Source organism: Peromyscus maniculatus, chromosome X (assembly GCF_049852395.1).
Source record: "Peromyscus maniculatus bairdii isolate BWxNUB_F1_BW_parent chromosome X, HU_Pman_BW_mat_3.1, whole genome shotgun sequence".
NCBI classification, from domain to species: Eukaryota; Metazoa; Chordata; class Mammalia; order Rodentia; family Cricetidae; genus Peromyscus; species Peromyscus maniculatus.
The window spans coordinates 138640659-138784837 of record NC_134875.1 but is presented as its reverse complement, the minus strand read 5'-3'; the positions used below and the strand labels follow the sequence as shown (position 1 = coordinate 138784837).

The 144179-nt window shown below is 44.7% G+C and overlaps 2 protein-coding genes and 2 long non-coding RNA genes across 5 annotated transcripts; all 4 read right to left on the bottom strand.

Annotated features, from left to right (window-relative positions):
* Window positions 1–24156: 24156 nt before the first annotated feature.
* LOC143270742 (uncharacterized) lies at window positions 24157–30351 on the bottom strand. Its single transcript, XR_013047983.1, has 2 exons — window positions 30090–30351; window positions 24157–24949 (listed from the first exon to the last, which is right to left on the bottom strand). It is a non-coding gene; the product is annotated as an uncharacterized LOC143270742 (long non-coding RNA).
* Window positions 30352–59881: 29530 nt separating this feature from the next.
* Window positions 59882–70684, bottom strand: LOC143270728 (uncharacterized). Its single transcript, XR_013047964.1, has 3 exons — window positions 70526–70684; window positions 70189–70417; window positions 59882–60676 (listed from the first exon to the last, which is right to left on the bottom strand). It is a non-coding gene; the product is annotated as an uncharacterized LOC143270728 (long non-coding RNA).
* A 446-nt stretch (window positions 70685–71130) lies between these two features.
* LOC102919968 (protein VCF1-like) lies at window positions 71131–116348 on the bottom strand. Of its 2 annotated transcripts, XM_076561704.1 has the most exons (4): window positions 116200–116348; window positions 115796–115892; window positions 72966–73095; window positions 71131–71330 (listed from the first exon to the last, which is right to left on the bottom strand). In XM_076561704.1, exons 1-4 carry the CDS (start codon window positions 116211–116213, stop codon window positions 71197–71199), a joined length of 375 nt encoding a protein of 124 aa, XP_076417819.1. In that variant the 5' UTR covers window positions 116214–116348; the 3' UTR covers window positions 71131–71196. The 2 variants fall into 2 exon arrangements, with proteins under 2 accessions (XP_076417819.1, XP_006994960.1); XM_006994898.4 differs by lacking the exons at window positions 71131–71330; window positions 72966–73095 and adding an exon at window positions 107629–107915.
* LOC102919656 (protein FAM156A/FAM156B-like) lies at window positions 94929–97424 on the bottom strand. Its single transcript, XM_076561703.1, has one exon. It carries the CDS (start codon window positions 97310–97312, stop codon window positions 96698–96700), a length of 615 nt encoding a protein of 204 aa, XP_076417818.1. The 5' UTR covers window positions 97313–97424; the 3' UTR covers window positions 94929–96697.
* Window positions 116349–144179: the final 27831 nt, after the last annotated feature.

Genomic DNA, 144179 nt, shown 5'->3' with positions numbered 1-144179 from the left:
AAACCGGGAGCCTTGAAGACCTCGGGTGGCTGTCATCTTATCAGCCAGGGCCTTGGGGGTCGTGGTCAGCTGGCCCATGTCTGAGCAGTTAACCATCAGGCAGGGGAGGCTGTCTTCTTGCCACCAAGAGCCTTGAGGTTCACAGGTTGTCCACTTCCTGACAGCCATAGCTTCAGGGGCCCCACAGGCTAGCCAGGGACTGAGTAGATAAGCATCATGCATGGATGGCTGGAATTTCACCAGCCTGAGACTTAGGGGTTCAAACAAGCTAGCCTCTGTCTGAGCGGCTGGGTTGGGGGAGACGTGGCTGTCTTCCCACCACCCAGAGCCTCAAGGACCCCAGTTGGCTGTCTTCACACCACCCTGAGATATGGGTTCCCAGTCTCTGTCTGACAGTGAAGCATCAGGCATGGTATTTGTGTTCCCACCAGCAGTAGCCTTGAGCACCCAGGGAGATTCTCATCCTAACAGCTAGGGCCTTGAAGACCCTGAGTAGCTGACATCGCCCGCCCCAGATATGGCCTTGAGGACCCTGGGTGGCTTTTTTCCCAACAGTCGGAGATGATGCTTAACTACCGCACAGTTAAGCTTCAGGTACAGTAGCTGTCTTCCGGTTAGCCAGTGCCTAGGGGGCAGTCATCTAGCTCTTCTTGGAGCAGTCAAGCATCAGGCAGAGGTGGCTCTCTCCCCACAAGCTGGTAGCCATGAGGACCTCCGGAGCCTGTCTTCCTGACAGCTGGAACCCTGGTGGTCTCAGCTGGCTGGCCTGTCTGAGCAGTTAAGGATCAGGCTGGGGTGGCTGTCTTCCTGCCTGCCTGGGCTTTCTGTGTCCCAGCTAGCTAGCACCCAGCTCGCTCATCAGTTAAGAAACAGGCAGGGCTTGCTGTCTTCCCATCAGTTGGAGCCTTGAGCACCCTGGTTGGGTGATATCCTACCAGTTAGGTCCTTGAAGACTCCAATTGACTGTCTTCCTGTCAGTGGGAGATATGGAGATCCCAGCCCCTATCTGAACAGTGAAGCATCAGGCAGGATAGCTATCTTCATGCCTTCCAGAGCCTTTGGGACCTCAGGTGGCTGTCTTCCCACCAAGCAGGAACCTTGGGAACTCTGGGGGGGCTCTCTTCCCACCAAGCAGGGCCTTGAGGACACTGGGGGACTCTGTTCCCACCAGCTGGGACCTTGGTGGTCCCAGCAGGCTTGGCCCCTTCTGAGTAGTTAAGGATCAGGTTGGGCTGGCTGTGGTCTGCCATTGGGAGCCTTATGGATTCTAGGTGACTCTCATGCCACCAGCTAGGACCTTGAGAACCCTGGGTAGATGTCATGCCGCTAGCAGGGTCATGGAGATCCCGGTCATCTGGCCCAATTCTGAGCATTTAAACATCATGAATGGCTGTCTGTCTTCCAACCAGCCAGAGCCTTGAGGACCCTGGGAGGCTGTCTTCCTGCCTGGTATGGACCTGTGGGTGCAAGCCGGCTAGCACCTTCTGAGCACTTAGGCATCAGGTGGGTGTGGCTTTCTTCAGGCAAGCTTGACCCTCGAGGATCCCAGGTGGCTGTCATCCCACCAGCCAGGGGATTCAGGACCCTAAGTGGCTTTCAGCCCCATCTGCAGGAATATTGGTTTTCCTGGCCAGCTTGCCCTCATCTGAATAGTTAAGGTTAAGGCTGGGTTGGCTATCTTCCTGCCAGCTGGAGACTTAAGGACACCTAGTGGCTTTTAACCCACCAGCTGGGGCCTTGAATACACTGGGTGGCTGTCATCCCACCAGCCAGAGCTTTGAGGACCCTAAGTGTCTGTCATCCTGTCAGTGAGGGCCTTGGGGATGCCAGCCAGCCTGCCCTTGTCTGAGCAGTTAAGCATCAGGTGGAGGTGGCAGTCATCCTACCGGCCAGGTCCTCGAGGACCCTAGGTGGATGTCACCTCACCACCCAGGGCCCTAAGGAACCAGGCTGGCTCTCTTCCCACCAGCCAGGTCCTTGTGGTTCCTTGTGGGCTAGCACAATTCAGTTAAGCATCAGGCAGGGTTGGCTGTCTTCCCATCAGGTGGAGCCTTGAGAACCCTGGGTAGCTGTCACGCGGCCAGCAAAGGCATAGGGATCCTGGTCGGCTGGCCCCCATCTGAGCATTTGAACATCATGCCGTGCTGCCTGTCTTCCCACCAGCCAAAGCCTCGAGGACCCTGGGTGGCTGTCTACCCATCAGGACGGTCCTAGGGATCAAAGTCACCTGGCCTCCGTCTCAGCATTTAAACATCACCCACGGTTGCCTTTCTTCCCAACAGTCAGAGTCTTGAGGACCCTGGGTGGCTGTCTTCCTGCCAGGCAGGGACCTGGGGGTCCAGGCCTCCTAGCACCCTTCTAAGTATGTAAGCATGAGGTGGGCGTGGCTGTCTTCATGTAAGCGGGACCCTTGAGGATACCGGGTGGCTGACATCCCAACAGCCAGGGCCTTGAGGACCCTAAGTTGCTCTCATCCCATAAGCGGGGGCCTTGGGGTTCGTAGCCAGTCTGCCCTTGTCTGACCAGTTAAGCATCAGGGGGAGGTGGCTGTCATCCTCCCGGCCAGGTCCTTGAGGACCCTGGGTGGCTCTCTTCCCACCAGTCAGGGCTTTGGGGTTCCCAACAGTAAGAACCCTTCTGAGCAGTTAAGCATCAGGCAGAGGTGGCTGTCTTCCCGCTAGCCGGAGTCTTGAGGACCTTGGGTGTCTCTCTTTATGCCTGATGGGGTCTTGTAGGTCCCGTAGGGTGGCCAAACTTGAGAGTTTAAGCCACAGGTGCAGGCGGCTGTCTTCCAGCCAGCCTGGGCTTTGCAAGACCTGGCCCGGTAGCACCCCTCTGAACAGTTAAGCATCAGGCAAGGGTGGCTGTCTTCCCACGAGCCGGAGTCTTGAGGACCTTGGGTGTCTCTCTTTATGCCTGATGGGGCCTTGTAGGTCCCGTAGGGTGGCCAAACTTGAGAGTTTAAGCCACAGGTGCAGGCGGCTGTCTTCCAGCCAGCATGGGCTTTGCAAGACCTGGCTCGGTCTCTACCCTCTGAACACTTAAGCATCAGGCAAGGGTGGCTGTTTCAAGGCTACCCGGAGCCTTGTGAACCCCTGGATGTTCTCATCTTCCAACCAGGGCCTTGAAGACCCCAAGTTGCTGACATGCTGCCAGAGAGGGCCTTGAGGACCCCGGGTGGCTGCCTTCCAGCCTGATGGGGCCTTGGGAGTCCCAGAGGGTGGCCGAGTCTGAGAGGTTAAACCTCAGGTTGTGGTGGCCATATTTCAGCAAGACTGGGCCTTGCAAGTTCCTGCCACCTAGCAACTGTCTGAGCTTTTATTCATCAGGCAGGTGTGGCTGTCTTCCCACTGGCAATAGCCATGAGTACCCCACTTGTCTCTTTCCCTGCCACCCGGAGATATGGGCGTCTGTGACCCTCTCTGAAGAGTTAAGCATAGTGCAGGGTAGCTGTTTTCCCACCAGCCAGAGACTTTAGGGCCCCGGGCTACTTTCATTCTCCAGCCAGGGCCTTGAAGACCCCGGTGGCTGACATCTCCCCAGCCAGGGCCTTGAGGAACCCGAATAGGCTGTCTTCCCACCACCCGGAGACATGGGGTTTCTGGCACCTGTCTGAGCAGTTAAGCATCAGGCAGGGTAGCTGTTTTCCTGCCAGGTGGAGCCTTGAGGATCCCTGAATATTCTCATACTCCAGCCAGGGCCTTGAAGACTCTGCATGGCTGACATGTTGCCAGACAGGTCCTTGAGGAACCTGGGTGGCTGTCTTCTGGCCACCCAGAAATATGGGGTTCTGGCACCTGTCTGAGCAGGTAAGCATCAGGCAGGGTAGCCCTATCCTTGAGGATCCCAGGTGGCATTCATTCCACCAGCCAGGGCCTTGTGGGTCACGGTCTGCTTGCCCATGTCTGAGCAATTAACCATCAGGCAGGGGAGGCTGTCTTCTTGCCACCCAATGACATGAGGACTGCAGGTGTCCTCTTCCTGCCTGCCAGAGCCTCTGGTGTTCCAAAGGCTAGCCTGCAATGCAGCTGTTACTCATCATGCATGGATGGCTGGAATCCCACCAGCCGAGTTCTTTGGAGTTCAGGCTGGCTAGCATCTGCCTAAGCAGTGGCTAGGGGTTAAGCATCAGGTGGGGAGTGTCTGTCTTCCCTCCAGTCAGAGCCCTGAGGACACCGAGTGGCAGTCTGTAGAAGTAACCTTCTTATTAAATAAGAAACACAGAGCCTCCGGGCGGTGGTGGCACACGCCTTTAATCCCAGCACTCGGGAGGCAGAGCCAGGCGAATCTCTGTGAGTTCGAGGCCAGCCTGGACTACCAAGTGAGTCCCAGGAAAGGCGCAAAGCTACACAGAGAAGCCCTGTCTCAAAAAACCAAAAAAAAAAAAAAAAGGAAAAGAAAAAGAAACACAGAGCCAATGCAAAGATGAAAGCCCGAGAGGTCAGAGCTAAGAGCCTTACCCTTCACTCTGCAGCTAGCCTCTTCAGCCAAGAGACCTACTTCCTGTGTGTTTGTCTTTATATAGACTTTCTGTTCTGCCTTCTCATTGGTTGTAAACCCAACCACACGACTGCCTCATCTGTACTGCCTGTCTGTACAGACCTCTAGGTTTTCTATGGTTGGTATTGAGATTAAAGGCATATGTCTACATGTTGGCTGTATCCTTGAACACACAGAGATCTGCCTACCTCTGCCTCCCAAGAGCTGGGATTAAAGGAATGCACAACCACCACCCAGCTTCTGCAATGGCTTGCTATTAGCTCTGACCCCCCAGGCAACTTTATTTATTAACATACAAATAAAATCACATTTCAGTACAAATAAAATATCACCATATTTCCCCTTTTATATTTTAATAAAAAGAAAAAAGGAAAAAGCTTATAACTAACATAAGAAAAACTATATACAAAAGTACAATAACTATATACAATATATACAAGTAATAAATACCTAAACAATGTCTAGTCCATTTGTATTTGACAAATCCAGAGAAAATAATTCCATTATCTATCCTATTTTGGTAAGTCCAAAATGTATCTAATTCACTTTCTATCCTAATTAATCTTCAACTATAACTAACTAATCTTCAACTATAACTAACTAATCTTCAACTCCCTCAGAGACCCAAGAAGGAAATAACATTACCTAATAAAAAATATAAACAGGAAGTACATGCAAGCGACTTCCAAAAAAAAATGTGAGTTGATAGAAACAGCCTGGACAGTCATCTGACGTTTCTCCACAGTGTTGGGGCATCATCTTCAGCCTATCTTTAGCATATCTGACAGAATCATTTGTGAAGTAGGATGTACACAAGGTCAATAGTTCGACCTCACATTGGGTGAGAGCAGTCCATGTACCAGAAACACCTGAATTCCACTAGTGTCCTGTTATGAGTCAGGATTTTAAATTCTGGAAATTGTTAAATTTTTTTAAATTCAACTGTCCATTCTTCTTGGCTATGTGTGTGTGTGTGTGTGTGTGTGTGTGTGTGTGTGTATGTGTGTGTGTGTGTGTGTGTGTGTGTGTGTGTGTGTGTGGCTTCATCTCAGCATCCTGTTCTTCTCCATATCCTTCTATTAAATGCCAGTCTACTATTAAGAGGTGTGAGTTTAGTTACTCTTCAAGAATAACTGTTTCAGCTGTCGTTCCACTGCACATCAGAAGCCATCAGCCCACTGCATCTTCAGCTGTCTTCGAAGAAAAGGGCCATGGCACAAATGTTCTGGTACAACCACACACCCACAAAAAATTAATGTAATAAAAATGACATATTTGGACCATAAATTGTCAAGAAGAGGATTAGGAATGGTTAATATTGAATGTTGAGTGAACAGGATCTGAAATCAAGAAATACAGAAGCCTAAGGAAATGTCTCAAATAGGTTAAGATGAGGTTAATTGGGCTGGGAAAAACCATCTGAAATAGAGTAGCATCATTCCTTGGACTGAGGTTCCTGGCTGCATAACCAGGAGAGAGCTAGGTGAGCATCTGCAGTACTCTAACTACTCTCCCTGCTCCCTAAATACCAATGCAATGTAGCAAGCAACTTGGGACTCTTGCCCCCATGATCTCTCAGTCATGATGTATATTTCCTCAAATTAAGAGCCAGTATAAACTTTCCTTCCTTTACTTGCTCATGTTATGTATTTTGTCAGAGAAATGAATCAGGTATGTGATATGGTGGGTGGTGGTGAAGGAGACGGAAGATCTAGATCAGTTGTTCTCAAACAACCTAATGCTGTGGCCCTCTAAAAGCCTTTCCCGTGTTTTAGTGATCCCCCAACCATGAAATTGTTTTCATTACTACTTCATAACTGCAATTTTCTATTTTTATTAATCATAATGTAAATATCTGTGTTTTCCAATGATCTTAGGCAATCCCTGTGAAAGGGTCATTCAAACCAGAAAAGGGACCACAAACCACAGGTTGAGAACCATTGATATAGATCCATTGAGAGAAAGTATTCACACAGTCTAACACACACTCAGAAAGCTGACCTGATTAAAGAATAGGGACTAATGTTCTCAGAAAGAAACTCAAGATTTTTTAAGGTCCTGAAGGATGGCTGATAGATTAGCATGGTCCTATGCTACCCACCACATGGACCATCAGAGCACACTGGAAATGCCTGGGTATTTGGAGCATTTATTCACAACTGGGGAAATAGGAGATGGCTACTGCCTTCTAATAGAGACAGATGACAGATGGCACTAGCATACTCAGTGAACAGCATTGCCTTCTTTCTCCAAGAGAGCAGAATCCCACACTCCCAGCAGTGCCAAGGCTAAAACTTCCTGCTCTACCTTTCAGAGATTTGAATACTTAAGTGTCTCCACACAAGAATGTGGTTTCTTTTTTTGTGTTGCTGTGTCTGTTTACTTGCAAACCGTATTTCTCATTGGATTTACTAGGTTTACTTAGGAAACATGCCTTTATACTGTATTCTTTCTTGCGATTGCTTGTTGGCACTGTGGAATGGGATCATGACCTGCAGTTTAGAATGTGAAAACATTTAAAGAATGGAAAGCGTTTGACAGCAAGGAAGGAATAAAACATAGACACACTCCCAGAAATCAAGTTGATATTTTATATAGAATGAATTGGTGATTACACAGTACTGTGTACAAATGGGCAATTTCTTCAAGGATTCTCCTGGCAGATGTTAAAATGCCAGAGCCCTCACTTCAGACCTTTTGCTCAGCCAGGTTGGAAGCACACTGGCCCTTCACCTGACTCTGTACTTTCAAAGCGATCATCTCACAGAGAAACAAAATCACGCCAAAGAGTGACATCGTGGCAGTCAGGACACCCATTGGGAACACGTTTGTGCAGTGTTTCTTTATAATGTCCTCCATTTTAACGGGAAAGTCGGCTGAAAAGTCAAGAGTGGTTTGCCCATAGATGTCTACTAGGTGGTTCAAGGTCACAGTGATAAGTGTGAAAAGGCTGCTCGCAGCCAAAATTATGGCAGACATCTTGTAGCAAAACAGCTGGATATCAATGAATTGGTCTTCCATGCAGCTGATCTTAATGGCCACTGAAGTAAAAATCAGGACTAGGATTTTCATCAAAATGGCCCACGCTATCAGGACTTGTAAATACTGAAATTCAGATGACTTGTTCCAGGTTTCATTGATAGGGGTGTGAACCAACATCCTGGTCATAGACCCAGAGATGTTAAAGTCCTGAGTGTAATAAGCTTCCCAGAGTCCAAATGACACAAATTGCACAACCTTGTTGTTAAACTCCCACAGGCGCCAGCATTGGCTCTTTGCAAGGATGATTTCCAATACCAAAGCTGATGTACTGCAAATCAGGCCACTGAACTTGAAGATGTACTCCTTCATGTTGGCAAATCTGAAGAAGGCATCAAAGAAGAATAGAGTCAGTGAGAATACAAGGGCAGTCAGGAAAACAGAAGGAGTCATGGCTTAGAGAGCACTGAGCTCTCATACCTTGTCCCTGTTGTCACATAAAGATGTTTCAGTGGTCTTTGTACAGATTATTATTCTTCACAGAGTAGATAATAATATTTGTTGACTAGGAATTTCAATGCTTAGAACTGACAAGGAGAAGAGAGTTTGCAATATCATATGTAATGTCATGCTTATTTTACCCGTAATTGCAATTTGTAAATATTTTAATACCATGAAGAGAGGAAAAAGCAGAGGAATGCTCAAATTAACAGTCATTTCGAAAATATAGTACTATAACATTTCATGATTGTTACAAACTGAAATCATCTGTGAAAGAAAATGAAAATAATTCACATAGTAAAATCATTTATGCAAAAATAACACACTTGACATAAATTTGTGTATACATATATGTGTATAAAAAGAGATCTATACATGATAGATCTCATAAATGATAGTGTACAATGCCATTCCTCTTTGTGAATTTTACAGAAATGTACACTTCTCTAAAGAAAGCTATACAATTTGTATCCCTTTGATCTCCTTTTGTTGTCTTATTGCTCTAGCTAGAACTTCTAGTACTATATTGAATAAATATGGGGAGAGTGGACAGCCTTGTCTTGTTCCTGAATTTAGTGGTATCGCTTTGAGTTTCTCTCCATTTAATTTGATGTTTGCTGTTGGCTTGCTATAAATTGCTTTTATTATGTTTAGAAATGTTCCTTGTATTCCTGATCTTTCTAAGACCTTTATCATGAAGGGGTGTTGGATTTTGTCAAAGGCTTTTTCAGCATCTAAGGAGATGATCATGTGGTTTTTTTCTTTCAGTTTGTTTATATGGTGTATTACATTGACTGAATTTGTATGTTGAACCATCCTTGCATCCCTGGGGTGAATCCTACTTGGTCGTGATGGATAATTGTTTTGACGTATTCTTGGATTCAGTTTGCCAATATTTTGTTGAGTATTTTTGCATCAATGTTCATGAGGGAGATTGGTCTGTAGTTCTCTTTCTTGGCTGCATCTTTGTGTGGTTTGGGTATCAGGGTAATTGTAGCCTCATAAAAAGAGTTTGGTAGTGTTCCTTCTGTTTCTATTGGGCTATGGATTTGTTCTAGATTAAGATATGTCAGGTTTGACCAGCCAAGACCCCCTGAAAGTTCTCCGATGACACCATGGTGCAGATGATCCAACATCCAGAATCATTTCAAGGCAACTGGCTCAGACGATACAGCCTCACAGACTACTCCATGATCCTTAAATTTTCTTTGTGTCCCCATAAGATACAGCACCCCCCTCCAGCAGGAAGTAGTAAGAGAAGCTACGCCCAAATTCCCAAATACACCAAGCTGGCTTTGGAGATGTGTAAAAGTTAAAACCTTCCTTTTTAAAAAAAGAAAAGGGGAAGTGCTGTGGGATGGTCTGTATGTCAAATTGCTGTGATTGGTCAATAAATAAAACACTGATTGGCCAGTGGCCAGGCATGAAGTAGGTGGGACAAGGAGAGAGGAGGATTCTGGGAAGCGGAAGGCTAAGGCAGAGAGACACTGCCAGCTGCCGCCATGACCAGCAGCATGTGAAGACACTGGTAAGCCACCAGCCACATGGCAAGGTATAGATTTATGGAAATGGATTAATTTAAGCTATAAGAACAGTTAGCAAGAAGCCTGCCATGGCCATACAGTTTGTATGCAATATAAGTCTCTGTGTTTACTTGGTTGGGTCTGAGTGGCTGTGGTACTGGCTGGTGACAAAGATTTGTCCTGACTGTGGGCAAGGCAGGAAAACTCTAGCTACACTATTGTGTGGAACACTTTGAAGAGTATTGGTATTAGTTCTTCTTTGAAAGTCTGGTAGAATTCTGCACTGAAACTATCTGGTCCTGGGCTTTTTTTTTTGTTGGGAGACTTTTGATGACTGTTTCTATTTCTTTAGGGGTTATTGGTCTATTTAAATGGTTTATCTGGTCTTGATTTAATTTTGGTATGTGGTATTTATCCAGAAAAATTGTCCATTTCTTCCTGGTTTTCCATTTTTGTGGAGTACAGGTTTTTGAAATATGATCTGATGATTCTATGGACTTCCTCATTGTCTGTTGTTATGTCTCCCTTTTCATTTCTGATTTTGTTAATTTGGGTGCTCTCTCTTTGCCTTTTGGTTAATTTGGCTAGGGGTTTGTCTATCTTGTTGAGTTTTTCAAAGAACCAACTCTTTGTTTCATTGATTTTTTTGTATTGTTCTCTTGTTTTCTATTTCGTTGATTTCAGCCCTCAATTTGATTATTTCCTGGCCTCTATTTCTCCTGGGTGAGTTTGTTTCTTTTTGTTCTAGAGCTTTCAGTTGTGCTGTTAATTCAATGATATGGGATTGCTCCATCTTCTTTATGTGTGCATTTAGAGCTATGAATTTTCCTCTTAGCACTGCTTTCATAGTGTCCCATAAGTTTGGGTATGTTGTACTTTCATTTTCATTGAATTCTAGGAACTCTTTAATTTCATTCTTTATTTCTTCCTTGACCCATTGACGTTTCAGGTGGGCATTATTCAGTTTCCATGAGTTTGTGGGTTTTCTATAATTTTTGTTGTTGTTGAGGTCTAACGTTAAGGCATGGTGATCTGATGAAATACAGGAGGTTATTCCAAATTTTTTTGTATCTGTTGAGATTTGTTTTGTGTCCAAGCATGTGGTCAATTTTTGAGAAGGTTCCACGGGGTGCTGAGAAGAAGGTATATTCTTTTGTGTTAGGATGGAATGTTCTGTAGATATCTATTAAGTCCTTTTGAGTCATAACATCTGTTAGGTCCTTTATTTCTTTGTTAAGTTTCAGTCTGGTAGATCTGTCATTTGGTGAGAGTGGTGTGTTAAAATTTCCCACTCCTAATGTGTGGGGTTTGATGTGCGTTTTAAACTTTAGTAGTGTTTCTTTGATGAATGTGGGTGCTTTTGTATTTGGAGCATAAATGTTTAGAATCGAGACTACATCTTGGTGGTTTTTCCCCATGATAAATATGTAATGTCCATCCTGATCTCTTTTGATTAATTTCAGTTTGAAGTCTATTTTATTAGATATTAGGATAGCTACACCAGCTTGTTTCTTAGGTCCATTTGCTTGGAAAGCCTTTTCCTAGCCCTTTACTCGGAGGTAGTGTCTGTCTTTGAAGTTAAGGTGTGTTTCTTGTATGCAGCAGATGGATGGGTCCTGTTTTCTTATCCATTCTGTTAGCCTGTGTCTTTTTATAGGTGAGTTGAGTCCATTTATATTGATGGATATTAATGACCAGTGATTGTTAATTCCTGTTATTTTTGTGGGTGTGTTGTGTTGTCCTTCTTTGGTGTATGTTGGTGTAGGATTATCTATTGCTTGATTTTTCATGGATGTGTTTAGCTTCTTTGGGTTGAATTTTCCCTTCTAGTGCTTTCTGTAGGGCTGGGTTTGCAGACAGGTATTGATTAAATCTGGTTTTATCCTGGAATATTTTGTTTACTCCGCCTATGGTGATTGAGAGTTTTGCTGGGTATAATAGTCTGGGTTGGCATCTGTGGTCTCTTAGTGTCTGCATAAGATTTATAAAAAGATCAGAGAAGAGCTTTTTTAATACCCATAAAGCCCAAAGAAAGATTTTTCCCCCAGTTTGCATTCATAGCCCCAAAGTTAGAAAGTTGAAGAGTTTTTCTGTCTAGTTGCCTTACTTATTTTTTTCTACACGATCTTACACTTCTAAGGTTTCCTACATTATATTACTACCATATACCTTATACTTATTTTTCACAGATCAAAATTGAGAAAGGGATAGAAGATAGAAAAATTTGACAGAAGAGAATTTTGTGCTGCAGCGTTGGACACCCTTCCAGTCAGCTTTCCTTTTCTCTCAAGGATAAAACCCCTGCCCCTCAATAATATATATATTTTCCATAACACTGGCAGTGCTGACCCACAGTTTCGCAAAAAACTCTGTAATAAACTACTATTTTCTTTTATCTTTAGTCCCTATTACTTTGTCTTTAGTCCCTGTTCATTTGTCTTTAGCCCCCCCATTTTTTTGTCCCCCCTTTAGTCTTTTTCTTTAGTCCCATGGCACCATTCTGTGGGGTGTTTACCCACCAACCCCACAGCTCCCCAGAGTTTTCTTGAGTGTGAGCAGCAGGAAATATTAGATACAAGGATTTATATGGTGGAGATAAACAGATAGAAAATAAAGGATAGCCTCGAGAGGGCCTGGAACCTATTCCAACGTCCCCGACTGTCTCTGGCCCAGGGTTTTTATAGAGATGCCAAGGGGTGGAGCAAAAGACCTCCTCCCCCAGCACGGCCAAGTACAGACCATCTCAGACACCTGCACTCAGGCCCGTGGTCCTAATCATCCTCTATGAGGACCTGCTGGGTAAAGCCACGAGGAACCCGAGAACGGGCTCCCACAGTAGTCCCAGCCGGCTTGCCCCCTTCTGAGTAGTTAAGCACCAGTCAGGGGTGGCTTTCTTCCTTCCATCCAAGTCTTCGGGGTTCCTGCATGCTGTCTCCGGTGTGAGCAGTTAAGCATCAGTCATGGATAGCTGTCTTCCCACCAGTCAGGACCTTGGTGGACCCAGCTGGCTTGTCCCCATATGAGTATTTAAGGATCAGGTTGGGGTGGCTATGTCTTGCCACCGGGAGCCTGGAGGACTCCAGGTGACTCTCATGCCACCAGCCAGGACCTTGAGGACAATGGGTGTCTGTCATCCCTCCAGCAGCGCCATGGTGATCCCAGTCGGCGGGCCCCATTCTGACCATTTAAACATCATGCAAGGCTGGCTGTCTTCCCACCAGGCCGAGCCTTGAGGACCCTGGGTACCTGTCTTCCCGCCAGGCAGGGACCTGTGGGTCCAGGCTGGTTAGCACCCTTCTGAGCACAAAGGCATCAGGTGGGCGTGACTCTCTTCAAGCAAGCTGGGCCTTCGAGGATCCCAGGTAGCTGTCATCCCACCAGCCAGGGCCTTGAGGAACCTAGGTGGTTATCTTCCCACCAGCAGGGGCCTTGGGGTTCCTGGCCGACTTTCTCCTATCTCTATAGTTAAATTTCTGGCAGGGTTGGCTGTCTTCAAGCCAACTGGAACATTGGGGACCCCTGGTGGCTGTCATCCCACCAGCTGGGGCCTTGAAAACCCTGGGTGGCTGTCATCCCACCAGCCAGGGCCTTGAGGACCCTAAGTGTCTGTCATCCCATCAGTGAGGGCCTAGGGGATGCCAGCCAGCTGGGCCTTGTCTGAGCAGTTTAGCGTCTGGTAGAGGTGGCTGTTATCCTACCGGCCAGGTCTTTGAGGACCCTGGGTGTCTGCCATCCCACCACCCAGGGTCCTAATGTCTCTGGGTGGCTCTCTTCCCACCAGCCAGGGCCTTGGCTAGCACCCTTCTGAGCAGTTAACCATCAGGCAGGGTTGGCTATCTTCCCATCAGGTGGAGCCTTGAGGACCCTGGGTAGCTGTCATCTGACCTACAAAGGCATAGGGATCCTGGTCGGCTGGCCCCCCATCTGAGCATTTAAACATTATGCAGGGCTGGTTTTTTACCCACCAGCCAGAGCCTTGAGGACCATGAATGGCTGTCATCCCACCAGCAGGGGCATGGGGATCCCAGTCAGCTGGCCCCCATTTGAGCATTCAAACATCATGCAGGACTGCCTGTCTTCCTGCCAGGCAGGGACCTGGGGGTCCAGGAATTCTAGCACCCTTCTGAGCAAGTAAGCATTAAGTGGGCGTGATCCACAGCCAAACATTAAGTAGAGCTCCAGGAATCCTGGTGATGACAGAGAGGAAGGATTGTAGGAGCCTGAGGGTCAAGGATATCCCAAGAACATCCACAGAATCAACTAACCTGGGTTCACAAGGATTCACAGAGACTGAATCAACAACCAGGGAGCCTGCATGGGACTGACATAGGTACTGTGCATTTTTGTTACAGCTGTATAGCTTGGTCTTCTTGTGGGACTCCTATCAGCAGGAGCGAGTGCTGTCTCTGACTCTCATGTCTGATTTTGGGACCGTTTCCTCCTACTGGGTTGCTCTGTTCAGCCTTAATAGGAGGGGAGGTACCTAGTTGACATGCAACTTGATATGTCATTGCTGGCTGATATCCATAGGAGGCCCGCCCTTTTCTTAAGAGAAATGGAGGAGGAGTATATGGGGAGAGGAGGGGGGAAGAGACAAGACAAACAAACAGAAGGAAAAGAGCCCAAGAGAAGGCACAAGAATCAGAGACCCACGAGTTCACACACTCAGGAGTCCCATAAAAACACTAAAGTGTAAGCAATAATATATATGCAGAGGACCTGGTGCAGACCTGTATAGACTCGTGTAGGCTTTTTAGTCTCTGTGTGTTCATATGAGCTTTAAACAGGAAAATAGTTTCTGAACAAAACACAGCACAGGCACTATGATCAAAGACTAATAAATGGGAACTCATGAAACTAAGAAGCTTCTGCACAGCAAAGGACACTGTCATTCAGACAAAGTGGCATCCTAAGGAATGGGAAAATATTTTGCCCAGCTACACATCCAATAGATGGCCGCTATCCAAAATACATTTTAAAAAGTAGATGTCAAGAAAACAAATGACCTAATTTAAAAATGGGGTACAGATCTAAACAGAAAAGTCTCAAAAGAGAAAACTCAAATGGCTGACAAACTCTTAAAGAAATGTTCAATATCGTTAGCCATTAAGGAAACCCAAATCAAAACTACATTGAGATTCCATCTTAGACCTGTCAGAATTGTTAAGATCAATAAAACAAGTGAGAGATCATGTTGGCAAGATGTGGAGAAAGAAGAACCCTCTGCCATCACTAGTTGGAATGTGAAATTGTTTCTTTTTTTATTAAATAATACATTTGTAGTAATTCTTTGAGAATTTCATACACTTTATTTTGATAATATTCACTCCCATTCTTGTTCCTCACTTCTCTAAGCTCCATCCCTCCTCCTTCCTCTTCCCTGCCCATTTTATTAAAGATAGATTCTTTTCATAATATATTCTAATTGTAGTTTCCCTGCTTTACTCCTCCCAATTCCTCCCCACCTCCCCTCTCCTCCAAATACACTCCCTTTCTGTCTCATTAGAAAATAATAGGCTTCTAAGATAATAACAACCAAACAACAAAACAAAATATAACAAGATAAAACAAAAACAATCCCATTGAAGTTGGACAAGGCAACCCAACCAATGGAAAAGAGCCACAAGAGAAGGCACAAGAATCAGAGACCAACTCGTTCACACACTCAAGAGTCCCATAAAAACACTGAAAACCAGAGGCTATAATGCAGACAGAGGACTTGATGCAGAGCGGTGTAGGCCCCATGCATGCTGCTTCAGTCTCTGTGAGTTCATATGAGATTTGATCATGTTGATTTAGAGGGCCTGTTTGCCTGATGTCCTCATTCTCCTCTGGCTCTTCCATCTTTCCACCTCTTCTTCTGCAGGGTTCCCTGAGCTCTGCGGGGAGGGATTTAATGCAGATGTCCCATTTAGATCTGTGTATTCCAAGGTTTCTCTTGGTCTGTCTCTGCTTCTGTCTCTGTCTCTCTGTCTCTGTCTCTGTCTCTGTCTCTGTGTGTGTGTGTGTGTGTGTGTGTGTGTGTGTGTGTGTGTGTGTGTGTGTGTGTGTTGTGTCTGGCTGTAGGTCTCTGTATTCGCTCCCATCTGCAGCAGAAGGAAGCTTCTCTGATGATGACTGAATAAGGCACTGATCTATGAGCATAGCAGAATATTAAGAGTCGTTTTATTGTTACTAGTTTTTTGTTTTTGTTTTTCTTTTTACAACAGTAGTATTTGGTTTTACCCTAGGTTTTTGGGTTATCTAGCCTCGGGTTCTGGTCACCCAAGAAGTGTTGGTTATGGGTCCCATCTCATGGAGTGTGCCTTAAGTCAAATCAGTCTTGTGGTTAATCCCACAAGCTTCTTACCACCATTGCCCTAGCATGTTTTGCTGGCATGACAGATTGTAGATCAAAGGTTAGGTGGCTGGGTTTATATTTATTTTTGGTAGCCTGCAGGGTCCCTTCCTGCACCAAAGACACCAGAACTTTGTGGTGAAGGTTCTATGTAGGCACCAACTTGACCTTTCCATGTTCAATGAGTTGTGTGAGTGTTGTCTTCAGCAATGGGGCCTTGCTGCAAGTTCCTGGAGAGCAACCCATTGTCTTGGCAGCAGCCTGGGTTCTTTGGCAATTCTCATGGAACCCCTTTGGCCAACTACAGTCCTGGTACTTGAAGTTTCGTTTGGTGACAAGTCATAGCCCCCTAGGACACTGTCTCCCTCATTATTTGGAGTCTTCATTAGGATCACCTTCATATATTTTAGGAAGTTTCCACTAGACTAGGTTTCCATACCACCCCTCAAATGTCCCTCAATTCTAGCTAACTGCAAACTTGTACAGCCATTGTGCAAATCAGTGTGGTGGTCCCTCAGGAAGATGGGAATAGATCAATCTCAAAATCCAGCTATACTACTCTTGGGCATATATCCAAAGGATGTTTCATTCTACCACAGAAACACTTGCTCAACATATTCACTGCTTGCTCTATTCATAATAGCCAGCAATGGGAAACAACCTAGATGTTCCTCAACAGAGGAATGGATAAAGAAAATATGGTTCTATTGTACAATGGAACATTTATCTGCCATAAAAAATGACGTCATAAAATCTGTAGGCAAAGGATGGAACTATGAATGAATCATCCTAAGGGAGGTAGACTCAGAAAGACAAATATGGTATGTATTTGCTTATATGTAGATACTTCCCTTTAAATAAATGATAACCAAGTTACAATCCATAGAACCACAGAGGTTAGGTATAGATTAAGGGACTGGGGATACAGATATATTTCATTAGAAAAGGGAAATGGAATAGATATTTATGAATGGATGGTGGGGGACTGGATCAGGAGGATCAAATTAGGAGGGGGAGGAAATCGAGATGAGGGAGAAATAAAGTGAGAGACAGCTAAAATTAAGGGCCAGTTGAGGGGAAGTATGGAAACCTAATACAGTAGAAGTTTCCTAAAATATGTACATATATGAAGGAAATCTAAATGAAATCTCAAAATAATGGGGGAAACAGAGTCTCTACTGGCCATCTCTTGTCACCAAATGAAGCTCCCACTACTGGGATTTGCTTACATCTACTTGAGTTGTTTGCCAAGAGTCCCTTGGGAATCTCCAAACAATCTGGGCTGTTGCCATGACTATAGTTTGCTCTCCATAAACTGACAGCAAGGCCCCTGAAGCACAATCCTAATTAGTCTTAATAAAAACCTGGAGTCAGATATCAGCATAAAAGCTGAAAGATCGGAGAAGCAAAAGAGTAGCCATAGTCACCACTTACCTCTCCAACTCCTCAGAACAAAAAGGTCTGAACTCCTGTCTCTTATTACTTCCTCTCTCTGCCCAGCCATATCACTTCCTGTTTCCTGTCTATACAGACCTCCAGACTATTGGTGGAAGTATTAAGGCAACTCCACATAGTTAGAAGGGAGGTTTATTTTGTGGGGTAACTTACAAGTAAAGGTATAGGTTACAGGGTCTGGGAAAGGTATAGCGCAGTCTGGCGGTGTTCTCTGGAGAACTTCAGCTTCCAAGATCCAGGAACCAAGAGAGCCAGCACATCTGGATCTTGGGTCTTAAGGGCTACTTTCTCTGCCCTGCCTCATAGGCATGACAGTTACCGGAAACCTCAATGGGGGTAGAACATCCAGGTCAAAGCTGGAATGGCTACCCACTACACGAGACCTCTATGGTTAACTAATGACTAGCTCCACCCTCTGATCTTCAGGCAAGCTTTATTTGTCAGAACACAAACAAAATATCACAACATTTATTAGGGTGCACAATATTTTGGGGGATACAATATATCACCAAATTTCCCCTTTATTATCTAAAATAAAAATTTTTTAATTTATAATTAATATAAAAAAAATTATATACAATAAGTACAATTACTATACACAAATATACAAGAAATAAATATATCAACAATGTCTAGTCCATTTGCACTTGAGAAATTCAGAGAAAATATTCCATTATCTATCCTATTTTTGTGAATCCAAAGGATTGTATCTAATTTACCTTCTGTCCTAATTTGCATAACCAAAACTATCCTTTGATGTCTTTGAAACTTCTACACTTCATACCTCTTTAGTGAGATTCTTTTCTGAATTTCTTAAGAAAGGAAACTATAACTATCTAATCTTCAGCTCCCTCAGAGACCCAAGAAGGAAATTATATTAACTGAATAAGGAGGAAGTGCAAACAAGTGACTTCCAAAAATTTTGAGAAATGACAGAAACAGCGGGCTGCCTGGACACTTATGTGAGGTTTCTCTGAAACGCTGGGGCAACATCTTCAGCCTACAGGCTTAGCATAACTGACAGACTCATTTGTGAAGCAGTATTTTTAAGAGCCTTCCTACCATGTCCTGGCAGGAATCAGCAGTCCTTTGTTTTGTGACCTGCTTGTCGATTTTGGACAGCATACTGTCAACAGTCGATGCAAGGGCACTTATTTGCCCAGTGGCTAAATTTGCCACTTGAAAGTAAACTCTATGTGGATTTTCTTCAATGCCCATTATTTTCGCGGAAGTAGATTGGTGCTGCAAGGAGCAGACATGTCTCATTGTCACAAAAAAAGAAAAAAATCTGTTATTAAAACATCTTAAATGCCATATTCTGCAGATTTCTAAAGTTTTTGAAGATGGCCTTCCTATCTAAAATATATCTCTGCTTTACTTTGAAAACATACCTAATATGATACAAGTTCAATTGTAATGATTAACTACTAACTTACATTGCTTATATGCTAAATAGTTGGTAATAATAACTTTCAAGGACTAGCAATTTGCATTACATTTTTAAATGAACTGTATAGGAACAATATCTTGAACAAGATTAGAAATATATGTACAATATATTCTAACAAAATTAATATCAAATTTGTATCAATGTACAAAATTTTTATACAATATACAAAAATCTAATCCAATGTAAAATATTTAAAAGTAGTAGTTACCTTTTAAAATTAGATTCAATAATCTACCTTTTTATCTTTCATATCTATATAAATCAATCTCAAATCTGTAGCAATATACATAATTTCTGTACAATATACAAAAATCCAATCCAATGTAAAACATTTAAAATTAGTAGTTGTCTTCTGAAAGTAGATTCAATAGTCTTTTTATTTTATCATATCCATATCCTCTCTTTTTTCCTTTCAGAGTAGATTCAATAATCTTTATTCTATCCTTTAATCTTTAATCAATACCCTTTATTCTATCATTTCTATATCTTTTTTAAAGTAGATTCAATAATCTACCTAGTATATATAGCCTCTTTTTTTTTCAAAAAAGAACCATAAATCTAATCTCCTTTGTTTAGTCTTTTTCCTGACCATTAACAATAATAACTTGTAACCAACCATCCTAAACAATGACAATTATCCAAAACCCATAGAATGACCAAAAACCACCACCCCAACTCTTGGGAATATGGGTGTCGTGCTTTGAAAATTACTTCTTGCTGTCTGGGGGTGAAGGCATCTTTAGGGGATCCTGAAAAGAAAAATTTTGAGTTAATTGTCAAGTTCTGGGAGAGATAGTTTTATCATTTGTTCTCCAGTCTCTGTATAATGCAAAAGTGCAAGGCTTATCTCAAGTATTTGTTCGAGTAGTTTGAGAGGCTGAATCATCTCAGCTAGCCATCTCAAAATTGTCCTGAGCAGTTTGTAGTACAAAGACGATCTCCAGGTGGTGTTAATCAGCTTAGTGGTATTATCATTGGCCCATGTGGAATTGTCATTGTGGGGCCCCATGATCTATTTGGAGACTTCAAATTTGCTATTAGGCATGGTCATGATTCCCTGCATAAAACTGATAGAGACTCAAACAAGAAAACATGTACATGCAGCTAGATGAAGCCTTTGTTTCTAAAATTAGTTAGTAATCTCTATGACCATTAATATCCTAACAAAAGTTTTAATTGGATATTGGATATTGGTTTGGTGTATATTGCCTTTATTATGTTTAAATATGCCCTTGTATCCTGGATCTCTCCAAGCCTTTTTATCATGAAAGTGTGTTGGATTATGTCAAAGGCTTTTTCAGCATCTAATGAGATGATCATGTGGGCTTTTTTCTTTTAGTTTGTTTATATGGTGGATTATATTGACAGATTTTTGTATGTTGAAACATCTCTGTTTCTATGGGATGAGGAAAGGTTAAAAGGGCTGACAGGAGATACTAGAGGGAACCTGAGTCCTGTTTTTATTTTTGGTTTTTGTTTGTTCTTTCTGGAGATTGAAATCAGGGTCATTGCTTAACAGATACGATCTCTGAAATTGAAATCGAACTGGTACCCAACTAGAATATTCACCTCTACTGACCATACTTCTTCATGCTAGAAAGTTCTTTAAAGCCTACCAAAGGAGAGAGGTAATTATCAACATCACCCAGCAGGCAAAATTGACTTACAACAGCAACCAGTCTGTAAGATATACTGGTATGATAGTGGCATAAATGTTATGAGTGATGAACCAATTTTGATTCATTTAAGACCTACTCCATGAAGTGGAACCCAAACCTGGCACTGTTAAAGTGTCCAGGATTCTGAGACTACTTAGATCATGGGTCTACAGGAAAAGCTACTACTATTGATCTTGTAAAGGACCATAGCTATAGGTATAAACTGATTCCTAATGAGATACTGCTAACCCATAGATCAGTACCTACTCAACACACATTGGAGAAGCTTTTTGTTGCAGCATATGAGAATTAACATTAAGAACCATGAATGGACAATGTGCAGAGAGTGAGAGACTTTGGAGCACTTAGTGCAAAATGTGATCTCTTTATCAAAAGCTTCTTCTCAAGGCTCAGGGATGTATGGAGAAGAGGAGGAGAAAAGATTGTAAGGGCCAGGAGCAAAGGTGACTCAAAGGAAAAAGTGTCTTTTGGACAGAACAGGACCAATACACATGTGAATTCACCGAGACTGTGGCAACAGGCACAGGACCTGTACAAGTTCAAGCCAGCCTGGGTCTCAGCACTAAGAAAGGGAAGTGGACACAGGGTCTCACCATAACCATGTGGCTATTTGCAATTGACATCTGCTGGCAAAGGGAAAACCAGTTTTCTACAATGATTTGTCACTGGGTGTATCAACCACACTCCAGGACAGACCCCATGCTATGGAACAGTTGGCCAGGACAAATGAATCTGGGAGGAGTTGGAGTAGTGTAAAAACATGATAAAAATATATCGTAATGGAGAAGTTTTAAATCAGCACAAAGAGGAAAACAAACAAACGAATCCTAAAACCTAATGCAGCAATACACAATGACAAACAAAACAAAACAAGTCATGACAAAAAACAAACAAACAAACAAACAGAATACAGCGAGTTCCTGGGCACTAGAGGGAGCCCACTACTGCCACTTCCCAGAGCAGGACACTTTCCAACTGCACTCTGAATACTTATCCTTATATGCACAGATGAGCTTGGTTTGCAGCCCAGGGAGACTAGTACAGAAATGCAGAACCGGGGAAAATTGTTGAGAATAACTGACTGTGGGGGGCTCATCTCCAACGAATATATCTACAGCACAACGCCAATACCAAACGCTTAGGGAATATTTTGAAAGATGGGGCAGAAAGATTGTAAGAGCCAGAGGACCAGGACGTCTGAGATGAAAAGGTGTCTTCTATATTGATGGGGAAGCTATGGTCACCTAAACAAGGCCTACACAGTGACAGTATCAGTTTGCATAACAACGTGGATGGTGAAAATCTCACCAGGCCCTACACCTAAAATAAAGAAATCACATGCACACGTACACATGCCAACAAATGCATGTGTGTGTACCACAAACAAAAACAAATACAATGAGATAGTGCATCAGTCAATAATGTCTCTTCCTTGTTAGGATGCATTTTACATTGTCTCCCTCTCTGTGATTTTCACTCAGCAGAGACCACTAAAAAGGGAGGTCCAATTTGCAATAGCAGTGTAAGTGTGTGGAACCAGATGAGGGGTGTGCATTACCCCAGTGAAATGTGTGTTTTCTAATGTATTAAATACATATATAACTTCTAATCGTTTTACTTTTGATTGTATATTACTTCATGAAGTTTTAGGATTGTTTCATTTGTTTCTTTGTCTTGATAGAGAGTGAACTCACGGTCCTCTGCATGCCAGGTAAATTCTCCAAAATTGATCTATATCTCTAGCTTGAACGTTTTTCTTTTTTTTTGCACTCCTAATCTTCTGACTAAAATTCTAGTATACACAATATACTGCCCTTGTTTATCCTCCAACAGTTATTGAAGGGAAAGGGCCAGTGTTTTTAACTGGCCAGTAAAATATTTGCATATTGGATGTATGTAGCAGGTGTTGTTGTTTCCACAGTCCATATCCTATGTCCCAGAGTTAATATAGAAGCCAGGCCCCCGAATGTTTTTCTTCCCTGTGTTTCTCTTTTCTTTTTCTCTCTTTCTCTTTCTTTCTTCTTTTTCTTTCTTTCTTTCTTTCTTTCTTTCTTTCTTTCTTTCTTTCTTTCTTTCTTTCTTTCATTCTCTCTCTCTCTCCCTCCCTCTCTCCCTCCCTCCCTCCCTTCTTTCCTTTCTTTCTCTCCTTCTTTCTTTTTCTTTTTCTGGAGAGAGGGTATCTCTTTTTAATAGCCCTGACTGTCTTGGAACTCACTCTGTAGACCAGGCTGGCCTCACACTCAGAGATCTAATGCGATAAATCCACGGGATTCTGGTTAAGGAGTGTGCAGTAATTTTATTGGGGTAAACTGAGGAAATACACTCATGAATAGAGATCAGAGTAGACAGCTGAAGTTGTCCTCTGATCTGACCAGGAGCGAATCCACCTGGCAGTTCGATCAGACCAGGCAGCAGGCAACAGGGACAAGGGGCTTGTGACCCTTCTCCCTTTCCTGTTAAAAGGTTACCTACAACAAGAAGCACCACCTCCTTTGGGCCCTATGGCCCAAGGTCATGGGCAGAGCAAATACCAACACAGAGATCCACCTGTCTCTGCCTCCCAAGAGGTAGGGTTAAAGGCATATGCCACTACTGCCCGACTCAGGCCCCCTGAGGGTATTTTTTCAATTGAATTAATTTTTTAATTCATTTTACATACCAAAGAACCCCCTCTTCCCTCCTCCCTCCCTCCCAGCCTCCCCGTCCCAACCCATCCCCCATTCCCTCCAAGAAAGTAAGGCCTACCACTGTGAAGTACAGTTAGTAGAGGCAGGCCAAGCCCCTCCCCCAGCCCCAAGGCTGTGTGAAGTGTCCCATCATAGAAGTGGCCCCCTGAGTTATTTTACAAGTGGTTTTGATGGTAGTTTAAATCAAACAAAAGAAAATCTTGCCATGTCGCCCAGAGATTGTTCTTTTGGGTCTTCGTCCTATTGAAAACTTCTGTACACACACAACTTTTCATTGCATTGTTTATGGCAGCTTCCTTTGTAGCAGCTAGCCAAAATCTGGAAACCAAAGTGCCCAACAAATGAGTGAAAACAAGAACTGACAGCACACCCAGACCATGGTATGGCACACAGCAATGAAAAGGAGTAACAGGAGAGAGTCCATCTTTGTTTTTTCTTGTTGTTGTTGTTGTTGTGTGGAGCTGGGGATTCAAAGCTAGAGCCCCACACATGCTGGCCAAGCAGCTTGCCCAAAGCTACATTCCCAAAGAATAGAGTTTTGATATAAGCAATCAAGTGTGTAGAATGAAGGGCATGGCGGTGAGTGGAAAAGGCCAGCCCCAACATTTTTATATGATGTTCTTGAAGTGATTGTGGAAATAGTGAGCAATGCAGTGTCTGTCCTAGTTGAACCATGCTGCTGGGCATCAGCATAAGAACTAGCATGAGTAAGATGTTTCTGAAGGAGCAGAGAAGAAACTGGATTGCAGTGGTAATTGCATGAATTTTCACATGCGATACGGTGACAGAGAGGTCTGTATACCCAGTGCACCAGTGTGAGTGCCCTGCTTTTGATATGTTATAGTTGTGTCATATATTAGGGGGGCCAATTAGATGAAGAATGCTCTATATGTTCTGATTCTTCTCTATCTATAATGGTTTTGAAACACAAATTTCACATAAACACAAACACACACACACACACCACACCTAGTGCTCCTTCTTTGATCCAGTCAATAAAATGGAATGGAAGCAGTTTTGAAAAGAGCAAGCCAGAAACTCTACATCGATGTTTTAACTTTATTGGCAACAAAGTAAAGGAGGAGAAGCCGAGACCCGAGGAGGGGAAAATGGTAGATCGCCCCCATGGGAACAACAGCATGGGGAGTACAGAACCATCGCTATCTGGTTGCCCTAGCCATGGAGCATCTGTTCCCAGAATGCCCCAGAGGGGATGCCAAAACCACTAAGAAAACGACTGTTACATTTCTGGAGGAGGTTTGAAACTCGCCATCTGAAGGTATTATTGTCATCAGGCTGGATATTTTTACTCCTTTTGACCATGCTCCCAAAAAGATTTCACCCCAGGGTTTGGTGATGTTGACATTCATGATCCTGTGGCTTCTGATCTTCTTCACATGAGGATAACAATGCCAGAGTTATTCTGTCCATTCGTGGAGAAGCATTTGAAACATCCTTTGCTTTTCTGCTGCCAATGCGTTTTGTTCTTTTCTCTCTTTTGTATTTCTTGCACAAGAGGGGGCTGGGTGGCATCAGGGTTGAGTGACAAGTTACTGAGGTCTACTATCAGGTTTTCACAGGAGGGTGAATGAGAGGCTGCTTCTGTCGTGGTCCCCATTCCCATGGAGACCCCAGACATGTTCCCCATATCCTTCTGACAGTAGCAGCATTCACATTTGAAGATCTCCTGATCTACCTCTTCAGGGGAGGAGGGTCTTCCTTTTCTCTCAGTTTGGTGAGGTAAGAGAAACCTAACACGTTTCTTTTTCTTGATTTCAGCTAGTTTTGTTTTCTTTTGGGGTGATTTTGAACTCTCCGAATGCTGATCTTCTTCCATCCTTTCCAAGAAAGAAAGCACATATTAGAAACACAAGGGTCTATAGAAAACAGCTCATGCTGTCCACATGCCTGGAGCACCTACCAACATGCGCAGATACACACACATCTCAGGAGGAGACCCTGATGGTTTCAGCAAAGGAAATATTAGCTTCTACCTGGTTTGTGCAGCCCTTTTAGGTTTGTTTTGTTTATGGGTACCCGCATGTCAATGAGCAATTGTTGTGTTCTTTGCATTTGAAATACTGGTTTAGCCCAGTTTTCCTTGTACTTGATTATGTGTGCCACCAGGAACCCCAGGACAGAATTCCTTCAAGGGGAGCCCACAGATCACTACTTCTTAGTGGAAGATGCTGATGTCTTTAGAAGCGATGCTTCACAAATAGCCTCTTCTTTGACTTCTCCTTAAAGCTCTTATTCCCTCCACATAAATGTGATTTGAGGCAGTCCCCTCTCCGAGGACGTCTTTGAGGTTTGAGGCTCTACAAATACAGTAGGTCCTAACACTAGTACTTAGGCCTTAAGAACAGTGATACAGTTGCAGTCCCATTTGCTTGGGCAAGAGAACAGGACCAATCAAAGAGACCTCCCCTAATCCAACTTCAAAGGACCATTCTGTCCATCAGCCACAGCCACATTAACCAGAGAGGGATAAATGTGCGGTGGGACTCCTGGGCACAGTATGTGCTCTATGTAACCTGCAGCTCAGGCCATACTTGGTGAGACAAATACAATACCAGAGAATAGCAAAAGGAACCCAAGGAGAAAGCCACTGAACACAGATTGAGGTTGGTCTGTGATGGGCCATGTCTTCCAATCTTTTAGTAGCACGGGTCAGATCCTGGAGAGCACAGAATGTCGTGCTAACAGCAGCAACAAAGACACAGGCCATCTTTCACATGCCGCAACCCTGTCCTTGCAGCTAGTAGCTACAATGATTCTTGGGACAGAACCTGGGGCTGGAGGTCGGGTGTGGGGGGTCTGAGTATGGGCAGAGTGGGGTGATTTCAATGCATAAGACTTTAGATAATTGTAATTCCTAGCCATGGGTGCATTTGTGGGGGGCAGGTTTGGGATCCAGGCATGAAAGGGTTGATGCATGGGAGAAAAGCTGACTGTTTTAGCAGGGGAAAATTTGGTTCCTGGCAAGATCTTGACCTCTCTGAACTCATTTACCTCCCGCATTAAAGGGTACTACAACCTACCACTCCCGGGTATAGATCCTAAGAGTGATAGCACAGAGGTTATGCACTAAAGGAGTTTATTGGGAATGACAGCAGTTTTCCTTTGAAACCTAAGAAATAACTGGACTAGCATATGAAGATTTGAGGTCAAACATGCTTATGCAACCCCCCCCCCCGACACACATATGCATAGAGGGAAAAAATGAAAGCAAAGGCCACATGCAGGACTTGGTTGAATGAGTTAGGAAGGCTTTGAACTAGGATATGTAAATCAGTCTGACCATTTTGAGATAGTTATGGAGGTGTCTCAAAACATTTCAAGTAGAACATCCACATAGTCTACCCATCTCGCTCATGGCTATAATGCAAAGGTATCAACAGTGCCTTAAGACAGTGATAGCTGAGTATCCATACTACTAACGGAAGCCACATAATGGATTCAGCCTAGGTGCCAGTCAGTGGATGAATTGATACGGGAAATATGGTACCCATACAAAGGCAGTTTCACTTGGCTGCAAAAAGGACGGAAATACAGTGTTTGAGGAAAGACAATGGATCATGTGTGAAATAAACCAGATTTGGAAAGACAAATATTACGTTTCCTCTCATGTGAAAGCCATAAAAATCAAAAGTAAGCTAAAAGCCAATAAAAAGGAACATAAAATTAAATGAAGGAACACTGGGGCAGTAGGAGAGGATTGGGGAAAGGGGAGGAGAAGGGATAACAGAGTAGTAACAGGGGTGAAGACAGCCAGATTCTACTACGGCGTATACAGAACTATCATAACTAAAGCCTCCCTTTGTATGGTTAATATACACTAATATAAACTGAAAAAGACAAAGCTGCTTTAGATGGGTGGCTGGGCACTGTGCCCTCCAAGTGTGCTTTCAAGTTACCAAATGTAGCAAGTGATGTTTGACTCCTGAATAAAACAGATCAGAACAACAAGCTCTATCTCCTTTGAGTCCCTGTACCTAGCACATGCTGTTGTGTGGGTCCTTGGGAGACTTTTCCCACACATCCGGTGCCCCCGCCCCCGTCCACCCAAGCATTAGGTGTCCACTCACAGAGTGACCAGCTTTCCAGATTCCACCCCAAGTCTTTCCCTACATCCAACAGTATTTACCATCTCTGCTTCTATAGGTAGCTGCCTTCCCACCAAGTTGATGTCTTCCCCTGCCTAGCACAGTGTTTGCGTGCCTTGCCACAGACTCTGAAACTCTCCTGGCTCTCCTGTACTCATTCCTCCTGTTCTTACTATTCCTCCAGACACCTTTACACCCCGATCCTTCCCTGTCTTGATCTATCTGCTCAGGTAGGACCTTGTCGGTAAGGCTGGCCCTGAACACTTCATTTAAAAGTGCAAGTTGGGCCAGAGCTGGGCGTGGTGGTGCACAACTTAAATCTCAGCACTCTGGAGGCTGAGAACCAGGACAGTCAGGGCAATGTCGACAGCATACCCTACCTCAAAAACAAAAGAAAGCAAAACCACAGCTATGAAAGGATTTGCCCTGGCATGCTAACCCAAAGGGGGTAATACTGACACACGTACCTTGTCTGTAAGCAACAGCTTTCAAATTAGACTTAGGACTCACTCAAAAAAGAGAAATCATGCCTGCTCCTGGAACGCCAGCCAAGTATCCCCAGTCTGGTGCGGTCATGAATCTTGAAGGAGATTCCACAACCGCCATTTTACTAAAGCAGCATAACCTCCAACTACATTCTAAGTATTTTCCCTCATACCCACAGACAAGTGTGGTCCTCAGCCCTCACTAAGGAAACCTCACTTTGGGAGAGACAGAGGCCAATACAGAAAACCACAACTAATCAAAATGCACAGTTGTGAAGCCAGGTCCCCACAGGTTCATCTACAACAAAACTCCTGCAGTTACAGCTCAGGGATCATTGTGAAAGAGGGCCCAGAAAGATTGTAAGAGCCAGAAGACCAGGGAGATTGCTGTGAGACTAGGCTGTGCCTCCTGGGAATGTCAGAAGCTACACACACACAAAACTCCACCGGCATGACCACATAAACATGAGCTGAACACAGACAACCCCAAAAGACATGCTGACATGGACGGGGTCGGGGCTGGGGGCGGCAGGTGGGGATCCTGAAGTCTTAAAGAACTACAGGCAACTAAGGAATGCTGAGACCAGGGAGTCGTGGCCTTCCCAGAGAAGGTCCTCAAAAATGGGTTGTCTAATACCATATGGTCAGCCTTGAAAATATATACCTAAACGTAACATATTACAGACTGAGCAGGTTGTCTTTATGCATTTAGGAATATGTATACATATATGAATACAACAATGATTCAGGAAAAAGAGACAATGAATTTGAAAGAGAACAAAGGAGGAGTATATGAGAGGTTTAGAAGGGAAACAAGGAGACAGGAAATGATGCAATTTTAATCTAAAAAAATATTTTTAAGTGCATGCCCAACAATCACCACTGGCAACACTCACCCCAACCACCCTCCCATCCCCCATTCCTGCTCTGCTTTTCTAACAGCAAAAGTCTGCTTCCTACTGCACTACACAGCATGGCATGTTGATTCAGTAAGTTCAATGTTGATTTCTGTAGACAACAGTACCACATAAACTCCACAAGGGCTGACATTTTCAACAGTGCCCTGGATCATGTCCAGCTCCAAGGCCATTTCCTGCCACATGTCCAGCTCTTGGGCTACTTCCTGCCACGAAGAAGGCCCTCAGTAAATGTACCTGGAGAAAGAGAAGTGCCTGGCATGGAGAAAGCCTCCGTAAATTACAGCCTTTGTTATTATTGCCCTCCCTCCCTGTTGGGTGAAGCTGGAGAGCAAGCAGAGGATCAGTAAAGGAACAGTACAGTCTCATGGACCCCAGAGGGAGAGTGGGCATTAATGGGTCACCACAGGCCACACAGTTTGTGCATACGAGGGTCCTGGAAGTTATTCTCCATTGACCAAACGTCTCTCACTCTCCAGAGAGGTACACTGTAAGTAGTCACCATCCATATCACACTCTTGGAAAGGACTTGGAGAGAAGCCTTGCCATAGAAAGTGGGAGCTGAGTTCCCTTGTCTCTTCATCCAGAGCACCTGGACAAGGCTCAGGCTCACCTTCTAGGTGCTTCAAATTCCCAGTTGCCCAGTGTTCAGTTGTACACATCAGTACCAGAGCCAATACCTGTGAAACTGCAACTGCGTCTTTCCTGACTACTGAGAACAATGGAGAGCAATGACCAAGACTGCTACGTCCAGACACATATCCACACTATAATATTATAGCCTCTGCACATAAAGGAAATGATAGTTTAGCCGGAAACAGAGGCAAGCCTGAGGGAACAGAGCCAGTCACAAGGATGGCACTGACTGGAACCATGGTAGGACTAGCTCTGGAGCCCGTGAACTTACCATCCCACGTTTCAGATGGAAACATCTACATCCATGGGGGGAAATGTATGTGTCACAGTGAAGGATCAGAGGGGGAAAGTTAATAGACTTGAATGACTTGAAAAAGAACATCACAAATGGGGCTTAAGAGTAGAATCTGTTCCTGAGTGGGGAAGTGGTGGCACAGGCCTTTAATCTCAGCACTCGAGAGGCAGAGGCAGGCTGAACTCTGTGAGTTCAAGGCCAGCCTGGTCTACAGAGCAAGTTCCAGGACAGCCAAGGTACATAGAGAAACCCTGTCTCAAAAAACAAAACAAAAATGGGTAGAATCTGTCCCTTTTTAAACTTTTTTCCTTTGTTTGAAAATAGATTGTTTTCTCACAAAATCAATCCTGATTACGGCTTCTTCCCCTCACTCTACTCCTCCCAGTTCCTTCCAACCTCCCCTCTCCTTTTCTGTCTTTCATTAGAAAAGAACAGGCTGCAAAGAGACAATATGGAAATATAACAAATTAAATACAACACGGTAAAACAAACACCATCACATCAATGAACAGCATCGAAAAAGGACTTGGAACACCTACCCGTATCCCACAAACAGTGGCTCTGGGGAACTCAGTGTGTTCAGACGCCTGATGTAAAATGGAAACAAGCCGTTCCAGCTGAAGGCACAGAAAGAAGATGGAGCCACACCCAAAGACACTCGCTGGTACCCCAAGGCCAGCAGTGGGAGTGTGGGAAGGCATGCAGGGAGGAGAACTGGGGAAGATATCTGAGTTGTAAGCAGCTGGGGACCAACCGGGATCCACCATCCCTGCACCACCCACAGAGGGTATCAGCAGTACTCTTCCTTCTCGTTCTCACTGAAGCCACAGGCACTGGGCTTCGTTTGCTTGCTTTCTAGAGCAGGTGTCTCACTTCCACTGTTGGACTCGAGCTGACTACCTAGTGAAGGACTAATGTGGATGATCTTGACCTCGTGATCCTCCGGCCTCCACCTGCTCAATCCTGGGATTACAGGTGTGTGCCCCCAGGCAGGGCTTTATGCCATGCTTGTGTGCCCTGTGTGAGAGGCAAGCATACTAACCACAGAGCTACATCTACAGAGCTCAATGTATATATTCTAGGGAAATTTGTCTCGTAGAATGAAGTATAAAGAGCACGCACGTCCAATGCACAAAACTATGGTCCATAAGAGGTTCCGAGAACGCTAGTAATGGAGACATGAGCTTAAAGAAGGACTTGTATTATTTATGAATGGAGGCAGTCATGAAGGCAGATGGTGTGGGAAATGATAGATAGCAAGGGCAATCCCCTCCAATGAGTGGCTCTCATAATGCACCTTTGTGTGAGGAAGAACACGGGTCAGGGAGGGAACTGTTCTGAGCCCTCCATATGCCTTCCCTTACTCAGGGCAATGTGACCTGATAAAGACTCACAAATGGTCTCTTAATTCTTTCCCGTGTGTTAGTTCTCTGCCTCTGTGATCAAGGCACATGCCCCAGGGACAGAGACAGCGCTGTCTCTGGTTCTGCCTTCATCCTGACAGATATTCTGGGAGAATGGGTTGACAAAGCATTTGAGTTCACAGATGAAAACCTTGACCTCATGACATGCGGGGCCTTCTGGAATGACTCAGGAGAACTGAGAAGGCTGCCTGGCAGCGGAGAAAACACTGAAAGAAAGAGGAGCCTCAGCCTCATCTCCCCAAAACTCTATCCTGGGAGGACGCTGAGCAACCAGAGAAACGGCCCAGCCAACGGGACAAGAGGGTAGAAAACTCAAGTGAAGGTGCTCACCGACATATCTCAACTCATGGGCCTGAAGACCATTTCCTCCTGAGGGCTGCCAGCTCAGGGTTCACATTGCTTGTGTCTGTGTCCCAGCTAGACCACCTTTGAGCTTGTGTCTGTGTCACACTCGAGCATTTGTGAGCTTGTGTCTGTGTCACACACCACCATTAGTGAGCTTGTGTCTGTGTCCCAACTAGACCACCTGTGAGCTTGTGTCTGTGTCACACTCGAGCATTTGTGAGCTTGTGTCTGTGTCACACACCACCATTAGTGAGCTTGTGTCTATGTCACACACCACCATTTGTGAGCTTCTGTCTGTGTCCCAGCTAGACCACCTGTGAGTTTGTGTCTGTGTCACACTCCAGCATTTGTGAGCTTGTGTCTGTGTCACACACCAACATTTGTGAGCTTCTCTCTGTGTCCCAACTAGACCACCTTTGAGCTTGTGTCTGTGTCACATTCCGGCATCTGTGAGCTTGTGTCTGTGTCCCACACCACCATCTGTGAGCATATGTCTGTGTCACACACCACCATTTGTGAGCTTCTGTCTGTGTCCCAGCTAGACCACCTGTGAGCTTGTGTCTGTGTCACACTCCAGCATTTGTGAGCTTGTGTGTGTCACACACCACCATTTTTGAGCTTGTGTCTGTGTCCCAGCTAGACCACCTGTGAACTTGTGTCTGTGTCCCAGCTAGACCACCTGTAACCTTGTGTCAGTGTCACACATCATTATCTATGACCTTTTGTCTGTGTCACACAACAAAATCTGTGAGATTGTGTCTGTGTCAAACTCCACCATATGTGTCGTTTTGTCTGTGTCCCACTGCAATATTTGTGACCTTGTGTCTGTGTCACACTCCACTATTTGTGATCTTGTGTCTGTATCACACACCAACATTTGTGAGATTGTGTCTGAGTCCCACACCACCATCTGTGAGCTTGTGTCTGTGTCACACAGCAGCATCTGTGAGCTTGTGTCTGTGTCCCACTCCAGCATCTATTAGCTTGTGTCTTTGTCACAACCAACATTTGTGAGATTGTGTCTGTGTCACACACCACCAATTGTGAGCTTGTGTCTGTGTCACACACCAACTTTTGTGAGCTTGTGTCTGTGTCACACACCACAAGTTGTTACCTCTTGTCTGTGTGCCACTGCAGCATTGCTTAGCTTGTGTCTCTGTCACACTCCAGCATTTGTGAGCTTGTGTCTGTGTCACACACCTTCATTTCTGAGCTTGTGTCTCTGTCCCACTCCACCATTTTTGGCGTTCTATCTGTGTCACACTATATGATCTGTGAGCTTGTGTCTGTATCACACTGCAGTATCTGTGAGCTTGTCTGTGTCACACTCCAGTATTTGTGAGCTTGTGACTGTGTCACACACCACCATTCATAAGCTTGTGTCTGTGTCACCTACTAACATTTGTGAGCTTGTGTCTGTGTCCCACTCCAGCATTAGTGAGCTTGTGTATGTGCCCCACTCCAGCATTAGTGAGCTTGTGTCTGTGTCACACTCCACCATTTGTGAGGTTGTGTCTGTGTCCCAGCAGTATCTGTGAACTTGTGTCTGTGTCCCACACCACCATCTGTGTTCTTGTGTCTGTGTCACACACCACCATCTCTGAGCTTGTGTCTGTGTCACCCACCACAATCTGTGAGCTTGTGTCTCTGTCCCAATCCAGCATCTGTACCTTGTGTCTGTGTTCCACTCTAGCATTGTGAGCTTGTGTCTGTATCACACTCTACCATTTGTGATCTTGTGTCTGTGTTGCACTCCACCATTTGTGAGGTTGTGTCTGTGTCCAGAAGCACCATTTGTGAGCTTTTGTCTGTGTCCAACACCACCAGTGTGAGCTTGAGGCTGTGTCACCCACTACCATTTGTAATCTTGTGTCTGTTTCACACTCCAGCATTTGTGAGCTTGTATCTGTGTTACACTCCACCATCTGTGAGGTTGTGTCTGTGTCCCACACCACCATTTGTGAGCTTGTGTCTGTGTCACACACCAACATTTCTGAGCTTGTGTCTGTGTCACACTGCACCATATGTGAGCTTGTGTCTGTTTCCCACTCAAGGATCTCTGAGCTTATGTCTGTGTAACACACCTGCATCTGTGAGCTTGTGTCTGTGTCACACTCCAACATTTGTGAGCTTGTGTCTGTGATACACACCACCATTTGTGATCGTCTGTCTGTGTCACACTCCAGCATTTCTGAACTTGTGTCTGTGTCACACTCCAGCATCTGTGAGCTTGTGTCTGTGTCAAACTCGACCATTTGTGAGCTTGGGTCTGTGTCCCACTCCAGGATCTGTGAGCGTGTGTCTGTGTCCCACTCCAGCATTTGTGAGCTTGTGTCTGTGTCACACACCAGCATCTGTGAGCTTGTGTCTGTGTCCCACACCAACATTTGTGAGATTGTGTCTGTGTCACACAGCACCAATTGTGAGCTTGGGTCCATGTCACACACCAACATCTGTGAGCTTGTGTTGGTGTTCCACTCCACAATTTGTGAGCATTTGTCTGTGACACACACCATAATTTGTGAACTTGTGTCTGTTGCACACTCAAGCATTTGTGAGCATATGTCTGTGTCAAACTCGACCATCTGTGAGCTTCTATCTGTTTCATGCTACATCATCTGGGAGCTTGTGTCTGTGTCACACTCCAGAATTTGTGAGCTTCTGTGTGTGTCACACAGCAGCATTTCTGAGATTGTGTCTGTGTCTCATTCCACCATTTGTGACCTTGTGTCTGTTTCCCACTCAAAGATCTCTGAGCTTATGTCTGTGTAACACACCTGCGTCTGTCAGCTTGTGTCTGTGTCACACTCCAACATTTGTGAGCTTGTGTCTGTGATACACACCACCATTTGGGATCGTCTGTCTGTGTCACACTCTAGCATTTCTGAACTTGTGTCTGTATCACACTCCAGCATCTGTGAGCTTGTGTCTGTGACACACACCAAAATTTGTGAGCTTGTGTCTGTGTCACACTCCACCATTTGTGAGGTTGTGTCTGTGTCCCAGCAGTATCTGTGAGCTTGTGTCTGTGTCACACTCCAGCATTTGTGAGCTTGTGTCTGTGTCCCAAACCATTTGTGAGCTTGTGTCTGTGTCACACACTACCATTTGTGAGCTTGTGTCTGTGTCCCAATCCAGCATTAGTGAGCTTGTGTCTGTTTCCCTCACCACTATTTGTGAGCTTGTGTCTGTGTCACACACCACCATTTGTGAGGTTGTGTCTGTGTCCGACTCCAGCCTTTGTGAGCTTGTGTCTGTGTAACACACCATTTGTGAGTTTGCGTTTGTGTCCCACAACACCATAAGTGAGGTTGTGTCTGTGTATCACTCCAGCATTTGTGATCTTATTTCTGTGTCACACTCCAGATTCTGTGAGCTTGTGTCTGTGTCCCACACCACCATTTGTGAGCTTCTGTCTGTGTCACACACCTACATTTGTGAGCTTGTGTCTGTGTCACACACCAAAATTTGTTAGCTCTTCTCTGTGTGCCACTCCAGCAATGGTTAGCTTGTGTCTGTCACACTCCAGCATCTGTGAGCTTGTGTCTGTGTCCCACTCCAGCATTTGTGAGTTTGTGTGTGTGTCACACAACAGCATCTCTGAGATTGTGTCTCTGTCTCACTCCAGCATTTGTGCCCTTGTTTCTGTGTCACACTACAGCATCTGTGAGCTTGTGTCTGTTTCCCACTCCACCATTTGTAAATTGTGTCTGTTTCCAACTCAAGGATCTGTGAGCTTGTGTCTGTATCACACACCTGCATCTGTGAGCTTGTGTCTTTGTCACATTCCAACATTTGTGAGCTTGTGTCTGTGTCACACAAAACCATTTGTGCATTTGTTTGTGTCACACTCCAGCATTTCTGAGCTTGAGTCTACATCACACTAATGCATCTGTGAGCTTGTGTCTGTGACACACGCAAATTTTGTGAGCTTGTGTCTATGTCAAACACCACCCTTTGTGAGCTTGTGTCTCTGTCCCACGCCACCATTTGTGAACTTGTATCTGTGTCCCACTCCAGCATCTGTGAGGTTGTGTATGTGCCCACTCGAGCATTTGTGATTTTGGGTCTGTGTCACACACCTCCATTTGTGATCTTGTGTCTGTGTTTCCCAAATAATTTGTGAGCTTATGTGTGTGTCACACTCCACCATTTGTGAGATTGTGTCTGTGTCACACTCCCTTTTGTGAGCTTATGTCTGTCTCACACAACAGCATCTGTGAGCTTGTGTCTGTGTTACACACCACCATTTGTGGCCTTGTGTCTGTGTCAAACACCATTTGTGAGCTTTTGTCTGTGTCAGTATTCACCATTTTTGCTCATGTATGTGTCACATTCCATCATCTGTGAGCTTGTGTCTGTGTCCCACACCACCATTTCTGAGCTTGTGTCTGTATCACACACCAACATTTGTGAGATTGTGTCTGAGTCCCACACCACCATATGTGAGCTTGTGTCTGTGTCACACACCAGCATCTGTGAACTTGTGTCTGTGTCACACACCAGCATCTGTAAGCTTGTGTCTGTGTCACATTCCACCATTTGTGAGCATGGGTCTGTGTCCTAAATAATTTGTGAGCTTGTGTCTATGTCACACTCCACCATTTTTAAGCTTGTGTCTGTGTCACACACCACCAACTGTGAGCTTGTGTTTGTGTCCCCATCCAGCATCTGTGAGCTTGTGTCTGTGTCACACACCAGCATCTGTGAGCTTGTGTCTGTGTCCCACACCACCATCTGTGAGTTGCGTCTATGTCACAATCCACCATTTGTGAGCTTGGTTCTGTGTCCCACCTCAGGATCTGTGAGCTTGTGTCTGTGTGCTGCTCCCGCATTTGTGAGCTTGTGACTGTGTCACACACCACCATTCGTGAGCTTGTGTCTGTGTCACCTACTACCATTTTTGAGCTTGTGTCTGTGTCCCAATCCAGCATTAGTGAGCTTATGTCTGTGTCACACACCAACATTTGTGAGCTTGTGTCTGTGACCCACAGCAGTACCTGTGAGCTTGTGTCTGTGTCCCACACCACCATCTGTGAGCTTGTGTCTGTGACCCACAGCAGTATTTGTGAGCTTGTCTCTCTGTCCCACACCAGCATTTGTGAGCTTGTGTCTGTGTCACACACCAGCAGCTGTGACCTTGTGTCTGTGTCCCACACCATTTCTGAGCCTGTGTCTGTTTCACACTCCAGCATTTGTGAGCTTGTATCTTTGTCACACTACACCATCTGTGAGCATGTGTCTGTTTCACACTACACCATCTGTGAGCTTGTGTCTGTTTCCCATTCAAGAATCAGTGAGCTTGTGTCTGTGTCACACTACACCATCTGTGAGCTTGTGTCTGTTTCACACTCTACCATTTGTGAGCTTGTGTCTGTTTCCCATTCAAGGATCTATGAGCTTGTGTCTGTGTCACACACCTGTATCTGTGAGCTTGTATCTGTTTCACACTCCAACATTTGTGGGCTTGTGTCTGTGTCACACTCCAACATTTGTGGGCTTGTGTCTGGGTCACACACAACCATTTGTGAGCGTCTGTCTGTGTCGCACTCCAGCATTTCTGAGCTTGTGTCTGTATCACACTAAAGCATCTGTGAACTTGTGTCTGTGACCCACACCAACTTTTGTGAGCTTCTGTCTGTATCAAACACCACCATGTGTGAGCTTGTGTCCCTGTCCCATGCCACCATTTGTGAGCTTGTGTGTGTGTCACACAGAGCATCTCTGATATTGTGGCTCTGTCCCATACCACCATTTTTCAGCTTGTGTCTGTGTCACACTGTAGCATCTGTGAGCTTGTGTCTGTGTTACACTCCACCATCTGTGAGGTTGTGTCTGTGTCACACTACAGTATTTGTGTGCGTGTGTCTGTGCTACACACAAACATTTGTGAGCTTGTATTTGTGTCCCACTACAGAATGTGAGATTGTGTCTGTTTCTCACTCCACCATTTGTATTCTTGTGTCTGTGTCACACACCAGCATCTGTGAGCTTGTGTCTGTGTACCACATGACCATTTCTGAGCTAGTGTCTGTTTCACACTCCAGCATTTGTGAGCTTGTGTCTGTGTCACACTCCACCATATGTGAACTTGTGTCTGTGTCACACTCCACCATTTGTGAGCTTGTGTCTGTTTCCCACTCAAGGATCTATGAGCTTGTGCCTGTGTCACACTCCTGCATTTCTGAGCTTGTGTCTGTGTCTCACTACAGCATCTGTGAGCTTGTGACTGTTCCACACTCCACAATTTGTGAGCTTGTGTCTGTTTCCCACTCAAGGATCTGTGAGCTTGTGTCTGTGTCACACACCTGCATCTGTGAGCTTGTGTCTGTGTCACACTCCAACATTTGTGAGCTTGTGTCTGTGTTACACTCCCACATTTGTGAGCTTGTGTCTGTGTCACACACAACCATTTGTGAGTGTCTGTATTTGTCACACTCCAGCATTTCTTAGCTTGTGACTGTATCACACTAATGCATCTGTGAGCTTATGTCTGTGACAAACACCAAGTTTTGTGAGCTTGTGTCTGTGTCAAACACCACCATTTGTGAGCTTGTGTCTCTGTCCCACGCCACCATTTGTGAACTTGTATCTGTGTCACACTCCAACATCTGTAAGCTTGTGTGTATATCACACTCCAGCATCTGTGAACTTGTGTCTGTGTCCCACTCCCCCATCTGTTAGCTTGTGTCTATGTCACACTCCAGAATCTGTGAACTTGTGTCTGTGTCCCACTCCAGCATATGTTAGCTTGTGTCTGTGTCACACACCAGCTTCAGTGAGCTTGTGTCTGTGTCCCACTGCAGTATCTGTGAGCTTGTGTCTGTGTCACACAGTAGCATCTCTGAGCTTTTATGTGTATGACACTGCAGTGTCTGTGAGCTTGTGTCTCTGTCACACTCCAGCATTTGTGATCTTTTGTCTATGTCCCAAACCATTTGTGAGCTTGTGAATGTGTCACACACCACCATTCGTGAGCTTGTGTCTGTGTCACACAGCACCATTCGTGAGCTTGTGTCTGTGCCCCACTTCAGCATTAGTGAGCTTGTGTCTGTTTCACACTCCATATTTGTGAGCGTGTGTCTGTGTCACTTACTACCATTTGTGAGCTTGTGTCTGTGTCATAATCCAGCATTTGTGAATTTGTGTCTGTGTCCCACTACAACGTTTGTGAGCTTGTGTCTGTGTCACACTCCATCATTTGTGAGCTTGTGTCTGTGTCACACACAACCATTTGTCAGCTTGTGTCTGTGTCACATTCCAACATCTGTGATCTTGTGTCTGTGTCCAACTCCAGCATCTCTGAGCTTGTGTCTGTATCAGCAACCACCATTCATGAGCTTGTGTCTGTGTCACACTCCACAATTTGTGAATTTGTGTCTGTGTCCCACTACAACGTTTGTGAGCTTGTGTCTGTGTCACACTCCACATTTTTGAGTTTGTATCTGTGTCACAATACAGCATTGGCTAGCTTGTGTCTGTGTCACACTCCATCATTTGTGAGCTTGTATTTGTGTCACACTCCACCATCTGTGAGCTTGTGTCTGTGTCCCACTACACCATTTGTGAGCTAGTGTCTGTGTCACACTCCAGCATCTGTGAGCTTGTGTCTGTGTCTCACTCCATCATTTCTGAGCTTGTGTCTGTGTCACACACAACCATTTGTGAATGTCTGTCTGTGTCACACTCCAGTATTTCTGAACTTGTGACTGTATTACACTAAAGCATCTGTGAGCTTGTGTCTGTGAGACACACCAAGTTTGTGAGCTTGTGTCTGTGTCAAACACCACCATTTGTGAGCTTGTGTCTCTGTCCCAGGCCACCATGTGAACTTGTATCTGTGTCCCACTCAAGCATCTGTGAGGTTGTGTATGTGCCCACTCCAGCATTTGTGATTTTGGGTCTGTGTCACACACCTCCATTTGTGAGCTTGTGTCTGTGTTTCCCAAATAATTTGTGAGCTTATGTCTGTGTCACACTCCACCATTTGTGAGCTTGGGTCTGAGTCCTAAATAATTTGTGAGCTTGTGTTTGTGTCACACTCAACCATTTGTGAGCTTGTGTCTGTGTCATAATCCAGCATTTGTGAGCTAGTGTCTTTGTCACACTCCACCTTTTAAGAGCTTGTGTCTGTGTCACACTCCGCCATCTGTGAGCTTTTTTCTGTGTCACACTGCAGCCTCTGTGACCCTAGGTCTGTGTCACAATCCATCATTTTTGAGCTTCTATCTGTGTCACACACCTGCATCTGTGAGCTTGTGTCTGTGTCACATTCCACCATCTGTGAGCTTGTGTCTATGTCCCACACCACCAACTGTGAGCTTGTGTCTGTGTCCCCATCCAGCATCTGTGAGCTTGTGTCTGTGTCACACACCAGCATCTGTGAGCTTGTGTCTGTGTCCCACACCACCATCTATGAGTTGTGTCTATGTCACAATCCACCATTTGTGAGCTTGGTTCTGTGACCCACCTCAGGATCTGTGAGCTTGTGTCTGTGTGCTGCTCCCGCATTTGTGAGCTTGTGACTGTGTCACACACCACCATTCGTGAGCTTGTGTCTGTGTCCCAATCCAGCATTAGTGAGCTTATGTCTGTGTCACACACCAACATTTGTGAGGTTGTGTCTGTGACCCACAGCAGTATCTGTGAGCTTGTCTCTGTGTCCCATACCAGCATTTGTGAGCTTGTGTCTGTGTCACACACCAGCAGCTGTGACCTTGTGTCTGTGTCCCACACCATTTCTGAGCCTGTGTCTGTTTCACATTCCAGCATTTGTGAGCTTGTATATTTGTCACACTACACCATCTGTGAGCATGTGTCTGTTTCACACTCCACCATTTGTGAGCTTGTGTCTGTTTCCCATTCAAGGATCTGTGAGCTTGTGTCTGTGTCACACACCTGCATCTGTGAGCTTGTATCTGTTTCACACTCCAACATTTGTGTGCTTGTGTCTGTGTCACACACAACCATTTGTGAGTGTCTGTCTGTGTCACACTCCAGCATTTCTGAGCTTGTGACTGTATCACACTAAAGCATCTGTGAGCTTATGTCTGTGACACACACCAAGTTTTGTGAGCTTGTGTCTATGTGGCTCTCTTCCCAACAGCAGGGGCCTTGGGGTTCCTGGCCAGCTTGCCTGCATCTGAATAGTTAAGTTTCAGGAAGGGTTGGCTGTCTTCCAGCCAGCTGGAGCCTTGAGGAACCCTGGTGGCTGTCTTCCTGACAGCTGCAACCCGGGTGGTCTCGGTCGAATGGCCTGTCTGAGAGGTTAAGTCTCAGGGTAGGATGGCTGTCTTCCTGCCTTCCTGGGCCTTTGGAGTCTAGGCCAGCTTGCACTAGTCTCAGAAGTTAAGCATCAGGCAGGGCTGGCTCTCTTCAAGTCTGGTAGAGCCTTGAGGGCCCTGGTTGGGCATCATTCCCCAGCCAGGACCTTCAGGACCCTGGGTGGGTAATTTGGGTGACCCGACCCCTGTCTGAACAGTTAAGCATCAGGCATGGTACTTGTCTTCCTGCCAGCAGGAGCCTTGAGGACCCCAGGAGACTCTCATCCTACCAGCCCAGGGCCTTGAAGACCCTGATTGGCTGACATGCTGCTAGACAGGGCCTTGAGGATCCCGGGTGGCTGTCTTCCTTCCTGATGGGACCTTGGGGGTCCCGGAGGGTGGCCGAATTTGAGAGTTTAAGCCCCAGGTGCAGGCGACTGTCTTCCAGCCAGCCTGGGCTTTGCAAGACCTGACCCAGTAGCACCCCTCTGAGCAGTTAAGCACCAGGCAGTAGTGGCTGTTTTCTTACAAGCTGGGTCCACGAGGACCTTGGGTGGCTGTCATCCAGCCAGCCAGGACCTTGGGGTTCGTGGTCATCTGGCCCCTGTCTGAACAGTTACCCATCCTGCAAGGGAGGCTGTCTTCTTGCCACCAAGATCCTTGAGAACCACGGGTGGTCTCTTCCTGCCAGTCAGAGCCTTGGGAATCCCAAAGGCTAACCAGTGACTGAACAGTTAAGCATCATGCATGGATGGCTGGAATTCCACCAGCAGGGGTCATCAGAGTTCAGGAAAGCTAGCCTCTGTCTGAGGGAGGGGAGGAGCTCTGGCTTGGCTGTCTTCCCACCAGCCAGAGCCTGGAAGGCTCCTGGTGGCTATCTTCCTGACAGCTGCAACCCTAGGAGTCTAGGCAGGCTGGCCTGTCTGAGCAGTTAAGGATTAGGCTGCGGTGGTTGTCTTCCTGGCTGGGCCTTGGGAGTCCCTGGAGGATAGCACCTGTATGAGCTGTTAAGCATCAGGCAGGGCTGGTTCTCTTCCCATCAGGTGCAGTCTTGAGGACCCTGGTTGGGCGTCATCCCACCAGCCAGGGCCTTGAGGACCCCGGGTGGCTGTCTTTCTGACAGCTGGAGGTATGGGGGTACCGGCCCCTGTCTGAACAGTGAAGCATCAGGCAGGGTCGCTGTAGTCCCACCTGCAGGAGCCTTGGGGAACCCGGGTGACTCTGTTCTCACTAAGCAGGACCTTGAGGACCCCGGGTGGCTCTGTTCCCACCAGCTGGGGACTTGATAGTCCCAGCCAACTTGCCCCCTTCTGAGTAGTTAAGCACCAGGCAGGGGTGGCTTTCTTCCTTCCAGCTGGGATCTTCAGGGTTCCTGCCTGGTATCCCCGGTGTGAGCACTTAAACATCATTCATGGATAGCTGTCTTCCTGCCAGTTGCTGCCTTGCGGACCCTGGGTGGCTCTTCCCACCAGTCAGGACCTTGGGGGACCCAGCTGGCTTGTCCCCATCTGAGGAATTAAGGATCAGGTGGGGGTGGCTATGTTCAGGAGGAGCCTTGAGGACTCCAGGTGACTCTCGTGTCACCAGCCAGGACCTTGAGGACCCTGGGTAGCTGTCATCTTGCCAGCAGGGCCATGGGGATCCCAGTCAGCCAGCCCCAGTCTCAGCATTTAAACATCATGCAGGGCTGGCTGTCTTCCCACCAGCCAGAGCCTTGAGGACCCTGGGTAGCTGTCTTAGGGACATGTAGGGACCTGTTTGACAAGGCCAGCTAGCACCCTTCTGAGCACAGAGGCATCAGGTGGGCATGGCTGTCTTCAGGCAAGCTGGACCCTCGAGGATCATGGGATGCTGTCATCCAACAAGGCAGGGCTTTGAGGACCCTAGGTGTCTCTCTTCCCAACAGCAATTTGCCTGCTTCTGAATAGTTAAGATTCCGAAAGGGTTGGCTGTCTTCCAGCCAGCCGGAGCCTTGAGGAACCCTAGTGGCTGTCATCCCACACGTTGGGTCCTTGAAGACACTGGGTGGCTGCCACCCCACTAGCCAGGGCCTTGAGGACCCTAATTTGCTGTCATCCAGCCAGCAGGGCGATGGGGATCCCAATCAACTGGCCCCAGTCTGAGCATTGAAACATCATTCAGGGCTGGGTGTCTTCATACCAGCCAGAGACTTGAGGACCCCTGGTGGCTGTCATTCCACCCGCTGTGGCCCTGAAGACCCTGGGTGGCTCTCATCCCATCATTGAAAGCCTTGGCAATGCCAGCCAGCTGACTCCTGTCTGAGCAGTTAATCTTGAGGAGGAGGTGGCTGTCTGCCACACCAACTCCAGTGTCGTCCTGTGACATGAACAATTATGCCAATAATAACAGATGGGAGATACGTGTCCCACAGGACTATGCTCCCTGGAGGTCCCTGGCAGAGTGCCTGCATTATGCTTCCTTCTCAGAAAAGATGTACTTCACAGATTATGAGCTCCCTGGGCTATGGATTCTGTATAACTGCTTTTTGATAATGTTCTCATTAATCTATGAAGCCAGCCAAAATTAATAAATGCTTGAGTTGTGAACTATGTGGTGGAAGAACTAAAAAAGACTTAGAGAGGGTCTTCAACATCCAAATTGGCTAAGTGGGTAATGAAAACCAAAAAAGTAAAAGTGTGTAATAAACTAGAAAATTGCTGAGATAAGATAAAGGACACAATAAAACCACAAGAAGTCTACACAAGTCTAGGAACTTTACTAAGTTTAAAAATCACAGACTGCTCTTTGGGTCATAAAGTTCTTGTGGGTGAAGGGATATGACTAGCGCCAATTAATAATTATATGCTTACTGTTTTTAAAGGTGATGTAATGGAATTATTGCCAAGCTCTTGTTGTTCCTTGTATGACCTGATAGTTTTCTTTTCTGTACAGTATATAAACTACTGATTTACAGAAGTAAAATTGCAGCAGATTCAAACCACTTCTGAGTGTGTTGTCTGTCTGTCAGTCGCCGAATCCTTGCCTTCCTGTCTACCCAAGCCCTGGTCCCCCTACAGTCATGGTACCCCTGATGGGCCAGTCTGTGACAGGTGGTGCCCAAACAGGAACCTTGGGACAGGTAATTCTTTCCCCCCTTTTTTTCAAGGCTTTAGGATCGGCTCTTGCCAGGAAGCTGTAGTTCTGCCAATAAAGGATCATCTGTTAAGAGCAAGTAATCTTAAGGTAACATGGGACAACATGAGTCAAAACCAAACAAAAAAAAAGGCCGGGCGAAAAGAGTAAAAAGTAAAAAATAAAAAATATAAATAAAATGTATAACTATGAGACAGACTAATTCCTCTGAGAGATAAATACATATTGATATCCTTAAAATTTTCCCTTAAAAAAATAATGTACCAGGGTTGGGGATTTAGCTCAGTGGTAGAGCACTTGCCTAGCAAGCACAAGGCCCTGGGTTCGATCCTCAGCTCTGAAAAAGAAGAAAATAATAATAATAATAATAATAATAATAATAATAATAATAATAATAATGTACCAATACTTGGATTGTCTGTGTAAATGTTATTTGTTTCTGCTACTAACCTGCCTTATTTTCCTGGAAGAGAAAGAGAGAGACTTCAAGGACTCTTCTGCCAGCCAGCAACTTCTCTTGTTAACTCTTCTCTGTCCTGATATTGCTTTAAAAATGTTAAATTACTAGTTCAAGATACTAAAAAAATTATACTTTTGTTTCCACAGGAAAAATAAAAATTTACATGGGTTTTGGTCATTTGAGTTCCATGGGTTACAAATACTTGCCATCATTTAAAAAAAAATGGTTTCAAATTATTGTTGGTTAGGATAAAAGTTGAAATAAATGATTTTTTGGTTTAAGGAAACAGTTTAAGATGTAAAAATTTAAAGGCCTAAACATGTCATGAGGGTTTGAGTATGTGATATTTGGGGTCTGAGAAAGTAGTCGGAAGTATAAAAATATGGAACTTGAAAGTCTAACTTTAAAATTTAAGTTGTGAGGTTTGAGTATAAGTAAAGTTTATGTAAGGTCTAAGATATAAAGTTTTTGGGTATGAAAATATAAAAAAATGTTTTGGGAAGAATGAAAATATGTAAAACACAAATTATTAAATATGTAAAAACAAGTTATAAAGGACTAAAAATAAAAAGGCTTAAATAATGATTTTTTAAAAATAACTTAAGGTATATTAAAAAAATAAAACATGTTTCAGATTTCTCTCTCTTGCTATTCTATTGTTATATTGAGACTCCAAAGTTTCATAATTTTGCTCTAACAAAATACCATTTGGAATTTTTGTCTCTTTAAAAAGGTTCTTACAGGCTTCAAGAGATCTAAACCCACCAATGCCCACAAACAAAGACGGACTTCAAAAAAGTACTATCTTAAAATTTTCTTAACTTCATATTCTCCCCATTAATATATATTTGTTCCAACAGTGGGTAATAAAAACCAAAAAAGTAAAAGTGTATAAACTACTGAGATAAGATAAAAGACACAACTACAACTACAAGAAGTCTATATAAGTCTAGGGACTGTATTAAGTTTAAAAATCACAGACTGCTCTTTGGGTCGTAAAGTTCTTGTGGATAGCCGGGCGGTGGTGGTGCAGGCCTTTAATCCCAGCATTTGGGAGGCAGAAGCAGGCGGATCTCTGTGAGTTCGAGGCCAGCCTGGTCTCCAAAGTGAGTTCTAGGAAAGGCGCAAAGCTACACAGAGAAACCCTGTCTTGAAAAACCGAAATAAAAGGTCTTGTGGATAAAGGAATATGTCTAGCACCGATCGATTAATAATTGTGTGCTTATTGTTTTTTTAAAGATGATGTAATTAAATTATTGCCAAGCTCTTGTTGTTCCTTGTATGACTTGATAGTTTTCTTTTCTGTATATAAACTACTGATTTACAGAAGTAAAATTACAACAGATTCAAACCACTTCTGAGTGTATTGTCTGTCATTCACCGAATCCTTGCCTTCCTGACTACCCAAGCCCTGGTTCTCCTACCGTCATGGTACCCCCGATGGGCCAGTCCGTGACAGCTGTCTTCCTACAGGTCAGGTTTTAGAGGCTCCTTGGTGGCTGTCATCTGACCTCACAGGGCCTTAAGAACCCCAGGTGGCTCTCTTCCCACCAACCAGGGCCTTCGATTTGGAGAATGTCTATCACCTGTCTGAGCAGTTAAGCATCAGGCAGGATGGCTCTCTTCCAATTAGCTGGAGCCTTGAGGACCCCCATTACCTGCCTTCCTGATGACGGGTCCTTGGGGGTCCCACAGGCTTGCCCAGTCTGAGAGGTTAAGCCTCAGGACGGGGTGGCTGTCTTTCAGCCAGCCTGGGCCTTGAACGTTCCGGCCAGCTAGCACCCATCTGAACAGTGAAGCATCAGGCAGTGGTGGCTGTCTTCTCACAAACCGGGAGCCTTGAGGACAACGACTGGCTGTCATCTTACCAGCCAGGGCCTTGGGGGTCATGGTCAGCTGGCCCATGTCTGAGCAGTTAACCATCAGGCAGGGGAGGCTGTCTTCTTGCCACCAAGAGCCTTGAGGACCACGGGTTGTCCACTTCCTGCCAGCCATAGCTTCAGGGGTCCCAAAGGCTAGCCAGGGACTGAGTAGATAAGCATCATGCATGGATGGCTGGAATTTCACCAGCCTGAGACTTAGGGGTTCAAACAAGCTAGCCTCTGTCTGAGCGGCTGGGTTGGGGGAGACATGGCTGTCTTCCCACCACCCAGAGCCTCAAGGACCCCAGCTGGCTGTCTTCACACCACCCTGAGATATGGGTTCCCAGTCTCTGTCTGACAGTGAAGCATCAGGCATGGTATTTGTGTTCCCACCAGCAGTAGCCTTGAGCACCCAGGGAGATTCTCATCCTAACAGCTAGGGCCTTGAAGACCCCGAGTAGCTGACATCCCCCGCCCCAGACATGGCCTCGAGGATCCCGGGTGGCTTTTTTTCCCAACAGCCAGAGATATGATGCTTAACTACCTCACAGTTAAGCATCAGGTACAGTAGCTGTCTTCCTGTTAGCCAGTGCCTAGGGGGGCAGTCACCTAGCTCTCCTTAGAGCAGTCAAGCATCAGGCAGAGGTGGCTCTCTCTCCCCACAAGCAGGGAGCCTTGAGGACCTCCAGAGGCTGTCTTCCTGACAGCTGGAACCCTGGTGGTCTCAGCGGGCTGGCCTCTCTGAACAGTTAAAAGTCAGGCTAGGGTGGCTGTCTTCCTGCCTGCCTGGGCTTTCTGTGTCCCAGCTAGCTAGCACCCAGCTGGTCAGTTAACAATCCCACAGGGCTGGTTCTCTTCCCATCAGATGGAGCCTTGAGCACCCTGGTTGAGTGACATCCCACCAGCCAGGGCCTTGAGGACCCCAGTTGACTGTCTTCCTGTCAGTGGGAGATATGGAGGTCCCAGTCCCTGTCTGAACAGTGAAGCATCAGGCAGGGTAGCTGTCTTCATGCCTTCCAGAGCCTTGGGGACCTCAGGTGGCTGTATTCCCACCAAGCAGGAACCTTGGGAACTCTGGGGGGGCTCTCTTCCCACCAAGCAGGGCCTTGAGGACACTGGGGGACTCTGTTCCCACCAGTTGGGACCTTGGTGGATGCAGCACGCTTTTCCCCTTCTGAGTAGTTAAGGATCAGGTTGGGCTGGCTGTGGTCTGCCATTGGGAGCCTTATGGATTCTAGGTGACTCTCATGCCACCAGCTAGGACCTTGAGAACCATGAATGAATGTCATTCCGCCAGCAGGGCCATGGGGATACCAGTCAGCTGGCCCAAGTCTGAGCATTTAAACATCATGAATGGCTGTCTGTCTTCCAACCAGCCAGAGCCTTGAGGACCCTGGGAGGCTGTCTTCCTGCCTGGTGTGGACCTGTGGGTGCAAGCCGGCTAGGACCTTCTGAGCACTTAGGCATCAGGTGGGTGTGGCTTTCTTCAGGCAAGCTTGACCCTCGAGGATCCCAGGTGGCTGTCATCCCACCAGCCAGGGGATTCAGGACCCTAGGTGGCTTTCAGCCCCATCTGCAGGAATCTTGGGGTTCCTAGCTGGCTTGCCCACATCTGAATATTTAAGGTTAAGGCTGGGTTGGCTATCTTCCTGCCAGCTGGAGACTTAAGGAACCTGATGGCTTTCAACCCAACAGGTGAGGCCTTGAAGACACTGGGTGGCTGTCATCCCACCAGCCAGAGCTTTAAGGACCTTAAGTGTCTGTCATCCTGTCAGCAAGGGCCTTGGGGATGCCAGCCAGCTGGCCCTTGTCTGAGCAGCTAAGCAGTAGGTGGAGGTGGTAGTCATCCTACCGGCCAGGTCCTCGAGGATCCCAGGTGGCTGTCTTCCCACCAGCCAGAGCCTTAGGGTTCCCGGCCAGCACCGGTCTGAGCAGTAAAGCATTAGGCAGGGCAGCCGTCTTCCGACTAGCCAGTACCTTGAGGAAGCGGGTTGGCTGTCTTCCTGCCACACGCTGATATGTGGTTCCCTGCTCCTGTCTGAGTATTAAGCATCAGGCAGGGTGGCTGTTTCCCTGCCAGCAGGAGTCTTGAGGACCCCGAGGGACTTTCATCCTGCCAGCCGGCGCCTTGGTGGCCACAATGAGCTGACCCCTGTCTGAGGAGTTACCCATCAGGCAGGAGAGGCTGTCTTCTTGCCACCCAAAGACTTGAGGACCATAGGTGGCCTCTTCCTGCCTGCCAGAGCCTCTGGGGTCCCAAAGGCTAGCCTGCAATGCAGCAGTTACTCATCATGCATGGATGGCTAGAATCCCACCATCCAGGTTCTTTGGGGTTCAGGCCAGCTAGCATCTGTCTGAGAAGTGGCTAGGGGTTAAGCATCAGGTGAGGGGTGCCTGTCTTCCCACCAGCTACAGCCCTGAGGACTCCGAGTGTCAGTCACTCCACCAGCTGTGGACTTCACGACCCTGGGTGGCTGTCATCCCATCAGCCTGGGCCATGAGGACCCTAAGTGGCTGTCATCCTAACAGCGGAGGCCTTGGTGTTCCCAGCCAGCTGGCCCTTGTCTGAACAGTTAAGCATCAGGTGGAGGTAGCAGTCATCCTACCAGCGAGGTCCTTGAGGACCCTGGGTGGCTGTCTTTCCCCCAGCCAGAGATATGATGGTCCCAGGCCCTGTTTGAACAGTTAAACATGAGGCAGGTTAGCTGTTTTCCTTGGGGACCCTGGGTGGCTGTCTCTCATCACCCAGGGCCTTAAGAACCCTGGGTGGTTCTCTCCTGCCAGCCAGGGCATTTGGTTTCCCAAAATAAGTCAATGAAATTATTCCTAATCATATTCTTCTATACTCAAAGCCCAAGTGTCATCAGAGAGACTTCGCCCAGCAACTTAAGGAAACAGCTGCAAAACCCCACAGCTAATCATTTAGTAGAGCTCCAGGAATCCTGGTGATGACAGAGAGGAAGGATTGTAGGAACCTGAGGGTCAATGATATCCCAAGAACATCCACAGAATCAACTAACCTGGGTTCACAAGGATTCACAGAGACTGAATCAACAACCAGGGAGCCTGCATGGGACTGACATAGGTACTGTGCATTTTTGTTACAGCTGTATAGCTTGGTCTTCTTGTGGGACTCCTATCAGCAGGAGCAAGTGCTATCTCTGACTCTGGTGTCTGATTTTGGGACCCTTTCCTCATACTGGGTTGCTCTGTTCAGCCTTAATAGGAGAGGAGGTGCCTAGTTGACATGCAACTTGATATGCCATTGCTGGCTGATATCCATGGGAGGCCTGCCCTTTTCTTAAGAGAAATGGAGGAGGAGTATATGGGGAGAGGAAGGGGGAAGAGACAAGACAAACAAACAGAAGGAAAAGAGCCCAAGAGAAGGCACAAAAACCAGAGACCAACTCGTTCACACACTCAGGAGTCCCATAAAAACACTAAAGTGGGGCTGGAGAGATGGCTCAGAGGTTAAGAGCACTGACTGCTCTTCCAGAGGTCCTGAGTTCAATTCCCAGCAACCACATGGTGGCTCACAACCATCTGTAATGAGATCTGGTGCCCTCTTCTGGCCTGCAGTCATATATGCTGTATACAAAATAAATAAATAAATCTTAAAAAAAAAACACTAAAGTGTAAGCTATAATATATATGCAGAGGACCTGGTGCAGACCTGTGTAGACTCATGTAGGCTGTTTAGTCTCTGTGTGTTCATATGAGGTTTAAACAGGAAAATAGTTTCTAAACAAAACACAGCACAGGCACTATGATCAACAGCTAATAAATGGGAACTCTTGAAACTAAGAAGCTTCTGCACAGCAAAGGACACTGTCATTCAGACAAAGTGACATCCTAAAGAATGGGAAAATATTTTGACCAGCTACACATCCAATAGATGGCCGCTATCCAAAATACATTTTAAAAAGTAGATGTCAAGAAAACAAATGACCTAATTTAAAAATGGGGTACAGATCTAAACAGAGAATTCTCAAAAGAGAAAACTCAAATGGTTGAGAAGCACTTAAAGAAATGTTCAACATCATTAGCCATCAAGGAAACCCAAATCAAAACTACATTGAGATTCCATCTTAGACCTGTCAGAATTGTTAAGATCAATAAAACAAGTGAGAGATCATGTTGGCAAGATGTGGAGAAAGAAGAACCCTCTGCCATCACTAGTTGGAATGTGAAATTGTTTCTTTTTTATTAAATAGTACATTTGTAGTAATTCTTTGAGAATTTCATACACTTTATTTTGATAATATTCACTCCCATTCTTGTTCCTCACTTCTCCAAGCTCCATCCCTCCTCCTTCCTCTTCCCTGCCCGTTTTATTAAAGATAGATTCTTTTCATAATATATTCTAATTGTAGTTTCCCTGCTTTACTCCTCCCAATTCCTCCCCACCTCCCCTCTCCTCCAAATACACTCCCTTTCTGTCTCATTAGAAAATAATAGGCTTCTAAGATAATAACAACCAAACAACAAAACAAAATATAACAAGATAAAACAAAAACAATCCCATTGAAGTTGGACAAGGCAACCTAACCAATGGAAAAGAGCCACAAGAGAAGGCACAAGACTCAGAGACCAATTCGTTCACACACTCAAGAGTCCCATAAAAATACTGAAAACCAGAGGCTATAATGCAGACAGAGGACTTGATGCAGAACGGTGTAGGCCCCATGCATGCTGCTTCAGTCTCTGTGAGTTCATATGAGCTTTGATCATGTTGATTTAGAGGGCCTGTTTGCCTGATGTCCTCATTCTCCTCTGGCTCTTATACTCTTTCCACCTCTTCTTCTGCAGGGTTCCCTGAGCTCTGCAGGGAGGGATTTAATGCAGATGTCCCATTTAGACCTGTGTATTCCAAGGTCTCTCTTGGTCTGTCTCTGCTTCTGTCTCTGTCTCTCTGTCTCTGTCTGTCTGTCTCTCTCTCTCTGTCTCTCTCTCTCTGTCTCTGTCTCTCTGTCTCTCTCTCTCTCTCTCTCTCTCTCTGTGTGTGTGTGTGTGTGTGTGTGTGTGTGTGTGTGTGTGTGTGTGTGTGTGTGTTGTGTCTGGCTGAGGGTCTCTGTATTCGCTCCCATCTGCGGCAGAAGGAAGCTTCTCTGATGATGGCTGAATAAGGCACCGATCTATGAGCATAGCAGAATATTATTAAGAGTCGTTTTATTGTTACTATTTTTTTTGTTTTGTTTTTCTTTTTAGAACAGTAGTATTTGGTTTTACCCTAGGTTTTTGGGTTATCTAGCCTCGGGTTCTTGTCACCCAAGAAGTGTTGATTATGGGTCCCATCTCATGGAGTGTGCCTTAAGTCAAATCAGTCTTGTGGTTAATCCCACAAGCTTCTTACCACCATTGCCCTAGCATGTTTTGCTGGCATGACAGATTGTAGATCAAAGGTTAGGTGGCTGGGTTTATGTTTATTTTTGGTAGCCTGCAGGGTCCCTTCCTGCACCAAAGACACCAGAACTTTGTGGTGAAGGTTCTATGTAGGCACCAACTTGACCTTTCCATGTTCAATGAGTTGTGTGAGTGTTGTCTTCAGCAATGGGGCCTTGCTGCAAGTTCCTGGAGAGCAACCCATTGTCTTGGCAGCAGCCTGGGTTCTTTGGCAATTCTCATGGAACCCCTTTGGCCAACTACAGTCCTGGTACTTGAAGTTTCGTTTGGTGACAAGTCATAGCCCCCTGGGACACTGTCTCCCTCATTATTTGGAGTCTTCATTAGGATTACCTTCATATATTTTAGGAAGTTTCCACTAGACTAGGTTTCCATACCACCCCTCAAATGTCCCTCAATTCTAGCTAACTGAAAACTTGTACAGCCATTGTGCAAATCAGTGTGGTGGTCCCTCAGGAAGATGGGAATAGATCAATCTCAAAATCCAGCTATAAAACTTTTGGGCATATACGCAAAGGATGTTTCATTCTACCACAGAGACTTGCTCATCCATACTCATTACTGCTATATTCATAATAGCCAGAAATTGGAAACAACCTAGATGTTCCTCAACAGAGGAATGGATAAAAAATATGGTTCATTTGTACAATGGCATATTTATCTGCAATAAAAAAATGACATCATGAAATCTGTAGGCAAATGGATGAAACTAGAATAAATCATCCTGAGGAAGGTAACCCAGACTCAGAAAGACAAATATGGTATTTGCTTATATGTAGATACTTCCCATTAAATAAATGATAACCAAGTTACAATCCATACAACCACAGAGGTTAGGTAAAGATTAAGGGACAGAGGGTATAGATATATCTCATTGGGAAAGGGAAATAGAATAGCTATTTATGAATGGATGGTGGGGGACTATATCAGGAGGATCAAATGAGGAGTGGGTAGAAATCAAGATGAGGGAGGAATAAAGTGAGAGGCAGCTAAAATTAAGGGCCAGTTAAGGGGAAGTTCGGAAACCTAATACAGTAGAAGTTTCCTAAAATATATACGTATATAAAGGAAATCTAAATAAAATCTCAAAATAAGCCGGGCGGTGGTGGCGCACGCCTTTAATCCCAGCACTCGGGAGGCAGAGCCAGGCGGATCTCTGTGAGTTCGAGGCCAGCCTGGGCTACCAAGTGAGTTCCAGGAAAGGCGCAAAGCTACACGGAGAAACCCTGTCTCGAAAAACCAAAAAAAAAAAATCTCAAAATAATGGGGGAAACAGAGTCCCTTCTGGCCATCTCTTGTCACCAAATGAAGCTCCCACTACTGAGATTTGGTTTCATCTACTTGAGTTGTTTGCCAAGAGTCCCTTGGGAATCTCCAAACAATCTGGGCTGTTGTCAAGGCTATAGTTTGCTCTCCACAAACTGACAACAAGGCCCCTGAAGCATAATCCTAATTAGTCTTAATTATAAAAACCTAGAGTCAGATATCAGAGTAAAAGCTGAAAGATCAGAGAAGCAAAGGAGTAGCCATAGTCACCACTTACCTCTCCAACTTCTTAGAACAAAAAGGGCTGAGCTCCTGTCTCTGCCCATGTTTATCCTTCCTCTCTCCTTCTAGCCATATCATTTCCTGTCTCCTGTGTGTACAGACCTCTAGACCTCTATGGTTTACTAGTGGCTAGCTCCACCCTCTGATCTTCAGGCAAACTTTATTTGTCAGAACACAAACAAAATATCACAACATTTATTAGGGTGCACAATATTTTGGGGGACACAATATATCACCACATTTCCCCTTTGTTGTCTAAAATAAAAAACTTAAAAAAATTATAATTAATATAAGAAAAAATATATACAATAAGTACAATAGCTATACACAATATATACAAGCAATAAATACATCAACAATGTCTAGTCCATTTGCACTTGAGAAATTCAGAGAAAATATTCCATTATCTATCCTATTTTTGTGAATCCAAAGGATTGTATCTAATTTACCTTCTATCCTAATTTGCATAACCAAAACTATCCTTTGATGTCTTTCAAACTTCTACACTTCATACCTCTTTAGTGAGATTCTTTTCTGAATTTCTTAAGAAAAGAAACTATAACTATCTAATCTTCAACTCGCTCAGAGACCCAAGAAGGAACTTATATTAACTGAATAAGGAGGAAGTGCAAACAAGTGACTTCCAAAAATTTTGAGAAATGACAGAAACAGCAGGCTGCCTGGACATTCACCTGAGGTTTTTCTGAAATGCTGGGGCATCATCTTCAGCCTACAGGCTTAGCATATCTGACAGACTCATTTGTGAAGCAGTATTTTTAAAGAGCTTTTCTACCATGTCCTGGCAGGGATCAGCAGTCCTTTGTTTTGTGACCTGCTTGTCCATTTTGGACAGCATACTGTCAGCAGTCGATGCAAGGGCACTTCTTGCCCTGTGGCTAAATTTGCAACATTGAAAGTAAACTCTATGTGGATTTTCTTCAATGCCCATTATTTTCTCTGAAGTAGATTGGTGCTGCAAAGAGCAGATATGTCTCATTGTCATAAAAAAAGAAAAAAATCTGTTATTAAAACATCTTAAATGCCATATTCTGCAGATCTCTTGAAGTTTTTGAAGATGACCTTTCTATCTAAAATATGTCTCTGCTTTACTTTGAAAACATACCTAATATGACTACAAGTTCAATTGTAATGATTAACTACTAACTTACATTTATTCTATCCTAAATAGTTGGTAATAATTACTTTCAAGGACTAGCAATTTGCATTACATTGTTAAAAGAACTGTATAGGTCCAATACCTTGAGCAAGATTAGAAATGTATGCACAATATAGTCCAACAAAATTCATATCAAATTTGTATCAATATACAAAATTTATATTCAATATACAGAAATCCAATCCAATGTAATGTATTTAAAACTAGTAGTTGCCTTTTAAAAGTGGATTCAATAATCTACCTTTTAATGTTATCATATCTATAAAATGAATCTCAAATTTGTATCAATATACATAATTTGTATACAATATACAAAGCTCCAATCCAATGTAAAATATTAAAAACTAGTAGTTGCCTTTTAAAAGTAGATTCAATAATCTACCTTTTTATCTCATCAAATCTAGATAAATCAATCTCAAATCTATAGCAATATACATAATTTTTATACAATATACAAAAATCCAATCCAATGTTAAATATTTAAACTAGTAGTTGCCTTCTGAAAGAAGATTCAGTAATCTATTTATCTTATCATATCCATATCCTTCTTTTCAGAGTAGATTCAATAATCTCCCCTTTATTCTATCATTTCTATATCTTTTTTTCCAGAGTATATTCAATAGTCTACCTATTATCTACATCCTCATTTTTTTCAAACAAGAACCCTAAATCTAATTTCCGTTGTTTAGCCCTTTTCCTGACCATTAACAATAACAACTTGTAACCAACCATCCTAAACAATGACAATTATCCGAAACCCATAGAATGACCAAAAACCACCCACCCCACCTCTTGGAAATGTGGGTGTCATGCTCTGAAAATTACTTCCTGCTGTCTTGGGGAGAAGGCATCTTTAGGGGATTCTGAAAAGAAATCCCCTAAAATTTTGAGCCAGTTGCCAAGTTCTGGGAGAGGTAGCTGTATTGTTTGTTGTCCAGTCTCTGTATAATGCAAAAGTGCAGGGCTTATCTCAAGATCAAGTAGTCTGTGAGGCTGGATCATCTCAGCTAGCCATCTCAAAATTGTCCTGAGCAGTTTGTAGTACAAAGGCGATCTCCGGGTGGTGTTAATCAGCTTAGTGGTATTATCATTGGCCCATGTGGAATTGTCATTGTGGGGCCCCATGATCTATTTGGAGACTTCAAATTTGCTGTTAGGCATGGTTATGATTCCCTGCATAAAACTGATAGAGACTCGAACAAGAAAACATGTACATGCAGCTAGATGAAGCCTTTGTTTCTAGAATTAGTTAGTACTCTCTTTGACCATTAATATCCTAACAAAAGTTTCAATTGGATATTGGCTATTGGCTTGGTGTATATTGCCTTATTATGTTTAAATATGCCCTTGTATCCTGGATCTCTCCAAGCCTTTTTATCATGAAAGTGTGTTGGATTTTGTCAAAGGCTTTTTCAGCATCTAATGAGATGATCATGTGGGCTTTTTTCTTTCAATTTGTTTATATGGTGGATTATATTGACAGATTTTTGTATGTTGAAACATCTCTGTTTCTATGGGTTGAGGAAAGGTTAAAAGGGCTGGCAGGAGATACTAGAAGGAACCTGAGTCCTGTTTTTATTTTTGGTTTTTGTTTGTTCTTTCTGGAGATTGAAATCAGGACTCTTGCTTAACAGGTACGATCTCTAAAATTAAAATTGAACTGGTACCCAACTAGAATATTCACCTCTACTGACCATACTTAATGCTAGAAAGTTCTTTAAAGCCTACCAAAGGAGAGAGGTAATTATCAACATCACCCAGCAGGCAAAATTGACTTACAACAGCAACCAGTCTGTAAGATATACTGGTATGATAGTGGCATAAATGTTATGAGTGATGAACCAATTTTGATTCATTTAAGACCTACTCCATGAAGTGGAACCCAAACCTGGCACTGTTAAAGTGTCCAGGATTCTGAGACTACTTAGATCAGGGGTCTACAGGAAAAGCTACTACTATTGATCTTGTAAAGGACCATAGCTATAGGTATAAACTGATTCCTAATGAGATACTGCTAACCCATAGATCAGTACCTACTCAACACACATTGGAGAAGCTTTTTGTTGCAGCATATGAGAATTAACATTAAGAACCATGAATGGACAATGTGCAGAGAGTGAGAGACTTTGGAGCACTTAGTGCAAAATGTGATGTCTTTATCAAAAGCTTCTTCTCAAGGCTCAGGGATGTATGGAGAAGAGGAGGAGAAAAGATTGTAAGGGCCAGGAGCAAAGGTGACTCAAAGGAAAAAGTGTCTTTTGGACAGAACAGGACCAATACACATGTGAATTCACCGAGACTGTGGCAACAGGCACAGGACCTGTACAAGTTCAAGCCAGCCTGGGTCTCAGCACTGAGAAAGGGAAGTGGACACAGGGTCTCACCATAACCATGTGGCTATTTGCAATTGACATCTGCTGGCAAAGGGAAAACCAGTTTTCTACAATGAATTGTCACTGGGTGTATCAACCACACTCCAGGACAGACCCCATGCTATGGAACAGTTGGCCAGGACAAATGAATCTGGGAGGAGTTGGAGTAATGTAAAAACATGATAAAAATATATTGTAATGGAGAAGTTTTAAATCAGCACAAAGAGGAAAACAAGCAAATGAATCCTAAAACCTAATGCAGCAATACACAATGACAAACAAAACAAAACAAGTCATGACAAAAAACAAACAAACAAACAGAATACAGTGAGGTCCTGGGCACTAGAGGGAGCCCACTACTGCCACTTCCCAGAGCAGGACACTTTCCAGCTGCACTCTGAATACTTATCCTTATATGCACAGATGAGCTTGGTTTGCAGCAGAGGGAGACTAGTACAGAAATGCAGAACCAGGGAAAATTGTTGAGAATAACTGACTGTGGGGGGCTCATCTCCAACGAATATATCTACAGCACAACCCCAATACCAAGCGCTTAGAGAATATTTTGAAAGATGGGGCAGAAAGATTGTAAGAGCCAGAGGACCAGGACATCTGAGATGAAAAGGTGTCTTCTATATTGATGGGAAAGCTATGGTCACCTAAACAAGGCCTACACAGTGACAGTATCAGTTTGCATACCAACGTGGATGGTGAAAATCTCACCAGGCCCTACACCTAAAAAAAAGAAATCACATGCACACGTACACATGCCAACACATGCATGTGTGTGTACCACAAACAGAAACAAATACAACGAGATAGTGCATCAGTCAATAATGTCTCTTCCTTGTTAGGATGCATTTTAAATTGTCTCCCTTGTATTAGGGTCCTTGCAGTTGTTCTCTTTCGGGGCAGGGGCCAAGTACGCACAGAGTCAAACCACACAGACTCAGGGAGAATGTCCAAACAACAAGCTCAGTTTATTCAGGAAGAGGTAAGCCTTATATACCATCCACCCCACCCTTGGGGGAGGTCTGATGAATATGCATCAGCTGGTGTGACATGGCTGTCTCTCATTGGTCCAGGTCATCTCCAGATCATGTTTAGCTGCTGTTGCTAAGACCCTTAGGCAGACCCAGGCTGGCTCTTAGAAAGAATGTTTTTTACTTGTTTGGACTGTCTGGCCCTCAAGCCCGTCACACTCCTTCTCTGTGATTTTCCCTCAGCAGAGACCACTAAAAGGGGAGGTGCAATTTGCAATAGCAGTGTAAGTGTGTGCAACCAGATTAGGGGTGTGCATTACCCCAGTGAAATGTGTGTTTTCTAATGTATTAAATACATATATAACTTCTAATCATTTTACTTTTGATTGTATATTACTTCATGAAGATTTAGGATTGCTTCATTTGTTTCTTTGTCTTGATAGAGACTGAACTCACGGTCCTCTGCATGCCAGGTAAATTCTCCAAAATTGATCTATATCTCTAGCTAGAACATTTTTCTTTTTTTTGCACTCCTAATCTTCTGACTAAAATTCTAGTATACACCATATACTGCCCTTGTTTATCCTCCAACAGTTATTGAAAGGAAAGGGCCAGTGTTTTTAACTGGCCAGTAAAATATCTGCATATTGGATATATGTAGCAGGTGTTGTTGTTTCCACAGTCCATATCCTATGTCCCAGAGTTAATATAGAAGCCAGGCCCCCGAATGTTTTTCTTCCCTGTGTTTCTCTTTTCTTTTTCTCTCTTTCTCTTTCTTTCTTTCTTTCTTTCTTTCTTTCTTTCTTTCTTTTTCTTTCTTTCTTCTTTTTCTTTTTCTTGAGAGAGGGTATCTCTTTCTAACAGCCCTGTCTTGGAACTCACTCTGTAGACCAGGCTGGCCTCACACTCAGAGATCTAATGTGATAAATCCACGGGATTCTGGTTAAGGAGTGTGCAGTAATTTTATTGGGGTAAACTGAGGAAATACACTCATGAATAGAGAACAGAGTAGACAGCTGAAGTTGTCCTCTGATCTGACCAGGAGTGTGGGGCTCTAGCTTTGAATCCCCAGCTCCACACAACAACAACAACAAGAATAAACAAAGATGGACTCTCTCCTGCTACTCCTTTTCATTGCTGTGTGCCATACCATGGTCTGGGTGTGCTGTCAGTTCTTGTTTTCACGCATCTGTTGGGCAATTTGGTTTCCAGATTTTGGCTAGCTGCTACAAAGGAAGCTGCCATAAACAATGCAATGAAAAGTTGTGTGTGTACAGAAGTTTTCAATAGGACGAAGACCCAAAAGAACAATCTCTGGGTGACATGGCAAGATTTTCTTTTGTTTGATTTAAACTACCATCAAAACCACTTGTAAAATAACTCAGGGGGCCACTTCTATGATGGGTCACTTCACACAGCCTTGGGGCTGGGGGAGGGGCTTGGCCTGCCTCTACTAACTGTACTTCACAGTGGTAGGCCTTACTTTCTTGGAGGGAATGGGGGATGGGTTGGGAGGGGGAGGCTGGGAGGGTGGGCGGAGGGAAGAGGAGGATCTTTGGTCTGTAAAATGAATTAAAAAAATTAAATTAATTAAAAAATACCCTCAGGGGGCCCGAGTCGGGCAGTAGTGGCACATGCCTTTAATCCCACCACTTGGGAGGCAGAGAGAGGTGGATCTCTTTGTTGGTATTTGCTCTGCCCATGACCTTGGGCCATAGGGCCCAAAGGAGGTGGTGCTTCTTGTTGTGGGTGACCTTTGAAAAGGAAAGGGAGAAGGGTCACAAGCCCCTTGTCCCTGGTGCCTGCTGCCTGGTCTGATCGAACTGCCAGGGCAAGCAGCTTGCCCAAAGCTACATTCCCAAAGAATAGAGTTTTGATATAAGCAATCAAGTGTGTAGAATGAAGGGCATGGCGGTGAGTGGAAAAGGCCAGCCCCAACATTTTTATATGATGTTCTTGAAATGATTGTGGAAATAGTGAGCAATGCAGTGTCTGTCCTAGTTGAACCATGCTGCTGGGCATCAGCATAAGAACTAGCATGAGTAAGATGTTTCTGAAGGAACAGAGAAGAAACTGGATTGCAGTGGTAATTACATGAATTTTCACATGCGATACGGTGACAGAGAGGTCTGTATACCCAGTGCACCAGTGTGAGTGCCCTGCTTTTGATATGTTATAGTTGTGTCATATATTAGGGGGGCCAATTAGATGAAGAATGCTCTATATGTTCTGATTCTTCTCTATCTATAATGGTTTTGAAACACAAATTTCACATAAACACAAACACACACACACACACCACACCTAGTGCACCTTCTTTGCTCCAGTCAATAAAATGGAATGGAAGCAGTTTTGAAAAGAGCAAGCCAGAAACTCTACATCGATGTTTTAACTTTATTGGCAACAAAGTAAAGGAGGAGAAGCCGAGACCCGAGGAGGGGAAAATGGTAGATCGCCCCCATGGGAACAACAGCATGGGGAGTACAGAACCATCGCTATCTGGTTACCCTAGCCAAGGAGCATCTGTTCCCAGAATGCCCCAGAGGGGATGTCAAAACTACTAAGAAAACGACTGTTACATTTCTGGAAGAAGTTTGAAACTCGCCATCTGAAGGTATTATTGTCATCAGGCTGGACATTTTTTACTCCTTTTGACCATGCTCCCAAAAAGATTTCACCCAAGGGTTTGGTGATGTTGACATTCATGATCCCGTGGGTTCTGATCTTCTTCACATGAGGATAACAATCCCAGAGTTATTCTGTCCATTCGTGGAGAAGCATTTGAAACATCTTTTTGCTTTTCTGCTGCCAATGCGTTTTGTTCTTTTCTCTCATTTGTATTTCTTGCGCAAGAGGGGGCTGGGTGGCATCAGGGTTGAGTGACAAGTTGCTGAGGTCTAGTATCAGGTTTTCACAGGAGGGTGAATGAGAGGCTGCTTCTGTCGAGGTCCCCATTCCCATGGAGACCCCAGACATGTTCCCCACATCCTTCTGACAGTAGCAACATTCACATGTGAACATCTCCTCATCTGCATCGTGAGGGGAGGAGGGTCTTCTTTTTCTCTCAGTTTGGTGAGGTAAGAGAAACCTAACACGTTTCTTTTTCTTGATTTCAGCTAGTTTTGTTTTCTTTTGGGGTGATTTTGAACTCTCCGAATGCTGATCTTCTTCCATCCTTTCCAAGAAAGAAAGCACATATTAGAAACACAAGGGTCTATAGAAAACAGCTCATGCTGTCCACATGCCTGGAGCACCTACCAACATGCGCAGATACACACACATCTCAGGAGGAGACCCTGATGGTTTCAGCAAAGGAAATCTTAGCTTCTATCTGGTTTGTGCAGCCCTTTTCGGTTTGTTTTGTTTATGGGTACCCACATGTCAACGAGCAAATGTTGTGTTCTTTGCATTTGAAATACTGGTTTTAGCCCAGTTTTCCTTGTTCTTGATTATGTGTGCCACCGGGAACCCCAGGACAGAATTCCTTCAAGGGGAGCCCACAGATCACTACTTCTTAGTGGAAGATGCTGATGTCTTTAGAAGCGATGCTTCACAAATAGACTCTTCTTTAACTTCTCCTTAAAGCTCTTATTCCCTCCACATAAATGTGATTTGAGGCAGTCCCCTCTCAGAGGACGTCTTTGAGGTTTGAGGCTCTACAAACACAGTAGGTTCTAACACTAGTACTTAGGCCTTAAGAACAGTGATACAGTTGCAGTCCCATTTGCTTGGGCAGGAGAACAGGACCAATCAAAGAGACCTCCCCTAATCCAACTTCAAAGGACCCTTCTGTCCATCAGCCACAGCCACATTAACCAGAGAGGGATAAATGTGCGGCGGGACTCCTGGGCACAGTATGTGCTCTATGTAACCTGCAGCTCAGGCCATACTTGGTTTATTCGCACCCCTTGCTGAGACAAATACAATACCAGAGAACAGCAAAAGGAACCCAAGGAGAAAGCCACTGGACACAGATTGAGGTTGGTCTGTGATAGGCCATGTCTTCCAATCTTTTAGTAGCACAGAATGCCGGGCTAACAGCAGCAACAAAGACACAGGCCACCTTTCACATGCCGTAACCCTGTCCTTGCAGCTAGTAGCTACAATGATTCTTGGGACAGAACCTGGGTCTGGAGGTCGGGTGTGGGGGTCTGAGTGTGGGCAGAGTGGGGTGATTTCAATGGATAAGACTTTTGATAATTGTAATTCCTAGCCTTGGGTGCATTTGTGGGGGGCAGGTTTGGGATCCAGGCATGAAAGGGTTGATGCATGGGAGAAAAGCTGACTGTTTTAGCAGGGGAAAATTTAGTTCCTTGCAAGATCTTTACCTCTCTGAACTCATTTGCCTCCCGCATTAAAGGGTACGACAACCTACTGGGTATAGTTCCTAAGAGTGATAGCACAGAGGTTATGCACTAAAGGAGTTTATTGGGAATGACAGCAGTTTCCCTTTGAAACCAAGGAAATAACTGAACTAGCATATGAAGATTTGAGGTCAAACATGCTTATGCTACCTCCCCCCGACACACATATGCATAGAGGGAAAAAATGAAAGCACAGGCCACATGCAGGACTTGGTTGAATGAGTTAGGAAGGCTTTGAACTAGGATATGTAAATCAGTCTGACCATTTTGAGATAGTTATGGAGGTGTCTCAAAACATTTCAAGTAGAACATCCACATAGTCTACCCAACTCACTCATGGCTATAATGCAAAGGTATCAACAGTGCCTTAAGACAGTGATAGCTGAGTATCCATACTACTAACAGAAGCCACATAATGGATTCAGCCTAGGTGCCAGTCAGTGGATGAATTGATACGGGAAATGTGGTACCCATACAAAGGCAGTTTCACTTGGCTGCAAAAAGGACGGAAATACAGTGGTTGAGGAAAGACAATGGATCTTGTGTGAAATAAACCAGATTTGGAAAGATAAATATTATGTTTCCTCTCATGTGAAAGCCATAAAAATCAAAAATAAGCTAAAAGCCAATAAAAAGGAACATAAAATTAAATGAAGGAACACTGGGGCAGTAGGAGGGGATTGGAGAAAGGGGAGGAGAAGGGATAACAGAGTAGTAACAGGGGTGAAGACAGCCAGATTCTACTACGGCGTATACAGAACTATCATAACTAAAGCCTCCCTTTGTATGGTTAATATACACTAATATAAACTGAAAAAGACAAAGCTGCTTTGGATGGGTGGCTGGGCACTGTGCCCTCCAAGTGTGCTTTCAAGTTACCAAATGTAGCAAGTGATGTTTGACTCCTGAATAAAACAGATCAGAACAACAAGCTTTATCTCCTTTTGAGTCCCTGTACCTAGCACATGCTGTTGTGTGGGTCCTTGGGAGACTTTTCCCACACATCCGGTGCCCCCTCCCCTGTCCAGCCAAGCATTAGGTGTCCACTCACAGAGTGACCAGCTTTTCAGATTCCACCCCAAGTCTTTCCTTACATCCAACAGTATTTACCATCTCTGCTTCTATAGGTAGCTGCCTTCCCACCAAGTTGATGTCTTCCCCTGCCTAGCACAGTGTTTGCATGCCTTGCCACAGACTCTGAAACTCTCCTGGCTCTCCTGTACTCATTCCTCCTGTTCTTACTATTCCTCCAGACACCTTTACACCCCGATCCTTCCCTGTCTTGATCTATCTGCTCAGGTAGGACCTTGTCGGTAAGGCTGGCCCTGAACACTTCATTTAAAAGTGCAAGCTGGGCCAGAGCTGGGCGTGGTGGTGCACAACTTAAATCTCAGCACTCTGGAGGCTGAGAACCAGGACAGTCAGGGCAATGTCGACAGCATACCCTATCTCAAAAACAAAAGAAAGCAAAACCACAGCTATGAAAGGATTTGCCCTGGCATGCTAACCCAAAGGGGGTAATACTGACACACGTACCTTGTCTGTAAGCAACAGCTTTCAAATTAGACTTAGGACTCACTCAAAAAAGAGAAATCATGCCTGCTCCCGGAACGCCAGCCAAGTATCCCCAGTCTGGTGCGGTCATGAATCTTGAAGGAGATTCCACAACCGCCATTTTACTAAAGCAGCATAACCTCCAACTACATTCTAAGTATTTTCCCTCATACCCACAGACAAGTGTGGTCCTCAGCCCTCACTAAGGAAACCTCACTTTGGGAGAGACAGAGGCCAATACAGAAAACCACAACTAATCAAAATGCACAGTTGTGAAGCCAGGTCCCCACAGGTTCATCTACAACAAAACTCCTGCAGTTACGGCTCAGGGATCATTGTGGAAGAGGGCCCAGAAAGATTGTAAGAGCCAGAAGACCAGGGAGATTGCTGTGAGACTAGGCTGTGCCTCCTGGGAATGTCAGAAGCTACACACACACAAAACTCCACCGGCATGACCACATAAACGTGAGCTGAACACAGACAACCCCAAAAGACATGCTGACATGGACGGGGTCGGGGCTGGGGGCGGCAGGTGGGGATCCTGAAGTCTTAAAGAACTACAGGCAACTAAGGAATGCTGAGGCCAGGGAGTCATGGCCTTCCCAGAGAAGGTCCTCAAAAATGGGTTGTCTAATACCATATGCTCAGCCTTGAAAATATATACCTAAACATAACATATTACAGACTGAGCAGGTTGTCTTTATGCATTTAGGAATATGTATACATATATGAATACAACAATGATTCGGGAAAAAGAGACAATGAATTTGAAAGAGAACAAAGGAGGAGTATATGAGAGGTTTAGAAGGGAAACAAGGAGACAGGAAATGATGCAATTTTAATCTAAAAGTAAATATTTTTAAGTGCATGCCCAACAATCACCACTGGCAACACTCACCCCAACCACCCTCCCATCCCCCATTCCTGCTCTGCTTTTCTAACAGCAAAAGTCTGCTTCCTACTGCACTACACAGCATGGCATGTTGATTCAGTAAGTTCAATGTTGATTTCTGTAAACCACAGTACCACGTAAACTCCACAAGGGCTGACATTTTCAACAGTGCCCTGGATCATGTCCAGCTCCAAGGCCACTTCCTGCCACATGACCAGGTCTTGGGCTACTTCCTGCCACGTAGAAGGCCCTCAGTAAATGTACCTGGAGAAAAAGAAGTGCCTGGCATGGAGAAAGCCTCCGTAAATTACAGCCTTTGTTATTATTGCCCTCCCTCCCTGTTGGGTGAAGCTGGAGAGCAAGCAGAGAATCAGGAAAGGAACAATACAGTCTCATGGACCCCAGAGGGAGAGTGGGCATTAATGGGTCACCACAGGCCACACAGTTTGTGCAGATGAGTGTCCTGGAAGTTATTCTCCATTGAACAAACATCTCTCACTCTCCAGAGAGGTACACTGTAAGTAGTCACCATCCATATCACACTCTTGGAAAGGACTTGGAGAGAAGCCTTGCCATAGAAAGTGGGAGCTGAGTTCCCTTGTCTCTTCATCCAGAGCACCTGGACAAGACTCAGGCTCACCTTCTAGGTGCTTCAAATTCCCAGTTGCCCAGTGTTCAGTTGTACACATCAGTACCAGAGCCAATACCCGTGAAACTGCAACTGCGTCTTTCCTGACTACTGAGAACAATGGAGAGCAATGACCAAGACTGCTATGTCCAGACACATATCCACACTATAATATTATAGCCTCTGCACATGAAGGAAATGATAGTTTAGCCGGAAACAGAGGCAAGCCTGAGGGAACAGAGCCAGTCACAAGGATGGCACTGACTGGAACCATGGTAGGACTAGCTCTGGAGCCCGTGAACTTACCATCCCACGTTTCAGATGGAAACATCTACATCCATGGTGGGAAATGTATGTGTCACAGTGAAGGATCAGAGGGGGAAAGTTAATAGACTTGAATGACTTGAAAAAGATCATCACAAATGGGGCTTAAGAGTAGAATCTGTTCCTGAGTGGGGAAGTGGTGGCACACACCTTTAATCTCAACATTCGGGGGGGGGGGGCAGAGCCACGCTGAACTCTGTGAGTTCAAGGCCAGCCTGGTCTACAGAGCAAGTTCCAGGACAGCCAAGGTACATAGAGAAACCCTGTCTCAAGAAAACAAAACAAAACAAAAAAAGGGGTAGAATCTGTCCCTTTTTAAACTTTTATCCTTCGTTTGAAAATAGATTGTTTTCTCACAAAATCAATCCTGATTACTGTTTCTTCCCCTCACTCTACTCCTCCCAGTTCCTCCCCACCTCCCCTCTCCTTTTCTGTCTTTCATTAGAAAAGAAGAGGCTGCTAAGAGACAATATGGAAATACAACAAATTAAATGCAACACGGTAAAACAAACACCATCACATCAATGAACAGCATCGAAAAAGGACTTGGAACACCTACCCGTATCCCACAAACAGTGGCTCCGGGGAGCTCAGTGTGTTCAGACGCCTGATGTAAAATGGAAACAAGCCGTTCCAGCTGAAGGCACAGAAAGAAGATGGAGCCACACCCAAAGTCACTCGCTGGTACCCCAAGGCCAGCAGTGGGAGTGTGGGAAGGCATGCAGGGAGGAGAACTGGGGAAGATATCTGAGATGTAAGCAGGTGGGGACCAACCGGGATCCACCATCCCTGCACCACCCACAGAGGGTATCAGCAGTACTCTTCCTTCTCGTTCTCACTGAAGCCACAGGCACTGGGCTTTGTTTGCTTGCTTTCTAGAGCAGGTGTCTCACTTCCACTGCTGGACTCGAACTGACCACCTAGTGAAGGACTAATGTGGATGATCTTGACCTCCTCATCCTCAACCTCCACCTGCTCAATCCTGGGATTACAGGTGTGTGCCCCTCAGGCAGGGCTTTATGCCATGCTTGTGTGCCCTGTATGAGAGGCAAGCATCCTAACCACAGGGCTTCATCTACAGCCCGCGATGGATATTTTCTAGGGAAATTTGTCTCGTAGAATGAAGTATAAAGAGCACGCACGTCCAATGCACAAAACTATGGTCCATAAAAGTTTCCGAGAACGCTGGTACTGGAGACATGAGCTTAAATAGGGCTTGTATTATTTATGAATGGAGGCAGTCATGAAGGCAGACGGTGTGGGAAATGATAGATAGCAAGGGCAATCCCCTCCAATGAGTGGCTCTCATAATGCACCTTTGTGTGAGGAAGAACACGGGTCAGGGAGGGAACTGTTCTGAGCCCTCCATATGCCTTCCCTTACTCAGGGCAATGTGACCTGATAAAGACTCACAAATGGTCTCTTACTTCTTTCCTGTCTCCTAGTTCTCTGCCTCTGTGATCAAGGCACATGCCCCAGGGACAGAGACAGAGCCATCTCTGGTTCTGCCTTCATCCTGACAGATATTCTGAGAGAATGGGCTGACAAAGCATTTGAGTTCACAGATGAAAACCTTGACCTCATGACATGCGGGGCCTTCTGGAATGACTCAGGAGATCTGAGAAGGCTGCCTGGCAGCGGAGAAAACACTGAAGGAAAGAGGAGCCTCAGCCTCATCTCCCCAAAACTCTATCCTGGGAGGACGCTGAGCCACCAGAGAAACGGCCCAGCCAACCGGACAGGGGGTGGAAAACGCAAGTGAAGGTGCTCACCGACATATCTCAACTCATGGGCCTGAAGACCATTTCCTCCTGAGGGCTGCCAGCTCAGGGTTCACATTGCTTGTGTATGTGTCCCAGCTAGACCACCTTTGAGCTTGTGTCTGTGTCACACTCGAGCATTTGTGAGCTTCTGTCTGTGTCACACACCACCATTAGTGAGCTTGTGTCTGTGTCCCAGCTAGACCACCTGTGAGCTTGTGTCTGTGTCACACTCAAGCATTTGTGAGCTTGTGTCTGTGTCACACACCACCATCTGTGAGCTTGTCTCTGTGTCACACTCCAGCATCTGTGAGCTTGTGTCTGTGTCACACACCATTTGTGAGCTTGTGTGTGTGTCACACACCACCATTTGTAAGACATGCGCTGTTGTTTTCTCTCAGCCCTCCAATGTGCTACTTAACCTAGCCCATGCCTAGACTGTTAAGTAACTCTCACAAGAGGTGTGTGTGTGTGTGTGTGTGTGTGTGTGTGTGTGTGTGTGTGTGTGTGTGAGTGTGTGCGTGGGTTGACAGGAGAGCATCTTAAAACTATGTCTGTTGAAATGCAGAGCCTTTATTTACCCTGGGAGACTGTAAGCAATCGCCCCACCCGCAACTCTTCATCTCTTTTCATTCTCACTCACAGGCATCTTTGCTCCCTGTCACACTCTTCTACACTCTTCAGTCCTTCTCAGTACCTAATTTAGGAGCCCTCCCACCACCTAAAGGATGCCATGCGTGTGACCTTGCCCCACATCTGGCATGGACTGAACCAGAATTCTCTGCTGAGTATCAATACCAGTCCTTTAAAAATCCTGTCCACATGCAACCACCAACTGGACACCCACAGCTCCTGCAAGTCTGCACACAACATGCTATGGTAGGAGTTCATAGAATGCCCGAATTGGCCATGCACCAGATAATGATGCCTCCTAATTTTCCCATTTGTGCACGGCAGCTGCTGGACTTGGTTTAAAATATTTCTCGTTTGGATGCAGAGACACACAGCCAAACAAGTATACATAGAAGGAGCCCAAATTGGAGATCTGCATCGGTTTCCTCGCCTGGGTGCTCAGAAAACTTCCTAAGAAGGGCGGGCTGGGAGGTGGGAAGATCTGTGGGAGCCAGGGGGCTGTCAAGAAAACTAGGAGAACAGGACCCACAGAATCTTTTGAGCAGGGCTCTTGGGAGCTCACAGAGACTGAAGAAACGTTCAGAGAGCCTGCATGGTTCTGTCCTAGGCCCTCTACGCGTATGTTGTGGTTGTCAGCTCGGGATTCTTATGGAAATCCTATCAGTGTAAGTGGGCATATCTCTGACTCGTGAGACCCTTTTGCTCCTACTGTTTTTCCTTGCCCAGCCCTGATGAGCGGGTTTGTGCCTTGTCTTATTGTAAATTGTTAGGCTGTGTTCTGTTGATATCTCCTGGAGCCTGCTGTTTTCTGAAGGGAAACAGGAAGAGAGGATCTGGGGCAGAGGGCAGGTGTGGGAGGGTCCAGGGAGCAGTGGACGGAAGGGGCACTGCTCTGCTGTGGTCAGGATTTATTGTATGAGAGAAGAGCAAGAAAAGACTAAAGAAAAAAAGAAAAATTGTGTGTGTGTGTGTGTGTGTGTGTGTATTGCTGGCCAACCCTTGTAACTTTCCCATCTTATTGTCTTCATCACTAGTGACTGGGCAATGAAGCCAAGGAAAGCTGGGAACACCTGATTGTTTGGACACTTCACTCAGGTCACTCAGATTTCTAGTCACATTGCAGTTCCAGTGGTCACTACCATGCAGGAGTCTGGTTATCTACGGTGTGGCACTCACTAGATATTCTGTACAAGCTTGGTTAAACAATAGCCAGTGCAGGAATGCAAACGCTTGCTTCATAAATCCTCTGCCAACACCTTAAGCATTCCAGGACAAGGTCTCTCTGATTGCTTACATCCAGGGTAATATGCCTTACCCAAGCCAGTTGGTTTTCCGACAATGCTCTGCCAATCAGCCACCAAAGCTGTGGCTTCAGGGTACTGAAATTTCTTATGCGATCGAATCCAAGCTTCAGAAGGCCATGTAGGGTTGGCCATTGTCCCTAGTGCTGCTCTCAGTACAGGAGGTCCTGAAGGAGCTGTCGGGTCCAGGCTCCTTTAGCTGCTGTGGGAATTTAGCTCCTTCGACACGTGGGCGACAAGACCCCTGCACCCTTGCTGCCCAGCAGCTGAGCACAGTCAGGTGCTGCTGGAGAGGCTGCCTCAGCTCCCTCCTGTGCTCCCCTTCGGCCTCCTCCAGCAGCCTGCTCCCGAGACAAAGCCCTCTCTCTCTATGCCCAGGTCCTGTCACCTGTTGCTTCCAAGGTCCAACAGGAGCACAAGAGAGGTGCTGGCACAACTTCCGGGAGGCTCCTGAGGGCATTCCCTTCTCCTGACTATGCACACAAGCTCTTGAGTCATTTACCTCACCGCTACTGTGGTGACCCTCGTTAGCATTCAATATTCACTTAGTACTACGCCACAGAAGACTTCATATCAGCCAAAACGCAAGACATGGGATACATCATACTTTAATTAGCCCTAACATCAGACATCTAAGACATTTCCAACCCTGACAGTTATGGAGTGCTCAACAAACATCATTTTATACACACCTTCCTCTATATCCTAAGTGGTTTCTTTGGTATACATTTGTGGCAGACCTGGTCATCTTCAGTGGGCATGTATTTTTGTTGTTGTTGTTTACATTTATTTTATTTTATTGAGTGAGAGTCTCACTATGTAACTGTGGCTGGCCTGAAACTCACTCTATAGAGCACAACATCCAAGAACTCACTCAGAAGTGCCTGCTTCTGCGTCCTGTTACCTGGGATGGGCTATCATGCCCTGTAAATTCTGGGAAAAAATGAGGTTTGGGGTTGTTGTAAGTCATGTGGCCCAAAGCCTGAAAATGGAGTCTCTTCTGTCAGTCATTCAAGTCTAATTGGCTCCTGATGGACATACAACCTGGGGAGGTCCAGTTTCTCCAACCAGAAAGGGACCAAAAATATTCTGAACAGGATTTTAGATCGTTAGATCATAGCCATGATCTAGAAACAGGTTACAATCCCTTACTTGGGAAGCCCATTGTGGTTGATAAAGAAAGATCATATATATGTGCCCAGTCTGGTGGCAACACCCAATCTCATCTCACCTGATCGTAGCAGATCACCTTTCTCTGTCTCTGGACCGAGTCCACGCTGCCTGGATGTCAAACTCTCCTTCAGTTCTTCCTGCTACTGGATGTTGTACACTGGAGAGTGGCCTTACGGGATACAGAGCTGAACTCCCAGAGCTGAAGGCCTACAAGACAGTGCGGAGAAGCTGGGCCCTCCTTGCCGAGGTCTCTTCGGAACTGGAGCCTGGCTGTGTCCAGAGCCTCTCTGGGGAAACAAGATTCTTTCTCAGGACGATTGGCTCTCTCCCTGAAGGGAGAGGGTAAGTTGGGGAAAGGAGACAGGACTAGGTCGAATTGGTGATCAGCTTCTTACCTTTCGGAGCCAGCTAGATTTCTTTTTTCTTTTCATGTGAAATCAAGTTCCACTCCCTGATTGTGGGCCCTGAGACCATCAGCCCCCCACACCACTCCCAACCCCTGTGGACAGTGTGGCAGCCCTGGAGGAGACCTGCCAGAGGCTCTGCGGCCTTGCTGGGACTCATTGTGACCAAAGAAGAGTTTCCAAGGTGCTGAGAGTGACCTAACAGTGGAGGGAGGGAAAACTGGTCCCAAACACTGTCCTCAGGGTGGTGGTGGAGGGGGAAGTGTCCGTGGTTAGGCCCGCCCATTGCAAAGGAGGGAAAACCACTGTGTGACAGGCTGGGATTGCCTTTCTGTTAGAGTCCAAGGAAAGGAGGGATTCAATGTGAACACTTATGTATTTATTGAAATGAGTTGAAATTGGGTATTTATCAGGGTTTGGAGGTCAGGGTCTCATGTAGCTGAGTCTGGCCTCAAATTCCCTTTCTAAGCAGGATGATCTTGAGTTTCTGATCCTCCAGCCTCCATATCCCAAGTGCCAGGATTGGAGGCCTGTGCCACCACACCTATTTTATGTGAGGCTTTGATCAAACCAAAGGCTTCCTGCATCATAGGCACCTCTGTCAAATGAAATGCAGTCCTAGCCCCATAAAGGGTTTGTAAGAACAGAAATAACGGGTTTCTTCACAGCAGTGCACACATGAACACCATTGTACCCAGCCTATGCTCACCTGCTCCACAGGCCTCACTGGTCCCCTCTGCCCTTCTGCTTAGCCCCTTCCTCGACAAAACAGCATCTCTGTAGAGCCGATCATCATCTACAAAGGCAACACTATCGTTCACTAAGTGAAGGCGGCAAAATTTCGGTGTTACCGTCACCTTTTTGTTCCCATCCCTCCCGTTGAGACTGTGAAATGGGGGAGGCACAGAGGGCTTTGACATGCTGTACCCAGTGAAAGATTTAACGGGTCCTGGAGCCCCCATGTGAACCTAGGCATGTTGGGTCCTAACTGCTGTGCTGTGTCGCCATCTACTGATGACTCCCAGCTCCACAGCTGCACCTCCATCTTGGAGATGGTCCTCAGTTTCTAGTGTCCTCCCAGTCCACACTTACCTGATAGTTCCAGGGATCCTGGACTCTCTGTGCACCGACTTGAACTCACTATGGCCAAACATTTGTGAACCTCTGTCTCCTCTAGTCTCGGTAATCTTTGAAAGCCTCCACCATCTACCGGACTGGCCCACTCCCTCACAGTCCTCCACTGCCCCCCCTGTCCCTAAGACATCCAGACTGTCTAGACGACCTGCCAATTCCTCTCTCATCCACTCATCGTCCTCTTCCCCTGCTTCACTCATAACCATGCAGGGAGTGAACCACGCAGCGACACAGAGGGTGCCTACTACACAGAGATCTCTTCTCAGGTCGTCACGTCATTGTTACTTGGACACAGTGTGTAAGCATGCATGGTGAGTATGTAAGCATGTGTGGTGCCTGTGCACGTGTGAATGGCTGTGTGTGTGTGTGTGTGTGTGTGTGTGTGTGTGTGTGTGTGTGTGTATGAATGAATGCATTCTCCAAGAGCCTAGCAGATGCATGTGCACAGTAACCTGGAGTCCCCAGACTGCAGCAGTGTGTAGGAGGTTGAATATGCTTTATCGCAGTTGGAAATCAGGTGCTGAGAAGCAGCGGCATTACGTGCAGACAGGAAAACCAAATCTAATTTCGCACCTTATACAAAGGTGGTCAAGACTGGGTGAAGGACAAAGGGGAAGAAGGATGTGAAATCTTGACGGAGCAGACTGCTGGGGAGTCTCCCTTCCCTCCACTGGACGTAAGATAGGACTCTGTCTCAGTGTCAGCAGAGCCTGCTGGTTTCTGGGAATGCATCCCTTGCTCTCAGTGTGAAATGTGCAGTGAAGAATCGGCTCCACGTCAGCCGCATCACGCTTTCCACTTCCCATTGCTCTGCATGAACAAGGTGGCAAGGGAATGGGTGGAGAGGGAAGAACAGCACCACCAGATGTGATTTAAATGACCGGAGAAAAACTCTGTGCACGGACACCACATCATCTTCGGCCGTCATGGTTTGAATCGGCCCCCAGTCCAGATGGTATCTTCAGGCAAATGGAGCTGCACATCTGAGAATTCTCATTCTGCCGGAGTGGCTGGGGGCCTGTTCGACATGCGTTTCCAGGAAGGAGAGAACCATCTGCCTGACAGCTTCTGGAGTGCCATTCAGAGACATGAGGAGGCCTCAGCCATTACACTTGTGTCCTCTGAATGCACGACCCACTCATGACAGCGAAAATCTCATTTCCAGTGATGGACATGGAAAGCCTTCTGTGGCAGCTTCACTCACGGTCTGTCATTTTAAACCACTTAGCACACGACGCCTAAAAGTGCGGAGCTATAGAGAATCAAAAGTAGGGACAGGCACAGATGCTGTACTTACAGTGATGCCCTTTTCCCTGGTCACAGGTAATCCAGAACTCCATGCCTGTGTCACATCCTTCTCCTCCTTGGAGGCCGCTGTCTGCCCCAGGGCTGGGGGTATAACAGGCCCTGAGAAGCCGCTTTGGATTCTGAATGAAGAAAGAAAGCATCAGATCCTCACTTGGGCCCACAAGGTAACTAACTACGGTGAAGGACAAAAGTCTGGCATCCCTTTCCTGTGGGTCTCCTTTCCTTTGTCAGACCCCTGCCTCACCCTGCATATCTGCAACAGTCACTCAAGGACTGTCTAAAGAGCCATTTGTACCTAACCCTGTCCTCACTCCCATCCAGACTGAAGGCCCAAGTGGAGTCATCCTCCTAAACCTGTAGTCACCCTGGATTCTAGGAAGAGCAGAGCCCCTCAGCAGAGGGACGATTACACTCCCTTGAGACCAGTTATCCATGATGGCGAGGCTAAACATCCTGCAGGACCCTGATCCACCCTGGAGGGGTGGCTGTATAAGGATTTCTGCAGGTACTCTTACAGAACCAGACCTGGGCAAGAAAAGCTCAGCTTGACCTTTGCTCTGGATGTCTTTGTTATGGACATTCCTTGACTGTTTTCCCAAGTTCTTTCTCTCCTTAAGCTGAAAGCATATGTCAGGATCAGCAGAATGACCTTGTGGTCACCAATCCATGTGCCCATGTCAGGCCGGATCACCTCTCATCTCTTAAGTGGTCCCGGGCTGGGGAGGTAGCCTAAATTTTGAAGTAGTTGAGGCTGGAGGGATTTCTCTGAACTCTGATTACAGCAGGGATGTTATATCTCCATGCCTCTCATTGCAGAGAGAGGGTAAGGAGGGAAATTAGGTCTCGGGCTCTCAATGCGTCCTGAGAGGTGGATCACTACATACAGGAAGCACAGGCCAATACGAAAATTGTTCTCTCAAACTCTCGATTAGACACTGCCTGCCCCGCCCCAACCCAAAGCTCTCTGGACTAAGAAGGCTGGCAGTGTGTTTGGAGTGCTTGGAAGAATGTTGTTTCCCAGGCAGGCAAGAGGACATTTACATTCCTTTTGACTCAAAAACTGTGACATAGGAGAAAACCAGCTAGGCTGCCTGAGGGCCTTCTCCTGTCTCTGTTCCCCCAGATCCAACCTCCCAGTCTGGTCCCTGGTGCTGCCTCAGGACACCAGCTGGAGCCTCCCCCTCTCCTCCTGGAACTCCTACGGATCCCACAGACCATCCCTGCCTAGTCTTCCTCCCCCCACACATGGCTGTATCCAGGCTCCCACCCCCAGCAAGCAGCCTCTGCTCAACCATGGGCCATAGCTGTCAGAAAACAAGGTAGCAGGAAAGCTGCCTGCAGATTTCTCCTCTCTCTGTGTTCATCCAGATGCAATCCCCAGTCTCTTCCCCAGCTCTGCAGCAGAGTACCCATGACTGCCTTCCCTGCCCCCTGCCTCCATCTACTGGCTTTCCCACAGAGCTTCCTCCCCCTTCCAACATCAGCCCCCACACTTGTTGCTTTGGTCCAGAAACCAACTCCAGCAGGCACCCCTGCTAACCCAAGGGCAACTCCTTCCAGGCCAACAACTAGGCTGAAGGCAGACCCATACCTCTCCTACTGCTCCTGAGATCAAATCCCCCAGTCTCATCCCCAGCTCTGTGGGGGGAAACCAGCTGTGGTCTCCCTTTCCTCTCTGACCCATCCCCAACAGATCATAAGGACCTTCTCCTCCAACCTTCCTTCCCCCAACTCATCCAGTATCCCAGCCTCCAACACCAAAGGCATTCCCTGTAAACACATCGATTGAGCAGGCCAGGAGAACAGGCAACACATGGCCATAACACACTCTGAAAATCAGAGAGGAAACAGACACCAAGGAACAAAACACCCACCCAATGAAGACAACACCAGATATCAGCATCTGGAATTGCAAACTTCCCAAACGCAGATGCCTAGATGCCAGTGTATAAACACAACCAATAGCACCCAGACAACATCTCACCACTAGAGCACTGCTGTCCTTCCATACAGGCCCTGAATATTCCAACACAGCTGAATCACAAGAAAAAGGCCTTAAAACAGCCTGTATGAAGATGACCGAGGTCCTTAAAGAGAAAATAAAGAAATACCTTAAAGAAATCCAGGAAAACACAAATAGTGGAAGGAAATGAATAAAATTGTGCAAGACCTGAAACTGGGAAAAGAATCAGGAAAGAAAACCCAAACCAAGGTAATTCTACAAATGAAAAGTTCAGGAAATCCAATAGGAACTACAGAGACAAACTAGCTTTACCGTCAGAAGACAAGAGATCAAAGACTGAATCTCAGGCATGTAAGATATTATAGAAGAAATGGATACATTGGTCAAAGAAAACATTGTCTGTAAACAAACTTCTGACACAAGACATGCAGAAAGTCTGGTACACTAGGCAAAGACTAAACCTAAGAATATTAGGTATAGAGCAGTGGCTCTCAAACTTCCTAAAACTGTGGCACTTTAATACAGTCTCTCATGTTGTGGTGAATCCCAACCATGAAATTATGTCATTGCTATTTCATTTGTGTATGAAATTATGTCATTGCTATTTTATTTGTGTGATTTGGCTACTATTAGGTATCATAGTGTAAATATCTGATGTGCAGGACATCTGATATGTGACCCCTGTGAAAGGATCTTTTGACTCCCCCCCAAAGGTGTCACAACGCACAGGTTGAGAATTCGTGGTAGAGAGGAAGGAGAATAAACCCAGCTCAGAGGCCCAGAAATTGTTTTTTTTTTTATTTTACAACACCATTCAGTTCAACATAATAGCCACAGATTCCCCTGTTCTCCCCCTCTCGCCCCTCTCCCCCTCCCCCCAGCCCACCCCCCATTCCCACCTCCTCCAGATCAAGGTCTCCCCCGAGGACCGGGATGGACCTGGTAGACTCAGTCCAGGCAGGTCCATTCCCCCCCTCCCAGACCGAGCCAAGTGTCCCTGCATAAGTCCCAGGATTCAAACAGCCAACTCATGCAACGAGCCCAGGACCCAGCACCAACGCACAGCTGCCTCCCAAACAGATCAAGCCAAATGACTGTCTCACCCGTTCAGGGGGCCTGATCCAGTTGGGGGCCCCTCAGCCTTTGGTTCATAGATCCTGTGCTTCCATTCATTTGGTTATTTGTCCCGGTGCTTTATCCAACCTTGGCTTCAACAATTCTCGCTCATGTAAACCCTCTTCTTTCTCACTAATTAGACTCCCAGTGCTCCACCAGGGGCCCAGCCGTGGATGTCTGCATCCAGATTCCTCAGTCCTTGGATGGGGTTTATGGCACAACTATCAGGGTGTCTGGCCATCCCATCACCAGAGTAGGTCAGTTCCTGCCGTCTCTCGACCATTGCCAGCAGTCTTTTGCGGGGGTATCTTTGTGATTCTCTGTGGGCCTCACTAGTTCTCTGCTTCCTCCCCTTCTCATGTGGTCTTCATTTACCATGGTCTCCTATTCCTTGTTCTCCCTCTCTTTTCTTGATCCAGCTAGGATCTCCCACTCTCTTTCCCTCGACCATCGCCCTTCATTGTTCCCACTCATGACCAGGCTGTTCATGTAGATCTCGTCTATTTCTCCGTCTTTTTTTGGGGTCCCGTTTTCCAGGTAGCCTCACTGGTGATGTGAGTAGAAGTCCAGTCATCCTTGTTCCACATCTAGCATCTTCCTATGAGTGAGTACATACCATATTTGTCTTTCTGAGTCTGGGTTACCTCACTCAGGATGATTTTTTCTAGATCCATCCATTTGTCTGCAAACCGTATGATGTCATTGTTTTTCTCTGCTGAGTAGTATTCCATTGTGTATATGTGCCACAATTTATTTATCCATTCTTCAGTTGAAGGGCATCTGGGTTATTTCCAGGTTTTGGCTATTACAAACAATGCTGATATGAACATAGCTGAGCAAGTGCTCTTGTGGTATGATTGAGCATTTCTTGGGTATATGCCCAGGAGCGGTATAGCTGGATCTTGGGGGAGATTGATTCCCAATTTTCTAAGAAAGCACCATATTGATTTCCAAAGTGGTTGTACAAGCTTGCATTCCCACCAGCAGTGGAGGAGAGTTCCCCTAGTTCCACATCCTCTCCAGCATAAAGTGTCTTCAGTGTTTTTGATCTTAGCCACTCTGACAGGCGTAAGGTGGTATCTCAGAGTTGTTTTGATTTGCATTTCCCTGATGATTAGGGATGTTGAGCAATTCCTTAAATGTCTTTCAGCCATTTAGGTTTCCTCTGTTGAGAATTCTCTGCTTAATTCTAAAGCCCATTTCTCAATTGGACTGTTGGTCGTTTTGATGTCTAATTTCTTGAGTTCCTTATATATTCTGGATATCAGTCCTCTGTCGCATGTGGGGTTGGTGAAGACCTTTTCCCATTCTGTAGGCTGTCGCTTTCCTAACGTGGAAATAGGGAGATGCCTATTATGGCACAAGAAGCATACAGAATATCAAATAGGTTATAGTGAGAAAGAAAGTGAACCCACCACATAATAATCAATACAATAATTGTACAAAATAAAGGAAGAATAATAAAAGCCTCAAGGGAAAATGACCAAGTAACATATAAAGGCAGACTTGTTAGAATTACACCCGACTTCTCAATAGAGACTCTAAAAGCCAGAAGGGCCTAGGCAGATGTGCTACAGACTCTTAAGAGACCACAGATGCCCGGTCAGACTACTATACCCAGCAAAACTTTCAATCACCATGCATAAAGACAGGAAGTATTCCATGATAAAGTTAAATTTAAACAACATCTATCTACAAATATAGCACTATAGGAGGTGCTGTGGGATGTTAATGTATGTCCTGTGGGAGCCCTTCTTGGGTTCCTTGTGACGTTACCCAGCAGGTTTGCATAGAGGATGATTAGGACCATGGGCCTGAGTGCAGGTGTCTGAGATGATCTGCACTTGGCTGTACTGGGGGATGGTCTGTATGTCAAGTTGCTCTGATTGGTCAATAAATAAAACCTGATTGGTCGTGGCTAGGCAGGAAGTATAGGCGGGACTAACAGAGGAGAAATAAAAGAACAGGAAGGCAGAGAGAGACACTGCAGCCGCTGCCATGACCAGCAGCATGTGAAGACGCCAGTAAGCCACCAGCCACGTGGCAAGGTATAGATTTATGGAAATGGTTAATTTAAGATAAAAGAATAGTTAGCAAAAAGCCTGCCACGGCCATACAGTTTGTAAGCAATATAAGTCTCTGTGTTTACTTGGTTGGGTCTGAGCGGCTGTGGGACTGGCGGGTGACAAAGATTTGTCCTGACTGTGGGCAAAGCAGGAAAACTCTAGCTACAAGGAGGTGCTAGAAGGAAACCTCCTACACGCAAGGAGGCTGACCACATCCATGAAAATACAGGAAATATAATCTCACGCCAGTAAAGTCAAAGGAAGGGACTCACACATAAACTCACGTGGTGCACCACCATCAACAACAAAATAACAGGAGTGAACAATCATTGGTCTTTGGTATCTCTCAATATCAATGGTCTCAATTCCCCAATAAAAAGACACAGGCTAACACAATGGATGTGAAAACAGCATCCATACTTCTGTTGTATCCAAGAAAAATACCCCAACATCAAGGAAAGAGCTTGGGTAATAGGTAATTTACCTCAGTGTAAATGGTTTGAAAAAGATATTCCATGCAAATGGACCCACGAAGCAAGCTGTTGTAGTCATTTTAATATCTAACAAAATAGACTTCAAATCAAAACCAATCAGAAGAGATAGTGAAAGACACTATATACTCAAAGTAAAATCTACCTAGAGGATATTAGAATTCTTATCATCTCTACAAACCAAACCCAAGGGCACCCAATTTTGTAAAAGAAGCACTACTACAGCTTAAATCGCATATTGACCCTCACACACTGAGATTGGGAGACTTCAATACTGCACTCTCACCAAAGGACAAACCATCTAGTCAAAATCTATACAGAGGAATGCTGGAGCTAACAGACTTTATAAGCCAAAACTGGCCTAACAGATACCTTACAGACCATTTCACCAAAACACACACAAAAAAATCTATCTTCATCTCTGCACTTGATGGAACTTTCTCTAAAACTGACCACGTCCTCGATCACAAGGCAAATCTCAACAGATACAAGAAAATGGAAATAACTCTCTGCACCCTATCTGACCACCAGAGATTACAACTGCATATCAACAGCAACAGAAAGTTTACAAACTCAGAGAAACTGAACAACAACCCTAATGAATAAAAAATGCCCCATGAATGAAATTCAGAAAGAAATTAAACACATTCTAAATTCAATGAAAGTAAATACATAGCATTTCCAAACTTATGGGACACAATGAAAGTGGATCTGAGAGGAAAGTTCACAGCACTAAGTGTGTACATAAAAAAAAATTGAAGAGCTCACATGCTAGCCATTTATAATAGCACAGAAGAAAGCTCTAGAATAAAATTAGTAAGCACACTCAAGAGGAGCAGATGGCAAGAAATAATCAAAAGGAGGGATGAAACCAATAAAACACAAACAAACCTTTATACTAACTAATAAAAAGGCAGAGAGAAGATCCATATTAACAAAATAAGAAACAAAAGGTAGACAGAACAACAGACACACAGGAAATTCAGAGAATCATAAGGACATAGATTAAAATCCTGTACTCCACCAAATTGTAAAATATAAAAGAAATGGACAATTTCTCAATAGATACCACTTACCAAAGGTGAATCAAAATCAGATAAAAAAAATGTTAGTAGACCTCCAAATCCTACAGAAATAGAAGAGGTCATTAAAAGTCTCTCCAAATCAAAAAAAAAAAAGAAAAGAAAGAAAAGAAAAGAAAAAGAAAACTAACCTCGGGGTTGAATGGTTTTAGCACAGAAGTCGATATCAACCTTTCAAAAAAGACTTAAAGCCAACACTCTTCAAATTATTCCATAAACTACAAAAGAAGGAACATTTACCAATTTATTATATGATGCCGCAGTTACCCTGATATCCAAACCACATAAAGACTAAAAAATGAAACAGAACGGTGGCCCCAGCAAACAGAAGGCAGCATCTTCCACTGCATCAGTGACCCCAGGAGACACAGGCCCCACCTGCACGGGTTGGAGGAAGAGATGGGTAGATGACAGTGTAAGATACATTCAACAACATAAAGGTCAATATGGCACCACCAGAACCCAGTGATCCTACAACAGCAAGACCTGAACATCCCAATGCAGATGAAGCAGAAGAAAATGACCTTAAAAATAACTTTATGAAGATGTAAAGAGGAAATGAAAAATTCCCTTAAAGAAATTGAGGAAAACACAAACAAAAAAATGGAAGAAATCAATGAATTCCTTAAAGAAAGCCAAGAAAAAACAAACAGGTGAAGGAAACAGTTCAAGACTGGAAAATTGAAAGAGAAGCAATAAAGAAAACACAAACTGAGGGAATCCTGGAAATGGAAATATGGTTAAGAGAACAAACTACATATGCAAGCATAACCAACAGACTAAAAGAGATGGAAGAGAGAATCTCAGGCTTTGAAGATACAATAGAGGAAATAGACTCATTGGCCAAAGAAAATGTTAAATCCAACAAATTCCTCACATAAAACATCCAGGAAATCTGGGAAACCATAAAAAGACCAAACCTAAGAATAATAGGGATGGAAGAAGGAGAAAAATTACAGCTCAAGAGCACAGAAAATATATTCAAGAAAATCATAGAAATCTTTCCCAACCTAAAGAAAAACCTACTTATAAAGGTACAAAAAGAAGTAAATACACCCAGGGGGAATAGACGCCAGGAAAAAAAATCAAATCGAAGGCTGAAATCCATAAAATAGAAGCAAAGAGAACAAAACAAGACATAAATGAAACAAAAAAATTGGTTCTTTGAGAAAATCAACAAGATAGACAAACCCTTATCCAAACTAACCAAACGGCAGAGAGAGAATATCCCAATTAACAAAATCAGAAATTAAAAGGGGAACATAATATCAGGAAATCCAGAGAAACACTAGGCCTATACTCCATAAAATTGGAAAATCTAAAAGAAATAGACAATTATCTTGATAGGTACCATGTACCAAAATTAAATCAAGACCAGATAAACAATTAGAACAGACCTATAACCCCTAAGGAAATAGAAACAGCAAAAAACAAACCCAGGACCAGATGGTTTCAGCGCAGAATTCTACCAGATCTTCAAAGAAGAGTTAATACTAATACTCTTCAAATTGTTCCACACAATAGAAACAGAAGGAACATTACTAAACTCTTTTTATGAGGATACAGTTACCCTGATACCCAAAACACACATAGATGCAACAAAGAAAGAGAATTACAGACCAATCTCCCTCATGAATATTAATGCAAAAATATTTAATAAAATACTGGCAAACCAAATCCAAGAACACATAAAGAAATCATCCACCATGATCAAGTAAGCTTCATCCCAAAGATGCAGGGATGGTTCAACTTATGAAAATCTGTCAGTGTAATCCACCATATAAACAAACTGAAAGAAAAAAAATCACATGATCATCTCATTAGATGCTGAAAAATCCTTTGACAAAATCCAATGCACTTTCATGATAAAGGTCTTGGAGAGATCAGGGATTCAAGGAATGTACCTAAACATAATAAAAGCAATATATAGAAAGCAGACAGCCAACATAAACTAAATGAAGAGAAACTCAAAGCAATTCCACTAAAATCAGGAACAAGACAAGGCTGTCCATTCTCTCCTTCTCTATTCAATACAGTTATCGAAGTGCTAGCTAGAGCAATAAGACAACAAAAGGAGATCAAGGGGATACAAATTGGTTAGGAAGAAATCAAACTTTTGCTGTTTGCAGATGATGTGATAGTGTACATAAGTGACCCCAAAAGTTCTACCAGGGAACTCCTACAGCTGATAAACACTATCATTAATGTGACTGGGTACAAGATTAAATAAAAAAAAAAATCAGGAGCCCTCCGATATACAAATGATAAACTGGCCAAGAAGGAAATTAGAGAAACATCACCCTTTACAATAGCCACAAATATTAAATATCTTGGGGAAACTTTAACCAAACACGTGAAAGACCTGTAAGACAAGAACTTAAGTCTTTGAAGAAAGATATTGGAGAAGATATCAGAAAATATTAAGATCTCCAGTGCTCATTGATCGGTAGGATTAACATAATAAAAATGGCAACCTTACCAAAAGCTATCTACAGATTCAATGCAATCCCCACCAAAATTCCAAAACAATTCTTCACAGATCTCAAAAGAAGAATGCTCAACTTCCTATAGAAAAACAAATAACCCAGGATCGCCAAAACAATCTTGAATAATAAAGGAACTTCTGGAGATATAACCATCCCTGAATTCAAGCTTTGCTATACAATAGTAATAAAAACAGTATGGTATTGGCAAACACACACACACACACACACACACACACACACACACAAAAAAAAAAAAAAAAAAAAAAAAAAAAAAAAAAAAAAAACAGGTGGATCAATGGAATCAAATCAAAGACACTGACCTAACTCCACACACCTATGAACACCTGATTTTTGACAAAGAAGCCAAAATTATGCAATGCAGAAAAGAAAGCATCTCCAACAAATTGTGCTGCCATAACTGGATGTCAGCATGTAGAAGAATGCAAATAGATCCATATCTATCACCGTGCACAAAACTCAAGTTCCAGTGGATCAAAGACCTCAACATAAATCCAGTTACACTGAACCTGATAGAAGAGAAAGTGGGAAGTAGTCTTGAATGCACTGGCACAGGAGACCACTTCTGTTCTGAATAGAATGCTAGTAACACAGACACTGAGAACAATAATTAATAAATGGGACCTCCTGGATTGAAAAGCTTCTGTAAGGCAAAGGTCACTGTCAATAAGATGAAACAACAGCCTACAGAATGGAAAAGATACGCACCAACCCCACAACTGACAGAGTGCCGATCTCCAAAATATATAAAGAACTCAATGAACTAGTCACCAAAACACCAAACAATCCAATTAAGAAATGGGGTACAGATCTCAACAGAGAATTCTCAATAGAAGAATCTCAAATGGCTGAGTTACACTTAAAGAATTGTTCAACATCCTTAGTCATCAGGGAAATGCAGATCAAAACAAATATGAAATACAATCTTACACCTGTTAGAATGGCTAAGATCAAAAACACTGAAGACAGCTTATGTTGGAGAGGATGTGGAGAAAGTGGAACACTCCTTCACTGTTGGTGAAAGTGCAAACTTTATACAGTCACTTTAGAAATCAGTATGGCTGTTTCTCAGAAAATTGGGAATCATCTACCTCAGGACCCAGCAATACCACTCTTGGACATATACCCAAGGAATGCCCAATTATACCAGAAGGACACATGCTCAACAGTGGACATAGCATTATTATTTGTAATTTCCAGAACCTAGAAACAACCTAGTGCTGTGGATATCGCTGGAGAGAAGCCCTCCAGCAACAACCTAGATGCCCTTCAACTGAAGAATGGATTAAGAAAATGTGGTACATATACACAATGGAGTAATAGTCAGAAGAGAAAAACAGTGACATCATGAAATTTGCAGGCAAATGGATGGAATTAGAAAATATCATCCTGAGTGAGGTAACATAGACTCAAAAGGAAAAACATGCTATATACTCACTCATCAGTGGATATTAGCTATAAAGTAAAGGATAACCAGGCTACAGTCCATAGCTCCAGAGAAGCTAGGTAACAAAAAGGGTCCTAAGAGGGATGCATGAATTTCCCTGGGAATCAGAAATAGAAGAGATCTTCTGGGTAAATTGGGGGCAGGGGCTGGGGCTGGGAGGATAGGAACAGGAGAGATAGGGTTGTGCTGGTTGGGAGCATGATGGAGAGAGAGAGAGAGAGAGAGAGAGAGAGAGAGAGAGAGAGAGAGAGAGAGAGAGAGAGAGAGAGAGAGAGAGAGAGAGAGAGAAAACAGATAATTTGATAGGGGAGAATTTTGGAGTTAGGGAGAAACCTGGTGCCAGGGAAACTCCCAGTAATCCATAAGGATGACCAAGCTAAGACTCCTAGCAAAGGTGGAGAGGGTGCCTGAACTGGCCTTCTATTGTAATCAGATTGGTGACTACCCTAATTGTTATGAGAGAGCATTCATCCAGTAACTGAGGGAGGTTGACGCAGAGATCCACAGCCAAGCACTCTGTTGAAGAAAGGGAGGAGGGGTTGTACAAACCAGGGGGGTCAAGTTCATGAAGTGTGGTGGGAACCCACAGACACAGCTCACCTGAGCTCCTGGGAGCTCACAGACTCTGGATCAACAGCTAGGGAGCATGCAGGGGACCAACCTAAGCCCTTTGCATGTGGGTGACAGTTATGTAGCTTGGTCTGTTTGTGGGGATCCTAGCAGTGAGATCAGGACTCATGACCACTATGGGAATCAGTACATCAGGTCCTCAAATAATTAGGAATCAATCAACCTCAAGTTCCAGCTGTAACACTCTTGGGCATATGTGCAAAGGATTCTTCATCCTACTTCAGGGACACTTGTTCAAACATGTTCATTGCTGCTCTATTCATAATAGCCAGAAACGGGAAACAACATAGAAGTCTGTCAAAAGACATTGGAACAGAATGCAACTTTTAGAAATTACATGAAATTTGCTGGCAGTGGATGGAACTAGAAAAAAAATCATTCTGAGTGAGGTAACACAGACACAGAAAGACAAATACTTATGCACTCACTTATAACTGTGAGTTAGCCTTTAAGTAAATGATAACCACCGGGAAGTGGTGGTACAAGCCTTGAATCCCTGCTCGTGGGAGGCAAATCTCTATGCATTCCAGGCCAGCCTGGTCTACAGCGTGAGTTCTAGGACAGTCAGAGCTACACAGTAAGATCCTGTCTCGAAAAAAAAAAAAGAAACAAAAGTAAATGATAACCAAGCTTCAATCCTTAGACCCAGAGAGGTTAGGTAGAGAGGTGAGGTCTAGGTGGGGATGCATGGATCTTTTGGAAGGAGGAAATATAGATTTTAAGATAGGACTGGGGGCAGGTGGGGACAGTAAGGAGGTGAGGAATTAGGTGGGGATGTGCTGGAGGGAGAGAGTGTGGGAGGGAAGACTGGATTTGGGGGACACTTGGGGAGTGGTATAGAAACCTAGTGCATTGAAAACTTCCTAAAATCTATGGAGATGATCCTAATGAAAACTCCTAGTAATGGAGGATGGACACTGAGTCACAACTGACCATCTCTTGAAGCCAGCCAAGACTTTCACTGGAGGGACTGGGTTGCATTCAACTGAGTTCAGGGCCAAGGTGAGCCCATGGAAATCCTCAACCCAGGCTGTGTTTAAGACAAAGAGTTGCACTCTGAAAACTGACAGTTGGAACCCATTGCTGAGGACACACAACTCATCGAATATGGAGAAGTTCAACTGCCTACAAGGAACATTCACCCCTGTGTTCTGGTCACTTTGGTGTGGGAATGTACTCTGCAGGCCAACTAAAGACAAATGTGGATGCCAACACAGCCACAAAACTACTGACCTATAATCTGTCCTTGCTTGCAAAATGTGCTGGAGCAGTGGTGGTACAGAAAATGTCAGAGTAGCCAACCAATGTCTGATTTGACTTAAGACCAACTACTCAAGAAGGAATTCACACATGACATTATTTGGATAACCAAGAACCAGAGACTAGAGAGCCCACAGAGCTAGGGTAAAACCAAACACTGCTGGTCTAAAAATATCCATAAAATATTTTCTAATGATGATCTGCTATGCTCATAGATCAGTGCCTGATTCAGTCATCATCAGAGAGGTTTCTTCCAACAGTAGATGGGAACAAATGCAGAGACCCACAGCAACATGTTATGAGGAGAGTCTACATTGGAGGTCTCCATCAAATCTCTCCCGTCAGAGTTCAGGAAATCCCAGGAGGCTAAAGATTGTGAGAGCCAGAGGTGCTGGAGGACACCAGCAGAACAAGGCCCTTTGAATCAACTAAGCAAGGCGCATAGGAGCTCACAGAGATGAAACAGCAAGCACAGGGTCTACCTGGATCTACACCAGGTCCTCCGCATAGGTATTACACCTACTGGCTTAGTATTGATATGGAACTCCTGACTGGGAGGACATGGGGGGTCTCTGACTCTTGTGCCTGCTGGTGGGACTCTTTCCCTCCTGTAGGAACACCATTTCCAATTTGATATGATAGTTTTGACTTCATCTTATTTTATTTATTTTGTTGTTTGGTTGTTATCTCTTAGAAGCCTGTTCTTTTCTAATGAGGTGTAGAAAGAGAGTGGATCCAGAGGAGAGGGAAGGTCAGGAGGAATTGGGAAGAGTAGAGGAAGAGGAAACCATAATCAGGATATATTATATGAGAAACAAATTTATTTTCCATAAAAGAAAAAACTGTGAATAAAGATATTGATGTTTGGAGTATATTGGACACTAACTGAATCAAGAGAATACCAGTTTTTAAAAACCTCTTATTTCAATTTGTGTGTGTGTAGGTCTGTGTGTGTGTGTGTGTGTGTGTGTGTGTGTGTGTGTGTGTGTGTGTGTGTGTGTGTGTAAGGGACTAGATCTGCATGTAAGTACAGTGCCTGTGGAGGCCATAATAGGGCATGGGATTCCCTGGAGGGATAGGCTTCTTTGCATTTGTGGGGTGCCCCACAAGGTTTTCTGGAACCAATTCCCAGTCCAGTGCAAGAACAGCACATGCTGCTGTCCATTGCCAGACCCTCTGCATTTTATTATGTTCACAGAACTTCTTGGGCATCCTTTTGATTTCTTTACCATTACTCCAGGCACACTGCACTTCCTCAGGATCGGCCTGACAGAAAGTGGGACAAGCTTTGTTAATGGAACACAAGGAAGATCCGAAGAAATCGTGACTGGGAAATGAGGCTCATTTGAGTTTGAAAGGCTTTGGACTATAAATGTGCAAGCTGGTGGAATCCATCTAATGGATACATAGTCAGATACTGTCAGGGGGCCCTTTCTCCATTCTGTTCCCCTCAGTGGCCAGATATCACCCATGGGACTTTCTATCAAGCACAGCACTGGAGCCTGCCCAGCTGTAGTATGACTCACAGCAGCCCAGGTACATTCTGAAGGCAAGGCAAGGGACCCTTCATCGTGTGTGCAGCAAATACTCAGGATGGTGTACATGGCTTGTAATATTTGCTTAAATGCCACAGTGAGCTCTGGGGATTCATTGGAGAATGTGGAGAGATCCTAGCATGGATGCTCTTGGGAACAGGTCAGAGCATCCTGTACCTGGAGGGTGCCAAGAACCCCTTTAGCCACCGGGCAAAGGAGAAGGTGTGTTCATGGGGGATTTAAGGCTTCCCTGAGTTCCCCATGCTTCTGAGTAAGTTTGTGAGGGAAGGTGTTGACTAGTGTAGGAAGGGGGAGTAGTATGTGAGCTCTGTGGGGGAGGGGGCAGGGAGGCAAGACCGAGGAGGGAATCCAGAGGCTGCTGGGCAAGAGAATTGTTGGGCAAGGGCGAGGTATGCCAGAGTAATTTCATGTTGAATAGGGAGTCATGAGTTCACAAGGAATGGGTCATGAAGGATGTCCTCTGGGGACCACACAGACAGAGGGGTGACTGTGTGAGGAACCTGGTACGGTATATATGGCGTCTCTCATTCTTGTGAGTCTTGCTCCTAGGCTATGGAGTGTGAATATGGGAAATCTCATGTTCACATCATAAATTACCACAGAGGAAGTGGAATTGAGACACAATTAGAGATCAGTGTGTTACTCGAAGGTCAGTGTTCTTGGGCTGGGAGCAGGTATAACAGACAAACTTTGGCCAAAAGGAAAGTACTTCTATTTTCTTTCCTCAGGCTGTGGGCATCAAATTGAGACCAGATTTGGAGACTATAACCTGGGCAGGGTAGCAGAGGTAGAGGTTTCAAGAACCAACTGTTTCCTACCAGAACTACAATATCCTCTAGCTGTAGGGGCCATCAGGACAATACAGGATCTCCCTGTTTGGTAGGGGTGAGAATCAGTCTTACCACACAGACTCCTGAAGGTCTACAACTTTCTGGGGATTCTCAGGAAGAGGACCCTCTCAACCACAGATTAGATAAGAGGGATCGGGCACCCGATGGCGGAGGCAAAGGGAAAAACGTGGTAGTTGGCTGTGAGTCTCTTGGATCACGAAGCTTGGCTGGGAAGAGAAAGTGGCAGGGGAACCGAGCGTCATAGCCATGAATTCTGCTCCCCCCTCTTCTGAAGAAAAGGCTGGCTAGCCTGTGGAAAGGAGTGAGGCAAGAGCCGGGAGAGGGAGTTCTGAAGACACATGTCCCTTTGTCCTGGATGAGCTGTCACCGTCCCCACACCATACTCTAACATGGGAGCAGCTTCCGGTAAGAAAAAGAGCAGCTCCTTACCCTGGGGGACTCTAGTGGATTATCCTCCTTTGCCATTGGCTTCAGGTCCCACCAAAGTGTCAGCATGGCCAGGATCTGTCCACTGCCAATGGGAAGTCCTTCTTTGCACAAAGAGCCAAAAGGAACTCCAGAGCTCCGTCTTGAGGTACAGTGACTGTGATCTGGATTATTGGATCGGAAAAGATCATTCGTCCCTCCTGAGACTGACCATTTGGAGAGCGGTTCCAGGAGTCATTAGGAATGAGCCTCTAAATTGTTTAAATAGGATGCCACAAGCCATTGGGTCACTTCAAAGGAGAGTCTCGTGGTTGGAGAGTGGCAGGCTTTGCCTTTTTTTCTGCCTTTCTGTCTGTCTCCATCTCTTTGCCATGCTCTCCATGAACATCCTACACCACACAGAAGTGGTGGCTGTGGTTGAGTGTGTCCCCTAAGGCTCACAGAAAAGAAGCTTTGTCCTCTAAGGAGCAGGAGAGGAGTTGGTGGGATGCTTAGAGGTGGGGCAGTGGAGGAAGAAGTGAAGTGAAGGCCAGTTTGCCTCCAGAAGATCTTTGACGTATGTCTGTGTTATTTCTGTGGATGTCGTATGTGAGCAGATACATGTTTGGGGAGGGGATATGTACCCAAGGGGAAGTGTGTTTTGGTCATGACACCCACACATGACTCAGGCATTGGCCACCTTGTTCGTGGAGACAGTTTTTCTGGTGGATTGAAGCTCATGATTAGCCTGGCCTTGCTGGGCGGTGATCCAAACCAATCTACCCACCAGTCTGTGCCTCACCAGATCTAGGATTCTGAGGGCAAGCCACCATGCCTGGCTTTTCCCACTGAACTCAGGCCTCATGTTTGGGCTGCAAGCACCATTAGTGTCAGAGCTAACACCCAGACTTTTCAAAACGACGTTTCACAGATCTCGCCTGAACCCGCACAGGGTTGGTGCTTAATGTCTGGACTGCTGTGAGTTCGTTCCTGCAGCTGCTCTTGGATATGCACACATCCAAGAAAATTCTTGTAGCACACAGTGATCTTCAAGAAAAAAAAGTCTTCAGCTTTAGGTGAATGTGGAAGGTTGGATGGATCTGGGAAGAGTTGGGGGCAAGGGAGTGGGATGATGAAAACAAAGTGTATGAAAACCACAAAGAACTAGTAACAGTAATTTTAAAGGTATGTGATAGAGGTCATGGCCCCTCAGATTCTCTCTCATTTCCTGTCTCAACTGAGTGTCCTGTCACCCTGTCCTATGTACCCTACAAGGAGCTGAGGCTTTGCTGATTGGACACTCAGCCCCCAAACTGTGACCGAAATAAACATTTGAATGGGGTGTGTGGTGTAGTCATCCATTACGGGAAGTGGAGTTTCAGTAGCCGTGAGTCTCTTCTTCCAGCGGGTAATAATGCCAGCACATTTCCAGTCATAGTATATTTCATTTGGGGGGTGGGGGGGCTCTGCCTTCCAAGTGCTGGGATTAAAAGCATGCCACAGTATATTTCTTAAGTCCACAGTGAAAAGGTTTCCTGTGATGTTTACCAAGCAGTGGAATTCTCAGACACAGAAGACATGAAGATCTGAGACCAGGGAAGAGGAAGATGATAAACAATGTGTAAGCAAGCCTTCGGACCTGAGTAGAGTTCCTTGACCCCATGTGGTGGAAGGGGAGAACAGACTCCCCGTGTTGTTCTTTAATATTCACAGATGTGTGCTATGGCGTGCACATCTGTGAACACACACACACACACACACACACACACACACACACACACACACACACTTTTGAAATGTAAGAATATAATCAGAAAAATTGGAAATTATATTCTGGAGAGCACTTGGGTTCACGACACCCAGGAAAGACACCGTCTTCTGGTGTCCAGGTGCCTAGGAACATGAGAAAGTCAGTTTGGACACTGTTGCTTGCTCTCCCCAATGCCTGTCCTCAGCCAAGCACGGAGGGAATGGAGGACAAAATGGTGATGCAGACAGAACCCGGGAACTGTTGCTGGTGAGCCCCTTCTTCCTATGCACGTGCACTTTCCCCTAAAACATGACCTTCCTCCCTGGACCCCTCAATGGTCCCAGCTGAAAGAGACAACGCATTCCATGGCCCTCACATGCAAGAGACCTGGACCGGACCAAAGCTGTTGAGGTCCTCTCTCTAAAGCTGTCTTTCTTCGTTCTCCAGACTATTTGGAATTCATCTCCACGTTGTGTGGACCGAAGGGAACAAGCCTGCCTATTAGATGAGTGTGTCCCTACCTCTTCCCACAGGACTCCCCTTAGTAGCTGCTAGGAAATGATGCCAATCAGGCAAGCAGCAGTCCCATTTGGACAGTGAGTATAGGAGCTCAGAATGCCATTAATATTACTGAAGGTGTATGGGTGGGGATTCACTGTCTTGCTAGAAGGGCAGCAGGGTAGGTGTTTTGAAGGACTCAAAGCAGAGTTTCTTTCTCTGTCCTTTCTCCTGGTATCTGTGTTTTCAGTTCCTACTGCTCACATTGCCCTGAAGCCCTATAGACTATCCATTGACTTCAGGAAGGAGAGGCTTCCCCCTCCCACAGTTTCATCTGTCTTAGGTACCCAAACACCACAAAGCAAGGACATCCATTGAAGTCTGAAGTCTGTTCAGCAATTTCAGTATCCAGCCCCCAGCATCAACATATCTGGAGGCCAAACCTCAGACCAGGCTCAGTATAGAGCAATGGACAGAAATGCTGAGGGCCACCATCAAGAACACAAGCAAATCTATAAACCCATGAGGATGCCCTTTCCGAGGTCATTACCAACACCTCACCACCCCCACCTGCACAGTAGTCAGTTCCCCATGTGTCGTCCTGTGTTGCATGTGCTCTGTGGTACAGGGCTTACCACAAGACCTCACTATAAATGGGGACAGTCACACGTAAAGGTGAGAGTCTGTAGGTGGCTTAGTCAGGGTTTTCTTGATGTGAAGAGACATCAAGAATGACCATGGCCAATGACCATGGCCACCCTTACAAAGGAAAACCATTAACTCTGGTTGGCTTAGATTTCAGAGGTTTAGTCCATTATCATCATGGTGGGAAGCATGGCAGTATGCAGGTAGACATGGTTCTGGAGAGGTAGCAGAGAGTTCTACATCTGGATTCACAGGCAGCAGGAAGAGACAGTGAGTGAGCCACTAGGCCTGGCTGGAGCTTCTGAGACCTCAAAGCCCACCTGCCAGTGACACACTTCCTTCAACAAGGCCACACCTACTCCAACAAGGCCACACCTCCAATAATGCCACCCCTTGTGAGTCTCTGGGGGCCATTTTCATTCAGACTACTACAGTAGGCATAGCACCCATTGACTGGACATACTCATGACTGTTTCCATTTGAAGGACAAGGAAGTCTTTAGGAATGGAGACTGAGCTGGGCGTGGTAGGTCTCACCTTTAACCCCAGCATGCAAGACCCAGAGGCAGAGAGATCTCTGTGAATTTTCCTCCTCACTGGGATGTTTAAAGAGTTCTGGGACAGCTACAGCTACACAGTGTTGCTCAAAACAAAAACAAAACATAATGGAGACTGAAGGCAGAATGCCTGCTTCTCCTATCTCATCCCACTACCTTTCATGTCCTCTAATCTTGTTCCAACTTCTTTTCTCGCAGAGCTGGATATTCACACTGGGTCTCATGTAAACTCCGGTGGTACCCACATGCAGTGCGTTTCTGTAAGGTTGAGTAGATCAGACTTATGAACGCGGTGGGATTTGGCCCATGGTACTAGACAGGCAGGATGAAACATTGCACCTTAGGGGCATTCATCATGTGTTCGACCCTTTCCTTGAGAGGCACCTGCACAGTGTCTGTCCATCCCAGTCTTGACTTCCACCTGAGCCAGTGCGATAGAGCAATGGCAGCTCATTCCTTATATTTTCTTTTTTCCCCTTGATTTTGGGGACAAACATGAATGGGAATTGTTAGCCTCAAACTCCATGGTGGGATTCTGCTTGGAATCTGTTGTTCACGCTTTTGAAGTCAAGTCTCAGTCAGGGCACATGTGTTAGCGATTTTACTTGGCATACAGCTCTGCAAACTTCACCAACATGCACCTCACGATGACGAATAACTTATTTCATCATTGTGAAAACGATATGACCATTTTTGGTCCCACACACAGTGGGGTCATGCAGTATACATGTATACATATAGTCAAGCTCATTTACCTCAGAATTACACCCTGTGGGTGAATATATGGTGTGGAACGTATGACACTTTCCTCTGTTCTGTGTCCTAACAGAGCGACTGAGAGAGAGGGAGAGATGGAGGGGGGGAAGGTGAGGGAGAGGTTCTTTCTGTAATCTTGAGAATTCCTTTGTGCACCCATCAGACCATGGATTCTGAGCTTGTTCCATTGTAGCCCCTTTGTGAAAGCACCCACCCATGCAGCCCAACAGGGTGGTCGGCACAGAGAGCAGAGCATCTGTGGCCCTGGGACCAGGGCTGCACAGGTGTTCCCAGACCCGCTCCGGGTTGCCAGCAGGAGGAAGGGAACTGCCCCATCTGGACACTCTCACTGCTAATCCAATGGGGCCTGTAGCTAGTGCCCGAGACCCTGTTCTTGTCCTTTCTGACTTTGCTTCTCACAAACAGGCTCAGAGCACCTTCAGGAAACTCCTAATGTTGAGAAGGCTCTGAAATACTGAGCATGCTCTCCCACACTCTTGCTTCAGGTCTGGGTCCTGCAGAATGAGGCTGGTCACGTGGCAGTCTCCATGAGCCCTGGCTTTCTCTCCTGGTAACCTAGGCAACCACCCGCACTCCATCCTTTCAGAAAAATCTTTTTCTCCCAGGTTATTGATTTCCTCTGGCACAGAGGTGTCAGGATGAAATTACCAACCCACACCTCTGCCACCGCGTCCTGTCCAGAGTCCTCACAGGGCCTCACACTGAGTCACGACATTTAAGGAACACGTATCTCCAACCTTTCATGAGAGAAAATCAGAATGGGGCACTGGGGGAATGTCTGTCCATTTCAAAAGGGCTGGGAGGGGTTGGCACGACACAGTCATAGAGGTAAATCATGTTGCACGATGAAAGGTATTCCAATGGCATCACCATGACAACTCCAATCAAGGCATAATTAGAGTCTCTTGTAGCACCAGCTTTTGAAACGTGCTTGAGGTTTTGAGAGCGGCAGAAACACACCTAAGGCACTGGAAAGTGCTCGGGAAGATGCTGCCTGCTGTCGTGTGAGTGTGAGGAACACATCCTGGTCTTCTCATCCAAGAAACACCCCACCGAAGACTGTGAGGCAGGAAGTGGGAGCCCACTGTGCCTGGGGGCTTTACGAGTCAGGAAAGAGCTGGTGTTGCTTGAAGGTAGATTGCAATTGATTCAAAGTGTACAGCTCAGGGCTGGGGAGCCAGGTGGATGGTAAAGTGTCTCGCTCATAGGCAAGAGGCCCTGAGGTTGGATCCCCAAGCACTCAGTCAAAACCCAGGCCTGGCAGGAACACCCCTAATCCGAGGGCTGCTAGGCAGATAGAAGAGGATCCCTGGGACTCACTGTCTACCTGATCAAGCCTCACTGGGGACTTCCAGGATCTTGAAGATCTGTCTCAGAACACATGATGGACAGGAATAGAGCAACACATGCCGAGTCAACCTCAGACCGCCAGCCACACAGGCATGAGGGCCCACACTTGCACACTCCTGCAGGCACTCAATCATACAGCACACATATGTAATTGTACAGCTCAACCCCTGGAGTGGGATGAAGAAATGAAATGAAAGGAGGTCAAGATGATGAGTCAGTAGTCATGGTCAAGGGAGAGCGTCAATGGGACAACCGGGGACAAAGTAAGGTGACTACCTCATCCAAAGAGAAGACCACCCCGTAGGGGAAGCAGGGAACATGCGTGAAGGCTCCAGTGACCACTAAGATGCCCGGGGTGGAGTTCTTGGACAATCCCTCAGTGTTGTCATCCATAGAAGGCATGGATTTTTCCAGGGGTGGGGCAGTGGAGCTGGCAGCTGAGCCTGGACTGTCCTGCCGAAAGTTCCTGCATCCACCATGCCAACAGAGTCACAGCGAATCCTGTTGTTGGTTGAGGTGGCTCACTTGTCTATCCAGGGAGGTGGACCTTAGGCCACATGGTTCAGTGACCTCCTCCTACTCTGTCATCTCTCTCTGAAACTTTACCAATGTGTATTCTGACGAGGGGCACGTGGTCATACTGCATGAAGAGGCACCATCAGGAAGACCGTCAGGCAGGTGAAGAATCCGGTAGGGGAAGATGTGACAGGAAGAAACCACCTACTACAAGAGATCCACTGTTGAAAAGGACAAAAGTAAGCATTGCCAAATCAAGGAAGGGATGTCGTAAAGTAACACAGAAACCTTAATTGTACTGGAAATTTAACTCATCACATATCAGTAGCATGGCTTAGACCATGTGTTACAAAACTCACAACGTGTTGAACAAACAAGTTGACTCCTGGATTAGGGTGGAGACCACTACACAGTTTCCTCACCTTCCCAAATCCCAGACAAAATGACATGATGACATTCCAGTCCACATTAACAACAGGAGGCAGTTGGTCACAGAAGAGAACATGTTTTCACATTTGGAACAGGGCATTTCACGGCGTCTGGTGCAAGCACAGGACACTACAGCCTTGAAAAGAGCAAATCATTCCAATGTTGGGGGAGGTAAAACCCACTTGTAGGCCCTGACACCACTGATGAGACAGAGGTCCAGGTGCCCTGTCCAGTGACTGCAGGTCAGGGGGCACGTGAGAAGTCAGGGCTACAGAGAGCACAGGGAGGGACACGTCTCACAGGCTCCCCTTGTAGCCCAGTAGACAAGGTTTATCCTGACAGGATGCCGTCACACTCAGAGCTATCAAGGCACCCGTAATGGCTGGCAGGGATGTGTTTCCGAGCCTCCACCAGCTCCCTCTAGCACTGAGAAGTTATACACTGAGCACTGCACAGCGGTTGCTAAGCAGCCACCTGGAGCAATGGCCAACCCCCTCACTTGAATAAGGCGCCAGCCCACCCCACCTGTGTGGCATATAGGCAGGTCACAGGCTGGTCCTCTTGTCAATTCTTCGAGGGGTGCATTCTGCCCTCCCATCTGCTTTCTTGAATCATCAGGGTCTTTTAGCAGCTAAGAGATACAGAGCACACACAGATCCCTAACACTACCACTAACAAACCCATGGAATACTTTCCAATGCTGGCCCTTGACCTGTAAGAACAAACTTAAGGGCAAACAGACCTCCCCAGCTTCTTCTCTATAATACGTGTATACCCAGGCCACGGTTATTTATACTGTCATTACTGGAAAACATGGGACTTGTGAAGACAGTCCTTAGGACATTCGCCACTTATCACCAATTTCTGGTGATAATGCTATGTACACCAATGTCCGGCACTATAATGATGCCACCCAATCCTTCCTTCAGTACAGTCCTTGCCCATTCCCCAGACTGTCCATGCTGACCCCAGCATGCACACTTGACCTTAGCGTCTCTTTGTCTCCTCGTCTACATGAGACTACGTCTCTCCTGACCTGGCTGCATGTCTTTAAATGATTTCATTGAGCAGATGAAGAGGCAGGGGGTTGATTGTGATGCAGTTATGAAATTCCAAGTCAGCCTCTGCTATGGCAATAATTGAGTGAACAACAGGGAATTCCTGCAGAGATCCAGAATTGGGTATGGCTAAGGAGGGACTCTTCCCTGTTCCGTGTAGGTTCAAACCCTGGGTATTTTACCCAATACAATGCGTTCGGTAGCTAGCTGCTTTAAGCTTCATTCCCTTGCTTCAACTTCTAGAAGCTGCAAGTTGATCTGCCCCTGCTATCCAGAACATGCATCCCATCCTATCTGTAAGCCCTTTTCTGGGGCACACAATAAACTGAGATCAAGAAGGCATATAGAAGACATATATATGTCTTATATGTACATCATATATACATATACATATATACATATACACACAGAGATGATGTTGGTTCTTTTTAAAAGGAAGATGGAGGGCATTGAGTTCCCAGAAAAATGAGTGAAAACTCTCTGTGTGTGAATCACAACATGGTGGTTCAGGGATCCCTGGTCCCCAGTTTTCTTTTGTATCGGCTAACACACGCCACCATACCCACAAAGGCATGCTTAAAGACATAAGCAGGGAAGTTGAAGCCTTTCCTAGGACAACTCCCATCATAGCACAGTGTTGGGGCTCATCCAAAGGCAGCTGACTGCCTTGATCTCACAGGGTCTGGGCCCCTGAGCTGGCTGTGCCGCACTGTCTGAATCCGTTTTCACCTCCGTCCTCTGGGAGCCAGCTCGGCAGCCTTCTTCCATCCTCTACTTGAGCATCCTCTGGAACATCCTCATGCTTTCCTGCTGCCTCTCCAGCTGGAGCATCTGCTCTGGGTCCTGCTGCTCCCCAGGCCCTTCAGGCAGGGGGCTCGCTCTGTTGGCTCCCAGGCTGAGGGTGAGGCCACTGAGGCCCTGTACCAGCGTTTCCCAGGACGGGGGGTTGGGAGCCTTGTTCCTGTCTCCGCTCATCCCAGCAATGTTCGGCACGTGGCCCTGGCACAGGAGCTGATTCTGAGCTCTGTCACCTGAGGGAGAGCCTCTGAGATCCCTTTCAAGCAGGTAAGGTGCCATGTGATCGCGGTGCCAGCGTCTCGAGTGTCTCAGGAAGACTTTCTTCCTCTGAGGAAAGCCCTGCTTTTCCCAGTATTGCTGCCACAGGGCCGCCTTCTCTCGGGTCTGTTGCTGGAGCAGTCCCTCTGACAAAGGAGCAGAGGCAACTGAGGCAGGCCTGCGGCAGAGGCTCAGGCCACTGAGGCCCAGGCTTAGCTTTTCTGAGGAGGAAGGCTGAGAGCCTGCTGAGGCCTCTTGGGAGCTTGTCACAGTGGCCATGCGGGAGGGCATGGAAATCGACATTGGATCCCATTTCTGCAGCGGATCCATGGGGCTCTAGTCTGAGGCAGAGGCCACCCTGAGCCCTGGTTCCAGGAGGAAAAGTGAAGGTGGAGACTTGTGGAATAACTAGGCGATAGCCAGGAGGAATGGGTGCAGCCGGGAAAATTCAGACTGTAACAAGAGGTGAGAAGAGAAGAAAGAAAGCCCATGATTATTCACCTCACTTTGTCTGTCCCTCATCTTCAACATAGGGCCACCTCCCAGGCTTCTTCCGAGGGTTACACAAGATGACACATGTCCAGAGAGCTTAGCACAGGTCATGGTACATCAACAGCATTCCGGGATGGCAGCTGGTACTCTTTCTCATGCCTGACAGCTCATGAGGAAGGGATCATATGGTGAACCACATGGATTCTTGCCTCACTCCCCGCCCCTTTCTCAAAGGCAACTCAACCGCAATGAATGGACAACGATCGCCATTCTTCACAGATGTGTCTACATGAATCCATAGGGCTGATTTTTTTATGAGCTTACAAGGATTTGAGACCTAGTACCTCACCATTCTCTGATTTTCACCCCACGCATCATTGGCTTGCCATGCTCTCCTAGAACCTGCTCGGTGGCCTTTGTGAACACTTCCATGACATGTACTGAGATCATAGCCAAATTTCCACCCTTGTGATGAGAATGATAGAATCTTGGCAAGGGCCTTTCATTGACTCTGAGGTGGCTCTTTCCTGTGTAGCAACATGTGACCTTAGACAAAAGCCTAAAAGTAAACGTTGCCTGGCATTAAGTTTCAGCCACAGATGTCCTGATGTAGCGCTCAGAGCCAACTACTGCTCAGCTGCTTGAATATGGTCTTGCCTTTACCTCCTGTATTCCTACACCTACGCATCAGCTGACCTGTGACGACAATAGCCAAACTCCATTCTTGCACTCTGCAAGGCCAGGGTTTTTGTCCTTTCACTTGGGCATGCAAACTGCTTCCCCGAACCATGTCTGACAGCTGCAAACTGTTGCGTTACACAGAAGAGTCTGCTCACCCCGGGGAAAAGCAAGGACCGTTGCCACGGACTGGCCCACCGGGAGTACCATGACCGTAGGAGAATCAGGGCTTGGGTAGTCAGGAAGGCAAGGATTCGGCGACTGACAGACAGACAACACACTCAAAAGTGGTTTGAATCTGCTGCAACTTTACTTCTGTAAATCAGTAGTTTATATACAGAAAAGAAAACTATCAAGTCATACAGGGAACAACAAGAGCTTGGCAATAATTCAATTACATCATCTTTAAAAAACATCAAGCACACAGTAATTAATCGGCGCTAGACATATCCTTTCACTCACAAGAACTTTATGACCCAAAGAGCAGTCTGTGTTTTTTAAACTTAGTACAGTTCCTAGACTTGTGTAGGCTTCTTGCAGCTGTGTCCTTCATCTTTATCTCAGCCGCTCGCTAGTTTATTATTCATTTTACTTTTCTGGTTCTCATAACCCATTTAGCCAATTTGGATGCTGCAGATCCTCCCTAAGTCTTTCTTTAGTTCTTTACTATATATCTCTTTTAATATAAAATCTTTTTACCTGCTGGAATATGGACACTTGTACTTTTACACCTGTAAGGGGAAAGGGTTCTGCTGTAGTCCTTAAGTTTTCCATGCTGAACTTCCTCAACAGAGGGGCCCACTATCTGCCTCCTATGAGATAATGTTTTCTGCCATAAATCACTTTAGTTGGGATTCCTAAAGGATTCCTAGTAGGTGAGTGTTCATTCCCTAGAAGTGCCTGAACTATTATACTTTCTATTATCTAGCGACTTGAGGCTTGAGGTCTTTAAGGAATAGTTCATTCTGCTATATCTAAATAAGGTCCATGTCCAGCTTCCCCTTTCCTCCATAGTTCACAACCCAAGCATTCATTAATTTTGGGTGTGTTTTATAGATAAATTAGAACATTATCAGGAAAGCAGTTATACAGAATCCATAGCCCAGAGAGCTCATGATCTGTGAAGCACGTCTCCTTCAAGAAGGAGGCATAACACGGGCACTCTGCCAGGGACCTCCAGGGAGCTTAGTCCCGTGGGACACGTATCTCCCGTCCGCTATTATTGACATAATTGTTCATGTCACACGGACGACACTGGAGTTGGTGTGGCAGACCGTGAAAGGCAGGAAGTAAAACCAAAGGGGCATTGAACGACCTGGGTAAAGGTGCCATCAGTGAAAGAGGGCAAAGTTTGCTTCGTGGCTCATAGATTCGGACATGGGAGTCACACCTCTGCCTGCAGATAGCAGCAAGGCAGAGGTGGTCATGCTCTGTCCCAAGTGACTGCGTGTTCTGCACACTTCAGGAAAGACAGAGAACTGTGGAAGCTGAGGAAGGCAGCCTTCAGGAAGGCTCCCCATGCTAAGGCATGAGAGATAACTGGAGAAAGACATTCTGAGTATTTTTTCAACTGTGTGTGTGTGTGTGTGTGTGTGTGTGAGAGAGAGAGAGAGAGAGAGAGAGAGAGAGAGAGAGAGAGAGATATCAAGTTAAGCTTGCTCCTGCATGAAAGGGAAGAAACTGCTCCCAGGAAGGAGATACTGAATAATGTCCCTGGGCAGCACTGTTAGTCAGCTGCCATTCACTCTTGCAGCCTCCTGAGCACGAGCTTCAGGAAATTCAAAGACAGCCAGGGATGTCAAGAAGGGAGGGGTGCGGGAGAAGGAACGAAAGTGAGGGAGAGACCTGGAGAGAGAAACTAGTCCCACATTGTTCATGGAAGTCATCAGAAAACACGCCACTGCTTTTTCACCTCATCTGGACTTGGGTTTTGCTCTTCTACGCAGTCACTGGAGAAGGTCCCTGGCACAGCTCCAAGGTCATTGTCCTTTCCACTCCACTTCCCTCTGCTCATCCAACTACGAACGGCAGCCATCATCACTGCCAACATGGTTGGCTTAATGGTGACAGCCCATCTTCAGCACAGCGGGTTTCTGGACTATGTCCTCCCTCTTGATGATCAAGGTCCTCCTCTCAAGATATTCAGAACGCTATACGTACCTTTCTCACCCAACATGTCCGTTCCTGGTTCTTCCCTGGACACAATGGTTTCACAGGAAACCAAGTTACTCCTCAAACACGAACTTCCCTTCACCAAGGCATGGATCTCTGCACATGCATTATGTCCCTACTGCAGAGGAACCCTCCTTACCAGGCCTATGAGGGCCCATCCTTCAGAAAGATAGCCATTCCACAGCTCAACCTGGCACACCATGTGTTGTCAGGGGCTCTCATGTTTCCACCTCCAACAGAGGAAGAGGCAGGCTTGGCTGGGTGGGAATGAGGGATGCAGAGTGCACACTGCTCTCATTTAGCTATCCCACAAGAAACTGGAGGAGTGGGGCCATGTTTTTTGTGGGCACCCATGTGAAGGCTCATCTTTGCCGAAGACTGCTGACACCTCCATCCCTGCAGTGTGACTAGCTCTAGTCTAGACTGGAGACCAGGATTCTGGTCAGGGCACTCACATTCTGTCTACTGCTCAGTAAGTGATATTCATGGGGAACTTACAGGTGCTCTAGGAGCTGAGCTGTGAACTCACATGGATCCTTTTATCCGGGAGGCAGAGTATTTGGGGGTGGCGGATATTACACTCAAAAAATAAATATTATTTGGCTTTGGTCTTGATGCATGAACAAAACTCCAATCTATCTCAGGATCAGGTAGCACAGAAACCAAACCAAATAAAGCCACACCAGGATACCTGAGCAGGTAACAACCTTTGCATTGCCAGTTATGGGAGGACTAGGAATCCTCTGGGATAGTGTGGAGGGCTGGTGGGGGTTTGGAACAGATTCTGGGTACAAGGACAGTGTGGTTGAGGGTTTTGAAGTGGGAAGCAGGGTGTCACAAGATGAGTCTAAAGATGTATCGGCTAACACGGATCCATGAAGCAAATGTTGTGGGGCAAGGGCAAGGGTGTGGGCACATGACCTTTAAAGCAGTGGCTAGGTTGCTGTGGCTGCTGAGAGCATGCCAGTCCCTCACTGTATCCCTGCACTGCCACGGGTACTTAGCACCATTCATCAACTGTGTTCGAAGAAGTATTTCTATAGATGCGCCCAATCATACAGAGAATTCTACGGATTTGAACAAGAGAATAACGCCCTTAAATTACTCGTTTAATAATTCAATGGGAGCCGGGCGGTGGTTGCGCACGCCTTTAATCCCAGCACTCGGGAGGCAGAGCCAGGCAGATCTCTATGAGTTCGAGGCCAGCCTGGGCTACCAAGTGAGTTCCAGGAAAGGCGCAAAGCTACACAGAGAAACCCTGTCTCGAAAAACCAAAACAAAAAAAAAAAGAAAAAATTCAATGGGACCTCAAAATGTCTTGATGGGGTTAAAAGTGATGCCAACAGCCAGGGTGGGAATCTTACCAAGTCCAGCTGAGACAGGCTGATGGGACACTAGTGAAGCTGCAGCTTACTGGACAAATTCCAGGTGGAGGACTGAAGAGAGGACTTGTTGGGGTCCTGGTGTTGAGGTTGGATGAAAGGGAAGAGCAAGCCTGAGAGCTCCATACCTATTGGGACAGTAAGATCATGTTTGAAACTGGCAAGTGGGACATGCTCTAGACTGGCAAGCTTGAAACCAGTAAGGTCTCTACCTGTTGGGAGGGGATATTAATGATGTAGCAGAAGAGAAGTTCCAGGCCAGCCAGGCAGATGCATTTGAAGCCCCTTGGCATAGACATATCACTCAGGGCTAGTGGACAGCAGCAGTGAGATGAGATCACCAAAAACTAGGCCTTTAAAATGCCACAATGCAAATGTCAGGTTTGGTGGTTTGGCTAAACTAAGAAGCAGAAGGCAAAAGGAAATGAAATACAGTGGGTGACATAGCCACACCATTGTTTTAGGACAGCAAAGTGGCAGCATAGTCTCATGTCAGTCCTGCTGTCCCCCTTCTTTCAGGAAACACGTCCTGATGACTGAGTCTCTCTAGACGAATTTCTAAATGAACCTATTAAATAAGAAACACAGCTGGGCGGTGGTGGCGCACGCCTTTAATCCCAGCACTCGGGAGGCAGAGCCAGGCGAATCTCTGTGAGTTCAAGGCCAGCCTGGGCTACCAAGTGAGTCCCAGGAAAGGCGCAAAGCTACACAGAGAAACCCTGTCTTGAAACCCCCCCCCAAAAAAAAAGAAAAAAAAAGAAACACAGAGCCAAATATAGGGGTGAAAGCCGTAGATATTAGGGAAATAGTGAGAGCCACCAGCAAACCTTAACCTCACCATGCCACCTTAGCTTCCCAAGAGAGCTACTTCCTGTCTACCCAGGCTTTTATTGCCTTGCTGTTCTGCCCTCTCATTGGCTCTTAGCACAGCTACCTCACTTCCTGTTACTGCATGTCTGTACAGACTTCCGGGTCTCTATGGTTGGCACTGGGATTAAAGATGTGTGTCACCATGCTTGGCTGTTTCCCAGTGTCTCCTTCAACACATAGAGACCATTCCTGCCATGTGATCGAATTAAAGGCATGTTCTTCCACTGCCTGACTTTTGTGTTTACCTTAAAATGCCTTGCTATTCCCTTTGATCTCCAGGCAAACTTTATTTATTAACATACAAATGAAGTATCACCACAAGTCACCCTGGTGCTCCCACCTACAACAGTAGCTACCCTGTCCTGGAAGCTCAGTGCTGGCAGACAATCATCAAGTCAGGTAACAGGATTTTGGTGGCCCTGGGGTATATGCGGGTGTCCTTTACATGAAAGCAAGGAGACTAGGACAACGGCTCCACCACCCACTGTAGCTGCTCCATTCAGAAAGCCGAATATGTCCTTATTAACTTAGTAAAGTTCCGTTTTCAGAACACACAGGTTTATGCATTCATTTTAAACCCTTTTATGAATGTATTCTTTATTTTTAATTTTTTATTTCAGGTCTCACTTGTAGTGTAGTTTGGCCAGAAACTCACTATGTGGCACAGAATGATCTCAAATTTCTGGCCATCTTCCTGCTCTGCCTCCTAGGGGATTATAGGAATTGGCCACTATGCTTACTGAATATGTGTGGATGTGTCTGTGTCTTCCACGCTTATAAACCCGCTCTCACATGAAAGCTACGTGTGTGCAATGTTTGCCACTTGGCCTGGATCTCATTAGGCAGCCAACCAAGGCTTGCCTCCAAGTCCTGATGCTTTTGCCTCTGCCTCCCAAGATCCTGCCTGAGAGACTTGCTGACACCAATCTGCCTATCTCTACCACTTACCAAGGCATCTAGGTTCTTAATCTGAAAATGGAGAACATGGCTCTCCCAGTGTAGGGAAATAAATCCCCATTGCTCACTACTGGATTCTTAGTTCTCTGCCTAAATTACACGTTTCTCAGTGGGAATGGGGGCATTCTGATTGATGGGGGAAATCCTGCCCTCACTAAACTTGACTTGAGCATTCTTCTTTAAACTTTGAAAAAAGGTTCTAAAAGTTGATCTTCAGTAGTTCCACACAATGTGCTCCCAGATTTTACCCTTGTAGGTTCTCAGCCCCAGCCGGTCCCCTCCAGATGACCAGATCCTAGCAAACAGATCAAGCATGTCACTCTCCATCCACATTGAGAAGCTACACCACTTGCCTCCTATTATTGCCTGCATCAATGGAATGTGCCACAGTCACATTCAGCTCTGAAATCTGCCTCAAATGGTGGGGGTACAAATGATCTGATTACACAGATCTTACAGGATAGGGGAAAAGGGTGATAATATAGAGAATGGCACAAGAGTTCAGAAAATCCTGTAAGTTAGGGTTTGATGGAGAGCTCAAGGTGACCTTTGTTTCAGTCCGTTCTGTGTTGTGGTCAAGTAGACAGAAGAGGATTCCGCAGAGGAAATGATCTAATGATCATGTTAATCTGCAGCAGGGACCATGTGAGAGTAGGTAGAAAGGATAGAATGAAGACTGTAATATCATGCATGTGACTGTCATGTCTCCCAAGTGAAAAATCACAAAGTGAAACCAGTGCCATCTGCCAGTGGCCCAACCGAGGAACTTCACAATAATGCTGGTGATAAGACATCCAGGAAGGAATACATGAGAAACTCCTCTGCTCATTAGGACTTGTCCAGGCGTCATTCAATGGGTACAAACAAGGCCACCATAAAGTTTGTCCCTCAAATTTCTTCTTGCATAACTTGAGTCAAGATGCCCTCTTGTCTATGGCCATGAATAGACAAGCCAACCCTGACTAAAGACATTGAATTCCTCCATGCATCTAATAGTAGTTGTGTATGAAGAACCACCAGAGGATGTGGGTTTCAGGTCAAAGTTCTTGATTTGGAGATGGAGGGAGTAAAGTCAAGGAGAGAGGGAGGAAGGGAGAGCTAGAGAGAGAGTGAAGGTCAGAGATGAAGGGAGACACTGTGTATGAGAGAGGCAGGTGGGGCAGACAGAGAAGCAGAGAGCAGAAGAAAGGAAGAGAGAGACTGTTCTCAGTCTCTGGTCCACTGTACGCATCATGGATGGCATCACTAGGCTTAAATACTGTCTAGTTTCACAATGCAATGAGTGGGCATCTCCTGCTGAAGTGTCTAGAATCACCCGGCCTTGCCTACAACAGCCCACCTACATTAGAGGAGAAGGAGCTTGTACTAAGTTGGAAAGACCTGGTTTTCAACTCTGGTGTTCTTTCTCTGCAGTTGTGTGCCTTAAGCTGCTCATGGACTCCTGCCACGTTCTTCAGAATCTGATTCCATGGAAGGACAACTTGTGTCAAGTTTCCCTCCCTGCCTCTGACTTCTAAAGCTCACCCTACTTCTGTCTCAAGGGGTGTTGGGAGGAACTCACTGGAGTATAGCACATACTAGGTTGTTCCTAGAAGCCAGTTAGGTCCTTACTCCCTAAAATGAAGCCTCGTATCACCCTTGGCAAAACCTTCTTTCCTTGTTCCAGCTACTTGATTCTTCAGTGGAAAAGGATCCCTTCTCTTGCCTGCTGGTTACTTACAAAATAATTGTACTTTACATGAGGGACCGTTGTGGAGGATGAGGTTAAACCATTCCAATAAGGACTTGGGATCTGTTAGGTCATAGGCTCGTGATAAGCAGTTAAATAACTTGCAAAAGACAGTAAGGTGTTGACACAGGACAAGAGATGAAGCAGTCAGATTTCCAGGACTTTTAGTCCAGCTGGAGGTACATAGTCATTCCAGTCCCAGCTTGGTAACATGGTCAGAGCCTGACTTTAAAAACAAACACAAATAAACGTTTTAGAATGATCAGACATGATGGCACAAACAGTGAATCCTAGCACACTGGAAGCAGAGGCAGGGTGTCCACCTCTGTTCCATGACAGCCTGGTTGACATGGAGAGTTCCAGACTAACCCTGGTGAAATATGAGAAGAGAAGAGGAAGAGAGAAGAAAGGGAGAGAGGGACAGAGGAAGACAGAGGGAGGGAGGGATAGACAGAGAAAACTTGCTTTCAAGAGGGCAGAGGACCACGTTCTGGAGTCCGTTCTCTCCACATCACATGGCTGTGAGACATTGCACTCAGGGTGTCAGGCTAGGTTAAAAGCACCTTTATCCCCCAAGAGATCTCAGCTGCATGACTGTTAGAGCTGCCTACTGATGGAGAGCAGCCTGCTGTAGACTTCACCCTGCGGTATTCTCCTTAGGTGTTCTGGAACTGTGCTGCACGTATGCAGTTTCAGATTTCAGATTCCTTCTCCTCTTTATTATTGGATTGTTTGCTTTACTCTTACAGAGGAAATGTTAACCAAGTATCTGTTAACTGTCGCCTGCATCTTCTCCTGAAGACCTGCTTCTCCAACTTTGGAAACAGGAGCCATTAAAAAATGTCCTGTGTTTGGTCTCTGTTGGGGGACCCCTGGCAGTAGGATCAGGATCCATCCCTGGTGCATAGGGTGGCTTTTTGGAGCCCACTCCCTATGGTGGGACAACTTTAGAGCCTTGAGGCAGGGGAAGGGGCTTGGACTCACCTCTACTGAATGTACCAGGCTCTGCTGACTCCCCATGGGGGAGATCTTACCTTCTTATAGGAGGGAATGTGGGGTGGGTTGGAGTGGAGAAGGCTGGAGGAGCAGAAGGAGAGAAGAGGGGGATCTGTGATTGGTATGTGAAATGAATAAAAAAATGTCATGAGAAACAAAAATGTCCTTTGCATGGCATGCATAGTGAGCTTGTTACCAAACAGACTAAGGATTTTCTGATTAAATGTTAAAACAAGTTGTAGCCCTCACATATATGGCAGGTAGTATGATGCCTTCTGCTTCCTTGATCACTGACTTGATCACTGAAAAAGAGTAAGCATTAAAGAAGTGAGTCCCTGCACAGGTTGGATTGGTAGCTAGATATGACTGAACTCAGGGATAGATCCATCACTAAGTGGCATTGCCTGTTTCTTCTAATGGTGCCTCAGTTCACTCATCACAAGCCACAGGAATTGTGCTGATATTTATACCATTACTGGGGTCTGCCACAGGGTAAACAGGCACTGTTCCACTAGCCCACCCTGCCCCAAACAACTGTATGGATTTTGATGATGTGACATGCCCTCTTCCGCATGAAAGACTTGTTACAGAACGGACACTCATCCCACCCAGCTTTACAAGACCTCTGAGTCAGATATCATGTCCAGTAGCTTAGACTTTATCAACATTAGACATAATAGATGGAACTGTAAGGAACAATACATAATCGGTTCACAAGTAGATTTTGCACTTAAGCCACGGCATTGCTATGCACTTTTTGGACAGAATTACAAGTCCTTTGCACAAGGTATGAAGGGCACACACAGGAGCATTAAAGGAAGAAGGCTTCTCCCTTGGAATACAAAGAGTGCAGTTACTAGACACAGGCTTCACATTTACAACTGCATGGGCTGACATTGGCACCATTGTAAGTAGAGATTGATTTCTGTAGAACATCTCCCTTCTGAGGAGCGGCCCTGTCATTCATTTCAGAATGAGAACCAGTCACATTCTCCCTCCTACACAATGCTCATCACCGGTTGGTGTTGGCTTGTCTCTTGTTGCTGTTTCTTCTTTCAAGTTTTAATGAAAACCAGCCATTCATTTTCGGGCCACTTAGCTTTTCAGAAGGAGTCACATTTTAAAACGACATTTAACACAGACCCTAGATGAGTGACTTGGAACCCAACCTGAATTAGACATATAAGTCATTCAGTATCAGGAGAAGTCCTCATGTTGCTATTTTAACATGAACTACACACCAGACTTGACAGAAAACATATCAAACTGTCATGAAGGACCTTTTGAAATCACAGTGGTGGAGCAAAACAGCAAAAGATTAAAAATGCCCATTGACCTCTTACTGAAAATACAGACAAAACCAAGACTGCTTTATGTGAATGCCATTGCTTTTTATAAACAAGGGAGGAGGATGCCTAGGTGATCATGTCAGAGATTGTCCTCTCTGCTGTAGTTTGAAGAAATGAGCTTCCTTCAAGATCTGGTTAATGTGGGAGTAAGGACCTTGGTCTTGGCCCAATGCATAGTCCACATCGGAGAACTCAGGGACATCGGGGTTAAGTTCAGCATGGTCCGGGTTTAAGCTGCTCTCTGGTACACTTTCTCTCTTAGTGTTATTGATGTTGCTGTGGATCTTTTCATTATCACTGCTTGACGACTGGAAAGAGAAAGACAGAAGGAGGATGGCTATTATGATACTGTCATCATTTCCTGTTCAGAAGAATACTGGCATCACACTCTACAAAAGGCTTCACAGTCTATAAAGTGCAATCACTTGGGTAGCTCATTCCTTTCTCACAGCAGCACTACAGCTCAAGCTGGTGGTTAATGGTACCCATTTGACAGAACAGGAAAGAGATGTCCCACAGGCCCAAAGGCCAGTCTCTGGGAATGTCAGGGAGAGGGTTCAAACACAGGCTTTCTCATCCCAAATGTGTCCACATATCCTCTGGCCCTGTTTGTACCGTGCATTCCAATTACCTGCACCAGGGAAGTGTGCTCCCAACCTCCAGGAGAGCAACAATCAATGCTGCAGACTGTGATAGGGATTTGATGAAACAACTAAGATGGAATGCAGGTCCACGTTCCAATGTGGCAAAGAAATAATGGGGAAAACTCCATTTACATATATATATATATATATATATATATATATATATATATATATATATGTACACACACAAATAACAGGATCTTTTCGTACCTGTCCTCAAGAGTGGACATAAGTGTTCTTCCTATAGCAACCCAAGGCTCCACTCATATCTCACACTGGCCTTGATAGTTTAAATGACAGCTGTATGCCAACACTCAGCATTTCTAATGACTAACACCCCTTGGTCTCCTATTTGTGGTTCAGTGTGCTTTCTATACTGTGTGTTTGCTCTTAATGTTGTCTTTCACAGAAATAACTTCACTCTGCCATAATGGTGAGACTATTTGTGATTCTCCCCCCAAAATGTGTCTTATTTTGTAATTATTTAGACCCGGGATGCGACACAGTGGTAAAGTGCTTTCCTCACATGCATGGGACCTTGGGTTACAATACCTTAGGTACAGGAACACTCATGGACTTCTTGCCTTTAATCTTAAGACTTTGAAAGGGGGAGGAGGTGATCACAATGACCCTTACCTAAATAGAAATGGTGGACAATATTGGTATTGAATGTCTTATTAGGCCATTTTTCATCTTAGTAGCTCTGAGAATGACAGACATCAACATGTGTCATCATTCTCAGGTCATGTGGATCTCCTCATCTCACCACATCACCCACAGGTAGCCAATGGCAGTATATGTGCTATGAGATTCATGCATTCAAAGACTGTGAGAGACACAGAAGGCAAGTGATTCTGCGTGTGACTGGTAAATAGCTCTCCATGGATTTAAGGGCTATGCTTGTGAAAGAGGTCTCAGAGGAACCCAGACAAACTATACCGCTTAAAGGCCTCCAGTGAAAAAAATCTAGATGTAGCAATTTTATTGTATGTTTTGCTTATAAACACTCAAAAGCCATGTAACCTATCACATTGATTAAAATCACCCAGTACACACTCTGGTTTCCCTTTTCTTTCTTTCTTTCTTTCTTTCTTTCTTTCTTTCTTTCTTTCTTTCTTTCTTTCTTTCTTAATTCTTTCTTTTTCTGCTGGACTATATTCTGAACAATATGGCAAGTAGGGGAACCATCAGAAATGGGAGCATATTTGGTTTACACTCTTGTGACATGAATTTTATAGTATCATATGTAGAGGGGTTATAGTACATTAAGGGGCTGCGGATACGGTGACATGGGTAGAGAGCTCACCTAGCACACAGGAAATCCTGGGTTGAAGCCCAGTTTAACACACCAGGTGCTGAGAAGCACTGGTGTAGAACCAGGTGGAGTTTGGAGGATCAGAATGTCAAGGCTATGATCATCTTGAGCAAAATAGTCATGTTGAGGTGAACTTTATCCACCTGAGACTCTGCCTATGAGAACTTAAAGAAAAACTCACAGCCCTGAACGGAATTCTTCAGAGCTATTTTGAAGAAAACAAAAGATGACCAGCCTCTCATTTCTAGTTGACATATAATTTTTACCTCAGTTGTATACAGGCATAATAATTACAATAATGGTCATTGATGGGTTTTACAACTTCAGTGTCTCAAATATTAACAACTAGAAATCACTAAACACTTTTTACAAGGGAGGAAACTGGCAGGCTATATTAGCATATGCCTGTTACATCAGCACTTGGAAAGCTGAGGTAGGAGGATCTTGAGGCCAGTCTGGATTATATAGTGAGTTCCAGGCAAACCCTAGGTGTGTATAAAAACCTGCCAAAACAGAGAGCCAGACAGGTAGTCAGGCAGGTAGAGAAAGAAAGCCGAAATAAATCTAATTAATAAATGATACTACTTCTATTAATTAAATAGAGTATTACGGCCCATTTCTGGTAACAAGGAGGTACAACTGTATTTTTGCCAGTACAGTATGATGTTCCTAGTTTCTTTTTTTTCTGGTTTTTCGAGACAGAGTTTCTCTGTGTAGTTTTGGTGCCTGTCCTGGATCTCACTCTGTAGCCCAGGGTGGACTCGAACACACAGAGATCCACCTGCCTCTGCCTCCCAAGTGCTGGGATTAAAGGCATGCACAACCACTGCCTAGCTGTTCCTGATTTCTTATGGGATGTCTATTTTTCAATTTTTTGAAAACTTTGAAGGGTAGCTAATAAATGTCAACACCGATAATTGGTCGAAAACAAACTAATGTCTTTGTTACTTTCTATTGTTGTGAAGACACCATGACAAGGTGGCTTACAGAAGCACTATTGGAGACCTACTGTTTCAGAGGGTAGTTAGAGTCTGTGACCACCATGGAGGCTGCATGGCAGCAGGAAGGCAGGCATGGGCTGGAACAGGTGTTGAGAACTTATAACTGGACCCACAAACATGAAGCACAGAGGGGGGAGCACACTGGGAATGGCACTGCATGAGAGTTTGAAACCTCAAAGCCCACCCGCATAGTGACACACCTCCTCCAACAAGGCCACACCTCCTAATCCTTCCCAAACGGATTTACCTACTGAGGATCAAGCATTTATATATATATGAGCTACTGGAGCCATTATTATTCAAACTACCACACACTTATACAGCTTGAGACAGGAAAACATTATTTCTATGTTTGGAATAGCTTTGCTTTCCATCTCATCTATAGCAAGAGGTTTATAGACAAAGATTCACTTTGTAAGTAACTGAATGACAGAATGCTACCACACTGCCAATGAAAATCTAAGTGAGACTCAGTTCCTCCTGACTTCCAACAAGACATTAGAGAAATGAAGTGTAGTGCTGGAGAAGAGACCTTGGGAAGAGTGCTCAGTGTGCTCCTCTGTGGTGAAGACAGATAACCTCCCACTCACCAGCAGTGCTTTCTCCATCCACAGGGACTATTCATCTAATCAGGAGTCCTCCCAGTTACAAAGCCTGGACAATGTAACACTCGTGCTGTGAGAATGACGTTGAGCAGGAATCTTTGAATTAAGAAATAGTTATGATGCAGGACCAACTGTGAATTGGTTTACTGCTTGTTCAGCTTGCCCTGTTGACAGCCCAAACTGCTCTTCATAGCAGAAATATTTTCACCTTCCTACACCTCAGTTTCAGAGGGGACTTCTTTTCCCAGAACATAAAAGACCTGAAATGCTTCAAGACTGTCCAAAATTTTATTGACACATGAATGCTTCTTAGCATGTACTGACTGTTCCCAGAAACATCTCTTCAGAATGCCCATTCAAGTAGGAAACCCAATCCTTTAGGAAAAAAAGAAGATTTATTGGCTGGGTTGTAGTGGCACATGCCTTTAATTCCAGCACCTGGAGCATGAGGAAGTTGGATTTCTGTGTGTTCAAGGCAAGATTGGACTACAGACTGAGTTTCAGGACAGCCAGGCCTACAGAAAAACCCTGTCTTGAAAACAAACAAACAAACAAACAACAACGATTGATTGATTCATGTGTTCTTGAGTGTATGCTATGTGCACCATGAGTACTTAGGTGCTTGTGCAGGTCAGAACAGGGGGATGCATGCCCTCCAACTGGGGTTACATGTGGAAGGAAACCCCTCAGTATGGATGTATGTCCATGTCCTCTGAAAGATAGGCTACTGTTCCCAACTGCTCAGCCATGTCTTCAGCCATACAAAGCCCACTCTTGTTTATCTGCACTCTCTATATAGTTTAGCAATTGTTTTGGGCACACCCTTTCAGGTCCACACACTCTGTAAAATAAAAGTGTATTTAATAAGAATCTGGGGAAGAACACCTCAACATTTAAAGATTCCAGGTGTGCTAAACAATGATGATGTGGCCCAGGTGCATGTGCATGGGCAAGGTTATACTTTGTTCAAGGCCTTAATAAAGTCTGCATGTTTGCCTCAGAGCCAAAGAAGCTGTATGGCCAGCAGAGAACAGGTAGAGCTCTATTTGAGGACAGGACAGAGAATCACCTGTGGTGCTTTTTTCTCAGTAGGCTCAGAGCCATACTCACTTGGGCTGCACTTGTGAGAGAATGCCTGGGTAGACACATGCCCTTGGGATGCCCAATCTACCCAAACACATGCTTGTGTATTTACTAATGGAGCAGGAATCTCACCCTTTTCTGATAGGCCTCTGAGCTGGAACTGACCCGAAAGCCTCCTCCCTGAGGACTAGCTATCATGGCTGACTACCTTTGTTGAGTACAAGCTTGCAAAAGAGGGATGCATCCAGCAGTCCTACCCAGCTATGAAGCCTGTGAACCACAACAACCAACATGGTCAGATAACCTTAAGGGTGCGACTGTGGCACAAACATCAATAATAACCTGCAGATCCTTAATCAGTCTTCAGCCCTGATCAGAAGCAGGGAAATCATACCTGGAACAGGAAACCTAGCCAACTACCCAAGGGTAGAAGTAGTAATGGAATCTGGAGAACCAGTAACTGCCAGTTTACCAAGACAGCGTATTCCCTAACTACATTTATCTTATACCCACAGAGAAGTGTGGTCTCCATGCATCATGATGGAAACTTCCTTTTGCAACAGACAGAACCATTAAAGAAAAGCACAACTAATGAAAATGCAGAATTGTGGAGCCACCTCAAAACGGACACGAGGAACATAGTGGAAGAGGGGAAGAGAGATTGTTAGAACAGAGAATCATGGAGTTTACAGTGAGACTGTCTTCTAGGAATGACAGAACTGCACCCATAAAGTCTCACCACCAAGAGGGCCTAAGCATGAACAGAAGAACAACCGTAACAGATGTGCCAGAGTGGACAGGGAAGGCCTGAGTCACTCAATGCTATAAAAACAAAACAAAAGGAAACAAAAATATAACCTATAGGCAACTAACGGGACAGTGAGAGAAAAGAGCACACCATCTGCTTATCCAATACGAAATGCTCAGTCCAGAAGACATGCATAAAAGTAAGGTTATACTGACTTTAGTAAGATTATAGTGACTTTATTTTTCAGTCACTGTGTGTGTGTATGCGTGTGTGTGTGTGTGTGTGTGTGTGTGTGTGTGATCACATTAAAGAAAGAGAGGCCAAAAATTTGACAGTGAGCAAGAAGGAGGGGTGTATGAAAGGGTCTCAGGGGACAAAGGGAAGGGGAGATGACATAATTATATTATGATCTGAAGGAATCAAATAAATGACTGAAGGAAAGGATGAAAGGCGCCTGCACCAGCCAGTGTAGGACAGGCGAATATTATTAGGCAGAACAAGAGCTCAGGAGTGTGAGGAAGATTTTGAGAGGCAGACACATGATGATAAGATGAGGCTGTGTGGCCCCTACAGAATTTCTCCAGCCATAGAAAGCACAAGAGCTGTCATGGCAAGAACATGTGGAGGCCTAGGCGTTCATGCTGAAAACTCCATTGAGCTGAACAGACAGATATTCTAATGGATGGATGGGAAAGAGGACAAAGAACATGGAGGCCACCCACACAGTTTTGCTAAGTATCCCCAAACAGGCTGTGCTCATCTTGATGATGTTGGCAGAAACACATGGAACATGTGCTGGTACCCAGAGAGTGGAGGAGGAAAGAGTCACTGAGAGCTCTGTACATACACACCAGAACATCCCAGCCACTGCAGAGGACTCCTGGCCGGGTAAACATACATTCCCGGGATTGAGTTTAGCAGGCTCCCCAGGTTGAGTTCTCTAGTGTAATCAATGGCCAAGGAAGGGGCAGCTGCAGAAAGTAGGGTGCAGTGAGCAGCTGTAGAAAAGGAACTGCCAGAGAAATGGTGGCAGGGATGAAGACAGCAGCTTCGAATCACAGGAGATTAAGAAGACAGCACCTGGAAGGAGGATGTTAGGTCTCCAGGCTCTGCAGGAGGTGGAAAGAGACCTTCAATTTGCTAATGATACAAATGACGAGAAAATGGAAACAGAAGCCATAGGAACAATGTGATCGAGGAATAGCATCACAAACACTAAATGGAAATCCATGTGTATTCATGATATAGAACTGGATAATGCTTCCTAAGTGAAAAGCAAGTGAATCCAAGATCTTTCTACCTTCAACCCCAGCTCTCTGTGCAATTCCATTCCTGTATAACTGTGAGACATTTGTTTCTGAACCCCAATAGCGTACCAGGTACATGGATACACAGTGGAAAGGAGGTTCTAATAATTCGACTGCTATTGGATTGGGGAATCCAGAGTAGAGCTGCAGGCAGAGATTGTAGGTGAAGATGATTAAGAAATCTCATTTCAAAGAATACAGAAGAGTATTAAAAAGAGATTCTTCTCTCAGGTGGTTCCATGTCCTGTGAGGCTGGCAGTTAAAATAACCAGCATGGACCACAAACTGCTAACACCAGAAAGAAATGTGAGAGGCTACCAAACATTCCAGCAGACAGCCTAACTCACCCTGCATAAAACAGTGGTGTCACTAAGAGCTATAGTCCCAACAGTTGGGGAAAATCAAGGATAGGTGTGAAGCCCTTAATGCATTTTTCCCATTAGTTGTACTGCTGTTTTCCTTGGAACTTGATCATTAGTTCCCATGTGATCAATAGCAGAGTGAAGGTCTGGCATCTCTACTAGTGACCCACAGCTACCCGACACTGCCATTTCTTCTTTTACTCAGCCATCAGGAAAACACTGTGAAGCTATTGTTCTTTATCAGGAAGACAGACATGTACCAAAGCTTTCTGTCTTATGTCTGCACTACCATGCCTATACCTTTGTTCCAGGGAGCAGATTTACACATGGAGGTCTAAGGATGCTAACCTTGGAAACAAAGGCCAGTATTCATATTTAGGTGACTGTATGCAACAGAAAACTCAGTGGGTCAAGAACACTCCTTGCTTGACTAGGGTAGGTCTGGGTACATTTTATCCAAAACCTACCTGTGTTTGGGTCCCAGAGGAAGGCACCTGTTAATAAGCCTTTTATCTCTTGTTCGGGAAAGGAAAAATTGAGCCATACTTACTCATTACCTGATGAGACTTGTCCAGCAACCCTTTACAATGCTCCCTCCTCACTAAGTTATGCTTCCATTCAAACCATGCTGCATTACCACTTACTGGTTGTTAAAGTGAAGTCTGTTGAGGTTGAAATGCCAGCTCTTCAGCACAAGCATCACTAAAGCTTTCCCAAATCCCTTCACACAACCCCCACTTGGCTCTTAGGTTTTTCAGGGAGAAAACAAGAAAGCAGTGTAGCTAGTAGCATGCTTCTCTGTTCTTGCAGTTTATTTCTATCCTAACTGCAGAAGGGGTTCGATTCTCCCTCCTCATTTGCAAGGTGGAGGAATTTCTGGAACCCCATTCCTCCTGGTTGTGCCTAGGAAAGCCTCTCTGCCAGTCCTGTCTCTGTTCTGACGCACAGTAAAATCACGATTCTGTCAATAATGAAAATCCTCCTCTGCCTCAAAGCCATTGCAGCCAAGGAGAAGACTTTCTGAGGACATCTGGGAGGGTTCTCTTGCCTCATGGAGATGGAAATGAACACCACAGAGCGGGCAATGAGTCAAGTGGAGAAGCTGGGTGGCCATAGTTCCTACCTCTATAGCACTCGGGTCCTGGGCCTGGTCCTTCTTATTCCTCTTCGAATGACGGGGAAGGTGGGTGTCTTCCTCCTTGTCATTTCTTCTCCTTTTCCTGAAAAGAGTTTTAAAGGGAGAGGAACATCTGTCATCATTCAGCAACTGATCTTTCGGGTGCTTAACTTTCAGCCCCGTTCTGATACCCAAATACGCAGCCTTGTCTGGGGATCCAGCAGTCAGAGCTGCTCTGATGGATTCAGATTCTGCAGGCATATGGCACTAGGCAGTGGAGGAAACATGTCCAACAGGAATTCTACGTATACCCAAAGCCCAAGTTCAAGTACCCCAATCAGAATCTTAATGTGAACCACTGCTTGGAACCAAAAACATAAAGATGTTATGATCAAATGTTGAAACTCTACCTGACCAGGCCCATTGTCCACTGAAATAACCGTTCCAGATTATATGGTTCTCAGCTCTGCCATAGGGCAGCTCTCAAGACAGGTGCGGCTTCTAGCGCCTATTTTCTCTTATGTCTCTTCAGCCAGTGGCTAGGAAGAGACACTTCCTATGTACTGTCAGATTATTCCTGTTGCTATGGAGACAACTATTATGTCATTGTAGCTACTTCAGCCACCACCACACTGTGGCTGATTGCTTCCCTGAAACTGTGTCTAGAAGTGTTTTAATATTTCATTCCCTTACATCTTCTTCCCATGCCCTCTTTCCACATAGAATTAGTTTGTGGTATTTGACAGTATTATTCTTGAATATTTCCCATAATTTATTATAGTGACATTCTAACATCAGCTATTTAATTAAAGATAACTTCTCTATGTTTTTTTTATGTCATATATATGTCTGAGTTCACTCATTTTCCCTAGTTTATAATCTTGCTTTAGTGCCTGCAAGAACACTTCATGGACAGGTATCTCATTTAATTTAAAGACTTTTCAATTAAACATTGTTTAAAAAATTTAACCTGAAGTTGAGTGGTGGTGGCAGCACACGCCTTTGATCCCAGGACTTGGGAGGCAGAGCCACGTGTTTCTTTGTGAGTTCGAAGCCAACCTGCTATACAAAGTGAGATTCAGAACAGGCACCAAAATTACCCAGAGAAACCCTGTCTCCAAAAAATAAAAAGAAAATAATTAACTAGAATATAAAGTAAAAGTTATACCTAGACAAAGAAATGTTTACACACATTTTGGGAAGAATCTATTGCCGGTTACACTTTCAATTTTTCCTAACTTATCTCTTTCCATTGAATGAAATTAAAGTGGACAATTAACTAAATCATAAAAACACTCACGCTTGTTGCACTTGTGATTTAATGTAAAAATTTCTTTAACAAAATTCCTTCACATGGTGAAAAATTATAAAATATTGCATGTCTAAATCAAATGATATCATCATGGTACAGATGCTATATGAATAAAATTATTCAGGAGATTTGTATATACTTTTAATTTGTAAAAAAAAATTAATATAGCCTGTGAGTGTCTTTCCTGAGGTATTTGTACAAAGCAGACTCATTTTATATAGTTTTAGCTGCATAAGGAAAATGAAAGACTTGTGTAATCTGTTGAATTCTTCAGTCATAAGCTTTCATGTGCAGGGATCATGTCCACAATCATAAGAATATGTTCATAAATTAATGCATTCAATATAGTTAAAAAATTTAAAGCTACGTTTAAACGTTTATATCTCTGTGTGTGTCTGTATGCAGACACATGTTATGGTCTATGTGTGGTAGTTGGGAGACAACTTGTTGTATCTGGTCCTTTCCTAATGTCCCATGCAATCTGGTTTGAAATAGACCATCAGGCTTGGTCTCAAGGGCCTTTAACCACTTTTATCATTCAATAATTTCATTCATGCACATGATTTTCTCTGATCAGATCTACCATAAAATTTGTCTTACGTCCCCCCCTGCCACCTGTCTGTCCCAGCTTCATGTACTTTGAAGCATCCTCCTGAGACCATGGAATGGTGCCTGTATGTGCACAGCTTTAAGAGCTTCTACTGGAGCAGGGGTCTCCTCTCAGGAACCAAATCCCTAACAAAACTGGATTCCTCCCCAATAATTGTCTACTGCTGATAGCTCCCCAGCTAGGGATGTGAACTCAGGAACTGCGTCCTAATCCACGCTGAGATTTTTCCCGGACTGATCTTGTGAATGTGTTGTGCATGTGGTCACATCTGCCTTTGAATTCATGTGGGCCACAGTTCTATCGTGTTGAGCAAATGAATTTTCCCTGAAAATGTCCACCTCTGACTTTTACAATCTTTCTTTCCCTTCTTCTCTGACGGTCCTTGAGACTTGGAAGGGACAGATTCTTGGTTTAGATGTCCCATTTGGGGAGAGCATCCCAAGTCTCTTATTCTTTCAAGCTGACCATTGAAGTTTTTGTTTTTAATTGCTATCTACTGCAAAAAGAGGCTTTCACATGACCGTTGAGAGATGAAGTAATGGATGTAAAGAAAAGTTAGAGGGAAGTTTAATATTATTTCCATTAAGCAAAGTAACAGAACTAAATTCTATTTCCAGTGAAACAATTTAAGAGAATTTTGGCTGCCAGTACTTTGGTTGGAGGATTATTCCTCAAGGATTTCATCCACAGTGTCTGTAGGACAATGGAGTCATTATAATCCCTGATTTTCAGAGCAGCAGAGAGGACCAGACTAGGGAGCACTCCACATCCCAAGTTTTATATTTCTTCCTTAGATGGTGGGTTCTTTGAGGCTAACAACTGGGCTCTAGGGTCTACAGGGTTGGGACCCTTGGGCCCTAAGAGGGGTTATTGTCAGAGGTCCAACACCTAGACTCTCAAGACCTCTGGCCCTCCCAAACTCCTGGAATCCTTCCAGGGAGGTGGATCCCACCCTTTTCCATCTCTGGCTCCTCACAGCCTTCTGTCTTTCTTCATCATCAGTGCTCTGGCTCCTCTGTCCTTCTGTTGTCCCTTGTTGCATCCTCTCCTTCTGCTCCCCAACCTTTCTGCCCCAGCCTGTCTGTCCCAAGAACTCTTCCACTGCCCCCTTGCTGCCACTGGTGCTACCACAAGGGCTGCTGCCTCTGCAGGGACAGCAGAGGCTGCTTCTAGGCGTCTGCTGTCTCAGCTGCCCTCTCCTGTTCAAGCTACCAGCTTAGCCCAGGGGGTCATGAAAAACAAAACCCCAGACACCAAATTGGCAGAAAAGACCACAAGGGAGTTCTTCTCATGGACCTAACATTACAGCAGCAGAGGGCAAGCTGACTCAGAAAGTGAATCATGCTGCCAGCTCATACAGCAAGAATGGGGGTGTGGCAAAAATCTTTGCATCAGTAACTTCACAACCCTTCATGCTGATGGAGTGTTGTGAACTGCACCCATGGAAGCCATCCCACTGGGCCACCAGGGCATCCCACTGCTGCCCTCTGTCCTGGGTGAAATGGCTGCAGAGCCTTCTGAGGTGTATACCCAGGGCTGTATATTTGCTTTTGATACCAAAATGCAAACCCATACAAGCTGTTTGAGAACACCCTGGCAGGTAGAGCACCTTCTGGAGCTGGAGATGGTATGCACATGTCTTGGCACTGCAGTGTGCTCAAGGCATCTGTGCACTGCTCCAAGCCACCAGGATACAACCAGGGCATTTGGGAGACTTCCAAACCGAGCCGCTTAAGGCTGACAGGCACAAGCAGACAGACAGCCTGTGACAAAGTGCAGTGTGAGAGTCTGAGTCACACACAGAGAACATTCAAAGGAGATTTACAGTAGAGTCAAGGGAAGCTCCAGATAGCACTAACAGTTCCAGCATTTAACAGCACTGAAAATTATTTACCAGTGATAAGTGGGGCTTAATATCCCGGGCTGGAGTGAGAGGCAGGTCCCTCTGATTTGTCGCAGAAGGACAAGCATTACTTGGCATTTTAACCATAATTGATTAAAAGTAGTTGGTGTGGGATGGTAGCAGTAAAGGACAGACGTTTTAACAGAAGACAGTAAGTGGGGTAGAGTAGGTCTAAAAGCAACCTAAGATGTAAAAGGACATCTAAAGAGCAGTGGGAAATGCAGCAACCACTGTGTCTCCAATTTTCTGTGCTTTGTCCAGGTAGATCACAGATAATGCAAGCAAAGAGGTACTGTAGAAATCAGGCAGGGGTGTTTTTGTTCTATGGCAGTGAGCAAGACTTTAGTCCACATGACAGAAATCCCAGGAGACAGGGTGGCAAGGAAGGCTTAGTGCACACATAAAATATTCACGCTGAAGCCAGATGTGGTGGTATATGTATTTAAACTCAGCAGTCAGGAGGCAGAGGCATGTGGATCTCTGAGTTTGAGGCTATCATGATCTACAGAGTGAGTTCCAGGACAGCCAGGGCTAGGCAGAGAAACCCTGTCTCAAAATAATAAAGTATCACAAAGAAAACAAGCTAACATCCCCTCAAACAATTAAACTGAATTCCTTAAGGTCACCCACTTTAACAGTGAGTCTTCTGAGTTTCAGATGGCTTTTGGGTGGGTCTTTCAGTAAGATTATTGGCCACAGAAGAAAGCCCTCAAGGTCATCCTGGGTCTGCTCTCAGGCTGAAGTGGAAATAGTGACAGAGGAGGATTGTAACAATTTGCCAGGAGTTCCTTCGGAGGCACTCACCAAGTCCTAGAAGTTCCTAAAAGGTCCCTGAGTACAGTGTCCCTAGTGTTCAATGCAAGGGAGGAGGATGTGGAAAGGCCTGACATAGGGCAGCCATGCAGTGAGGAAAAGTGCTATTACTAGGGATCTGGTGGGGTAGGGTACCTACTGTGTTCCTAAGGGTCTCTCTGCATCTCAGCTTCTTACCTCTGCCTTGGACAATCCAGAAACTGCAACAGAGCGCACCAGAAAATATGGAATTGGGGGTATGGGACCCAACAGACCACTCTTGAAGGCAAATGAATCTAGTTAATGATGGTGGCACAAATAGGCCCAACTAGAGCTTCAAACCCTCTGGTGACATTTTCCTAAGTGACTGCTTGATGTGGAATCTACCTTCCAAATCAAACCTTATCATTGAACGCAGACATATTTTCTTTTGGAAGGCCAGACATGAACTCTCACAAATGATGGGTTTTCAGACAAGACTGGATGGTCCGTCATGAGGCTTTTACCATATCCTTAAAGGTCACTTTTACTGTGCCCATCCCAACAGGAACTAAACATGTCTGCATGGGCTTTGACTGGGAAGTTTGCCTAGTAGTAAATTCTCTCTGAAACCTTTTGAGTGTATCCTCACCGTTTATAGACCAAGTTAGCATTTTACACAAATTCGTGCAAAGAAAGCTGTTCTGTCAGGCACATCTTTCTGCCTGCAACGTTGTACTCTCGGTGTGGAGTATGAATGTTGAGGAGAGGACTAACGTCAAGGTCAAGGCCAAAGAGATCATCAAATACTTGTGTGCCAGCTTGTACCAAGACCGAGTGCCTTGCTGTTCACAGTGCTGTGTTTTTAAATGCTCAGCTGTTATGTGCACACCTATAAAGTCTCCCTGCACTACTGATTGTCAGTGGAGTCTAATGAGGAAACACTGATCCTGGAGGGTTCCATTTTAGCATTAACAGAATGTGTGTGTTCATCTGCTTCCCAGACATATGTCCTTGCATTAGTTAACAAGTTTGCATGGCTCCTTCTGAGCACAGATGAAAATGGTTTCCAATTTTTTCATGGACAAATGTTTGTAGTAAACTCTCTCTGAAAAGAGCCACAGTAGTAAGAACAAATGTACATGATGGCATTGCACATGGCTTTATAGAAATATATGATTAGATATAGCCTCTTGTTATTTGTGTGTATGAACTATATAGGTGTGTGATGTATATAACACACTCTTATGGCACACATATACATCATATATTATTACACGTATCAGTTTTATAAAACCTTTGATTTGCCTCTACATTCCTAGGCCCAGTAGTCCAAGGAGGAGCCACACAGAGCAGAGAAACAATTGACTGGCGAGAAGGATGTTACACCTTAAATGGACCAGTATCAGTAGAGGACCTGCTACAAGGCACAAAAATATACAAAGTAGGATTTCAGGTGATTATGACAAAGCTAATACCTGGACAAATCCAAGGGTGTTCCAGAGGTCAAGCTGAGGCTCAAGGAGTCTTGCTGATATTTGGCTTTTGATTATCAGCCATTTCCTGCTATGAGTTTCTTGTGTGCTATTGTAGCTTTTCCATCATTTATGGGGCACCATTTCCCTACTACTGAAGGAATATTTAGATGACCATCTGTGGTGACAGCTATGCTCAGCCAGAACCCCAGTTCAACCTCCATGTAATTATCGTCATTGGGAGCATCCGGCCAGGTCCATCCCCAGAGGGAGGAAAGTACCTTATCAGAGACACCTCTGTACTCTCTAAGGATAGACTTAAGTCTCCAGACTACCTGTTTGAGAAGGCCTGGCGGATGTGCCAATTAAGCTTAACTTCCTCCTTTCCCAAATCTTATCTCTAGCTCCAGATCTCCTTTTAACTATCACCAGAGGCATCTAGCTGTACATAGGTTGCCTAATGATGGAGCACACTTTCTCCCATCCTGCAGAAAAACTGCAGATGTCTTGGACAGATAGGAGCCACATGAAAAAAGAAGACAGTTTTATTTTCTCCTATTGACCTAGCAACTTACAGATTCTTAACATTTTCTACCAATCACATTTAAGACTATAGTGAGCACATAAGATCCCTGTTCCTAGATATTACCCGAATTTATCTTTAGTTAATTCATTTCCCCATTGATCACTTCCCTTTTGGGTTGCAAATGGTAATTAACAATTATTGCTCTTCTCTGTGATTCTTATCCCCCCTCCGTTTGCCCTGGAAGTCTGGCTTTGCACTGCCAAGGGATTACTGCTTTTAAGTGTATATATACCAGGACTCCCAAGGCACGGGAAAGAGAAGAAGATTTGGAAGAATAAATGACTGGAATAAAGCTCTGTGTGCTGAGATTCTATTTCCTGAAAATAGTTCTCACCTTTCGAAGTTCTCTGTCCTGAACCCCTGGGATGTATAATGTTAAGGCTGGACCCTCTAATATTATACATGAAGGACCACCAAGACCAAGTTCTCAGCACAAAGGACATTTATTTGGCCCAGGAGGACAAAGGACAGGAAGTAAAAGACAAGGACAGGAGATAATGGATAAGGGAGAAGGGGGAGGGAAAGGGGGTGAGGAGTTAGGTGTATTTGTCCCAGAAAGACAAAGAACTGCCTCTGCGTAGAGAGGAGACAGACATGGTTCATAGGAAAATGGCAGTTTATAAAGGCACAAGGGGAAACCCCATGTTAGGATGAGGTGCTTAAATTAATCATGTTGAGCCAAATGGGCTTTTGATAGCTGGACTTCAATACTTTGATAGCTAGACCTCAATACTTTGATTGCTGGACCTTGGTAGTCAGCCTCAGGAGGAGGAAATGGCCAAATAAGGGAATGGACCTTGGTGCCTATCCTTAGGAATGTAATCCTGTGGTTCTTAGCAAGGCAGAGGCAATGGGGGAGGAGGGCAAGGCCTCCCAGAGCCATATTGCCATGGTTGGGCTAGCTAGAGTCCCTTCAACCTGTTCAGAGAAAGTTGAGGCACCCTGTGCCATTCAGGATGAGGTCAGCTGGAAGGAGATGGCCTACACAGAATTCTTTTGCTCTGGCTATTCAGTATCCTTTAATCTGCAGGATTCCTCCATTGCCCTTTGTTTTTTATGACACAGAAGAGTTTTGTTAGAGTAGCTGGTTTCAAGAACACTCACGAATCTCAGCTTGTTTACTACATTTTACGGCTTTTTTTTTTCTTTCTGAATCAGTCTTTCCTGACTTGCGCTGGTATAAAGGCCAAAGATAGTTCAGTTTGGAGCTCACAGTGCAGCTAGGGATATTGCATTTCCCTGCCTTGATGTGTTAATGCATGAGCAATGTGGACAGTTATTGTTCTCACAAGGCAAGGGTAACAACAAGTACAATCATACACAGACACAAAACAGTCAACTCACTTTCCTTGTGGTCTCCCTGGGAAAGGAAGTAGAGGGTGTTGGTATTATGTCTCCATTTTCCTTTATTACTTATTGTCTTCTTGGGGTTCACATTCATCACCCTACCCTGCCTACAGGTTTTTAGTGAATAAGCTCTGGAGAGTTGAAGATGATTGGGGCCTCATTCATGTACCATGTTTCAGGGCATCCAATTATAATGGTTTTGTGTGTAGGGGCCTGGCCTGGGAGCTGATCATCAGGAAGCAGTTGGTTAGAAGACTGATGATGCTGAGCCCCAGGGTGATGCTCTTGTCATATTTTGGAAGATGACTGTAAAGTGATGCTTCCAAACCTAGGGCCCCTTCTAAAGCCAGAGACAGATATGGGCATCATCGACATTGCAAGGCATGGCATGTCCACTGTGGAAAATATTACTTCTTTGGATACTTCAAAAGTAACTCACTGCTGGTTTGACATCAGATTTTGCTTGCAGTTAAAGGATTCTCTGATATCTAGTGCAGACCCCTACTGCTTGCCATCAACTGTTCCGGACAGAAACAAATTTGGTGAACTCATGCTACCTCATGAAGAAGGAAAATGTTTTCTTTGGTGTACATAGAAGTCCTTGAACCAAAGACTGATCATGTCGGCACATTTTTAGGAAGATCTGTGTTAATAAATCCATAACACATGTCTAAAACACTAATGTGCATTTTCACAGCACTATTAGGACCATACAATTTCTTATAGCAGTTGGAGTCTCTTTGGCAAATAAGGGGGCACGCATGCTGAGCACACAGGACTTTGGGAGACAATGAGGATGAAGTGCTTTCCTGAGGAAAATATCACCAGAGGCTAAAACAGCCAAACTAAAATATTTTCCTCTTTATTTTTCAGCACTAGAAACAAAGCAAAGACAGCAGTATTCTATTTGTTCCATATAGACAACTCCAAGCATGGCAGTGTTTTCTCTTTTCAGTATTTAGGATATCATTGCAAGTTTGAACACGAATGTGACAGTGGGTCATAATTTCATTGTTTCTGGTCGGTTCGAGTTTGGTTTTTCCTAAAATGTATACACAGTTCTGGCTGGTGAACTGACAGTTTCTCCTACATCACTTCAGCTAGTTGGTTCTGAAGTTCAAGAGTCTACCATGTTTTTCTTTCCCCACCAGAAAGTGTTTTATTCCGCCATGCTGTACCTCAAAGTCCACTGCAGCGAAATCATATGCAGGACTGAAGTGGCCTGTAGGGTTTGGTGCGGCGCTTTTTATAAAATCCCAGGAATCGGCGACGTTTATGCACTATTCAAGGCTTTCCAAAGGAAATTCTGTTGAGGAAGTCCGGAACTGCTGTGTTCATGTTGTAGGTGATGGGAAGCCAAAGGTGTTGGTGAGGACAACATGCAGTCGCCCTCATGCTGTCTTCCTGTTTGAAATCTGCCCCTGAATCGCTCACGATAAAGTCTTACAATTTGCTGCACAGAATTCTTGCTCATGGATCAATTGATTCCTAGCAGTTAATGCTACTCAACACTGTGTCACTTGTAATTTTGTGCTTTCTTTGGCGTGGTGTGTAGACCAAACCTTGGGAGGTATTAACTTTTTTCTTTGCTTGCTATTGTACTTATTAAATTCAAACTCTTATTTCTAGTTACGTTTTTATCAACATAAACCAACAAAGAATTTTCCTTAGTGTCTTCTCGGCTTTACATGACTGGGAACCACTGACAGCTTGAAATTTACGTATTTAGAACCAACTCTCCCCATTGGAATCGACTTCATAAAAATGTCTGGCTCAAACAAAAAGTCTGAAAAGAGAAGAGGAGGGGACGCTGTCTGGCTCTGGAGAGATGGCTCAGTGGTTAAGAGCTCTTGCTGTTACTGCAGACACCAGAATCCCCCCCCCCAGCACCCAGAGCCTATGTCAAGAGACACATAACTGCTTTTAACTACCACCCCAGGGTATCTATTCTCTCCTCTCTTCTGGACTTGCTCACCTGAACTCACATGTGTACACACACACACACACACACACTCACTCACAAAAAATATAGGGAACTATTTAAAGTGACATCAAAGTGTAGCATATCTAATTTCTCCACATAAGCCCCAGGTTAGTAGGCTACAGAATTGCTAGAAATTGTGTGTTATTATATAGATTAAAAGGGAAAGGACCTAGGAATATATGCTTAGGCAGGAAATGGCAATGGCTTACTTGTAGTTTCTGACCGACACTAGCTGTGTGGTGGCAGAAAGTACATTTATATCCTTTGCACTTTATAGATTTTTTAAAGTTTTTTTTTTTATCTATGGTTGTGAGTCACCAGGTGGGTGCAAAGAATTGAACTTAGGACCTCTAGAAGAGCAACCAGTGCTCTTAATCTCTGAGCCATCTCTCCAGCCCAGAGATTTGTTTATCTATTCATATTCAGTGTTCTGCCTGCATGTATGCCTGAGGAGGACACCAGATATCATTGTAGATGATTGTGAGCCACTATGTGGTTGCTAGGAATTGAACTCAGAACCTCTGGAAGAGCAGTCAGTGCCCTTAATCTCTGCGTTATCTCACTAGCCCTGAACTTTATCGCTTTGAAAGAGAAATTACAATACTTAAAACATTGCATGTTAGCTCTGATATTCAGATGGGTTAGCACATGATGTTGGCGTCACAATACAGCTCTCTCTCTCTCTCTATATATATATATATATATATATATATATATCTTCCTTTAGCTGTATTTCATTTTACTTTTTTATTTCTTTTAATTTTTATACTATATCTCTATTAAGAGATACTGGTACTGAGTTCAGATGGGGCCACCAAGCTGTCTTTTTGTTTTGGGTTTTTTGTTTTGTTTTGTTTTTCTTGACAGGGTAGTTTTGGTGCCTGTCCTGGATCTCACTCTGTAGACTATGCTGGCCTCGAACTCACAGATATCTGCCTGGCTCTGCCTCCCCAGTGCTGGGATTAAAGGCATGCACCTCTGGCACCTGGCTCCAAATTGTCTTTTCAATCAACTGAGTTAAGCTAATGTCAATTACTATGTCCAGCGTCTAATATGCCAGTATTGCACATGGCAACAAGACTGAAGTTGTTTGGATCCGGTGTGGCCCTCATAAATCTCTATGTTTTAATATCTCTAGTTTGTTAAAAATGTTCCAAAAGTGAACATGAAATTTTAGCATGTATGTTCTTCAAGGTCAAATCCCTAGACACAAGTGCAGCTAGTTTGAACTAGGATTCTTCAGATCCCTGTCCACTCCCCATTGTTACTGTGTGTTTGCTTTTAATATTCTCTTCCTCTGAATCACATTTATCATGTCTAGCCATGCTCTGCTTGGGCCTTAAGTTCTTTCTTTCATCAATCTGAATGTCATCACTGTTGTTTGTTTGAATTAATACATATTTTTAATTTCTGTGTAATAAAAACACAAATGAAAAAGAAAGAAATCCCACCCACCCCCCAATCATAAGTAACTTATTGGGTACAGAATTTTGGATTTCAGTACTTTGATGGGTTCTTTGTTTTGTCTACCATTTTTGTCTTGTGTGTGCTGTGCATGGTATATGCGTGTGCGCATTTGTGTGCAGGGATGTACTCCCCTGCACACACACGGAGGCCAGAGCTCACAGTTTGGGCTGACTTGTCTGGTAAGCCATGGGGTCTATCTATCACTTTTCATTTCCCACTCTGAGAGGAGTGTGAAAACAATGTACACTACTGCAGTTCCTCCCTTCACATTGGCTTCAGGTTCCACGGTCAATTGTAGTCTAAAACCATTAAGTGGAACTCCACATACAGGAAATTCATGTATTGTAAATGGAATGCTGTTTGGAGTTCTGTGATGAGAGTGTCCCACTCCTTCCCACCTGGAATGTGAATTATCTCTTGGTCTACACTGTTCATGACCAGTCAGTCACTTAACAGCTACAATGATTACCAGATAAAGTGTCATACTGCAATATGTATACAGATAAGGCTTCTTTTACTTTATAGTGGATCTAAAGTACACACGTAATGATACAAAGGAGACTAAAGTACACAAGAGCAGATTAACTCTGGTACCATGAAACAGTGCTTCAGAGTATATGGGAAAACACATAAATAAGGTTTGTTACTAACCCAAGATATCAAACACTCAGGGGTCATCACAGACAATGAGGACATCTCTCAGACAACGAGGAAACAACTATATTAAAATGATTTCCCTTTATCCTTTGCTCATTACAGGTAGTTAAATTTACATGAAGTTAACTGTACATATAACACATGTCCACCCTATGATCTGTATACCTACAGATGCATAATGCCTTACAGACCTTTAGAAGAAAATGTGTCTCAAGATCTTAGTGTGTTAGAAAGTGATCTCATTTTGTTGGTGTCATGCCAACACAATGATTAATGTGTAGCACTTGTAAGCATGCTACTGTTCTAAAAATTTAGCCAACAACAATGATACTCAACTTGTAAAAGTAAAATGTAGCAAATGGCCTAGGAATTAGAAACAAAGGTTCAAATATTGGTTCTCCAATTTGTTTGTTCTGCAACATCCTTGAATTTACTTCTGAGACTCCATTTCCTTGCATATAGCACAGAGATATATTACCCATCTCACGAGTTTGTTTTGTGATGATAAAGAGAATGTATTGAAAGTGCTCAGGAGTGTCTGACACTTTTGAATGGCACTGTAATTACTATTCTAACTATGGTACCACATAAAAGGAAATATTCATCCTTAGAAGAAATTAGTTTCATACTAATATTTGGCAAAGAGTTACAGTTAGAGAGCACAGATTTTTGACCTATTTTAGATAATTGTGATAAATTTTAGGCAGACAGAACTGCAAACTTGTATGCAGTAGGATTCGACAAGTGTCTCTACGTTCATAAGACTGCTTGCAATGTGATGTTTCACTATTCACATGTCTATGCAGCCCCCAGAAGAGTTTCACAGGAATCAGAAAGCATGCTGGAAAAGTTTAGATAACATGCTTTGTCATATGGTCTTTCTGTACTTAAACTGTGGAAGATTCCTACTATTGATTTCATTCAGAAAGCAATTGGCAAGGATTCTATTCCCTTTCTAATATCTACACTGGAAACCACTTCTTGCTTTGGGGGAACACAATTGTCAGAAGAAATATTTCTGTCAACAAAAATTTATAGTCTCAAGTAGGTAATGAAAACTTCCTCCATGTTTCACAGACTCCATCCATAAGGTATTTTATTTTATTTATTTTTTATTTTATTTATTTATTTATTTATTTATTTATTTATTTATTTATTTATTTATTTATTTATTTATTTATTTATTTATTTATTGGTTTTTCGAGACAGGGTTTCTCTGTGTAGCTTCGTGCCTTTCCTGGAACTCACTTTGGAGACCAGGCTGGCCTCGAACTCACAGAGATCCGCCTGCCTCTGCCGTCCAAGTGCTGGGATTAAAGGCGTGCGCCACCACCGCCCGGCCATAAGGTATTTCATAATTCATGTGCGGAGCAGAATGAGAGTTTGTCTTTGCCTGTCAACTTTGAAAAGTGACATCTGACTGGTATCTGCATAGGGTCCGCCTTAGAGCTAAGTGGCATTTCCAGCAATACACTCAAAAGAGGTTCCTTCTCCATTCAGTCTGCAGCTTTCCTTTTTAGAGAAAAACCTTTCTCCCCTTATATATAGAATAGTACAGTCTGTAGGAAAGGAGTTTTCACGGGATGTAGAGGGAAATGCATTTGATGTGTCTGCATGCCTGTTCTGACTTACAGGTATATGACCTTTCGCCAGTGCCCAACTCTTCATTGTTGCTGATTCATTCCTAGATTCACTTCATGGAAGTAGTCTGCATTTGTGACTCATGTTTTATCTTCTATTTCAATGACTGTAGCACATCTTGTGTTTCTTCCAACATGAACCTTGTTTTGCCATCGTCTTCTAGCTCCACACAGAAAGTCCGCGTCACCATTTTCTCCCTCCCATCTTTTGGTATAGTCTAAATAAAATTCTTCACAATTAAGTTTATCAAAAGGCATATCATGAGCCACTTTGATCAGAGAATACAAATGGAGTTCAACTGGAGTCTCTATGAAATCTGCAGTCTTCAAACAGAATGTGTCATTCTGCCATTCCTTAGTCTTTGGTACTGTGTTTTCAAGTAGACACTGCTTGAAGAAACTTCCAGAAGTGATCACTAGTCCAACCTCAAACAGGCACAAGCATCTCTATCGCCTGTATTGATAGCTATATAAGGATCACTGACAATGTCTTTTTGAAAGTAAAAATGATTCCAGTGTATTGGTCCACAGATTCGTAAAACATTCTTTCTATGCTGTATTTACTGATCAGACTGTGGGTAATAAATTTGCCATTCCTAAAATCTAATTTCAACTCCAATATCTTGGATAAACAAGCCCTGAGGAGAGTTAAGGGTTCTCTACCTGTAGGTCCTTTGAGTCACACTGCTCACACACTGGGTGGTCAGACAGAGAGGTCAATAGGGCTATTGTTAGGTGTCCTCCCTATTACAGAGAATAGATGGGGGCATGGCACCATTTTTTGATCCAATGTCTTCAATAAGCTCTCTGGCCTGTTTTGCTACATGTGTTCATACAGCCATGTGCCCATTTGTTTCTAATTTGCTAGAGTAAGTTTACAGGTGGTACCTTCTTATTTGCATGAATGCATCATCAGTCTACACCTCATGCTTGATGCTGGACAGATGCTGGTATCCATAAGTTCAAAGGAGATGCAGAGTCATCCAACCTCTGCATTGCCACTCAAATTGGTGTCAACTGCTGTTTGTAAGATGGACTCTCCAAGGGCAAGACACAGTGTGAGAGCCAATATTTCAGATATCTTAAAGTGAGGCAATAACACCAAAGACAACAGTCAGATTTCACACTGGGTTTCCTGGGAAAGAATCCAAATGCAATGCTCACAGATACCTGGCAATTGTGGGTCTCCCTCAGATAGCCTTGGGCAGGTTCAGCCTACTCAGACTAGCTCTAAGAGAAGACCTGTTTAACAGCTGCCTGTGCTGGCACGTGCTGTCTTTATTTTCCTGTTGACTATGAGATGGGGATGAACTATCATGTCAGGAACTGGCTGGATACAGGATAGCATATAGTAAAAATCAATTCCCATACTCTCTACCTCCAGCTATCTCTGCCCCATCATCATCTTGCCATTATTGGGGCATAGATTTAGGGCTCTGATTTGAACAAGCTCAAGACTCAATAAATGGAATCATGCATGCATCAAAAGAAGCCATTTTTTCTTTCTAAAGTTAGTCTAATTCATTTATTTTCTTCTACTAAAGAAGACTACTAGGACAATGGTAAAGTAGAATCAGGGGTCAATGGATAATGGGATCCAGGATCAAAGATCTGGGCTTAGTGAATAACTAGGGTCAGAGTCCAGGAGTAACTATAGATAGAGTGTGGTTCAGGTCTCAGAACTGGATTTATTTCAAAGATCTTATGAAGAGGGTGAAATGACTGTGACCAACTGTTGACTTAGTGTGTAAACAGATTCAAAGATCTATGGTGCTAATAGATTCAGTTCAAATCTCAAATCTGGCAAATATATATCGCCAGGGGTCTAGCAGAAGGTCAACCATCAAATTAGATGAGATAGGGTGCATTTCTGGGTGGTATGACTATAAATTATGACAAGTATTCAATGGGCAACCACGTTTTAGCATGCACATGTATTTGGATTACAGCTATTTCATCTGGGCCTAACCTGACCTTAGACCATCACTGAGAAGAGCTTGTTGTGGTGACCTGCAGAATAATCTTAATCCCATAGTCACGACAATGGAATAAGCAGAACAATAGTGATAGTTAGGCTTATAGTATTAATGACAGGGCAGTTAACATTCCCTCATAGTAGGTGAGAGGGAGGCAAAATCATAGTACCATCACCAGAGATTCCAGCAACTACTCCCTCCTGATTCCCAGCTGCAGGTGACCTGGGCTGAGTGGTGCTAAAGGATGTTGGAAGGAGGTAGAATGTTAACTAAAGGCAAGACACCATCAATTCAACAATCCTAAGATCATGGATCATTCATGCAGGGATGGGACATGTTGGTCATACAGCTGCTTTGGATCTCTCATGCTCCTAGAAGCAACCCCTACTCATGGCCCTATAAGTAAGTCCAATAAACACTCATTTGACAAGCTTGCCTGGAATGGAATCCTTCCTATGGTCCTTCAATGCCCTCTCTATCTAGGGGAGTAGAAATCTATTCACATGTCCTCAACAGAAGAATGTCACCAGGGAGGGGCCTATTTACCCACCCATGCCCCACAGAGGGAAGGGCCAAGGGTGGGAGATAACTGAGCATTCCTTGTGGACCTACTGTTTGTCAGAGACAGGGACAGATGCTGTCACAAGGACTAGAAGGCATTTGCCCTCCAGGAGAGGACTATGGCTCCCTTTTTCTCCTAGGAAGGAAATGGAGCAACAAGTATAGCGTGGGCTGTCACAGGGAGCCAGAAGCATGGCCAGTGACTCTGTTTGCTGCCTCCACACCACTCTGCTGCGGGAGCTGGCAAGCAGTTTGCAAAACTCAAGGGCCTGGGATTGAGAATGGGTTTCTTGTGGGAGGCCCCTCAAGGTCATGTTCCCACTGTTAGCCTTCTCACCCTGGGGCTCAGTTACAGCCTGCCCCCAACTGGACTGTCCTATTTAATTTCATCTTCATTGGGGAATATTTTTGATTTAAATCATTTGAGAGCAACATCCTTAAAGCAATGTAAAGAAAGGAGACACCATTTGGGTTCTTCACACAATGTTCTACAGGTGACACTTCCCCTTGCTTTGGTTTCTAGTTGATGAGCTAAAACACCTTGACAAAAGCAACCTATGGGAGAAAAGATTTATTTTGCTCACAATCCCAGGTTATAGCCTTTCTTTTAGGGGATGCAAAAGGTGCCAAGAACTTGAAGTAGTGGTCACATGACATCCACTCTCATGAACAGAGAACCACGGATTAATGCATATGGGTGCTCATCTTGCTCATGTGTCTCCTATTCATTTAGTCCAGCCCATGCAAAGATACTGTTACATTTAGGGAGGGTCTTCCCAACTCATTTAAGCCAAATGAGGAAATCCCTCACAGGCATGTCCACAGGCTAACCTACTAATTCTTCCTTGATCTCCCTCCCCAGATGATTTGTATACTTGACAAGTTGACAGTCACAACTGTCACACCAGTTCCAATTACTCCTGGCCCCTCCTGCTACATGTGCTCCAACTACTCATGGGAATACTCTATTTTTAATCTTACCTTTTGTTAGATTTGCTTTTAAAGTGTGTGTGTGTGTGTGTGTGTGTGTGTGTGTGTGTGTGTGTGTGTGTGTCTGTAATTTCAGGTGCTGATGGTATCCAGAGAAGGGCATGGACCTCATGGAGTGGGAGCTACAGGCAGCTGTGAGTTGCTGGGCATGCATGCTGGGAAGTGAAATCAGGTCCTCTGCAAGAACAGCAAGATTTCTTGACAAGGGAGCTTCAGGCCTCCACCCTACCTCCACTTCCTCCTCCTACTCCTCTTCCTTCCTTTTTTGCCCAACTTTTTGAGCCAGACATTTTTTATATCAATTGATTTTTGTGAGAACAGGTAATTTTCAAGCTGACAGTTGTAGCTAAAGTTTTTCTGGTCTTGCCTGATCAGGACAATCTCTCCTACTTTCATCCTGCGAGTAAACACACTGAGACTTATATTACTTATAAACTCTATGGCTGTGGCAGGCTTCTTGCTATCTGTTTTTATATCTTAAATTAACCCATTTCTATTCATCTATAAGTTGCCACGTGGCTTGTGACTTGGTGGAATCTTACATCATGCTTTTCCTCGTGGCCGCTGGTAGTGTCTCCTTGACTCTGCTTTTTTGTTCCCCCAATTCTCCTCTCTGCTAGTCCCACCTATACTTCCTGCCTGGCTACTTGCCAATCACCGTTTTATTTTCCAATCAATCATAGCAACTCATTTATAGCATAGAGAACATCCCACAGCAGACAGTGGTTGCCTGTCTTGCCAAAACAGACAAGACTGAGTAGGGTTCATTGTTGGAAAACTGTTTCTTTTTTAAAAAAGTTTATTTATTTATTATGTACATAGTGTACCACCTACATGTCTGTCTGCATGCCAAAAGAGGGCATTAGATCTCATTATAAATGGTTGTTAGCCACCATGTGGTTGCTTGGGATTGAATCTGGGTCTTCTGAATGGAGCAGCCAGTGCTCTTAACCTTTGAGCCATCTCTCCAGCCCCATGGAAAATTGATTCTTTAGCTTGGCTGAAGGCTCTAAGATGGGAACAAAGAAACCTACCCATGCAATCTGGAATGTTAGCTGATGACAGGAGGAAATACGTCCTGCACTTTTCTCATTCTCTGTACAACTTAATGTGCCTTTAAGGCAAGATTCCCATGGAAACGGGAAAAATGCAATTTCTTGACTGGTAAGCTACACATCCAACAAACCACAGTAACACCATTACAAAAGGTACATTTTCCCTACAATTACCAGAGATAGGAGAAAGATTTCCAATCTACCTGTTATTTTAAAAACGGTGATGGTAAACGAAGGAAGAGAGTAATAGGAATAATGACAAAAGGGGACAGAACAGGTATGTAAGCTTCTTTAAAGATATCATCACGGTATATGTTGGTCAATGCCTCCACATTTACATTGAAGCCACTGAAAGAAATAGTCCAAGGACCCACTAGCCGATGTGGTGCAAAGAAGGCTAAAGGTCAGTAAAGAATCTAAAGGCACCAACTGTCCTGGCACAGCTATGCCAAAGGGAGGTGAGAGCATCACCCAGAGCAATAGGGAACCTTTCAACAGTTCAGCAATGGACCAGCCATAATCAGCCTCAGGAGGGTGCAGCAATGTGCATCTGCAAGGAGCATAAGGAGGTTCTTTGCAGAACTGATGCTATGCCAGTTCTCCTGATACAAAAAGCATAGAGAGGCTACTGTGAATCTCAGAAGACTCACTGTTAAAGTGGGTGATCTAAGGAACTCAGTTGGAATGTTTGGGGGGATGTTTATTTCCTTGTTTTCTTTCAGATAGTTTTTTGTTTGTTTGTTTGTTTGCTATTTTGAGAAAGGATTTCTCTGCCTAGCCCTGGCTGTCCTGGAACTCACTCTGTAGATCATGCTGGCCTCAAACTCAGAGATCCACATGCCTCTGCCACCTGACTGCTGGGATTAAATGCATGCACCACCACATTTGGCTTCAGCGTGAATATTTTATGTGTGCACTAAGCCTTCCTTGCCACCCTGTCTCCTGGGATTTCTATCATGTGGTCTAAAGTCTTGCTCACTGCCATAGAACAAAAACACCCCTGCCTGATTTCTACAGTACCTCTTTGCTTGCATTATCTGTGATCTACCTGGACAAAGCAGAGAAAATACGAGACACAGTGGTTGCTGCATTTCCCACTGCTCTTTAGATGTCCTTTTACATCTTAGGTTGCTTTTAGACCTACTCTACCCCACTTACTGTCTTCTGTTAAAATGTCTGTCCTTTACTGCTACCATCCCACACCAATTACTTTTAATCAATTATGTTTAAAATGCCAAGCAATGCTTGTCCTTCTGCGACAGATCAGAGGGACCTGCCTCTCACTCCAGCCCAGGATATTAAGCCCCACTTATCACTGATAAATAATTTTCAGTGCTGTTAAATGCTGGAACTGTTAGTGCTATCTGGAGCTTCCCTTGACTCTACTGTAAATCTCCTTTGAATGTTCTCTGTGTGTGACTCAGACTCTCACACTGCACTTTGTCACAGGCTGTCTGTCTGCTTGTGCCTGTCAGCCTTAAGCGGCTCGGTTTGGAAGTCTCCCAAATGCCCTGGTTGTATCCTGGTGGCTTGGAGCAGTGCACAGATGCCTTGAGCACACTGCAGTGCCAAGACATGTGCATACCATCTCCAGCTCCAGAAGGTGCTCTACCTGCCAGGGTGTTCTCAAACAGCTTGTATGGGTTTGCATTTTGGCATCTAAAGCAAATATACAGCCCTGGGTATACACCTCAGAAGGCTCTGCAGCCATTTCACCCAGGACAGAGGGCAGCAGTGGGATGCCCTGGTGGCCCAGTGGGATGGCTGCCATGGGTGCAGTTCACAACACTCCATCAGCATGAAGGGTTGTGAAGTTACTGATGCAAAGACTTTTGCCACACCCCCATTCTTGCTGTATGAGCTGGCAGCATGATTCACTTTCTGAGTCAGCTTGCCCTCTGCTGCTGTAATGTTAGGTCCATGAGAATAACTCCCTTGTGGTCTTTTCTGCCAATTTGGTGTCTGGGGTTTTGTTTTTCATGACCCCCTGGGCTAAGCTGGTAGCTTGAAGAGGAGAGGGAAGCTGAGACAGCAGACGCCTAGAAGCAGCCTCTGCTGTCCCTGCAGAGGCAGCAGCCCTTGTGGTAGCACCAGTGGCAGCAAGGGGGCAGTGGAAGAGTTCTTGGGACAGACAGGCTGGGGCAGAAAGGATGGGGAGCAGAAGGAGAGGATGCAACAAGGGACAACAGAAGGACAGAGGAGCCAGAGCACTGATGCTGAAGAAAGACAGAAGGCTGTGAGGAGCCAGAGATGGAAAAGGGTGGGATCCACCTCCCTGGAAGGATTCCAGGAGTCTGGGAGGGCCAGAGGTCTTGAGAGTCTAGGTGTTGGACCTCTGACAATAACCCCTCTTAGGGCCCAAGGGTCCCAACCCTGTAGACCCTAGAGCCCAGTTGTTAGCTTCAAGGAACCAACCATCTAAGGAAGAAATGTAAAACTTGGGATGTGGAGTGCTCCCTAGTCTGGTCCTCTCTGCTGCTGCTGCTGCAAATCAGGGATTATAATGGCTCAATTGTCCTGTAGACACTGGGGATGAAATCCTTGAGGAATGATCCTCCAACCAAAGTACTGGCAGCCAAATATTCCTGGATTATTAAACCTGGAACTCTAATCCTCCACTTCTCAGAACCTGAAGGCTGTAGGACTCTGGGTCTGCCATTCCAGACCATAGACTTTCATCAGACAGAGCCTCAGCGCTAATTCCAGAAGATCTCTTTCCTCCCTACTCACCACTTCTGTCCAGGTAGAGTAAAAAGGACCCTTGCTACGTGTTTTGCAAAACTTTTTCATCGCTTTTTGTCTTACTCTGGGCATTCTAGCACTTTGATTTTTCTGATTGTCCTCAGAGTTACTTGGTCAAACCAAGGTTTCTGTTGAGAGGCTCACTGGCCATGCATTCTCCTCACACATGTATTTGTGGAGGTCAAGCCTGTTTCTGTCATAGTGGATATGTATTGAAGATGAAAGTAAAGATTCTCAGTTGTTTATGTCTTGTCTCTCAGAACAGAATTCTTTTCTCTCTTGTGTTTTCATAGTTTGTGTTTCTGTTCATATGTTTGCCCCAAGTTAGAAGGTAGTCAATTATATAAATCATGTTAAAATCCATGATAATTTTTGATGTGTATCTAATCCTGGTTTATTGTACAGTAAGAAAATTACCATGCAGACAATTAGAAAAATACCAGAAGAAAATAAATTGAATGACAGCTTTTAAAAATTATTAACTTTTATTTTATGCATGTGAATGTTTTGCTTTCATGCATGTGTGTACTCTGTGAATTCCTGATCCCATGTAGACCAGAAGAGGGTCCCAGGTCCTCTGATAATAGAGTTAGAGTAAAAAACTGCTATGTAGGTGAAAGGAAGGCACCATGTGTGTGCCTTGGACCTCTGTAAGAGCAGAACAGGCTCTTAAGTGCTGAGCTTTCTCTCCAGGCTTTACATGAGCATTTTTATTGGTATACCCCACTTTCTAAGTTCCTTCTTTCCTGGCCCCCCAAAGCAAAGTGTTATTGGAACACATGCAAAACTAAAACATTTTCATGTGACCTCTGGTCCTTTCTCAGCACAGTGGCTGAGCTTTTGATGGAGACCAACAATGATGGAGTTCAAAGCAGCTTCCTGCTGCTTTTCCTAGTGCAAACCTCAGTGGAGCAGTAAGACTCAAGGGCCCTTGAAGTTGCTAGAACCTTGGCATACTCTTTTGCTTCTCTCTCCTCGCTTGATTCCACCCGAGGAACTGGAAATGTACCCTCTGTCTACAGTCCTTGGAGAGTCAAGGATTCACCAAATCAACAACACTCCTAAAGCTTGTCCAAATTAAACCCATGCCTTCCACTGAAGTAGCCCATCGCTTATGTCAATGCAGCGTGAGGGAAAGTGCGACAGAGGGGAGACAGGCAGACTGGCTGATAAAATACAATGGGAACAGACTCTGTAGGAATTACTTCTGCAAAAGACCAACAGAAATTTGAAAATTTATTCAGGGTACAGTTCAGAAAAATTAGGAAATAGAGAAGGAGAGCCATTCCACTCAAATGGAGAAAAGATTCAACAGAGTTGGAGCAGACAGATATTTCCAGATGGCTGAACTGTCTTTAAAGTCACTATTTTGAAAGTGTTCCAAACAGCTGTTTCAAAACACACACACACACACACACACACACACACACACAGAGAGAGAGAGAGAGAGAGAGAGAGAGAGAGAGACTCAGAGAGACACACAGAGACACACAGAGACACACAGAGACACACAGACAGAGATATGCAGACAAAGAGAGAGAGAAGAGAGAGAATCAGACACACAGACACAGACAGATGCAGAGAAAGAGAGAGAAACATAGAGAGAAAAGAGATAGAGACTCAGAGAGACACAAGCAGACAGAGAGAGAGAGAGAGAGAGAGAGAGAGAGAGAGAGAGAGAGAGAGAGAGAGAGAGAGAGAAGGTCCCAATGGAAATTTTAGAAGCGAAAGTATGAAGCACAAAAGGTTGTGCTGTCAACTTTCTACAAGCTAGAGTCATTTTGGAAGAGGAAACCTCAGTTAAGAAAATGTCCCTACCATACTGGCCACGGGCAAGCCTGTGGTGCATTTTCTTGGTTGATGGTTGATGTAGGAGGGCCCCACTCACTGTGAGCTGTGCCACTCCCGGGCTGGTGGTCCTGGGTTCTATAAGAAAGCAGGCTGAGCAAGCCAGTAAGCAGCACCCCTCCACGGCCTCTGCTTCAGCTCCTATTTCAGGTTCCTGCCTCGAACCTTAGTGCTGGAGTGTGACTTGAGAACTAACTCGAGTTGAAATGAACCCTTTCCCTCCCCTCCTTGCTTTTGGTCATTGTTTTGTCACAGCAATGGAAAGCTAACTAAGGCAAAAGTCCAAGCCTAGGTATCTATGAATGGGTTTCAAAACCAAAGCCAGGATGAGGGGCTGGGGAGATGGCTTAGCAGATAAGAGCGTTTGCTACTCTTCCCAAGGACCTGAGTTCAGTTCCAACACTCACATTGGGATCAAAAGCACTCTGGCTCAAGCTCCAGGGGGTAGAATGCCTTCTTTTGGCTTCCTCCAGTTCCCACATGCTCATTCATAAGTGCACATTCACAGACAGATTTTCACATATTCACATAAATAAAAAATAAATATTTTAAAACACCAGAATGGAAACAAATATGGGCGAATGTGTGAATACATCGCTAGAAATTCTCAAAGCTGAAAAATAGAGAAAGATGTTAAAACAAAAATAGGCAAGCATAACTTTAAGAGCCTGTGAAGAGTACCAAATGCTTATGATTGATTTTGTCAGAATGTTAGGAAGGGAGGAGAAAGGCTGTGGTGATGTGAAATGGTAGCTGAGTGCTTCTAAAAACTGACAAATGTCTAGATTTATATTTTAAAGCATCTTAGGAATCCTAAGAATAGACACATAGAAACATACAACTGGACATAGCATAAGTGACCTGTAGAAAATTACAACAGTGATAGAATCACAGAAAACTGGGGGGAAAGTAAAAATACCTATTAGGGTGCCAGTTTTCCCATTGGAAATCAAGAGTATCTAAAATAAACATTTTTCTAAACATAAGAAAAGAACCATCTACTATGACTACAACATCCAGCAAAGACATTCTTCAGAGAAGCAGGTGTGAAAATGATACTTACATATGTGGGTGCAGGTGGGTAGAGAATACTGCCTAATGGAGCCAAACTGTACAAGTTTTTCAGCCAGAACAGACATAATAGAGAAAACTTAGGACACCTGAAACGAAGAAATAGATTCTATTTGGTCAATAATGCAACAATCTCTTATTCTGACCTTCCTTAAAACATTCTTGAGAGCTGAAATAAAAACTTAAAATGTTGCTGCATAGAGTAGAAAAAGGGAAATTAAAGATGCCATATGGTGGTGAGATTTTGATATTCCATGAGAAGTGGTAAGATACTGATTCTATGCAGTCTATTCAGAGTTAAATATGCTTTATTATGAGATGGGTCACTTTCATTTTTCTTTATTACTCACTCCACATACTATCCACAGATCCCCCTCCTCCCTCTTCTCACCCCCCACAGTCCTCTTTCCCAAGCCACCCCTCATCCTCACATCCCCCAAATCGAGGTCTCCCATGGGGAGTCAGCAGAGCCTGGCACACTGAGCCTAGGCAGGTCCAAGCCCCTTCCTACTGCACCAAGGCTGTGCAAGGTGTCACACCACAGGCACCAGATTCCCAGAAGCCTGTTCATAGACCAGGGACAGATCCCGATCCCCCTGCCTGGGTGCCCCCCAAACAGTTCAAGCCAAACAACCATCTTCTGTATCCAGAGGGCCTAGTCCAGTCCCATGGGGGCTCCACAGCCACCAGTCCACAGTTCATGAGCTTCCACTAGTGTGGCCAGTCGAGATGCGCTGCTTTCAAAGTTTTGCAAAAGAGATACAAAAGAACTACAATAAATAGATTAATTTTTGATAACATGAAAAATGCTCAAAGAACAAAAATAAGGCTTATTGAACCCAAAGAACTCAGTAAGAAAGAGAAATGAAACCAAGACAAAACAAACAGAAAACCAATTATGAAATGATATATACCAATACGAACATGTCATTAATACTATTAAATGTAAAAGGTATATATTCATTTCTGTTAAAAATTGTGAAATGAATTGAAAAAAGAGAGACTGGAGTGGACGCAGCACACCCTGTATTTCACATACAATACTATATATAGGCTATACATGAGTGCAAACATACCTACCTGGCAAACTTCAGTGATAATTAAAACCAGAGATGATAATAACATCTGATAATGTAGATGGCACAGCTGAGAAAAATTTCAGAGATGGTGAGGAATGAGTATGAACTAACGGAACTCTTGAATGTGTGGCCATTCGTGTGTGCAGTGCCAATCCCAAGGTTAACAATTTGATAGAATGTGTGGATATCATGAGGTAGTTGACCTCATGATGAAGAATACTACGATGCAATGAGTTAAACCAAACTCAAGCAAGGGAAAAGGCACATGTGGCACAACCAGAAGAAAATCACTCCAACTCCCTAAAAGTCCTCTCCTTGTGGAAAAATTCCATGTATTTCCTCAGCAATGAACTGGGACCACACACAAAGCATTTTGTGGGAAAGGAAGCTTGTGCACCCTCTGCCTAGAACCTTTGCAAATTCCAGTCTGCCAGGATGAAAGTAGGTGGTCTGGCCAGTTTTTACCACAAACTGGAGTCATTGGGGGAGAAAAAGTTTCTGTTGAGGAATTGCCTCCCTCAGACTTATAGGCAATTTGGTGTTGCATTTTCTTTTCTAAAAAAGTTTTTATTCTTCTCTCGTACAATTTTCTTGATTGATGGCTAATATGGGAGAGTATAGTATACTGTAGATGGTACCACTCCTGGCCAGATGGTCTTAGGTTGTGTAAGAAAGCAGGCTGAGCAAGCCATGGGGAGCAAGCCAGTAAGCAGCATTCCTCTGTGGTCTCTGCTTCAGTTCCTGCTTCCAGGCTCCTGCCCTGACTTCCCCTCATGATGAATTGTGACCTGTTAGTTCTAAAAAAAATCTTTCCTCCCTAAGTTTTTTTTGATTAATATTTTACTTCAACAACAGAAGCTAAATTATAAAAAAAAATCATTATTTAGCATAAACCACCATAAGTTAAATCACTTATGTACACTTATATAATGTGCCTTGTTAATAACTAGCTTGGTTCCTTTTCCATTGTGAATATGGCTTTCTTTGGGCCATCTCGTAAATATACAGGATTCCAAAGTTTCAATATAACACAATTTAGTTGTGCGCTTTCTTTTTTTAAGATTTATTTATTTATTTATTGTGTATACAGAAGAAGGTGCCAGATCTCATTACAGATGGTTGTGAGCTACAATGTGGGTGCTGGGAATTGAACTCAGGACCTCTAGAAGAACAGTCGGTCTTCTTAACCTCTGAGCTATCTCTCCAGCCCCCGTGCGCTTTCTTTTTTAAATTTATTTTACATCCCAACTTCAGTTTTCTCTCCCCACCCTACTCCCACCCCCTCCACCCATTCCACTAATCCACTCTTCCTGTTTCTGATCAGAAAGGGGCAGGCCTCCCACGGCTATCAACAAAGCATGGCTTATCAATTTGCTGCAAGACTAAGCACCTCTCCTTGTATTAAGGCTGGGCAAAGTGACCCAGTATGAGAAATAGGTTCCCAAGAGCCAGCCAAAGCATTAGGGACGGCCCCTGCTCTCATTGTTAAGAGTCCCACAAGTAGATCAAGCTACACAACTGTCACATATATGTAAGAGGGCTTAGGTCAGTCCCATGCAGGCTCCCTGGTTGTTGGTTCAGACTCTGTGAGCTCCTATGAGCCCAGGTGAGTTGATTCTGTGGGTTTTCTTGTGACGTCTTTGACCCCTCTGGCTGGTACAGTTCTTCCTCCCTCTCTTCAGCAGGATTCCTCCAGCTCAGCCCAGTGTTTGACTGTGAGTCTCTCCATCTGTTTCCATCAGTTGCTGCATGAAGGCTCTGTGATGACAATTGGAGTAGTCACAAATCTGATCACAGGAGATGGCCAACTCAGTCTATGTATCCGCTATTACCAAGAGTCTTAGCTGGGGTCATCCTTGTAGATTCATAGGAGATTCCCTTGCATCAGATTTCTACCTGACCCTAAAAATCCCCCCTTTCCGGTCATCTCTTTCAGTACTCTCCCCATCTACCCAACCCCCCAACCCGATCCCTCAAGTTCCCATCCCCATCTGCCCCCAGTACACCCAGGAGATCTCTTCCATTTCCCTTCCCAGGGAGATCCACGTGTTCCCCCTTGAGCCCTCCTGTGACACAGCCTTCCTGGGTCTGTGGATTGTAGCATGGTTATCCTTTACTTTGTAGCTAATATCCACTTATGAGTGAGTACATACTATAACTGTCTTTCTGGGTCTGGGTTATCTCACTCAGGATGATTTTTTTCTTGATCCATCCATTTGCCTGCAAATTTCCTGGTGGTGTCCTTGTTTTTAACAGCTGAGTAATACTCCATTGTGTAAATGTACCACATTTTCTTTATTCATTCTTCAGTTGAGGGTCATCTAGGTTGTTTATAGGTTCTGGCTATTATGAATAAAACTGCTATGAACATAGTTGAGCAAGTGTCCTTGTGGTATAATTGAACATCCTTTGGGTATATCCCCAAGAGTAGTATAACTGTGTCTTGAGGTAGATATATTCCCAATTTTCTGAGAAACTGTCATATTGATTTCCAAAATGACTGTACAAGTTTGTACTTCCACCAGCAATAGAGGAATATACCCCTTGCTCCACATCCTCCCCAGCATAAGCTGTCATTTGTGTTTTTGATCTTAAACATTCTGACAGGTGTGAGATGGTATCTCAGAGTCATTTTGATTTGCATTTCCCTGATGGCTAAGGAAGTTGAACATTTCTTTAAGTGTCTCTTGGTCATTTGAGATTCCTCTGTTGAGAATTCTCTGTTTAGATCTGTACTCAATTTTTAAATTGGATTATTTTTTGATGTCTAGTTTTCATGCATAATTTCATGGTTTGAAGATTTAGGCCATTAAACTTGAGGACTATGCACCAGAGTTTCCACGTCCCCTCATTTACAATGGTATACAGGCAAGTCAAACAGCGTTTAGCCTTCCCAGTGAGGAAGGATTGAATAAACAGTGGTGATGGTAAACAATATTTCATCTGAGACCCTGTGAGTCACTGCTGGGGTATTTGTGTCATCTTGGTGGGCGTTTGGATTTTGGCTCAATGCTCTAATGATGTCATTTGGGCCCTATGAAACCCATGAGTCAGAGATCATAGACCTCAAGAGAAAAAGGAACAGCAGGAAGCATCAGAAACAACACTGCCCACTCCAGGGATGACCTCACCTGGCGCTGGACCCATGTCTCCCATCACAACCTTACAGCTTCTCTTGGCTGGAAGGTGCCCCTGGCTGGGCCTCAGTTAACCCACATCACCTCATTTCCATGTTGTCTGAACCATTTCTATTGTTGTTGTTGTTGTTGTTTTGGTTTTTCGAGACAGGGTTTCTCTGTGTAGCTTTGCGCCTTTT

What these genes read in the sequence shown, in the direction of transcription:
- LOC102919656 (XM_076561703.1), bottom strand. Translation starts at nt 97,312, where the DNA reads ATGGATCCGCTGCAGAAATGGGATCCAATGTCGATTTCCATGCCCTCC.
- LOC102919968 (XM_076561704.1), bottom strand. An exon ending in AGGACCCGAGTGCTATAGAG is followed by an intron (nt 73,096 to 115,795) that starts GTAGGAACTATG and finishes TTCTTCATTCAG; the next exon opens with AATCCAAAGCGGCTTCTCAG. An exon ending in CCAGGGAAAAGGGCATCACT is followed by an intron (nt 71,331 to 72,965) that starts GTAAGTACAGCA and finishes TTGCCTTTGTAG; the next exon opens with ATGATGATCGGCTCTACAGA.